General features: G+C 39.7%; 1 protein-coding gene across 4 annotated transcripts; it reads left to right on the forward strand.

Annotated features, from left to right (window-relative positions):
• The first annotated feature begins 6,668 nt into the window (after positions 1-6,668).
• Trim24 (tripartite motif containing 24) lies at positions 6,669-121,398 on the forward strand. 4 transcript variants are annotated; one of them, XM_038317980.2, is made up of 19 exons: positions 6,669-7,306; positions 53,632-53,750; positions 62,197-62,344; positions 78,153-78,285; positions 81,713-81,829; positions 86,682-86,796; positions 89,603-89,749; positions 100,682-100,799; positions 102,347-102,615; positions 105,315-105,488; positions 107,992-108,165; positions 109,207-109,342; positions 111,922-111,994; positions 113,343-113,511; positions 114,221-114,549; positions 115,179-115,308; positions 117,178-117,252; positions 118,991-119,140; positions 120,029-121,398. In XM_038317980.2, exons 1-19 carry the CDS (start codon positions 6,943-6,945, stop codon positions 120,236-120,238), a joined length of 3,150 nt encoding a protein of 1,049 aa, XP_038173908.1. In that variant the 5' UTR covers positions 6,669-6,942; the 3' UTR covers positions 120,239-121,398. The 4 variants fall into 4 exon arrangements, with proteins under 4 accessions (XP_038173908.1, XP_038173909.1, XP_038173910.1 ...); XM_038317981.2 differs by having other exon boundaries at positions 6,670-7,306; positions 102,347-102,513; XM_042054435.1 differs by lacking the exons at positions 6,669-7,306; positions 53,632-53,750 and adding exons at positions 63,896-63,956; positions 72,788-72,990 and having other exon boundaries at positions 62,216-62,344.
• The last annotated feature ends 5,289 nt before the right edge of the window (positions 121,399-126,687 follow it).

The raw sequence follows: 126,687 nt of genomic DNA on the forward strand, positions 1-126,687 counted from the left end.
TTTGGGTGTGGTAGTACACACCTTTAATCCAACACTTGGGAGGCAGAGGTAGATTGACCTCTGAGACTTCAAGAGGCAGAGGTAGATTGACCTCTGTGACTTCAAGGTGTGGCAGGACACACTTTTAATCACAATGCCTTGGAGGCAGAGACAGACAGATCTCTGAGAGTTCAAGGACAGCCTGGTCTACAGAGTTATCCCAGGACAGAGATATACAGAGAACCTGTCTCAAAAAATAAAAGTAAAAACAAACAAAATAGAGGTTAAAATAAAGCCGCACAAAGATGGAAAATACACAGAGAATCTTGATATTGTATTCTATTATGTTCTCTTTGAATTGTTTGAATGCTGAGGAAGGAGTAACAGCTTCTAAAAGATACTTGTTTATAAATGCTGCTAAACTATTCCAGAATAGATGTTTTGAAAATACCTTGACTTTAAAATTTGGATCTAAGGAAATGATGCTTTGGAAAGCAGTTTCTTCTTTTGTTTTTACAGAAAATGAAACCCTGTGGATTGCTTCTATCCCAATATGGTATGATAGACCACGCCCTCCTGAAAGGTTGCTGTGAACACCTTCAGAAAATTACTTCACCCAACTGATGACTGAGATGAACCTGGCACACAGGTTACACCATGAAAGATTCGATTAACAGCATCCCCATTCAGCAGGAAGCAGTTTAGAGAGAAATAACTATGTCCATATTCCCAGATATTGTTTATAAATGTTCTTTTACATTTAAAGGGGGATATGATATAGATATGAATAATTTACATTGATATGGATTTTGCTTTAGTGATTTAAATTTAAGGTCAATTTTGTTATATGTATATGTATTTCTGATCTTGATTAAAGTATTGCGATTGTGTAGTTCATTTAAAAATGTAATGTATAATTAGGAAATAGGTTGTTAATGGATAATAATTGATAATAGTTAAGCTTGTAGTCATGTTAATTAGATTTTCTAGATATATAGAGATATATTTCAGTTAGATAGGCATTCTTCATATTTTTCAAGGACTACAGAATATGTCATTTAATGTTTTAATAACTTAGAGGTTTTCATGACAATGAGACACATCTGCTCCCGGCAGCACCAATCTACTTCAAGAGGAAGATGGGCATCGAAGAGGCTCCTTATTGAGTTTGATAGCCATTTGGGCAAGAGACTGTTCTTGCTTGGACTGTTGCATAAACTGGACACAGAGAACCCTCAGAGAGAGGACTGCTGAACTTGCCTAAAGGTGAGGTGGTTTTTTGGGGTTCCTGAATCATGAAAGAGTCTGTGAGACATTCTACAGGACACAGCAGATAGTGACTGAATTGCCTTCGAAATTTCCTGCTTCATGGAAATGTCTCTGGATACTATGGGCCTGAAGGCCGAAGATGGATGCCCCAATGATACAGAGGAACTTTGGGTGACTGTCCAGGCAGCAAGATGTCTCTGTGATTTGTAAGTTGCTTACTTCTCATTTACTTAGGTAATATTATATCCTTCTGGAGTCTTTGATGGAGTTGAAGAATAGATAGATAGTTATAGTTGTTTTCCTTTGTTATGATAAAAGATAAAATAGATATAAATATTGTAACTGTAATTCTTACTTGATAACTGTTTTGTTATATGTAATTTTACTATGTTAAAGTGAAAGCCTTTCTTTTTTGTTTAAACAGAAAAAGGGGAAATGATGTAGGTGTGTTTTCTATCTATCTGATGATTTCATTGGTTAATTAATAAAGAAACTGCTTGGCCTGATAGGTTAGAACATAGGGTGGAGTAGACAGAACAGAATGCTGGGAAGAGGGAAGTGAGGCAGATACCTCAGGCAATCGTCATGCCTCTCCTCTCTGAGACAGACGCGATGGAGCCAGCTGCCAGGTTAGACATGCTGAATCTTTCCCGGTAAGACACCACTTGTGGTGCTACACACATTACTAAATATGGGTTAAAGCAAGATGTGAGAATTAGACAATAAGAGGCTGGAACTAATGGGCCAGGTAGTGTTTAAATGAATACAGTTTGTGTGTTATTATTTCGGGTGTAAAGCTAACCATGCGGGAGCTGGGCGGGACGAAAAGCAGGCCTGCCCACAGCTCCTCACTACAGTGGGCCACCACCACCCGGCCTCAATTTCCTGTATCTCTCTCTGTCTCTCTTTCTCTGTCTCTGTCTCTCTCTCCCTCCTCATTTCCTCTCACTCTCTATGGTGTTTCAAAAATCTAGCTGAAAAAAATAGAGCCAAAAATCTAAGCAGGGAGAGAAGAATCAAAAATCTAGATTAGCCGGTTCAGTGACTCTGTTTCAGGAACTAGCTGAAGATAAAATTAGATTATAATCTTGAGAATAATCTTGAGAAATGGAGTTACCCCCTTGTAATTATCACTGGTATTTTCGGAATTTTTCAATGATCACTGGTATTTTCGGAATTTTCCAATGATCCCCTCCCTACCCCCTTTTGGGTTGTGGTTTCTTCCCTTAAATACCCCTCTCCCAGCTACTCGGGATTGAACTCTCTACCCATGCATGGAAAATGAGTTTCGGCCCCAGTGCACTGGTTCCCGTCCTGTCAATAAACCTCCTGTGATTGCAGCAAGGACGGTCTCTCGTGAGTTCCTGGGGGGTCATGTTATCCCAAGACTTGAGTGAAAGTCTTCCTGCTCCGGAGGTCTTTCAGTTGCTTGCTTTGTCTCTTGACCTATGGTTGACTTTATTTAATTCTGTTTATGATATTCAAGCAGAAAGCTCTTGAATTCAAGTGTGCTAGGGCTGAGCCACACCAGAACTAGAAACACGTATTCCCAGTAAATAATGTAATCTCAGAGTTCACAGTGTGATCAAATATCCCACTGAAATTACCTGGCGCGAGTGAGAAGGAAACATGGAACATGCAACAAACCCGCCTAGGAGTTTATTAGAGGGGAGGGGCTTGTACAGACCTGGGGAAGTCAGTGTGCAGAGAGAGAGAGAGAGAGAGAGAGAGAGAGAGAGAGGAAGATGGTGCGTCCAGCTTTTAAAACCTGACTAGCGCATATGCACAGGGGGTTGACAAGGCTATGTCATACGCAGATGACACAGATGATGGGCTCATGCATGCACGCAAGGGCTTAGCTGAGTCATACGTGGATGATGTAATACATGCCGCATGTGGGTCACGTAGGGGCCCTTTAACATCTCCAGGGGCCATTAGGCACTTCTGGCTGAGGGCTTGTCTGCACATGCATGGCCCCTAGAACTCAGAAGTATCAGCCTTATTGTGGCTGAAATCATTACACCTACAACAATTAAGTAGCAGAACCTGATACTGGAGATCTATTAACTGTCCTGGAAAGTAAATTGGGAAGTGTCGTTGACATCAAAATTTCCACTCTCATGACATTTAGTTAGTTCCTCCAGAATCACCTCAGTTTTAGCAAAGCCTTACACACAGGACAGTATCCTACTCTGAACTATGTCCAGAATCACTTCATTTACACATAAGCCCTGATGAACCCTAAGAACTGATGGCTTGAAAGCCATCTTATAGTAAGGACAAACTGGGTTCCTTCCTGTTTATGATTAAATCTCTCTTTCTCAAGGATTGGGTTATGCCCCAGCTGTAACATTAACTACAAATGGTTCTGTACTGTGTGTTCCAGGAAACAGCAATCATGTCTTTGTTTCAAAACATTGTAATGACCATCTTGCTGTTGTACCCCGAACATGGAGTCCACCTAAAACCAACCAGGAGACCGAGTCCTGTATGTGAAAGCAAAGAGCCTTTATTCTACACAAGTGTGCAAACTCAGACTCTCTTGTGTATCCAACATATTGGAGTGAGAGCCCTGAGCTGAGTTGGGTTTCTATAGTAGTAAAGTGGGGGTGAGGGATTTCTAAGGTTTGGGACCCTTGATTGGCTGACATTTGTCTAGGGGTGTCCTGGTGAATGTGTGCTGACAGGTGATCCTATCTACAATGGTTGGAACATTAGGAATTTCCTTTGGATGGTCTGTTCCTGGGTGGTCTCAGTTTGTGGTTCTTATTGGAACCAGGTATTGCCTCAGCGTAAACTACTGAGATGCAGGCCTCTGTTAAGTTTATCATGACTGGGTCCTACACTTGCAACCCCACCTTTGTTTCAAAAGGTTGTTATGACTAATTTGCAATGACCACTATTATACTGAGATCCACGGAGTCCCCCAAAAAACCAACAAGGAGACTGAGTCACATATGTAAAAGTAAAGAGCTTTTATATTCTCACATAAGATTCTCACAAACTAAGACTCTCCGTGTGCCCAACATATCGGTGTGACCAGAGAGACCTGAGCACAGTTAGGGTTGGGGTTTTTCTAATAGCAGAGGGATTTTTAAGGTCTAGGACCCCTGACTGACTGACATTTGTCTAGGGGTGTCCTTGTGAAAAGCCACGGGTGTGTGCTGGCAGGTGGTCCTCTCTCAGTGGGAATGTTAGGAATTTCCTTTGGCTGGTCCTTTCCTAGGTGGAGCATAGGTGGTCTCAGTTTGTAGTCTTTCTTGGAACCAGGTATTGCCTTAGGGTAAACTGAGACTCAGGCCTAACTTTCTGTTGGTCTATAAAACCTGTTCTGGCAGGTGTAGGAAGCTACCCTGGGTCCTACAACAACCTTCTGTTCTGCTTCTGTAACCCTGACTGTTTTGCCTGCAAATACCCCATTTGGAAACCCCCTACCCTTAAGCTACAAAAACCTGGCCTTCCTAGTGTCCAAGGCTGACCTCTTGAATCAGGCCTTAAGGGGAGGCAGCTTGTGTATATGAATAAAAAAGTTTGCTTTAATTGCTTGTTTTGATACATTTGGCCATGATGGTTTGTGTCAATGGTCTTTTCTTTCCTCAAATCTTTGTGATTAACAACAGCACATTAGTTATTTTAGTCATGTGTTTACAAGTTCGTCTCCTACTGTATTCTTCAAGCTCCAGGAAGCTTTAGTTTTTTTTGTTTTTTTTTTTTTTTTTTTTATTGCTTTTAGAGACGGGATTTCTCTGTGTAGACCAGGCTGGCCTTGGACTCAGAGATCCACTATCCTCTTCCTCTAAAGCTTTTTGACTGAACAAAATAATTTCTATTATCTTTATTTAAAAGCCCATTAAGGGAAATTGTTGCCTACAAGACCAAAAAACAAAGGAATTTACCTCTGGGCTGGAGGCAAGTCATTGTCTTCATCTTTAACATTAATCCAACTGGGTTTGACAATCCCAGGGCTAAGGACCCCCCCTCCCAGGAAGGTTGGCTCACCTTAATCCTTGGAAGGAGATAATGTACTTCCCTTTGCAAAATTCCTGGCCCCTAGTGCAGTAGTTCCAAATTCGCCATGAGATTCTCCAGAAGCGTTCATCTTCCCCTTTTTCTTCTCCGTTTTTCTTTTGGATGTTGGCCTAATACAAGTTCTCTGGTACTCTGGACTCCCTTACTCACCCTCTAGAGTTCCCCTCCTGGCCATGGCTGCTTGTAACCATGTGGCTGACCTCTAAGTCGGTTTAACAAAAAACGGCATGGCTTTTTCTCTTCCATCTCTCCATCTTCCTCTGGGCAGCTGGGAAGATTTATAATAAAGCGTGCCTGCATTTTTTTTTAACTCTAATAAAAATTTCCTCCAGCTTCCTTTTGAGGCTCTTCTTAAATTCTTTCATTAATGAGACTAAGAACCTCAAGAGGGGACTCTGATTTCCCTAGTAACAGGTGGCAACTCCCATGGGACTCCTCAGAATTTCCGGTAACAAGCGTGGGAGAGCGAAGACATGAAATATAATACTGAAACTCTAAAACTAGACTTGATCTCTTCCCCCCACTTTGAGACAAGGTTTTACACCGACTATAACCTAGGATGATCTTGAATTTGTAGTAATTCCTCTGCCTCAGCCTCTGAGTATTAGGAGAATAGGTGTGTGCCACCACGTCGGGGTTTTTATTTAAATAGTTCAATATTGACTTAGTTAAGACATTTGCAATTCTTTTATTCAATCCTTGAATTAACTGCTTTTATTAATTTAAGAAGTAAAATTAATTTCACCTTTTTCCATCGGGTAGTTTTTTTTTAAAAAATTCCGACGTTTTTGCAGTTTCTCTCTCTATATACTTCATTCTCATTCATCACAGAGATAAATTCAGGGCCACAAAAAATTCAAGCTGCCTGCACGCTCCCCTTTCACACAATGTCTGTGTGCTTGCACAACATGTTTTGGTTCTTTTCTCATTTGCACGTTACTTCTCCTTCATCCTCCCATGACCCTCCAGCGATCTACTCTCCTCTGACAGCTCGCGTCTGGTGTTGTAGGAGCAGTTTTCCAAGCAGTTTCTTAATTAACCAGGCTGGGAGACAAGGTGGAGAGCCCCGCCCCTTAGGCGGGGCCACAGCTGCGGGCCGAACCAGGCGCCTGCTCCGGCTCCTTAACAAACGATCCCTTTACTATCTTCAGAGCAGAGACACACACAGCGGGCCAATCAGCGGCCGCGGCCCTCGGCGTCCGGAGCGGGGCTGGCCCCGCCCACTCCCAGCCTCCCGCGGGGGCCGTCCGAGCCTCGCGGGCTCCCGCAGGCCCCGCCCCCCGGGTAGGCGCGGCGACCATTGGCTGGCGCGCCGCTGGCTGTCGCCGCGGTTGCTGGGAGAGGGAGGTGGGGGCGGGGCCCGCGGTGGTCCAAGGGGCCCGAGAGAAAGGCTGCTGGGCGCGGGAGGGCGCGCTGGGCGGATTCGAGCGTCTCGGCGGCGGTTTGCCTGCCGGCCCGCGCGGCGGCGTCGCGGTGCGGGAACCGGTACCCGTTGACAGCTCCGCGTCTTCCGGCCGCGCCACTCGGGTGGCGGCTTCCTCCCTGCGCTCCCTCCGCGAGTCCGCGCGGCCTCTCTTGAGGCGGAGAAGCGGGGAGGCGGCGGAGGTCGTCGGGGGCGGCGGGCGGTGAGCGCGCTCCCGCTTCCCCGGCGGCGGCCGCAGGACAATGGAGGTGGCTGTGGAGAAGGCGGCGGCGGCGGCGGCTCCGGCCGGGGGCCCCGCAGTGGCGGCACCGAGCGGGGAGAACGAGGCCGAGAGCCGGCAGGGCCCGGACTCCGAGAACGACGGCGAGGCAGCCCGGCTCAACCTGTTGGACACTTGCGCCGTGTGCCACCAGAACATCCAGAGCCGAGCGCCCAAGCTGTTGCCCTGCCTGCACTCGTTCTGCCAGCGCTGCCTGCCCGCGCCCCAGCGCTACCTCATGCTGACGGCGCCCGCGCTGGGCTCGGCAGAGACCCCTCCACCCGCGCCCGTCCCCGCCCCCGCCCCGGGCTCCCCGGCCGGTGGTCCTTCGCCCTTCGCTACCCAAGGTGAGAGGGGCCCGCGAGGTGGCGGGCGCGACCCGCTGTCACGCGACTGGGGAGGAGAGAAGAGGGCCCCCGGCTGGCCGAGCGACTTGGCGGTCCCTCACTTTTGAGGCGCTCTGACGACTGCGGCGAGTTTGCAGCTCCCCGCTGCCTCCGCGAAGCTTTGTCCGGGTGCATATGATCCAGATCAGCTAGTGTCCACCCGGGTTCTGCGAGCACCGGGAGAGGAGAGGGAGGGAGGGATGGAGATGAAGTGATGGGGAGTTTCTTTGATGATTGATTGCAGATTGGTGGCCGTCTGTTTCGAATCTTGTGCGTTCGGGGCTCCTTTACCTTAATGAGTTCCCTCTCCTCTAGCCCCTCCGTTGGGGACAAAGGAACCGGGAGAAGGAGTTTTGTTGTCTGCCGCTTTCGGAGATCTTCTTTTGAGCGACACTATAAAGGACAGAAAGTAAATAGACTTCCAAAGTGTTTTGTACGCAGTAGTTGGAAGTTACTTTCTCTTTTGTGGTGTTACTGAGTAATTAGTTTTTGACAGGTAGTTCCCATTGCTTATGCTAACAGGTTTAAAGCATTTAAAGAACATTTTTTTTTTTTTTGCGAGAACGCTTGAAGTTTTTAACTTTTAATACTGCAAATATTTGGGCAGATTGATGTCTTTTAGAAATACGAAGTAACGGGAGAAAAGAAATCTGTTTCTGTTCGTGGTTTTTTTGTTTGCTGGTGTGTGTGTGTGTTGTTTGGCTTATGTAGCAGCCCAAATTTGTTCACAACTAGCAATCTTCCCGCCTCAGCCTCTCCAGAGAGAGGAGCATAAGGGGCACAGGCATGAGCCATCACACCTAATGGCTAGCCACTTTTAACATCTGTTTGGGAATAACTGCTTTGAATTAATAAGTTAAATAATTACAGTAGGTCGGGATGCACTTGTGGGCTTGGATTGTTGTCTTAGACTCACTTAGCTCTGAGAACAGTCTTTAGTTATAGGAAACTATTTACCATGGGTCTCTATTGTTATGCGGAGACCCTCAGACATAATCTATAGACAATTGAAGGTTTTTATATCAGTTGACTGGGACTACACCTAGGTATTCAGGGTGCAAATGTAACCTGTGTTCTCAACCTGTGAGTTACGATCCCTCGCCCTTACTACCCTTTCATAGGGGTCCCATTATAATTCATAACAGTAGCAAACTTAGACTTATGGAGTAGCAACAAGAGCATTTTATGGTTGGGGGGTCCCCACAACATGGTGAACGGTAGTAAAGGGTTATAGCATTAGGAAGGTTGAGAACCACTGCTTTATAGAGCAAAGAGGTTTTTTTTTTTCTCTCCCTCTCTAGACAGGGTTTCTCTGTGTTGCTTTGGAGCCTCTGACTCAAGAGATCTGCCTGCCTCTGTCTCCCAAGTGCTGGTCTTAAAGGCATGCACTACTGCCCAGCTGAGCAAACAGCTTTTAAAGGCAAAAACCACATCCTGTTACCTTGCCTGGCAGTTGAGGGGAGTGTGTGTGTGTGTGGGGGGGGTACTACAAACAAGCAGTTTCACAGAAGCTGAGATAAGCAGTTTTCTGGAGGAGGAGCTTTGCACAAGCAGACAGTTTAACAGAAGCCAACATAAATTAGCTGGGCATCTTGACATCAGGTTCTTAGAAGAGTTTGGTAATTTTCCACAAGATTCTTCAAAAGGAGGCCAAACTCTAGTAAGCCTCAAATGGCCTCAGCAATAATACAAGATTTAGAGGAACCTCTGCACTATCTTGCCCTGTCACCTTCCCTGGTTGGTTCTGTGGGCATGAGCTGAAACAATGACCTGTTCTAGCCGGGGCATGGCTGGTTTAAGAGCCAGTAGCTTAACAGTTTATTCTCTGATACATTGGCCATGAAGTTGAGGATGCAGGGTCCCACAGTTAGCTGAATCAGAATAAGAATCAACAGGCTAATGCTGACAGTAGGGTGGTCATTCTTGGGGACCAGGTAAACAAGGAACTGATAACAATTATCTGATCTGTGTCTCCTTTCTTTAAGGTTTTCCCTGACCATGGCAAGGTTTTCCTAATTATCCCTGATTGGTTGGCACTGAAACTGCAAGTTTCTCCCAAAACCTTGCCATGTTTCATAAAAAAGGTAGATGTAGCCTCCTTCAATTCTGTAGGACTACCTCTGCAAGGGAGGCAACTTGGCTCTCTAGCCTAGAAATAGATTTCTTCAAATGATGTAAGTCTGAGCGTATCTGGGAGTTCCCTAAAGTTTTGATTCCCAACAATCAAGGCTGAGGTGCCTATGGCAGCTGCACTGGCTGTTACTGTCCCTACTAGAATTGGGGCCTGTTTGACCTTTAACATTGAGACAAGGCCAGGTTGAGCTTTCCTCTCTTCTCCATTATAGGCATATATGTACAGGATAACATAGACCAGCATACAGAGAGTTAGGAGTGTGACTTTTCAGTGAATTAGAGGAGGCATGCTTAGTCGAGCAAGCCAGGTAGGGAGCTTCACGGGCATGAAAGAATATGCTGTCTTCTAGGCGAATATTGGTTCATTGGGTGTTTGAGCAAGCCTATTGTAAGGTGAAGAATCAGCAAGATTATAACTTGAGGACAATATGCAGGTAGATACTTTGTCCTTGGCAGGGTAACTCACCATTGGTAGGGTATGCATAAAATTGTAATTCCTGATGGCCTTTTTTCTAGCTAGTCTTCACAACCTGATAGATTCATATTGTTTTAACCCTGGAAAGGACATGAGAGAGTCTTATCCCTGATTTTTCTGAGTTCCCATGTCTATGTTTGGGGCTTATAGGAATAGTGTATCCTGGGTTAGTAAACTCTGGTCAGTCTGAGGAGTCTTAAGGAGTCTGAGGTCCAAGCGACAGACAGTCAATCTGTCATTGTCCTTAGTGGCTCTTTATTTTTTAGTTTGGAGTGATAACTCCAAGGGATGACACCAGCTGCTTGTACTGCAGTTGGCTTTTTTTGTTGTTGTTGTTGTTTGTTTTGTTTTGTTTTTCAAGACAGGGTTTCTCTGTAGCTTTGGAGCCTGTCCTGGAACTAGCTCTTGTAGACCAGGCTGGTCTTGAACTCACAGAGATCCGACTGCCTCTGCCTCCCAAGTGCTGGGATTAAAGGCCGGCGCCACCACCACCCGGCTGGACTGCAGTTGGAGTGGTGAGGATGACTGGATAGTCTCTTCCATACAGTTTCAGTTTCCAGGGTCCTTTATCCAAACCAAGTCTGGTGGGAACTGGTGGGCGGATTCTCTTCACTGTATGGTCAATGGCCTGGCAAGTTCCTGTTAAGCCTACAAGTATTTGAGAAGGGAATGATTAGACATTTCTGTTTGGAGAATAGCTCCGAGTTTGGGGAAGATGGGAAGTAGTTCCCCAAACATAATTTCAAAAAGAAGTAATTCCCTTCTAGTAAGGAGTACAATGGGCCCTGAGCAGGGCAAAGAGAGGATCACCAGTTTCCAGGATCAGTTTAGTTAGAGTCTCTTTAAGAGTTTTATTCATCCTTTCTGCTTGACCTGAGCTCTAGCCTATATTCACAATACAATTTCCAATTAATACCTTTGTCAGAATTTAAGACTCTTTGGCAAGGTTATTGCTGGACCCCCAAAGCTAGGGGCAGTTCAACCTATGATTTATTTTCTGAAGAAGTTTCTTAGTAACTATTGGAGCACTCTCTGGTAGGGTGGGCCTCCATGCATCTCAAGACACCAGCAAATATTTATAGCCAAAATAAGTCCAACTCCAAATGTTCCCCAGACTCATTTCGTCAAGCCTGGATCCTTTGTGGGATCTTCTCCCATTGGGGTTTGCCTGAGTACAAGTGGCACATCTAAAGTGTATTTAATTAAACTTTCAAATTGGGAACATAATCCCTGGGTCTGAGGAATTCAACAGTTTTTTGTGACTCCTAGGTGGGTGGCTTGGTGGAGGTCCATAACCCATCACCTTCCCAAACTCATGGGAAGGATGGATCTGCATTCAGCAACACCTACCATCCTTTATCCTGTATGGCTAGTTCTTGTTTTCATAGTCAGTTTCTGCTGGTATGCATTATGAGTGGTCTCATAAGTTGGGTTCTGGCAGGACATCTAAGACTTGGAGAGGCCCTCATGCTTCTAGGGCTACTTCTTGGGCAGCCAAGTCAGCTGCTCTATTATCTCTGGTTTCTGTGGAATCTCCTTTGTGGTGTTCTTTGCAATGGACAGTGGCTACCCTCTTGGGTAACTAGATAGCTTCTAATAGGGCTATTTCTTCTCTGTTTTTGGTTACTTTTTCTGCTGAAAAAGTTCTCTTTTCCCTGGGCCATGGTGAAAGCATATTGCCTGTCAGCATGTATGGTGACAGCATAGTCTTTCCCCCAGTAGAATGCTTGGGTCAAAGCTAAAAGCTCAGCTTGTTGAGCTGAGGTTCTCCTACTTAAAGATTGTGCCTAGATAGTCTTATCTTGGGTCACTACTGCTACTCCTGCATACCTGATACCATCTTGAAGGCCTGATAGACTGAATTAAGTTTGTCACAGTCTGTCACTTCAAGACAGTCATGCAGAGGTTCTGTCTGGTCATCATCCCACAGGAGACTGAGTCAAGGGGTGACATGCAGAGTTGATCCGGAAGCAGGACTTTGTATTGGGTCCCTTCACCCCACTCCAGGCATTAGGTATCTCTTGGGTTCCCCAAGAGGGCTTCAATAGAATTTGGGGTTGCCAGGAACAGTTCTTGCCCTAAGTAAAGTTAATTTCTCAGCTGCTTTTACCAGCAGGGTGGTGGCAATTATATCTCTTACACATGCTGGTCATCCAACTGCAACTGGATCAAGTCTCTTGGACAAATAGGCCACCAGTCTTTTCCAGGGTCCCAGAGTTTTCATGAGGTCCCCTTTGGGAATGCCTCCAGCTCCATCCACATCCACAAGTAGAAGGGCTTAGTAAACATCTGAAAGGGCCAGGGACCTTTTCAAGACTTCGAAGAAGGCCCTCTGCTTAGTCTCAGTTCATTCCAAAAGTTTTGTGCCACTTGTGCTGACATATAAGGGCTTGGCTATCTCAGCAAATCCATTTTTGTAACCTGCAATACCCGATTCCCCTAGGAATTCCTGTACTTGTTTTCTCGATATGGGAGCAAGGATTTTCAGGATGGCTGAAATACATTGTAGGACAGCAAATGCTTTCCTTCCTCTAGGTTGTAGCCTAGTTATATGACCTGAGGGATACACAGCTGAACCTTCTTGGTGAGACTCTGTACCCTAGGGCTTGGAGAGATTCTAAAGGCCTTCTGTTGCCTGTCTACATCCTCCTCAATGGTCAAAGATATGAGGAGGTCATCTATACACTGGAGTATACACTGCTTTATGGATATTTTTGTCTAAATTCCATTCTTGGGACTTCATCAAACAATGTTGGTGAGTTTTTGAATCCTTTCTCCTGGTCTGTTTCTTCTCATTGCAGCCATCACCACATTGGGAGAGCTTCTTTTCCTATCTTTGAAAAGTTGACATCTGTTCATCCCTTCAGATCCCTTTGTCTTAGTTAGGATTTCTGTTGCCGTGAAGAGACACCATCACAGCAACTCTTAGAAAAGGAAACATTTAATTGAGGTGGCAGCTTACAGTTCAAAGGCTCGGTTGATTATCATCATGGTGGGGAGCGTCAGCAGACATGGTACTGGCTACATCTTGATCAGAAGGCAACAGGATTCAGACACTGAGCAGTATCTTGAGCATAGGAAACCTCCGCAGTGACACACTTCAGCCAATAAGGCCACACCTACTCCAACAAAGCCTCACCTCCTAATATTGCCACTCCCAATGGGCCTATGGGGGCCAATTACATTCATACTATCACACCCTCTAATTTCTGCAACTTCCTCCTTATTTGGGAACAACTGCATGGCAACGGTAATATTAGTGGCTCACCAGTTATCTAGGGCATCTAGGCTTATGGAGGTCAACAGCCTTTATGCCTCAGAGGGCTTTTCCAGTAACTCGGCGGGCAATTTTGTCATCATGTTCTTGAGAATCCTGACTTACCTTGGATAAGTTGGTAGGTTTTATGGTTGCCACTTTTAATTCTCACAATGATGTTTGGCAAGAAGTTTCCAGTACCTCCTTACCTTCATTGGTATTAGAGTCCCAACTGAGTCCAGTTGATGGGAGGGTTCACAAAGTAGAAGGTTCTCTACTTTGGGAAGTGTCCTGTTATGCCTAAATTATGGACCCCCAAATGAATTCACGGAGCCCGGTTTCCAATGCAAGTTACGTGAGGGTCTTTAATGTACAAACTTGAGTTAGAACCACCCCTTTCCAGCACCCCAGCGTGGTATGGCCATGAACCTGGGAAGAGAGAACTTTTAAAGGGGAAACGCCATAATCAGGGGAGTTGATGTCCTATCATCTTGGGATTGGGTAAGGAAGGCATAGGATAAGGTAGTTTTCTGAAACCATTGGTCAGTTTTGGGGCGCAAAACACTAACAGCTATAAATTACTGGCAAGGTATCTTCAAGGACAGGATTTCTCCTAGGAACATCTGTACCTCGTTAAATTTTATGACTCTGTTCCTTAATTGGTGATTTCTTAGGGTATCCCTTCAGTTTCCGCTATTGCAGCATATTTCTAGAGCTGAGACCAGCCCCTGCTCATTATATAGCCTAAGATGAAACCCCTTCTTTAAAATGGAGTTTGCAAAGCCCATCTTTACATCTACCCAGCCCCAGAGCCTACTACTTTCCAGCCAGATTTGGGTTTCCTTGGCTATAGTCAGGGTAGCCAGGAGGTCCTGGCAATCACCCCAAGTCATCGTGTGTGTATAAAGTCTCCGACAGACTGATAAGGTCCTGTCCTAAAAGGGAGTGTTTTGGGTCTTCTGATTATATAAATCACTTGTGGAGAAAGGGACCACTTCACTTCTCTCAAGGGGAGAGCAGATGATGGCCTCACAGCCTCAGACAAAGCATGTCTGGCCGCCCCGTGCCTCAGTGTAAGCAGGAGAGAAAGGACCAGATGTAATAGCATCAGCCTCCTGACCTCTCCTCCACGGAGAACCATTTTCTCTAGCCCCTTTCACATTTCTCATTGGTCCAGTCAGAACACAAGGAGGCAGCATATCCATCTCTTTAGGTGGACCAGGCATAAACTAGCTGGGGCATCTTGGTCTCAGGTTCCTAGAACTGAGTTTAGTAATTTTCCCCTGGGCTTTCTATCAAGGAGATCAAATTCTAGTCAAACCTAAAATGGCTTCTGCAAGGCTACTAGATGGAGGAACCTCTGCACACCCTTACCCTCTCACAGAATACTCAAGTTTATGCTATTGTTATTCATAATAAACTGCCCATTTGTCGGATCCTTGAGTTGCCTTTGCTCGCCATCTGTGAAAGAAACTTGGGCTACTTTATTAGGTTGCAGGTAAGGTGGAATATCAGATCATTCACTGTAGCTTGTTTCAAAGAGGCTTATTTACTGGAAAGGTAGTACAGGTATAACTTAAATCTTATTCTTCTGTTTGTTTGTTTTTCGACACGGTTTCTCTGCGTAGTCCTGGCTGTACTGGAACTCATTTTTTTTCTTTTCTTTTAAGATTTATTTATTTATTATGTATACAGTGTTCTGCTGCATGTATGCCTGCAGGACCCAAGAAGGCACCAGATCTCATTATAGATGGTTGTGAGCCACCATGTGGTTGCTGGGAATTGAACTCAAGACCTCTGGAAGCACAGTCAGTGCTCTTAACCTCTGAGCCATCTCTCCAGCCCCTGGAAGTCATTTTATAGACCAGGCTGGCCTTGAACTCATGAGAGAGCCCCCTGCCTCTGCTTACTGAGTGCTGGAGTTAAAGGCATGCACCAACACTATCTGGAAAATCTTATTTGTTGCTTGTTTTTGAGACACGACTCACTATGTAAACCCTGGCTGGCCTCTGCCTCCTGAGTGTTGGTTTCAAAGGCATGCTCTATCAGGCCCAGATAAGATAAGTCTTAGTTCTTAAGTTATATATGTATGTAATACTTAATGCTTATATTGATGCTGGGGAATAAGCCTTGTGAATAAAATCACACACTACCATGAAGCCCCCAGTTCTTAATTCTTAGGCACATTTTAAGGTTTCTTTTTGTTCCCCCTCCCCCATGTTCTTCTTAATGTGTGTTTTGCTCGTATGTATGTATGTATAATGTGTGCGTGGTCTACAGAGCGAGTTTCAGGACAGCCAGAGCTGTTATCACAGAGAAACCATGTTAGAAACAAGTGAAAAAAAAAAAGGAAACGTTTAAATAAAAATATGTTTTTATACTAAGGAAAAGACAAAATGAACCCCTGTGTAAAGGTTTAAAGTTACTTATTATTTAAAGTAAGTTCTTTCTAGCCCAAGCTGCCCTTGATTGGATCTGTGGTGATTGATCTTCCTTCCCCAGCCTCAACTGCTAGCTAGGATTACAGCTGTGAACCATAATATCTAGCTATTAAAGATTTTGTTAGTTTTAACATTTTGTGTTCTTGCATCTCCCATGACTTACATTTTGAAGTTTTCCCCTCCCATCATATAGTCTCAGGAGGATTGAAATCCCTCATAACCAGGCTTGGCGGCAAGCACCTTTCCTGCTCCGCCATCTTACCAGCCCAAGGGTTTTTTGTTGTTGTTGTTGTTACCTGCCTCCAATCTCTGTCAGTCTCCCTTCTTTTCTACATGTCTCTTTCCCATGTTTATGACTTTCTGTATTGTTTTGTAACCCATTGAATTTAACCAGGGACCGTCTTTGTGGCCAGAGGTTTGTGGGCTCACTAGTAAGTATGCAACTGAAGACGACTTTCCATTTCTAGAATTGTCAGTAGTCAATAGTAGCAGAAAGCGTAGGGGTTCTCCTGGGTTCCTCCCCCATTCATGGTTGGTTGTTGACAGGTCTGGTCCCGTACCTGTAACTACAGCTGCTGTTAGTTTCTGGCCGTGTCTATGCATTTTGCAGGATTTCTGTTTTCTAACTCTTGAATTTTTTCTGCCCTCTTTTCCTTGGTGTTCCTAAAGTTTAGAGTGGGTTATATAAATGTCTTGTTTAGGGCTGAACCCATGCCCATCATTTATACTTATATTCTTCTGCTTCTTCTGCAGCTGTGAGTCTTTATGCACTATGGTTCACTGCAGTCTTTGATTAAGACTAAATAGCACTTGTTTCTATAGATAGGATATTTAGTAGGCACTTTTATACTATGGGTATTTACTAACCAAGAATAGTAAGTGCTCCATACTCCTTTGGGTTTATGATTTACCCAAGCATGGGTGGTTTTGTTTTTGTTTTGAGATGGGGTCTTACTCTATAAACTTTCCTGGAGCATACAGAGATCCACCTGCCTTGGCTTCCCGAGTTCTGGGAGTAAATACATGTGTTATCACACCTAACAAGGATGAATTTTTAGTAGGCTTCCAGTATTAGGAGGCATAGATTCCGTCTTAAGGAATATGCCTCAAATCCTAACAGAAGGCAGTTGGTTCCCTTAGAACAGTCATGCCACGGTTGCAATTGGGCATCATTCCAGGCAGATTAATATTGTAGTTTGTAGAGTTCACAGCTCAGTGAGATTCTCCCACCCCAACCCCCCCCCCCAGCAGCCTTTAGAGCACTTTCTGGCACTTGATAGCCTAGCCAGAAAGGGAGGAAGTTTCTAGCTCAGTTCCAGCTTGATTTCTCTTATGTCTTGGAACTCAAGTGTATGGTGTCATCAGTAGTAGAGGTTTTGTTGTTGCTGTGTTGCCTCCCTTTTATGTATGTATGTGTATGTATGTATGTATGTATGTATGTATGTATGTACTTGGAGATAGGGTCTCTACATAGCTCTGGCTACCCTGGAACTCACAGAGATCCACCTACCTCTGCCTCCCAAATTGCTGGGATTAAAATCATATACCACCAAAGCTGGCCTAGCAGTAAAGTCTTATTATCTACATCTGGTGTGCAACCTAGAGGAACAGCAAGATCATATATTTGGGGAGGATTTCTATATGAGTGTGTCTCTTTGTGGGTGTGTGTACAAGAGTACAATGCTTGTAGAGGCTAGAAGGTATTGGATTCTTCAAACTAGAGTTACAAATGACAATGATCTGTCCAGTAAGGTTGCTAAGAGTCAAATTATTATCCATATGGCCCTCTTTGACAAAATAGCAGAGTCTCTTAACCACTGAGCCATCTCAAAACCCTAGGACTGAGATTTTTATTTAGTGATGATTGCTTCTAGAACCAGCATTGTGTGGCCATGTAGGTTCTCTTCTTTCAAACTCGTACTTAAAAATAATTTTTTTTGCATGATTGTATTTGTCTTTCATGTATGTCTGTACACATGCATGCTTGATGCCGTTGGAGGCCCTAAGAGGATATCTATGCACTCTATGCATAGTGACCACTGAGGCCAGAAGAAGGTCAAGAACCCCCAGAATTGGTGTTCTAGACCTTAGTGAGTCCTTCATATGCTTGGAATAAGGTTTACTTCATTAACATCATTTTTCTCACGAATTTCTAAGTATAAATATCATGAATCAAACAATATCTATTGTCACAATTTTCTGTCCCACCAGCAGCCTCCAGATAAACACACCAAGGCTTATATTAATGATGGAGGATTCTCATTGGCTAATAAATGAACTGCCTTGGCTCTTTGATAGGGCAAGATTTAGATAGGTGGAGTAGACAGAACAGGAAAAAGGAAGTGAGGTAGATGGCTCAGACAATTGCCCCGCCTCTACTCTCTGGGACAGACTGCCATGCCTCTCCTCAGTGAGCCAGATGCGATGAAGCCAGCCGCCGCCAAGTCAGACATGCTGAATCTTTCCTGGTAAGACACCACTTTATGGTGTTACACAGATTATTAGATATGGGTTAGTCAAGATGTGAGTAAGAGGCTGAAACTAATGAACCAAGCAGTATTTAAAAGAATACAATTTGTGTGTTGTTATTTTGGAGCATAAGCTAACGGGTGGCCGGGAGCCAGGCAGGATGAAAAGCAGGCCTGCCCACAGCTCCTCACTACAGAATGGCGCCCAATGTGGATAACTGAATCCACAGAAAGCTTGAGAAAGCTTGGGAAAGAATAGCGTAAAGCATGTTTTCTTGGTCGTAGCAATTTCTAGGGCTGGCTCTGCTTGCAAGAGACAAGCAAACGCTCTCATCTAAGAGAGGCTTCCTGACTCAGCTTTAGCTGCTAAACCCTGCAGCTCTTTTAAGAGTTCCTGCCACGAAACACTTAAAAGGTGTTGATGAAAAACCGACCGCATTCTTTTCGATTTTCAGCTGTCGCAGGAAAAAAGTTGTGCTGTTTTAAAATGCCAGCTTTCTGGGCCATCCTGCCAGTGCAAACTCTGACTCTTTCAAGCAGGTGGTCCTGACTATTGAGCTTTTGAGTGTTGTTTAACACTGTTGCAGCTTTCTTGCTGGCAAGGACCTTGAACCGCTACAGGGTTGTGGTGATAAACATGGCTACAGCCAGTACCTCTGCCAGAGGCTGGAAAGCTAAGGAATGGGCTGGATCTAGCTGACAAAGCAATGGCTTTAGTCTTACCGATATTGTTTGGTAAATTAAAGACTCATGTGGTCACAAAAAGAGAGATATACAGTAAAACAAAGATTCAAAGTTGAAGAAAACGTCTAAATGGTTTACAATGTGTTAAAAAATATGTGCAGGCTAAAGGTTAAAGTTCTTAAAAGTAAAAAAGAAAAAAAGGAAGTAGTTTGTTGTGGTGGTACACACCTTTAATCCCAACACTTGGGAGGCAGAGGTAGTTTGACCTCTGTGACTTCAAGGTGTGGTAGCACACGCCTTTAATCCCAATGCCTGTGAGGCAGAGACAGACAGATCTCTGTGAGTTCAAGGTGTTGTAGAACACACCTTTAATCCCAGCACTGGGAAGACAGAGGCAAGTAGATCTCTGTGACTTCAAGGACAGCCTGGTCTAAGGTATTCCAGGACAAAGATATATAGAGAACCTGTCTCAAAAAATAAAAGTAAAAATAAATGAAATAGAGGTTAAAACAAAGCTGCACAAAGATGGAAAATATACGGAGAACCTTGATACTGTATGCTATTATGCTCTCTTTGGATTGTTTGAATGCTGAGGAAGGAGCAACAGCTGCTAAAAGATATTTGTTTATAAATGCTGCTGAACTAATCCAACATAGATATTTTGAAAATACCTTGACTTCAGAATTTGGATCTAAGGATATGATACTTTGGAAAAGAGATTCTTCTTTTGTTTTTACAGAAAATGAGACCATATGGATTGCTTCTATCCCAATATGGTATGATAGATCACGCCCTCCTGAAAGGTTGCTGTGAACACCCTCAAAAAATTACTTCGCTCAACTGCCGACTGAGATGAACCTGGCACACAGGTTACACCATGAAAGATTTGATTAACAGTGTCCCCATTCAGCAGGAAGCAGTTTGAAGAGAAATAACTGTGCCCATATTCCCAAATATTGTTTATAAATGTTCTTTTACATTTAAAGGGGGATATGATATAGATATGAATAATTTGCATTAATGTGGATTTTGCTTTAGAGATTTAAATTTAAGGTTAATTTTGTTATACGTATTTGTGTTTCTGATCTTGATTAAGGTATTGTGATTGTGTAGTTCATTTTAAAAATGTAATGTATAATTAAGAAATATAGGTTGTTAATGGATAATCATCAATAATATTAAAGCTTATAGTCATGGTAGTTAGATTTTCTAGATTTATATAGAGATATATTTCAGTTAGATAGGCATTCCTAATATCTTTCAAAGACTATAGAATGTGGCATTTAATGTTTTAATGACTTAGATTTTTCATGACAATGAGACATGTCTGCTCCTGGCAGCACCAATCTACATCAAGAGGAAGATGGGCATCAAAGAGGCTCCGTATGGAGTTTGACAGCAATTTGTACAAGAAACTGCTCTTGCCTGGACTATTGCATAAACTGGACATAGAGAACCCTCAGAGAGAAGACTGCTGAACTTGCCTAAAAGTGAGATGATCTTTTGGGGTTCCTGATTCATGAAAGAGTCTGTGAGACATTCTACAGGACACAGCAGATACTGACTGAACTGCCTTTGAAATTTCCTGCTTTATGGAAATGTCTGCTGGAAACTATGGGCCTGTAGGCTGAAGATGGATGCCCCAACGGTACAGAGAAACTTTGGGTGACTGTCCAGGCAGCGAGATGTCTCTGTCATTTCTAGAGTTTTGGAAGTAGCTTACTTCTTGTTCACCTAGGTAATATTGTGTCCTTCTGGAGTCTTTGGTGGAGTTGAAGAATAAATAGATAGTTATAGTTTTCCTTAGTTATGATAAAAGATAAAGTAGATATAAATATTGTGACTGTAATTCCTACTTGATAACTGTTTTGTTATATGTAACTTTACTATGTTAAAGTTAAAGCCTTTCTTTTTTGTTTAAACAGAAAAAGGGGAAATGATGGAGGATTCTCATTGGCTAATAAATGAACTGCCTTGGCTCTTTGATAGGGCAAGATTTAGATAGGTGGAGTAGACAGAACAGGAAAAAGGAAGTGAGGTAGATGGCTCAGACAATTGCCCCGCCTCTCCTCTCTGGGACAGACTGCCATGCCTCTCCTCAGTGAGCCAGATGCGATGAAGCCAGCCGCCGCCAAGTCAGACATGCTGAATCTTTCCTGGTAAGACACCACTTTATGGTGTTACACAGATTATTAGATATGGGTTAGTCAAGATGTGAGTAAGAGGCTGAAACTAATGAACCAAGCAGTATTTAAAAGAATACAATTTGTGTGTTGTTATTTTGGAGCATAAGCTAACGGGTGGCCGGGAGCCAGGCAGGATGAAAAGCAGGCCTGCCCACAGCTCCTCACTACATATTAATTATAAATGCTTGATATTATCTCAGGCTAATTACATTACATTTTAAGTTAACCCATATTCTATATTTATGCTCTGCCATATGGTGGTATCTTTAGCATGGCACATTCATCTCCTGCTACATCTGCATCTGGCTGGTAACTCCAAATTCTGCCCTTCTTCTTCCCAGCATTTTCAGTTTGGCTCTCAAGCCTAGCCTGATCCTGTTCAGCTACTGACCTGTTAGCTTCTTTATTAACCAATAAGAGTAATACGTATTAACAGTATATAGAAGGATTAATCCACAACATTTCCCCCTTTTGTCTAATTAAAAAGAAAGGTTTAACTTTTCAACAAAAACAGTTAAGAATTACAGTTACAATATCCAGTCTATTTGCATATGGCAAAATTAGAGAAATTATTCTTATTAATCTATCTTATCTTAGTGAGTCTAAAGTTTTATACCTAATTTACTTTTTATTATAACTAAGGAAAACTATAAGTTTTACTATTTAGTATTTAACTCCATCAAAGACCCCAAAAGGATGAAATGTTACCTAATCTAATTATTCTTTATCAATATAACATCAGGAGTCAGATATCAGAGTGAAACCATGAAAGATCAGAAGCAGGGGAGCAACCACCAGTGACTTCCTAACTCTTCCATTCCTTCCTTCAGAAAGACTGAGGTCTTCTTTCAGCCCCACCTCACTACTTCCTGTTTCCTATCTGTCTGCAGTCTTCCAGACCACTATGGTTAATTTAGGTTGGCTAGTAACTGGCTCCACCCTCTGAATCCAAGCATGCTTTGTCAGAATACAGTCAAAAGCATTCTCAGTTTAGCTCATCTAATCTTGTCCTGTTCAGCTATTGGCCAGTCAACTTCTTTAGTAACCAATGAGAGCAATACATATTCACAGTATACAGAAGAATTATTCCACAGCTCAGGCTGGTCTCAAATTCTTTATCTTCTACCTCCCAAGTGCTGACATAAGACTGTGCCACGCTTCAGACTCATAGTTTTACTAAGTAAACATATTTCAAGTTAAAATATAAAACCGTTTGTAGCTGGGTGATATTGATGATCAATCACCTTTCTCCTCTGTTTCCATTCAGAGTGCCAAGACCAGGAATGCTAGTCAGTAGGAATGAAATATCTGCTAGATTTTTCCATGTTCAATGACATAAGTAAGTGTTGTTTTCAGCTAGAGGCCTTACCATCAGGTTGTAGAGAGGAACCAAGCCTTGGCAAGAGCAAGTGATGTTTAGGCTGAGGGGTTGTTCCATGGGACGCCTTTGGCCAATGATTTGGCACGATGTAACCCATTCCTGACACTGGAGATTTCACTTGGCATTTTGGGACATTTTGATGTATCTTGTTGGAGCATTGTCTCCCCTATTATTTGGTGATTCCATTTAGATTTCTTACATATATGTATATATTTTCGGAAGCTTCTATAGCAGTGTTTCTCAGCCTTCCTTTTACTTAGACACTTTAATACAATTTCTCATGTTGTGGTGATCCCCCAACCATAAAATTATTTTCTTTGCTACTTCAGAATTGTAATTTTGCTACTGTTATGAATTATAATGTAAATATCTGTTTTGCTAGTCTTAGGTGATCCCTGTGAAAGAGTGGTTTAATCCCCCAAAGGGGTCGCAACCCACAGGTTGAAACCACTATTCTACAGTAGTAGGTTTCCATATGATTTTTCTGATATTAGTTGTTTCTCTCTGTATTCCCTCTTTTACTTTTCTCCCATCCCTCTCCCTGTTTAATCCTATTCTAGTTTCCCCTTTACCTTTCCATAACACTTGATTTTATTTGCTCCTTCCTCTGGTGATCCTTTCCTCCCTCCCTGGTCCTTTACTTAAGTCCCTCAACTTGGTGGTTATTCAGATTGTAGCACACCTATTGAAAGCTTAAAAGCTGATATCCATATATAAGTGCAAACAGACTGGTCTTTTGGGGTCTGGGTTACTTCTTGAGGTCATTTTATTAATTTTTCCTAGTGCCTGTGCTAATGGTGTTCTGTGCAGAAAGTCCTTTCTGTGCCAATGAATTTAAGACCATTTCCTACTCTTTTCTATCAGATTCAGTGTATCTGCCCTTATGTTGAGGTGTTTGAAATCCATTGGACTTGAGTTCTATGCAGGAGTGGTGATAAGTTAAGTATGGCTCTATTTGGATTATTCTACCTGAAGCCAACCAGTTTACACAGTATCATTTGCTGAAAATGCTGTCCTTTTCTAGGGTGTCTTTCTGGCTTCTTAATCAAAATTCAGGTGTTCATAGGTGTGTGGACTCTTGTTTTCGTCTTCAATTTGATTAACATGTCTGTCTTTATGCCACTACCATGCTGTTTTTATTGTTACAGCTCTGTGGTACAATTCATCTCTCCAACTCCAGCTCCGTCTGTTCATTTTTTTTCTTTTCTCTCTTCTTCACTCTTCTCTTCTCCCCCCTCTCCCCACTTCTTTTTTTGGCAGAGTCTTTATGTAGCCATAGCTGTCTTGGAATTAGATTTGTAGAGCGGACTGGCCTGACTCATAGAAGATCTGCTAGCCTTTGCCTTCTGAGTGCTGGTATGAAGACATGCACATCATACCCAGAAGTTGATTTTCTTAATTAGTAGCATTTAAAGAGGTAAAGTTTAAAATTTCTTTAGTGATTAGTGATATTTGGGTCCCACATGATTTTTTTTTAAAGTATTACTTTGGCACTATTTTTGTTTTTGTTTTTTGTAGTCCATACTAGCCTTGAATTAGCAGTGTAGCCAGAAATGTTCTCCAGCTGTCTATGTAGCCATGGATGGCCTTAAACTATTAATCTCTTGCCTCCTGAGTGCTGGGATTAGTATATGAACTAACATGTAGCTGCTGCTCTTAACTTCTGAGCCATCTCTCCAGCCCCCAGCTCAGGGTTTTTGGAGGTCTTTGTTGTTACTGTTTTTGAGATCTTGTCTTGGGGCTCTTTCCCTTCAGCACCCCCATCCTCTGGTTACAGTTACCACCTGGATTTCTGATCACCACCACCCCACCCCATCCCACCTCTTTCTGGGATTACAGTCGCGACACCTGGGTTTGGTTTGGTTTGGTTTGGTTTGGGTTTTGCTTGTTTTGTTTCCAAACACATGAGTATTAAGGCAAATGTTATTACCCGAGTTCAATTCCTGTCTGGCCCTGCATTTTTGATATACACTAAAAAGTAGTCTTCAGAAGAGATGGGGAGTCATAGTGTATAATAAAAACAACAACAATGGAGGTGAGGGAAAAATAGAACTTTTTATTAGAAATTAACTTTGGATGTAACGATTGAAGGGCTAGGAGTTGAACTCAGTGGTAGGACACTTGCTGTGCACAGCCCTGAGTTTGGCCTTTAGTACTTTAGGTATGCGATACTTCTCAGTTGAAGGGAGCAGTTGAGGCTGCCACAAACTCTAATGGTAGTTTTATGTAGTTTAGGGGGAAAAAAACTGTCATAATGTTCAACTTATCAAACACTACAGTTGCCCTGAAGTTACACGCCTTTATATATTATAATCTCTATTTTTGTTTTGTTTGGTTAGTTTGCTTTACCAAACTTCCAAATTATCATTTATACGTGTTTTGGGTAAACAGATTTATGGAACTTGATAATTGTTTTTTAAATAAAACGATTTAAGGTTATGGTTAACCATTTCTAAGCCTCTGTCATAAAACATATAGTCTCACTTCATGGGAATTCCTATATGGAGGTTGCTTACAAAAGCCCCTCAGTTTTAGTAGCCTTGGAAGTCCCTACATTGCATGGTACAGAACACATGGACAGCTCCATGGAAAGTGATTGTGGCAGGAAGTGATAGTGCATGCTTTGTGATCCTAACAATTTAGAGACTAAAACTAGAGAATGAGTTCAAGACCACCCTGGACCTTTTTGTTTGTTTGTTCCTTCCTCCGCCCAGAGAAAAAGTGAAGCAAGTAAATAAGGAGTTCTTCCATTTGATCTGTACTGAAGGTTGAGCTGATGGCTTGACTCCTCACCAGTTTGGGATATTACAGAAGCAGAGCCCAGAGAAATCAGGGCTGCTCATAGTAGATGACAGCCTGGTGTTCCTGGGAATTAAATACACAATTAGCTGACAAGGAGATATGTGCTCTATAGAAAGCTATAACCATTTTGTGAGTAACTCTGGCTATTCTAGAATTGTTCTGTATATTAGGCTGACCTTGAACTCAGAGATCTGCTTGCCTCTGCTTTCCAAGAGCTGGGATTAAAACCATCCAGTACAACTAATTCCTAGCTGCTATCCAATTTGTGCTTTGTAGTATCAGCTATATGGAATTGATAAGTACGTTTTTCTACCAGCCTTGATTTCTTTCAGTCCTTGAGGCCTTATCCCAGCTATGATGATGATAACATTTGTCTAGGCAGAGCAGCATTAGAGTGGCATAGCAGGCACCTCATAGGCACTTAGCAGTTCACTGTAAGCTTAGGAGCAGTGACCAAAGGGGGAAGTGGGGTCAAGAATCTGAAAACTAGCAAGTTTCTTTGTTTGGGAACCACGCTTTAAGTACATTTGGTGGCTTGGAATTAGTAAGAAGCTATCATTGTTAACATGGCATTTAAAAATGTTATCTCTTGGGAGCTTGAGAGATGATTCAGTGGTCAAAGTCATTGCTGTTCCTGCAAAGGACTGAGGCTCCTGGCACCCAAATTGGATAGCCCAACTGCATGTATGTAGCTCCAGGTCCAGGGATTCTGATGCCCTCTTTTGGCCATCTTGATTACATATAAGCATGTGGTACACATACAAACAACCACAGAAACACATTAAAAAATAGGATTTTAAGAGATCTCAAAAAACTTTTTTTATCCTTTTAAATATTTTTATGTTTATGTAATTTATTATGTACCAGATATACTAGTACTATAATAGGTACATATTAAACATAGGATATACAAATTGTTATACCTAGTTCGTTGTGCACCACAAGGAAGGAGAGAGACAATGCTGTTTCTCCTGACAGCACCAAGTAAGGGCAAAATCAGGGTTTATAAGCACGCACACGCACAAAATCACAAACAAATTTTTGCCACATTACAGCTATAATTTTCACCAATCAGAAATCAAAGATTAGGGACTTTCCTTGTGTGTTCCATCATTATCAACTAACATACAATGCAAGCCTTTCAGTCCAACCAATCAGATTTATTTGTTCTTTCTGTTGTTAGGAACAGCCATGATGTTTCTAGAAAACTAAAGATGTATAACGGCTATTTCTATGGTTTAGGGAGGTGGTTGGTCAGCCAATGGAAAGTTCCCAGCTCCCCTGGGGTTTGGGAACCTGAACTTAATTTCACTCTGCAGGTAAAATGGAGTCTGAAGTCAAAATGGCAGTACTTAGGACAAGATGCTTTTGCCTGCCTCTTTTAAAATACTTTTTTTAATGCCATAAATCATAAACATAAGTCAAATTACCTCATGTTCTTTCTTTTTTTTAAACATAGTTTTCAAAAATTTTTCAAATGCTTATCCTCCTGTTGATTTGTATTTTCTTGAGCCCTGGGGATCTTATGTTTGGCAATTGCTGATTTCAGCAGCTCCAACCTATCTTCCTGATTTCTTCTTATATTACCAGGAAGAGACCATGAGATTCCTAGAGTCTATATCTCTATACAGGTATATGTTCTTTATATGTTTCCTGCTGTAGACTTCATTGTCATGTGACTTATCTTTTTTCCTCTTTTCGTTGAAAGTAGATTTTTTTTTCTCACATAGTATGACTTGATTACAGTGTCCTCCCAGTTCTTCTCCCCATCTCCACCCCCAATCTGGGTCCACCCCTTTCTCTCATTAGAAAACAGACTTCTAAGGGATAATAAAATAAGAAAAAACAAAAACTTTAGGATAAGACAAAACAAACAGAAGACAAAGAGCCCAAGAAAAGTCAGAAGAAACAGATACAGACACAGAGACCCACTCATTTGAACACTTAGGAATCCCATAAAAACACTAAACTGGAAGCCATAATATTATACTCAGAGGATCTGTAGAGTAAAAAGAGAGAAGAAAAAAACATAAATAAGATAAAATTAAAAAAGAAAGGCCAGTTTAAAGGCCACACCTTTAATTCCAGCACTTGGGAGGCAGAGGCCAGTCTGATCTACAGAGTGAATTCCAGAATAGCTAGGGGCTACACAGAAACACTGCCCCTGTGGGTGGGTGAGTGGGTGGGTGGGTGGATGGATGGATGGATGGATGGATGGATGGATGGATGGATGGATGGATGGATACACGGACAGAAGGAAGGAAAAGTAAAAGCCTGGCAGGACATTATGAAGCAAGGACCCTCCAGAGATGCTGTTAGTTCATTTTCTGTTGGCCATCTACTGCTGAACATGCAGCTGAAGAGTAGTTTGTTTCCACAGTGAGACTTCCTTGGAGAAAACTAAATTTTCATTTGGAAGTGTTTATCAATTAGAGATGGCTTCAGCGTTAGGGATTGGGGGCATGTGCCCCCCTTTCCTTTCCTACAACGCAGTCTAGTGTATACCAGTACAGGCCCTGTGTATCAGTTCTCAGCGTATTGACCCTGTTGATTTAGATATAGGGCCTTGTTTCCTTGGTGTCCTTCATTCACTCTGACTCTTAATGTTCTCTCTGCTGCCTCTTCAACGGGGTTCCCTGAGACCCGAGGGAGAGGATATGGTGGAGATATCCCATTAGGGCTATGTATATTAATTGTATGGCTTGTTTCCATCTGTTTCAGGAGAACTCTGATGGTTAAGCAAGGTACTACTGATCTATGAGTATAACAGAATGTCATTAGGAGTCATTTTGTTGCTACTTTCTTTTAAGAACATTAGTATTTGTTTTTTCCCTAGGTCCCTAAGCTGTCTGGTCTCTGGTTCTTGGTCACCCAGGATCAGTTGTCTGTGTGAGTTCTATCTCATGGAGTGGACCTTAAGTCAAATCAGATATGCGTGGTTGGTTACTCTCACAAGTTTTATGCCACCATTGCCTGAGCATATCTTGCAGACAAGTCACCAATTATAGATCAAAGGGTTTGTGGCTATCTTGGTGTTTACGTTTTTTTCTTTGGTAACATGCAGACTACCTTCCTGTACTAAAGACACTAGAACGTAGGAGTGAAAGTTCTATTGTGGTGAAGGCATCAGCTTGACTTCTCCATTTGAGTGAGTTGTGTAGATGTCTTCAACAATAGGGCCTTGCTGTCAGTTTGTGAAGCAACCTATAGTCTTGGTATCAGCCTAGGTTGTTTGGGAGTTTTCATGGGACCCTTTTGCCAGCAACTCGTTTAGTTGTAACCCAGTCCTGGTACTGGAAGTTTCATTTGGTGATGAGATGTCCTGTTGGGGGCTGTCTCCCCCATTATTTGGAGATTTCATTTCAATTGCCTTCATTTTAGTATATATTTTAGGATGCTTCTGCAGTAATAGGTTTCAATAGAACACCTCAAATGGCCCTAAATTTTAGCTGTCTCCCCCCCATTTTCCCTCTGTCATTCTGTTCTCCCCTCTACCACCCACTTGATATTCCTATTTAAACCTCCCCATCCATCCATAGCTATTTATTTTCTAATTCTCTTTCCTAATGAGATCTTTGTGTACCCCTAGTCCCTTACTCTATACCTAACCTCTGTGGTTCTATGGATTGTAGTTTGGTTATCATTTACATAACAGCTAATATCTATGTATCATTGAATACATGTCTGTTGTCTGAAGGTTTTCTTTTTTCTGTCCTGTCTGGTCCTTATTCTACTTTCTGCCTGGTTGTCCCGCCTATACTTCCTGCCTGGTTACTGGCCAATCAGCGTTTCATTAAATACAATTGACAGGGTACAAATAATTGTCCCACAGCACCCCCCCCCCCTGTTTAAGGAAAAAGAACTCTAATTCTAATATCCTTTGTTTAGCTTTTCTCCTGACCATTATCCATAACAAAAAACTTGTAATCAACATTCTAAACAAAGGAAAATATCCATAGCCCATTTTTTTGGAATATGGGTGTAGTTTTCCAGGCTACTTCCTGCTGGTTGGGGACACTGATAATCTTATGGGGACCTAAAGAAAATTTAGAATTATCATCAAGTCATGACTAGAGTATCCTGTGAGGCTTGATCATCTCAGGCAGTAGTCTTGAATTTGTTCTGGATGTAGAACAGTTCTATATCTGAGCCATCTGCTCCTACCAGAGATTTATTTCTCAGGTGGTCTTCCTTGATCAAACCTGATTTTTCTTAACTCAGAATGATCCACAGCCTCTCATTTCCTGTGGAAACAAAAACAAAACCTCTTCTCCAAAGTAACATACCTTTTGACTTCAATTTTGAAGTCAAGGTATTTTCAAAATACTTATCTTGGATTAATTTAGGAGCATTTATAAACAAATATCTTTTAGCAGCTGTTGCTCCTTCCTCAGCATTCAGACAACTCAAAGAGAACATAATGACATATAGTATCCAGACTCTCTGTGTATTTTTCATCTTTATGTGGCTTTATTTTAACCTCTATTTCTTTTATTTTTATTTTTTAATTTTTGGCTTTTTGAGACAGGGTTTCTCTGTATCTTTGTCCTGGAACTCACTCTGTAGACCAGGCTGTCCTTGAACTCAGAGTTCTCCCTGCCCCTGCCTCCCACGTGGCTGGGATTAATGGTGTGTATTACCACACCTTGAATTCACAGGGGTCTGCCTACCTCTGTCTCCCAAGTGTTAGGATTAATGGTGTATGCCACGACACCCAACTACACTCTTTTACTTTAAGGACTTTAACCTTTTTCTTTTCTCTCCCAATCCTGCATGTATTCTTAACATACTGTAAACCATTTAGAGGTTTTCTTCGTCTTTGAATCCTCCTTGCTGTATATCTCTCTTTTTCTGACCACAAGAGTCTTTAATTTGCTAAGCAATATGGCTAGGATTAAAGCCGTGGCTTTGACGACTGGATCCAGCCCATTTTTTAGCTTTCTGAGATTCCAGCCTCATGGCGGAGGTACCAGCCGGAGCCATGTTTATTGCCACAACTCTGTGACGTTTCAGGGTCTGTGGTGCCACCAAGAAGCATGCTGTACACTATTCATAAATACCATTTAAGTGTTTTGTGGCAGAGCCTCTTTAAAGGGCTGCAAAGTTTTTACAGCTAAAGCTGAGTCAGGAAGCTTCTCTTAAATGAGACACATTTGCTTCTGGCAAACAGCCCACCTGAGAATGCTGCTATCAGTAAGCTGTGCTTAGTTCTATTCTTTTTCCAAGCTCTCTCAGGCTTACTGTTGATGCAGTTGTCCACACGTTGGGCACCATTCTGTTCTTAAGGTTCAGTGAGGCAGTCACATCTTGCTTCCTCTGAGGCTGGGTCACAACTGCAGACTAGGACTTCTTCCCAGAATTTTCCTGTTCTCATCACCTCACCTCTACTTCTCGCTGGTTGTCCCGATTATACTTCCTGCCAGGCTACTGGCCAATCAGCTTTTTATTAAAATACAATTGTGAGGGTACAAACCATTGTCCCTCAGCACATGTCATGTGACTTTTTTGGATATTATGGTCTCTCTACCACTTTTCTGATGATCCCTTTGAGGCCTGTCTGTCTCTTTCTTTTGTTCGTTCTTTCTTACCTTCCTTTCTTTCTTTTAAATTTACTTATTTATTTGTTGGACAGAGTGTCTGTGTAGCCTTGGCTGTCCTGGAACTCATTCTGTAGATTCTGCTGGTCTCTAACTCACAGAGATCTGCCTGTCTCTGCCTCAGTGCTGGGATTAAAGATGTGCACCACCACTACCATCCAATGAGATTTTCTTTTTTCTTCATCTTACACTTTGGATGGTAGAGTAAGAAAATCACCTAGCAGCACAGTGGCCTGTAGGCGGAGACTGTACCTTTATTTCCCGGCCACCTAGACCCAAATAATCACACAAAAATTATATTAATTACAATACTGTTTGGCCGATGGCTCAGGAGTATTTCTAGCTACCGCTTAAATATTAAATTAACCCATTTTATTAGTCTATGTATTGCCACGTGGCCGTGCTGTTACTTCATTTTCTGTGTCTTGTTTTATTCGGTGTTTAACTGGCTTCTCTCCCCTTCGACAGCTATGCAGCCTCTGCCTGGCTCCACCTTCTTTTCTCCTCTTACCTCTGCTTGGATTTTCTGCCCTGCCATAGGCCAAAGCAGCTTCTTTATTTTTGTTTGCTTGCTTTTGTTTTTTGAGACAGGGTTTCTCTGTGGCTTTGGAGCCTATCCTGGAACTAGCTTTTGTAGACCAGGCTGGCACACCTGCCTCTCAAGTGCTGGAATTAATGGCATGTGCCACTACCACCAAGCTTGCAACTTCTTTATAAAACATGTTCATAGCATAAAGAGGGGAATCTCACATCAGTGGCCTCTGCTTTAGGAAGAACTTACCAAGAAGACTTGGAAGAAAAAGAAGACTGTCATAACTTAGATACTAAGGAAAAAAAGATACTATTTGCCCCAAAGAAGATCTACTATTCTATCTTGGCATTAATGCTGTGTGGAACTGTAAGAAAGCAAGATACTTTACCATATTGTCAATGGGAATGCTGTGTGATAAACATGGAAAGGGATTTAGCAAAATTGAAAATTCACTTTCTGTTGACTGCATAGTCTTAATTTAGGAATAAACTTCAAAGATGCAAATACAAGCATAAAATGTGGTGCTCTATTGTTAGTAGTGAATGTCTCTGAACAGATAATAAAAAAATGAAAGATCATCCCTGTAGACCAGTGTTTCTAAAACTTACTAATTCTGGGACCTTTAAAACAGTTTCTCTTGTGGTAGTGATCCCTAGCCATAAAATTATTCTTGTTGCTACTTTATAACTATAATTTTGATATTGTTTATATCATAATACAAATATCTAATAAGCAGGATGCATTTTAATTATTACAAGTTGAACATAATAAAAGCATAGTGATTAATCACAAAACAATATGTAATTATATATTGTGATATTTCTAATTATAAATAAATGAGATTTTGTCTTGAAGCATGGTATAGTGTGAGTAACACTCTTAACAGTGAAATACATTGTTACATTTTGTGGCAATATGAGTAAAAACCCAATGTCACTGAGAAGGTTGAGATTGCTTTTTCTCACCAGACCAGAAATTCTCAGGGCAGTCTTTGCAAGAGCACAGAGAAGATCATCTTCCACAGCAAGTCTACTGCTGTATTGAGACTTGATAACCAACAAGCTGGAAATTCCTATTTCACAAAGGTAGTTGTTGGAAATGGAGAAAGATGAAACACAGTCTCAGACAGAGCAGGGTATGACTGCAACACTTGATCCAGAATTGTGTACCTGGCACTGTAGAGAAGTCAGTTCTCACTGCATCTCTGTGAATAAGAACGTCTTCAACTTTGTGAGTGGGCTTCTGGAAAGTGCAAATGGGCTGTCAGGAGATTTGGAAAATAGGATGGAGTTTCATCTGCAAACATGTGCAAGTGTTCTTTCTCAGAAATTATCATTATAATCCTTTTGTCTGGTTCAGTGTCATGTTCCTCAAAGAAAGCAGATAAGACAATATGTAAATTCCATTTTCATCCATTTTTATTTTTTTATTTATTTTTTTTACCGAAACTGAAGTTTTCATTTTGAACGATTGTATCCTTTCAGACAAATCGTGATATGTTACATTTGGTCCTTACAATAATAAATTTAACTCATTCAAAAGAAAGAAAGAAAGAAAGAAAGAAAGAAAGAATAAAGGCTTAACATATCTTGGGAAAAGGTTTGTGGTGTTTGAACAGATGGTGCTCCCGCTATGTTGATCAGGGTTTCAATGTCAGTACTGAAGGAGTCACCAAAAATCATCAGAACTCATTGTGTGATTCTCTGGTAAATGTTAGCAGTGAAGATGCTGCCACAAGAGTTACAAGAAGTAATGAATAACGTAAGTTCTGTCAATTTTGTAAAGGCAAGCACTTTAAACAGTTGACTGTTTTTGCGACTGCAGTGAGTTGGATGCACTGAAGAAAGCTCTGCTGTTTCACACTGAAGTGAGATGGTTGTCAAGAATAAGGTTTTTTTGTTGTTGTTGTTTTTAATTTTTGGTTGCTGGAGAGACAGCCGTGGGTGCTGGGAACTGAACTCCTGCATTTTTGTTGTGAGCCTAGCCTTTAACAGCTGAGCCATCTCTCCAGCCCAAGGATAAGTTTTAACATCAAGTGTTTTGGGGCATGATGAACTCAAAACACATTTATTTAATCAAAAAGCAAGACCACAGTTTGAAGCACTTTTCAGACATGAATACAGCCAGATGATAAAAAATGAATTGCTGCCAGGTGGTTGTGCTACCTCCCTTTAATCTCAGCACTCAGGAGGCAGAGGCAGAAGGATCTCTGAGTTGGAGGCCAGCCTGGTGTACAAGAGCAAGTTCCAAGACAGACAGGACACTCTGTCTCAGGGGTGGAGGGGTGGGGTGAGGAGGGTGAATTGTGGAAAAGAGCTCATTCAAGATGGCAAAGATATCAACCATGTAAGCAATTTTCTTAGATAAGGAAATTGCACTCAGTTGCATAACTGATTGCATAAGAATTTGTCTCCAGTCATAACTCCAGTCATGTCTTTGGCTGCTGGCAACATTAAATCCTTAGCAGTGGTATAATAAGGCTTTATAGCTCTGGTGATTCTGAATGCCACCAAATATGAAACTTGGATGTCTGGTAAGGGTTTTGAGTTTTGTTTTTTTTTTTTTTGTTTGTTTGTTTTTTTTTTTTTTTTTTGTCACCAGTGCCAAGTCTGGCTTTCTTGAGTCCATCAGCTTTGCTGCTAATATAGTTGGCATCCTTGCCAGCAAAGCTCAGGTGCTTGCTATCAAATGGTGTTTTAGTTTAGTGTCATAGAGTCAGCTTATAGAACTTTACAACAAACAATGCGGTTTCTCGATTCCTGCTGAAACTGTTGAGGTAAAACCGTATTGTAAAAATCCCTCACTGTGTTTTCTTTTCTTAGTGTTCTTCTGTACATGGCCCATTGTCATGGGATAGTGTTCTAGTGAAAAAATATATAACAGTAGCTTTAATAATACGAAAGATAGCTGGGTGGTGGTGGCGGCGCACGCCTTTAATCCCAGCACTCAGGAGGCAGAGGCAGGCAGATCTCTGCGTTTGAGGCCAAGCCTGGTCTACAAGAGCTAGTTCCAGGGCAGGCTCCAAAGCCACAGAGAAATCCTGTCTCACACTCCCCCAACCCCATGATAATAATACAAAAGATAATACATGGCATAGTTCAGTCAATACAGTTCATTAAAGTTTCCTATAATTTACTGTTCTCTGTGTTGAATTTTTTTACCTTTTTTTTTACATACCTGTTAGTATCACAATGCTGTAGTAGACACACATCAACTACAGCTGAATATAAAAATACTGATCAGCATCCACATCCAGATTAAGTTCACATGGTGTGTGCACGTGCGTGCACACGTGTGCCAGTAGTTAATGGTTTTACATTTATCTAGTACATAATGCTTATGAAGTCTCATTTTACCTTCAAAACTGCTTTCAGCACAGTAGTTGCTTTCTACACACATGTGGCTAGCCCCAGTAAGTACATTATGGCTCCAACCCTGCCACATATACCTGTATTTGTTCAGGGTGTATGAGATGGGGTTGGCTCAAGGATGTCATCATGCTGGGTACTTGTGTGTGGGCATATCTGCATGTAGGTGGACCCGCCTGGAGACAGGTAGAGGAGCAGTGCCTTCCTAAGACCATAGGAAATGTGCGTTTTCTGATGGTCTTAAGTGACCCCCTGTGAAAGGGTCATTTGAGCCCCAAGGAGATCACAGCCTGCAGGTTGAGAACCACTACTATAGACTCTTAGGGAGTGAATTCCAAGGTGTATAAAGTAAGTGGAAATAGCAAGGCACAAGAGAATCTATACTACTTAGTGTCTTTTATGAAAGATATGATGACATTGTGTGTTTGTGTATTTCTTAGCTCTGTCTACTAAAAGGACAAAAGAGAAAATATATTGTGGTAGAATATTATTTAAGATGCATTACATTTGTTAATGCTCTGGAACATTTGTTTTAATGATGCAAAGATGTGTTGCATTCTTTTATGTTGCATTTGTTTAACTCTGAAACTGTGATTCTTTGCCTGCCTAAAACACCTGATGGTCTAATTAAAAAGAGTTGAAAGTCAGTAGTGAGGCAAGAGAGAAGATAGGCAGGGCTGGTATGCACAGAGAATAAATAGGAGGAGAAATCTGGGAGGGGAAGAGGGAGGAGAAAGAGGAGAGAAGGACACGGGGAAGGGGGCACCTAGCCTTGGAGTAAGAGTGAAAAAGTAAGATACACAGAAGTAAGAAAAGAAAAGGCCCAGAGCCTGTAAAACCTCACCTGATGCCCACAGGAGATAAGGAAAGCTGGCTAGAAACAAGCCATGCTAAGGCTGGGCATTTCTAATTAAGAATAAGCCTCTGTGTGTGGCTTATTTGGGAGCTGGATGGTGGGCTCCCCCCAAAAAGCCGAAAGAGTAATAAGAGTAAAAAACAACATTTTGGTGTTCTAACGTGGGGCTAGAGTAAAAGAAAACCCAACAATATATCCTTGTGTTTCAAAATGTTGTGGAAGAACAGCTACCAATAGGGGTGTAAGAACAAAAGGAATTAAGAACGTGCAGTGTATCACGGTATTGATTCTGCCAGGAGTCAGCTAGATAGCTCAGTGGGTCCAGGCACACTGCACAGGTGTGAAGACCTGAGGTTGATGCTTGGAACCCACATAAAGATGGAAAGAGAACAACTGCATCAAGGGTGTTCTCGAGCCTCCACATGCACACCCATGGCACATGTGCCTACACATTGTGCATAGACGCGTACAAAAATAAATTTAAAGATACAACCAATGGACATTGTTACAGATTGTTTTGCCAACTTGTAAAGAAACTCTTTTAGACTGATTTTAAATAACTGTTTACTGTGTTTTTCTAGTATATGGTATCCTAATCACAAAATAACATCTTGTAGTTTGTTTAGTGATTGTTCAACATTACTATTAATGGTTGTTTGAAACTATTTAAGTTTCATGTGTCATAAAGCATATAGAGAATTGGGTTAAAGTTGCTAGGCAGAGGAATTCTCAGGGTAATGAAAGCCCCAGGGTAGAAGCTTGCAGTGAATCTGAGAAAAAAATAATGCTGGAAGAATTTCAGATTTCAGGAAACGTGCTCAACAGAACACATGTAGTGCTCATAAATACCTGATAGTGAACATTTTGGAAGAGATTTGTATTTCTGCTAGACAGCTTGGTACTAATTTGGTGATATCTGTAAGCAACTTTTATCTAGTTTTGTTGTTTTGAGAGAGTCTTTACTATATATTCCTCCCTAGCTTCCAACTCCAGGTAGTCGTGTGTCAGCCTCCCAAGTGCTAGGATTGCAGAGGTGCTCTGCCTTGCCTGCCTTATGTAGGATTGTCGATGGACTTTTGTGGTGCTGATACAAGGAAAATCAGGGTCACTTTTTGGGGATGATCCCATCTTAGGAGTGGTTCCTTAGCTAAAGTGATTAAACCAGCCCAACTGGAATATTAGTTCTACACCCAAGTCAGAGGTTCAGCAGTGTTGAAGAAGAATCCAGGGTCCTTCTTGTACATGCTGAGCTATCACCCAGCAAATACTGTGTGTGGTGGGGGGGGGGGGGGTGCAGCGAGGGGAGAGAGTGGTGCTGGGACTCAAAATGTATTAAGTGTTCTACCACTGAACTGTATTCTTAGCTCCCTAGCAAGCTCTTTTAAATGCAGATACAGGTGATTCTTCCAGGAATATTGTGGTAATTGGAATTAGGGTCTCCTATTGCTGGTTCTTAGTTTCAAATAGATTTAAAAAAAAATTGAACAGTCTCAGAAGGGAACTCATAGCAGGCAAGCCAGCAGCTGCTGGGAGGAGATGGGTAAGAGCAGGAAAGTTGTGCTGTTTAAGGTAGGAAGGACAGAGATGGAGGACTACAAGAAGCTGCACGACTGAGGGGTGGTGGTGTTGGTGGCATGAGAGTGCCAGGTGTCGGATCAAGCAAGCTTGGGATTTTGGTCAGTGTGGGAAAAGGAGAATGTATACTTTTTCCTTAAGAACTCATTAGACAACTTTAGTGAAATGGTCCACATGAGATAGTTACAACCATGCTAATTAAGCCAGTAAGAGTGTAAGAGTCCTTTAATAATGGCTAGACCAAGAGTAGGCTAATACCTCCAAAATGTCTCTAGGTACCTAAGCTCGGGGGTACACCATTTTTAAAGTCAAAAACCACAATGACCTCAGTGTTCTTTCTGAGAGGGGTTGGAATAACCTTGTAACATCTGTCTTTTTGCAGAGCTAAGCAGTATTTTCTAGACAACGCAAATTTTTGATTTGCACTTCCTCTAGTTAATTTTAGTTTGTTTTTGCTTTCACAGACATTATTTTGGTTAATGCATCTGGACCATGGTCAGGGTCATAGATAGTCTCAAAACACTGCCAAGGAGTATGTGATTATTGAGGTAGGGGTGAAAGGGTGAGAAGTGTCCAGGCAGACACAGCATTAGGACAAGACACAAGTTAGGACAAGACAGCATTACCTTAGTCAGTTCACTTATCAGCAAAGATCTATAAACAATTACCTCTAGGGGAAGGGCCTCTGAGATCTAAGTACTTTATCACATTTAAAAATTATACTTACTTTTGTATGTGTAAGCCATCACATGCATATAGAGGTCAAGGGATAACCTGTGAGTTCTCTCCTAGCATGTGGATCCAGGGGATCAAACAGGTCATTGAGTTTGGTAGCAAGTGCCTTTATATCACTGGGAAGGATGACCCCCCCCCCTCGTCTTTACAAAAAGCATTTCCATATGTATCAGCATTCTTGAGACTTGTTCTTCTATGATTGATAGGCCTATTTGGATTACTCTTTGTTTTGTTTAACAAGCTGACAGCAGATGACCTGGTCCTCTTACTCTTAGAATCTTTCTGCCCCTTCTTCTCAAATGTTCTCTGAGTCTTAGTTGTAGGGATTGTGTTAAAGTTATATCAATTGGTGTTGAACCCATTTGGGTTCTCTTAAAGGCAGAGGTACTTGTATGTCTTTGTAGACTCTTGAACAGTTTAAAAGTGCCATGTTTTCATCTCACAAAGAGTTCAGATTCTAGTCTCTCTTCTCTATCTCCTTTTCCCCCGACCCCCAGTCCTCAACAAGGTTTCATTTATGTTACCCTGGCTAACCTTGAACTCACCAAGATCTCTGACCTACCAAATGACTGTTTTGAGAAAATGTTAAATCTTTAATGATTATAACCATTAAAATCTACTATACCAAGAAAACTCTTTTTACCTTTGGCCAGCAATCCAAAAATTTATCTACATACTCTCAGACTTTGTGAAACTAGATAGCATGCATTTATAATGAGGGTATGTTTGACAGGTTTTGAAATGTTGGTGATCCTTTTATCTTTTGACCCATAAACCTACTTCTAGGAGTCTATTTTAAAAACTCTTCTGCCATGCGTCTAAAGCGATATGTAGACAGTTATTCTCATCTGTAATCAAGAGATTAAAAGTAAGCCATTAGAGGAGATTTATGCTGTATAACCCAGATATAATCACCCAATGTGAGTGTGTGGGAAGGGGCTAACAAAACTGATAGGAAATGAACCACCATAATATATTAAGTGATCAGGAGCAAGCTGCAAAGTAGTGTATACAGTAGGTAGTTAATTTTTTGTGTAAGAAAAATACTTGCAAAACAGAAAAAAATAGGTATTAGATAAACTAGAAAATGTCTAAGAAATGGTTTAATAAACCAGTTAATGAAAATAGTTACTCAAAGAGAAGTAGGTAAGGTGGTGTTGGGTTGTTTTTTTGTTTTCTGGTTTTTTTTTTGTTTTTTCCTCTTTGTTCTTTTGTGGGGGGGGCTGCCACCCAGCTACCAAATAAGTACATACACATGGAGGCTTATTCTTTCTTATGAATGCCCGGCCTTAGCTTGGCTTATTTCTTGCTAGCTTTTAACATAGATTATCCCATCTACCTTTTGCCTCTGGGCCTTTTCCTTTTCTTACTTCTGTACATCTTAACTTTTATTCTTACTCCATGACTGACTGGGTGGCTGGGTGGCTGGTCTCTTGTGTCCTCCTCTCCTCTTTCTTCTTCTCTTCCCAGATCTCTCCTCCTTTTTATTCTGTCTACCTGTCAGCCCTGCCTACCTAAATGTTGGCCATTCAGGTGTTCTAGACAGGCAAAGTAACACAGCCTCAGAGTTAAACAAATGCAACATAAAATAATGCAGCACATCTTTGTATCATTAAACAAATGTTCTACAGCATAAACAAATGTAACATGAAAAAATAAAGTCTAAAGATCTCCTGAGTAAATTGGGAGCATGGGGGACCTTGGGAGAGGGTTGAAGGGGAGGGGAGAGGCAGGGAGGGGAGCAGAGAAAAATGTAGAGCTCAATAAAAATCAATTTAAAAAGTAAAATCTAAAAGTAGATGATTTTAGTAACCTTAAAGTTTGCTAGGTTGGTAACCTATCATTGGATTTTATTATCAAGCATGCTATATCAAGACTTGCTTATCACAGAAATTTTCAAGTAGTACATTTTATACAGTATTTAACAATATATCTGCTTAGTTTAGGATCTTCCCTCCTTGTTTCATTTTGTTTTTTCTTTCTTTTCCTTGCATGTATGTGTATGTGTGTGAGACTGTTTCTTGTTGCCTAGGCTAGCCTTGAAATCTAGATCCTCCTGTCTGTACCTCCTGCTTGCTGGGATTATAGGCACGTGCCATGTGCCGGACTAACTGGGCAATTTTTTTTGTGGTGGTAGTGGTAGTTGAGGGGATATAGCTTTCTCTTGTCTTCTGACGCCCTTTATTGTAGCTAAGAGGCTTGTCTTTCTTCCTTTCTTTCATGATAACTCATTTCTGTCTTTGTTTCAGTTTTAGCATGTTTTAGCATATTAAATCTGTTTATTCTACTTTGGATTCACTCATGTTGGAAACTTTTCAGAATTTTTTCTTTTCTATAAAATTCTTTTTTTTTGTTATATATTTTTTTCTCATTTTTTTTATTAAAAATTTCCATCTCCTCCCCTCCTCCTCCCCCTTCCCTCCCCTCCCTTCCACCCATACCCCCACTCCGCCCCTCTCCAAGCCAAAGAGCCATCAGGGTTCCCTTCACTATGTTAAGTCCAAGGTCCTCCCAGCTCCCCCTAAGTCCAGGAAGGTGAGCAACCAAACTGACAAGGCTCACAGTGAGCCCGTCCATGCTGTAGAGTTCATGCTCATCGCCCATTGTCCTTGGTTTCTCAGTCCTCCTCCACCGTCAGCCACATTCAGAGAGTCCGGTTTGGTCCCCTGTTCCATCAGTCCCATTCCAACTGGACTTGGTGGTCTCCCGTTAGATCTGTTCCACCGTCTCAATGGGTAAAAGCACTCCTCACGGTCCTGACTTCCTTGCTCATGATCTCCCTCCTTTTGCTCCTCATCAGGACCTTGGGAGCTCAATCCGGTGCTCCAATGTGGAGCTCTGTCATTTTCTCCATCCAATGCCAGGTGAAGGTTCTTTGGTGATATGCAAGATATTCATGAGTATGGCAATAGGATTTGGACATTTCTGGCACCCTCTCCTCAGCTGCCCAAGGAACTAGCTGGGGGCGTCTTCCTGGATACCTGGGAACCCCTCTAGAGTCAAGTCTCTGCCACCCCTAGAATGGCTCCCTTAATTAAGATATATAATTCCTTGTTCCCATATCCACCCTTCCTATATCCCAACCATCCTATTCCCCCAAGCTCCTCCCATCCTCCACTTCACACTTTTCTCTCCCCATCCCCACATCCCCCATCCCACCCCACCCCCAAGTTCCCATTTTTTGTCCGGCAATCTTGTCTACTTCCAATATCCAGGAGGATAACTATATGTTTTTCTTTGGATTCACCTTCTTATATATCTTCTCTAGGATTTTTTTTACGAATTATAGGCTCGATGTCCTTTATTTATGGCTAGAAACCAATTATGAGTGAGTACATCCCATGTTCATCTTTTTGGGCCTGGGTTACCTCACTCAGGATGGTGTTTTCTATTTCCATCCATTTGCATGCAAAATTCAAGATGCCATTGTTTTTTTACCGCCGAGTAGTACTCTAATATGTATATATTCCACACTTTCTTCATCCATTCTTCCACTGAAGGGCATCTAGGTTGTTTCCAGGTTCTGGCTATTACAAATAATGCTGCTATAAACATAGTTGAACAAATGCTTTTGTAATATGATTGGGCATCTGTTGGGTAAATTCCCAAGAGTGGGATTGCTGGGTCCTGGGGTAGGTTGATCCCAAATTTCCTGAGAAACCGCCACACTGCATTCCAAAATGGTTGCACAAGTTTGCATTCCCACCAGCAATGGATGAGTGTACCCCTTACTCCACATCCTCTCCAGCAAAGGCTATCATTGGTGTTTTTGATTTTAGCCAATCTGACAGGTGTAAGATGGTATCTCAATGTTGTTTTGATTTGCATTTCCCTGATTGCTAAGGAGGTTGAGCATGCCCTTAAGTGTCTTTTGGCCATTCGAACTTCTTCTGTTGAGAATTCTCTGTTCAGTTCAGTGCCCCATTTTTTAATTGGGTTAATTAGCATTTTAAAGTCTAGTCTCTTGAGTTCCTTATATATTTTGGAGATCAGACCTTTGTCTGTTGCAGGGTTGGTGAAGATCTTTTCCCAGTCAGTAGGCTGCCTTTTTGTCTTAGTGACAGTATCCTTTGCTTTACAGAAGCTGCTCAGCTTCAGGAGCTCCCATTTATTTAATGTTGCCCTTAATGTCTGTGCTGCTGGGGCTATCCGTAGGAAGCGGTCTCCTGTGCCCAAATGTTGTAGAGTACTTCCCACTTTCTCCTCTAACAGGTTCAGTGTGTTCAGATTGATATTGAGGTCTTTAATCCATTTGGACTTGAGTTTTGTGCATGGTGATAGACACGGATCTACTTTCATTCTTCTACAGGTTGACATCCAGTTATGCCAGCACCATTTGTTGAAGATGCTTTCTTTCTTCCATTGTGTGCTTTTAGCTCCTTTATCAAAAATCAGGTGTTCATAGGTTTGTGGGTTAAGATCTGGGTCTTCTATTCGATTCCATTGGTCGACTTCTCTATTTTTATGCCAATACCAAGCTGTTTTCAATACTGTAGCTCTGTAATAGAGTTTGAAGTCAGGGATGGTAATGCCTCAGAAGTTCCTTTATTGTATAAGGTTGTTTTGGCTATCCTGGGTTTCTTGTTCTTCCATATAAAGTTGATTATTGTCCTCTCAAGATCTGTGAAGAATTTTGATGGGATCTTTAAGGGGATTGCATTAAATCTATAGATTGCCTTTGGTAGTATTGCCATTTTTACTATGTTGATCCTCCCAATCCAAGAGCAAGGGAGATCCTTCCATTTTCTGGTATCCTCTTCAATTTCTTTCTTCAAAGACTTAAAGTTCTTGTCAAATAGGTCTTTCACTTCCTTGGTTAGAGTTACCCCAAGATATTTTATGCTATTTTTGGCTATCGTGAAAGGTGACGCTTCTCTGATTTCTTTCTCTTAGGAGGGCAACTGATTTTTTTGGAGTTGATCTTGTATCCCGCCACGATACTAAAGGAGTTTATCAGCTGTAGGAGTTCTTTGGTGGAGTTTTTCGGGTCGCTTATGTACACTATCATATCATCTGCAAATAACGAAAGTTTAACTTCTTCCTTTCCAATTCGAATCCCCTTGATCCCCTTGTGTTGTCTTATTGCTATTGCTAGAACTTCAAGCACTATATTGAAGAGATAAGGAGAGAGTGGACAGCCTTGTCGTGTTCCTGAATTTAGTGGGATGGCCTTGAGTTTCTCTCCGTTTAATTTGATGTTAGCTGTCGGCTTGCTGTAAATAGCCTTTATTATATTTAGGAATGACCCCTGTATCCCTAATCTCTCCAAGACCTTTATCATAAAGGGGTGTTGAATTTTGTCAAATGCTTTTTCTGCATCTAATGAGATGATCATATGGTTTTTATCCTTCAGTTTATTTATATGATGGATTACATTGATAGATTTTCGTATGTTGAACCAGCTCTGCGTCTCTGGGATGAAGCCTACTTGATCATAGTGGATAATTTTTCTAATGTGTTCTTGGATTCTGTTTGCCAGTATTTTATTGAGAATATTTGCGTCAATGTTCATGAGTGAGATTGGCCTGTAATTCTCTTTCTTGGTTGAGTCTTTGTGTGGTTTAGGTATCAGGGTAATTGTAGCTTCATAAAAGGAATTTGGCAATGACTGTTCTGTTTCTATATTATGAAATACCTTAAGGAGTATAGGTATTAGGTCTTCTTGGAAGTTCTGGTAGAATTCTGCATTGAAACCATCTGGTCCTGGGCTTTTTTGGTAGGGAGGTTTCTGATAACAGTTTCTAATTCTTCGCGACTAACAGGACTATTTAGATTGTTCACCTGGTCCTGGTTTAACTTTGGTATATGGTACTTATCTAAAAAAGTGTCCATTTCTTTTACATTTTCCAATTTTGTGGCATACAGGCTTTTGTAGTAAGATCTAATGATTCTCTGAATTTCCTCTGTGTCTGTGGTTATGTCCCCTTTTTCATTTCTGATCTTATTAATTTGTGTGTTCTCTCTCTCTGCCGTTTGATTAGTTTGGCTAGGGGTTTGTCAATCTTGTTGATTTTCTCCAAGAACCAGCTTTTTGTTTCATTGATTCTTTGGATTGTTTTCTGTGTTTCTATTTTGTTGATTTCTGCCCTCAGTTTGATAATTTCCAGTCTTCTACACCTCCTAGGTGAGTCTGCTTCTTTCTTTTCTAGAGCTTTCAGGTGTGCTGTTAAGTCTCCAATGTGTGCTTTCTCCATTTTTTTTAAAGTGGGCACTTAGTGCTATGAACTTTCCTCTTAGCACTGCTTTCATAGTGTCCCATATGTTTGAGTATGTTGTGTCTTTATTTTCATTAAATTCAAGAAAGACTTTAATTTCTTTCTTTATTTCTTCCTTGACCCAGGTGTGGTTCAGTAGTTGACTGTTCAGTTTCCATGAGTTTGTAGGCTTTCTGGGGGTAGCATTGTTGTTGAATTCTAATTTTAATCCATGGTGATCCAATAAGACGCAGTTGGTTACTAATATGTTTTTGTAACTGTGGAAGTTCGCTTTGTTACCGAGTATGTGGTCAATTTTCGAAAAGGTTCCATGAGCCGCAGAGAAGAAGGTATATTCTTTCCTGTTTGGGTGGAATGTTCTATAGATGTCTGTTAAGTCCATTTGGTTCATTACCTCTATTAAGTCTCTTAATTCTCTGTTAGGTTTCTGTCGGATTGACCTGTCCATTGGTGAAAGAGGAGTGTTGAAGTCTCCCACTATCAGTGTGTTTGGTTTGATGGCTGCTTTGAGTTCTAGTAATGTTTCTTTTACATAAGTGGGTGCTTTTGTATTAGGGGCATAGATATTCAGGATTGAGACTTCATTCTGATAGATTTTTCCTGTAATAAGTATAAAGTGTCCCTTTCCATCTCTTCTGATTGATTTTAGTTTGAAGTCAACTTTGTTAGAAATTAGTATGGCCACACCCACTTGTTTCTTAGGTCCATTTGCTTGATAAACCTTTTCCCAACCCTTTACTCTGAGTAGATGTCTGTCTTTGTGGTTGAGGTGTGTTTCTTGTAAACAGCAGAATGTTGGATCCTGTTTTCATATCCAATCTCTTAGCCTGTGCCTTTTTATAGGTGAATTGAGTCCATTGATATTAAGTGATATTAATGACCAGTGGATGTTAACTCCGGTTGTCATTTTTTATTTGGTAGTAGAGATTGTGTGTTTCCTTTCTTTGAGATGTGCTGGTGAAGGGTCACTAGATGTTTGAGTTATTTTGGGCAATGCTGGACTCCTTGGTTTGTGAATTTCCTTCTATTCTGTAAGGCTGGATTTGTGGCTACTTATTGTTTAAATTTGTTTTTATCCTGGAATATTTTGTTTTCTCCATTTATAGTGAATGAAAGCGTGGCTGGGTATAGTAATCTGGGCTTGCATCCATGGTCTCTTAGTTTCTGCAAAATATCTATCCAGGATATCTTCTGGCTTTCATGGTTTCCATAGAGAAGTCAGGTGTTAGTCTGATAGGTTTACCTTTATATGTTACTTGACCTTTTTCCTTTGCAGCTCTTAATATTCTTTCTTTATTCTGTATGTTTTGTGTTTTGATTATAATATGGCGAGGGGATGATTTTTTTTTTTTATCCAGTCTATTTGGTGTTCTGTAAGCTTCTTGAACCTTAATAGGAATATTTTTCTTTAGGTTTGGGAAGTTTTCTTCTATAATTTTATTAAATATATTTTCTGGACCATTGAGCTGTACTTCTTCTCCTTCTACGCCTATTATTCTTAGGTTTGGTCTTTTTATTGTGTCCCAGATTTCCTGAATGTTTTGTGATGAGAATTTGTTGGATTTGCTGTTTTCTTTGATCAGTGCGTTTATTTTCTCTATGGTATCTTCAGAATCTGAGATTCTTTCTTCTATCTCTTGTATTCTGTTGGTTATGCTTGTTTCTGTAGTCTCTGTTCGTTTACATAGATTTTCCATATCCAGCTGGCCCTCGGGTTGTGTTTTCTTCCTTGCCTCCATTTCAGTTTTCAAGTCTTGCACTGTTTCCATTATCTGTTTGATTGTTTTTTCTTGGTTTCCTAGGATATCATTTACGGATTTACTCAATTCTTCAAACTTTTTGTTATTCTTCTCGTCCATTTCCTTAAGGGAGTTTTTCACCTCCTGTTTAAGGGACTCTATTACTTTCATAAATTCAATTTTTTCTACTTCTTCTTGATTAGTGTGTTCAAGTCCTCCTGTTATAAGTTCGCTGGGTTCTGGTGCTTTCATGTTGTTTTTCAAATTGTTGGAGGAATTCTTGCATTGGCGCCTGCCCATTTCTTCCTCTGAATAATCCCCTTTGGGTCTTCTTTTAGAAGTTCAATTCACCCCAATGAATTCAATTCACTCACCCCAATGAATGATGGATCTTCTGGTAGACAGTCAGGTCTCCTTGCTGGCCAAGCGGCTCACTGACAAAGGGCCTACCTTGCTGCAGGCAGGCTATTGAAACAGGGGACCTCCCACCGGCCTGGGTACACTCAATTCCAGGTCCCTGGCGCCCAAACAGGCTGGGCTGTGGGATTTTGTGGCCCCAAAGATGGGAGGATGAAGCTGGGGGAGGGTTCTGGGTGCAAGCTGGGAAGGGACAGGAAGAGAGAGGCAGTATCCGGGGAGAATCACCCCTGCAGGAAGAGCAGGAAGTGTGTGTGGGGGGGTGGGGAATGTCGGTGGTTCCTCTATCGGCAGCTGCCGCGGTTCAGGCACTCACTCACCCCAATGAATGATGGATCTTCTCGTAGACAGTCAGGTTTTCTTGCTGGCCAAGCAGCTAGGTGACAAAGGGCCTACCTTGCTGCAGGCAGGCTATTGGAGCAGGGGACCTCCCACTGACCTGGGTGCACTCAATTCCCGGTCCAGGCGCCCAAACAGGCTGGGCTGTGGGATTTTGTCTTTTCTATAAAATTCTTGCCCATTATATTTCTTTTTGAAATTCTGATTAAAACTTGTTCTGTATTCTATGTGTATATGTTTTTAATCTCTGGACTTTTCTTCTGCTTCATTGTTTACATTACTTTTTGGTGTGTGTGTGTGTGTGTGTGTGTGTGTGTGTGTGAGAGAGAGAGAGAGAGAGAGAGAGAGAGAGAGAGAGAGAGAGAGAGAGAGAGAGAGAGAAGAATTTTTTTGCACACATGAGTACAGTGTCCATGGAGACCAGAAGAGGGCATTGAATCCTTGGATCTGAAGTTGCAGGCAGTTGTGATCTGAAGTAAGATCCCCTCGAAGAACAAGTAGTACATGCTCTCACCCTTGACTCATTTCTCCAGCACCAAACTTTGCATTTCTGAATGGACTTGAATACCACCTGTCTATCCAGATTGCTGAACTGTTTCTTACAGTTAGGGAGATAAATAGTGTTAAGTCCTTCAAATGTATGTTTTAAATTATTGTTTAGATCGAAACATTATTCATTTAAAATTATTCTTTATGAGTTATTTGGAACATTTAATTTTTAAATATCTAGAAATTTCTTACTCTGTTCTAATTTCTAAGATGGTCTCGTTTTGGTCATGAAATAGTCTCTGTTTTTAGTTTTTTTCCAGTTTAGTTTTTTTCCCTTTATTGTTTGTAAATACTTTGCCTTTGTGTGCAAGTGTGCATATACCATGTGCATGCCTGGTGCCAGAAAAGACCAGGAGAAGAGAAGGTACTAGATCCCAGGAACTGGAAGATATAAGCTGCTATTTATGGGAACCAAACCCAGGTCCTATGGAAGAGGAGCCAGTGCTTTTAACCACTGAACCATCTCTCCAGACCTGTTTTTAGTTCTTTCTAAACATGTTTTATTGTTCGGCATATATTACATCTTGATGACGTCCCTTTTGCACTTAAGTATAGACAGTTCTGGTATTAAATGTCATTTTATCAAGTTACTTGGCACCTTGAGTCTTTTGGTTTTTCAAGACAGGGTTTCTCTGTAGCTTTGGAGCCTGTACTGGAACTAGCTCTTGTAGACCGGGCTGGTCTCGAACTCACAGAGATCCGCCTACCTCTGCCTCCCAATCGCTGGGATTAAAGGCATGTGCCACCACCGCCTGACCGACACCTCAAGTCTTGTTACAGATTTTCTGTTCACTACTCTGTTGATTATTGAGAGGAGGGTTGAAATCTCCAACTATAATGCAAATTTATCTTTTTCTTTCTATGTCTATATTTTCAAAGTATTATGTTCTGTTAGGTGCTTTGTGTATTAAGATTGTAGATGCATGAAGAATCAACCCCTTTATGATTAGACAATGTTTTCTGATGATAATCCTTGTATAGTCAGTCTGCTTTCACTAGGTTTTTTTGTTTTTTGAAGCCTGTTTACTATTTTAGCCTGCTACATTTTCTCCTGCATTTTTGCTACTTACTTAGTCCAGTGAGACAGAACATAAATACAAGTTACGTGATGGAAGTTTATTACTCAAAGTAGACATCAGAAGGACCAGGAGAAGCTAAGTATCATTGCCAACCAGGCCTTCAAGGCCTAGGAAAGCTGTCCAAGGCAGATGGAGTCCTGTTTGTGTACTGCAAGTGAGGAGCTACAGAAAGCAAGCAGCTACCCTGGGTTATATAACCCAGTGGCAACAATATTCATTGGGATTAAAGCACTGAAGACTATCCTGTTTCCAAGACAACAGAGACAGTGATCTGGCTGCTCCAGTCAACTCCTCATTTCAAGATATTATATAATACACTAAGAACTACAAATGAAAAAGAAATGCCTCTGTCCAAGTTGACCTGAATAGCTAACTCTCCTGAACAGATGTCTAAATGTATCTCTATTGTACATTTGTGTGTGTGCGTTCGTGTGTGGTTAAAAGTAGGTTTCTGGCTAATGGTATGTAACTTAGTAGCAGAGCACTTGGATGGCATGTGTGAGGCCCTGGATTCAATCCCCAGCATCTTAAGAAAATAATATAGGAGAGATCCAGCAATGAGCACTTCCTGCTCTGGCAGTTCTCGGCGCCCATCCGTGGCTCAGAACCATCTGCAATTGCAGTTCCACAGAATCCGATACCCTCTTCTGGCCTCTGCATGTCCTTTACACATGTGATGCACATATGTACATCTGGGCAAAGTACTCATACACATGAAAACTTGATATTTTTAATGTATGCTTCTGTAGATATTGAGTCTTTTGATAGGCAGGGACCACATAATTAATTCAGTTAACAGATGGACTGCAATGATGATACCATAAGATTGTATTACAGTAACTTTATAGCCATCTTAGTTACTCTAAATATACTCTTGTGTGGTTAACAGCATGAAGTAGTTGCCTAATAATACATTTCTTACCATATCCTCATCACTGGCACGTGATCTTTCTTTGAAGATCAGTATATCTTGGTAGCAAGCCATTAATGTATGATAGACCAAGTACAGATCACTAATTTGTAGTTTATACACCAACTCCTTTTCCTCCATAGATATTGGAGTTTGTATTTCTTGACTAGGGATGATCTGTCTCTGATCATTCTCATGTCATGTGATCTGGTCCATGTAACTAGACCTTAAAATCCATTCTCTTTTATAGAAATGAGCAAAATATGCTAACCATTCATGACAGAAAGTAAAATTATAAACTTTGCATTAAGCTTATATTTAGAGCTAAGACCCAAAAGACTACAAATGAGACAGCAAGTCATACATCTCAGAATCCAGAAGCTTAAATCATTTATAAGAAAAAAATGAAAGTTGATTGTAAATACACTTCCTTATGAGTTCCTTATAGCGGTCATCAGTCATGTTTTATGACCTATAGTATGCTTTGTAATTCTAGTAAACACAGAAACTTTAAATGGACAAAGAACAGAAAAGCATTTTGCATTGTTTTGTTTTAGAATGTAGAAAAAAATATTGTTAGTTCCAATTTAACAAGCAAGCACTTTCTCGTTTAGTTTGTTTTTAAAAATATATTCTTAGTGTTAGATGTTGGTAAAGAATTCTTTATGATTTCTCTAAAATGACAACACTTTCTTTGTGATTTTTTTAAATATCTCCTTAAAAATAAGCTGTTTTCCCGACCTTCCTAGGTGTGTCTAATAGACTTATTTTAGCCCAGCACTAACTATATTTACTGTATGATATGAAATGTCTTAGCTTTTTGTTAGTTTTTGTTTGCTTAGTGTTGTACCCGGGAGCTTTGGGCATCTGTCTGTTTAAATACTTACCTATCAGGCAGGATTCGAATCACAAATTTCCCATTTAAGAGTGTGTGACCCTGAATAAGTTATAGTAACACCGAATGCACTAGAACTGATATAGTAAAGGGCTCTTCCAGGACCCAGTAAGAGCTCACACAGGAGCTGGCCTCTTTTCTTGGGACTTAGAAGCTCTTTATTTACTTCAGAAAAGAACTGATTATCTTTGAAAGGCTCTGCTTTCTTTCTAGACTATCAGTATTTTTTTGTTAATCATTATCACTTGAGTTTTTCTCCTAGTTTTACTAGTCCTACATACTTAAAATTTTTCGTTTTGATTCTACTGATTTGCTTGTTCCATTTGTGTTTATTTTGCTCCTGTCTAGCCGTCTATATTTGAGTGTGGTACACAGGAACATGTTGCTACTGTGAAGACGTTTAGAGTGTTATAAAGGAAGGCCTTTTATGTTAAATGCTATTGGCATTTTTAGGACATATCTACAGAGTATGATTTTCTCAATTTTTTTTATTGTGGATAACAGGTATGTGTTTCGCACAAAGGGAATTGTACATTTACTCAACAAATGCTTATTGAACACTATGTGCCAGGCCCATTTATAGGTTTCTTTTTGTATTATCAGTGAACTAAACAGATGAAATACCTCTGTCTTTATGGCAGTTATGTTCTGCTTGGGATTGCCAGGCACTAAATAAAAACATAAGTAGATACAATGATAAAGGTAAGATGATAAGGCAAATGACAGGGAATGCTGCCGGAGGAGGATAGGGGTGTAGCCAGGTAGATTTGTCTCATAATTTTATAGATTTCAGGCCATAATAGATTTCATTGCCTTGTACCTGTGGTGAGGGTAGGAATATGTCGTAAAACAAAAATTACTCATCTACCTTGATCAGCAAGTGGGAACCAAAAAGAAGTCAGGATTGTAAAACTTTCTTCATGATTCTATTAATATTTTTCTGACTTCTGATTCTGATACTATTCCATTTACATCTGAGGTTAGTTTTTGTTTAAAATAGTGAAGGCTTCCTTTGGGCCTTGTATAATTTTAGTAAATGACTCAGACCTCTTTCCTGATTCTTCAGTCTTTAAGCATTTAAAACTTCTAAACAGTATAGCACCAAGGTGTGATCCTCAAGCTGTCTTTGTTCAGCATATTGACCTTCATCCAAAAGCTGATCTTAGGAAATATTACTACCACTAACACCGTTTCATTGTTCTGTGGTTCTAACCTTCTCTTTCTACCATGTGCACCATTGTGAGGACCAGCTTCCAATATCGCTGTTTTCAAGTTTTTACAGTCTTTGGGGATAATTCTATTCTTAGTTGTCCATGAATTTAATATCTGTTTCACAAAGGGTGAGTGTATTCTAATAACTGCTTTCTTAAATTTCTTTTAATCTAATATTTCTATAGTATTCCTTTTAACTTCTTTATAACCTTGTGTGTGCCTATTGTCTGCTGGTCCTTCTTGTATAGTAACTAAACTAAGGTTAGTTTTCTAACCCTGGGCCTCCCCTTTTCAGTTTTATCATGCAATAGCATGGTAGGTTCTTATTAAATTCCTCTGTGAGTATTCTCATTTTTATTTATAAGTCTTTCTAAGGTATGTATTTTAGCAATCCACTTTTCATATTTAAACACCCACTGACTTAAGGATAAAATATGAATTACCTGATAGTAATTATAATTGGTAGTATATCAGTCTCAGTTAAATTACTTTATCTTTTCATTTTCTGCTTCTGTTTTCAAGTCATCTAAAGCCCTAATGCCTTGTATTATATTACTTACCCATCCTTAATGTGGGAAAGATTTTTCCTTTTAATATTATTAACTCTCTCCTGGAGGATTTCCCAGGTGTCTTGTCACATCTGATGTCTTCTCAGTTTGTTTGTAATTGGTATGATAACTGTCTGTGTGGTCTTGCCATAAATTTGAGTGCCAAATGTTGTTTTTGACTAAATCTCAATTGTTCCATTTTACATTGGTAAAGACTTGGGAACTAGATACCAGGGTGAAAGCCTGCTAGCTCAGAGAGGCAGAGAAAGCACACACACACACACAATGCCTAAATATACAAATATTTAGTATTACTTGTATGATTCCAGTGCCGACCACTTGGAATTAGGTAACCATTTAGGTGTATCATCCCCAGGAAATAACTATTTCTCCTGTCTGCCTTAGTGGCCTCTCTGTATTTCTTTGCAGGCGTATCCCTATGAGATTCCCCCTTCCGTGTTAGCATGTCTGGTGCTGTGCTATTCCCCTTCCGTGTTAGCGTGTCTGGTGTTGTGCTATTCCCCTTCCGTGTTAGCATGTCTGGTGCTGTGCTATTCCCCTTCCGTGTTAGCGTGTCTGGTGCTGTGCTATTCTACTTCAGGTCTTGTTTAGTCAGTCATGATTGTTTCACCTTGTCATTTCTAGGAGACACATTCTCACAGCCAGTTTTCTGGCTCTCTAGTTCATACACTCTTTTTGCCTGCTCTTCCACAGTGTTTCCTGAGTCTTGGCTGAGTGCTCCATGATCACTTGTTTTCGGAATTTTAACCAGTTGTGGTTTTCTGTCTCCCTTGTGTTGTAAAGAGAAATTTCTTGGATGGGCGTTAAGAGCTGTACTTATCTGTGGGTGTTGGGAATCATGCTGATTTAGTAAAGCGATGGTGATAGGTTCTCCTCTAAGGTCCATGGCCTCATCTCACCCCAGATAGTCAACTAGGTTGCCAGTACCAGGCACGATTTCCCTCCTGGTCTTGTGTCCAAGTACATGGTGTCTTCAGCAATAGGGACTAGTCTTCAAGCTCTGTACTGGAGCAAGGGCAACAGGAATACCATGTATTGTTTGTAAGTGCCTTAGAAGACTCCCCTTACCGACAACTCAGACTGGTTCTCATGCATGGTACTAGTCTTGTTAGGTAGCCTGTGGCTCTGGTGGAGGAACATAGTCAGTTTAAATGGTAAGAGTGTGTGTGTGTGTGTGTGTAGATTTTTTTATTTGCTTCAGTTGAGGGTCAGACTTAGAATCTCAGATGTGTGGATCTCAGATGAATTTTTTTTGTGTGTGTGTGCTGCCAGCTAAGCTTGTAGGGGAAATTTCACATCCAAACCATAAGTATCTGAATATTTTAGAGATTCTTTAAGTCTCTATTAGATCAGTGCATTATATGTATTACATGTATCCATGAGATAGGACATTTTCCCCATAGAAGGAGTTTGTATCTATTCAAGGAAAAGACAAAATAATGTTTCTTAATTGTTTGTGGGAACGTTAAACAGAGATGATTGTAATTCTTCAGAAATTCTGATTCTATAGGTCTGGAGAGACCCAGAATCCTTGTTCTGTAGAAAACATATGTGACATTGGGTACAGGGATGACCCAAGACCTTATCTTGAATACAGTTTGAAAAACAGTGAGAGAGGAAGTTGCTGATCTGTAAAAACAAAAGCCATTAGGCATGCCAGTTAAAATTAAAACTTATGCTTAGTGCAGTTAATATATATACTATATGTTTTGTGTATATATATATACATATGTATATATGTACATACATAAATTATGAATTTAGAAAATATGAACTATAAAATATTAGTAACAAAACCCTACCCAGTTACAGTTTAGAAGAGATGTAGCCATCTCAGTATATTAAACTTCAAATTCAATTTTGTCTTTCCCAGTTGGAGTCATTCGATGCCCAGTTTGCAGTCAAGAATGTGCTGAGAGACATATTATAGACAACTTTTTTGTGAAGGACACCACTGAGGTTCCCAGTAGTACAGTAGAAAAGTCTAATCAGGTAAGTGTCAATTCAAGCCTTCACTACCTATGATGAAGCAGCTTAAATGATAAAGGAGAATATTTTAAGAGCCAAATTTTAGAACATTAATATACAAAATTATATTTTTTATGTGTATAAAGAATAGCGAATAGTTGAGTTTAGGGATTAAAATAATGCCAACATAAAAGCCATGATTTTTTTCATCATATTTCTTTTTTATTTATTTATTATATGTGTAGTGTTCTACCTGCATGTATGCCTGCTCACCAGAAGAGAGCATCAGATCTCATTACCGATGATTATGAGCCTCCATCTAGGTGCTGGGAACTGAACTCAGGACTTCTGGAAGAGCAGCCAGTGTTCTCAACCGCTGAGCCATCTCTCCAACCCCCCTATCATATTTCTTTATGCTACGGGAAAACATTATGCTATAATTAGCATTATTTAATTTCTTTGTACTGAGTTACTGGGTTTTGAAATTGTTACCTTAGTTTTCTTTTTTAAGTGATTTATTTTTCTGTGTATTGGTGCTTTTCCTGCATTCTATTAAACATACTGTTTGTGTGCAATGCCTGTGGAGGGCAAAAAAGGGCACCATATCCCCTGGAACTCGAGTTAAAAACAGTATTCAACCACTTGAGAGTCTTGGGAACCTAACCCAGGTCCTGTACAAGAGCAACAAATGTGCTTTTAACTGTTGAGCTATCTCTTTAACCCCAGTCTCCTTTTGTAAACTGTATTATTATTCAAATAAAAATAGGTTAGATTTTTGATCAAGATTTCTACATTTTAAAAATTACTTTAGTGTGTGCATATGGTACATATGTCTATGCATACTTGATGGCTGGAAATAAAATGAGAGGACAAGTTGGTGAAGTTGGTTTTCTCCTCCATTTGTATGTGTTTTCTGGGAGTCTGTCCTAGGTCATCATGCTTGCACCGTCAGACTGGAGACAGCTGACCACGCTGAGCTATCTCAGGTATATCTGTTTAAGAAAGCCTTGTGTTCATGGTGTTGATCTAAACCTTCCTTTGGTAGCATTGTCTAAGGTGCTCAATTTAGATTTGCAACAGTATCATTTGTTTTTCACTCCTTCAAGCTTAAATATTATTTCCTTAGGGAGAATCTGTGATATTCTATCGTGGGATGGCCTTGTTAAGGTGAATGCCAAGTATGGTAAATTTGTGTGCATATAAATTTTGATTCATTTGTGTCTCTTGGTGGTTCTTTTCATTTGTAACAAAAGACCCAGGAAAGAACTAAATCTAATTCTAGTTTGGAAAAAAATTAATTTTGTCTGTTGGGAATTCTTCGTCATGTGTATAATGGTAAAAATAAAAGAGCACTGTTCCCTGAGTAGCCCATTGGCCACGACAGGCAGCAGATCCCAGGCTGGGAATCACACAACATGTGAGAGACCACAGCGGGCTATTGGCAGGGCAGCTGGTCCCATGAAGAGCCGCAGTTGCCGCTGGTGAGAGACAGACGGATAGGCATGCCATACAGAGGGAGGTTGGATATTTATTTAGTGGGTTATGGAGGGAGAAGGGAGATGAGGGGAGAGAGGGGGGAGCAGGGGAAAGGAGAAGAACCACAGCAGCAGCTACCTCTTTGGGAAAGAGAAGGAAAGGAAGAGAGAACTCAGGCAGCAGGCAGGAAGGAAGAGCTGCCTGCCTCCACTGTGGATGGGGGAAAGAGTGGGTAAGGGTGGCTCTTACAGGGACAGACAGACCATTACATTCCCATCTCTTTTTTATAGTATAAAGGTGAGAGGTTAGGTACAAAAGGCTAAAGGAATTGGGGCAGCGGATTCTCAAGACTGCTTCCTGCTTATTTCTGGGCATCGTCTTGGTGTGGGGGTATCCTGAGAAAGCTGGGTACTGGCCACATTCTCGGGTAGGTGATCTCTTTGCTCCTGTGGTGTTTTTGGTATGGAAATGTCTGGTGTCTTTTACACCTGCTTAAGGTATTGGCAGAACAGAGGACAAAGTTAAGTTTAGGGGAAAAAATTGTAGGACCAAATTTTGAAATGAAAGTGGTGTATCTGACTTGTTTAAGGTGCATCTTATAATTCGGCTCCCTGGAACTCACAAGAATTTTTTGGGCTTATGAAAATATAAGTTTTAGACAGTAGCATATTTATATCAGAATGACTGTGACAGATTTTTTTTTTGTACAACAAAAAATATCTTTAAGGCTATGAAAGGCAGCATGAGAGAGAAATTTGATAACTTGTGTTTGTCCTCACACCTTTGTATTTTACTGAAATTTGTTTGGTGAGGCTATCCTTTTAAATTGACAAAACCTCTCAGCTGTCAAACTGCATCAGAGATCTTTGAGAAGGATAAAATTTTACTTGAGTTACTGATAAAAAAGCAACAGAGAACTTGGTTGGCATCTAGAGCTACTCCTCAGGGTCCTCCATGGTCTCTGAGGGTCGGATTTTTCTTTTGCTGTTTGGTGCAGGACTTGCCAGGCTCCAGAAGATTCTGTGGGCTAAGAAATCTGTAGGAAAATAAGTGTACCTTGAGCTGCTAGGTTGTCAATTCCAGTGATTCTGTCCACTGTCTGGATATCTTCACTTTAGGTGAAAGGCAGTTTTGCCTAGTGCTTGGCAGTTGAAGCAAATTGTGGATGGATGTTGTTCTGTGCCCATTTGTCTTCTGTCTTCTTTGGAGGAGGTAGAGTGCTGCTAGGAGCCAACCTGTCTCTTTTTGTTACAAAAAGTTTTTTAATAATTAAATATTTAAATGTCATATTCCCCAGATCTCTGAGCAGTTGAGGGCTGTTTACCAGGTATAGGTGAGTTATAGCTGCAGTATAGAATCTGCCTGGAGAGCTGAGTTTAAGCTTGACTGTACTGGCTCTCATCTTAACAGATAAAGCAGTGTTGGATTAAGAGATTTAAAAGTACGCACCAATTTAAACATGAGACATATTGTTTTTATAGTCTAAAATGAGATACAGTGGACAGACAATTACAACATTTAACAGTAAACATAGGTGCATCTTTAAAGACAAAAACATAAGTAAACCAGGGTATCAGGCAGGGTATACTTCAGTAAAGATGGCAGGACATGGTCACCTGACCTGGCTCTCAGTTATGATGGCAGCAGTCACCTCACCTCAGTTAAGATGGCGATCAAGTCACCTGACCCCAGTTAAGATGGTGGTAAGGTCACCTGACCTCAGTCAAAATGGCAGTGGTCACATGTTGTATGGAAAAACCAAGTTTTCTGAGCCAAGGGAGTTTTAAATATAATAACAAGAGAGACCTAGAGGCATGATCCACAATGTTGCTGAATTGGTGCACCACATGCCATGGTGAGGAGCAAAGGCTAGAACTGAAAACAGCAGCCTCATGGATCCGACCAATCTTGTTGGTTTTACAAGTGGGTGGTTGATAGTTTGAGGAAAAGCGGAACCAGCAGGAGACTAGTGAAGCATAGTTTGAGGATTTATACCATAGCTGAAAACGTGAAAACCCGTGAAAAACACCACAGGGGCTATAGAAGAGTGTCCTTTCTCTAAAAGCAGAGCGTTCAAGTCTAACTAGCTCCGGTACAGGCGACTCAGAAGCCAGAGAGGCTAGAGACCGCTCCATGCAGTCTCTCATGGTGGGGACCACTTATGAGTGGTCCAAAAGAAAAGAAAAAGGAGAAAGAAAAATCTGAGGGACCCTGGCCCCCTAATTGAATGCACCACACAGTGTGTGCAGTGCTAGCACAGGAGGAATAGCCCAGGTTGTCTGGTCATGTTTTTAGTTATGGAAAGCAGCGAAGGGCTCAATCATACCTGTGAAGGCTGGTTGGGGGCTGGAAAGGGAAAACTCATCAATGAAGCTGCTGGTGTACATAGAGATTGGCATTCAGTCAGATGGAATCCGTGGTTGTTGTGGAAAAAAATACCCGGTTCCAGATCCCAACCCCAGGAGAGGGGTGGTAGAGCCCCCTGGGTTTTGGTACCAATAATATGGTTTAAGTAAAAAACGGCACCATTCCCCAAGTGGTTGCAGCAGTCAACGGGTTCTGAGACCACAGTGGGTAACGAAGGCAGCCATCCCAGGCAGGGAGCCCCTGAGTGGCTCACGAGTCTCAGGCTGACAGCATAAGTAGGGAGCCACACAGTGGGTGAGAGACCGAGGCAGATAGGCATACCTCAAGACCATGCCGCAGGTACCCCAAAGGCAGCTGGTCCAGGGCAGGGAGCCGCACTGTGGGTGAGAGACAGAGACATGCCATGCAGAGTGAGGTTGGATATTTATTTAGTGGGTTATGGAAGGGAAGGGGGAAGAGCAGAGAGAGAAACAGAGAGGGGGAAAGGGGAGAAGTGGGGAGAAGGGAGAGAGGCAGAAGCTGTCTCTTTGGGGAAGAAATTGAAAGAAGGTTGAGAGCTCAGGCTGGAAGCGGAAGGAAGATCTGGTGGGAGGGAATGGATAGAGCTTGTCTCTTAAAGGGACAGGACAGACCATTACAATGTGTGACTAGTTTCTGTGCTTCCCGTCCCCCTTTCATTTTCAGCTTTTTTAATCCTGAGGTGTAATTACAGGGATTTAGGGTTCAGTTTACTTATAAAAGAACTTAGTTGATACTAGTTTAAATTCTGTTGTTTTAACAGTATCCACATTGCTCCCCAAAGGCCAAATTGGGTTTGCTCTAGGGGATAAACTATCTCCTCGTAAAACCAGCTTTCTTTGGGGGTGGGTGTTTGACACAGAATTTCTTTGTGCAACTTTGGAGCCTCTCCTGGCACTTGCTCTATAGATTGTAGGCTGGTCTTGAACTCACAGAGATCTGCTTGCCTCTGCCTCCCAATCTGCTTTAATCTCTCCTCCCAATCTCTCCTTTAATCTGCTGGGATTAAAGGCATGCACCACCACAGCCTGGGCGAAACCTGCTTGAAATAATGGAACTGGCTGTGGGTTTACCTCAGGTGTAATGTGTAGTATGCGGGAGTCCCTGGGCTCATTGGTCTGCTCTAAGGGAAAAATACACAAATTGATTTTGGAGACTATGTGTTGCTCATTGTTCTAGGCTTGTCAGTGGCACTTCCTACTTTGCTGGTGTTTTTGTTTTGGTTTTTGTCCTTTTTGTTGTTTGCAATAGGCTCTTGCCATGCAGCCCAGGGTGGCCTTGAACTCATAGTTTGCTTCCATCCCAGAATGACAGGTATTACCACATCTTGCTCCTGTTTTGCACTTTATAGTTTGTTTCATTTACCAGGGATCTAGAACAGTGCATATTAGACATTCCTCATTCCTTTTTGTAGCCTACAATAGAAGATTAGAAATTTAAGTTGCATCTTTATAGACATAATAATTAACCTTAAGAGGATATCTCTAGATCTATCAAAAATCTTCAGAATCAGAGGAAGAGAAATGGCAGATGGGATCCAGAGTGTCATTGAGAAAGCAAAGAGGATTGGCAGATTGTCCAAGTGATTACTAACACTGATAAGTACTTATCAATAGTGTGAAAAAAGGTGAAGATGATAAGCCCTAAGAAAAGGCAGATTTTTGGTTCTTGCAAATAACAGATACTTGGAATTTGGCAACTTCTGATTTATGTGTATTTTTGTTTTCAACTGCAAAGATAGTTAGATAGCATTGCCACTATCTAAACCATTATACCAGCCAGATACATGTCCTAGATACTCTTTATTTTCACCTCCCATTCCCAGTGTACTCTCCAAACTTATTTTACTTCCTAAATCCTCCATTCTGTTCTGTTCTCATCTTCACTCTACTAACCCTCATATAAATCGCCTTATGTGGGAATGCTTTGAACCTTTCTAATCTGTTCTTTGCTTCGTAGTAATAGTGATTTAAAAAATAATGTCTATCCGTGCCTTTTTTATTTAATCTTTCTTCAGACAAAGACCACCATTGTCGTGGCCTTAGTTGATCTGACCCTTGCCTGCCTTGCTGCCAGCTCCTTCTCTTTTCAATCTTCCCCTTAATTCCTATACTAAAGTGCTACTTGTTTACTTTCAGCTCTTTAAATGAGCCATGCTCTTCTTGCAATTTTCTTTGTGCTGTTCTCTGACTAGAAGGCTTTTCCTCTAGTAGCTTTCATAGCTTGGTGTGATGAAGTCTTTTTTTTTTTTAATTTTTTATAAGGAAAAGCTGTTGTTTTATCTGGGTAAATTCTTCTGTGTCTCCATCGTAAGTGCTGACAACTTTTTGTACATTTCCTTTTATTGGCACTTCTTAATAGAGTGATCATTACAGTAATGTGGCTTTCCCACTTAATCTTAAGAAGAGCTCAGTAAAATATGTATCATTATCCTTGGTTTAATGATGAATTCTGTATCCTCAAGACCATTATTGTAGTTGTGGTTTCTGTTGCTTTGATAAAACACCACAACCAAGAGTAACTTGGCAAGGAAAGGGCTTATTTCAGCTTGAAATTCTGCATCACAGTTCGACCTCAAAGGAAGTCATGGGAAAAAATTCAAGGTTGGACCTGGAGGCAGGAACTGAAGCAGAGGCCATGGAGAAATGCTGCTTACTTGCTTATTCCCATGCATGCCTTACTCAGTCTACTGGTATAACCCAGAACTACCCAGGCAGAGATTTCATTGCTCACAGTGAGTTGGGCCCTTTCCCACATTAATCCTTAATCAACATGACACCCCACAAAATTATATGCAGGCCAGCCTTTTTTCTCCTCCCCCATCTGTCTGTCTGTCTCTCTCTCTTAAATGTTTTATTTTATGTGCATAGGCACCTTGCCTGAATGCATGTCCATGTACCATATGCATGTAGTACCCATTCAAGCCAGAAGAAGGCACTGGATTTCTTCTTCCCAGGCTAGAGAGACAGCTTAGTGATTAAGAACAATGATTGCTCTTCCAGAAGACTTGGGTTCAATTTTCAGCATCCACATGGTGACTCACTACTATTCATAACTACAGTCCCAGAGGATCAGATATCCTTTATGGACTCCACAGGTACTACATACGTATGCTACACGAACATACTTGCAGGCAAAATATTCATACACATAAAAATAAATAAAATAAATGACTTAATAGTCTCTTTTTCAAGATCTGTCTAGGCTTGCATAAGAGTTGACAAAATCAATCCAGTACAAACATTAAGCTAATTAGTGGGATAACTTGAATTTGAACTTGTTCCTCTGTTAGGATCATAAGTGTCATAAGGACAGAGACTATGTTTACTTTTCCTTTTTCTTGTGCATTCAGTACCTAGCCTTGTACTTGGAGTGACTGGTATATTGAACTATGAAGAAAATTGTTGTTGTTGTTGTTCTTCTTCTTCTTCTTCTCCTCCTCCTCCTCCTCCTCCTCCTCCTCCTCCTCCTCCTCCTCCTCCTTCTTCTTCTTCTTCTTCCTCTTCTTCGTTATGCTCGCTTACCTTTTTGAAGTATTTTGTAGTAAAATATAGAGATGATAATGTCCATACAAACTGTCTTCTTCTTCATCATCATCATCATCATCATCATCATCATTATTATTATGGTTTTCGAGACAAGGTTTCTCTACGCAATAGTCCTGGTAGTCCTGAGACTTACTTTGTAGACCAGGCTGACCTTGAACTCTCTGAGAGCCACCTCTATCAGTCTACCTCCCAAGTGCTAGGATTAAAGGCATGCACCACCACTACCCAGGTAAAATTATTTTTTAAAAAAAATATTTGTTTTTGCTTTGTTAGTGTTTTACATACATATATGAATGCATATGTACTACAAGCATGCCTGGTGCCAGAAGAGAGTGTTGGATTTATTGTAATTAGGTTTACAGATGGTTGTGAGCTGCCATTTGGGTGCCAGGAACTGAACCAGTGTTGTCTACAACTGCTGAGCCATCTCTCAGATTCTTACTTAATTGTTAAGATTTATTTTTGCTTTATTATTTTTTTGTGTTTGAGTGTTTGTATATATGTATATATGTGTGCCATGTGTATTCCCGGTGCCCGCAGAAACCAGAAAAGGATGTCAGATCTCTTGAAACTAGAGTTACAGATGAATATAAGTGATCCTGTGGATGCTGGGAATCAAAACACAGATCCTCTCTAAGAACATCTGGAGTCATCTCTCCAACCACTTGAAATTATTTTTACTTGTATCATTTGCCTACTTTCTGGAATGTCTAGTATATCAGTTTAGAGGCTAAAGAGAAAATGTGTTTAATCTTTGTCCAGTTTAGTGTTGCACACTATTAATCCTAGACTTCATGAGGCAGAGTCATGTGTCATATTATGAGTTGAATACCATCCTGATCTAAATAGTGAGTCCCAGGCTAGTCAGGGATACATAGTGGGACCTTGTCTAAAAAGACAGTTCTCATGTATAACATCTTCATTTTATATGCATATAGTTTAATGTATAGTATAAATTTAAACTTAGACTAATGTAAGAAAACTGATAGTCTATTTGGTTGGTATTTTATTCTTTTCAATATTTTTCAACAATTTATGTGACCAGATTCTTTTATTACTAGGTATGTACAAGCTGTGAAGATAATGCAGAAGCTAATGGATTTTGTGTAGAGTGTGTCGAATGGCTCTGCAAAACATGTATTAGAGCTCACCAGAGAGTGAAGTTCACAAAAGACCACACAGTCAGGCAGAAAGAAGAAGTATCTCCAGGTAATGAATCTGGTTTTCGCATTTCTCTTTTTCTTTCTCTGAAACTGTATTTTTAGTCTTCCTGTACTGATACAGATATAAACATTACACTTAAAGTATACTTTTTGATACGAAGAAGACAATGTTCTAATTGAAATTGTACTTAGAGGTGCTAATAAGTATGATTTATATATATTGAATCTTGCCTTAATATGTTAGGGGCCATGTGTTACAGCAGGTGACAACCAGTATTCAGATGTCAACCCACCAGAGGAATGGTTATCTGATAGAGTTCAATCCTTTCCAGACAAGGTCTGTAGGACCATCAACTCTAGAAACTGTTGGTCACTTTTGCTAAAGGAGCTTGGTACTCCCCAGTACCTGCATTGTAGTATATAGTTTTATGTGATGTGTATATGTGATCTCATGATTGCGTCTCACTCTTATGGGCACATATATCTGTGAGTGGTTAGGAATATGACTTTTTATTTAGCTATATAGTTTTGATATGTAGAGTATATACTGGTACATCCTTCATAACTGGCTCTATTTTCCCACAAGGACTGTGGACACTTAAAAGCCTGCTTTATGTTTTTGCTTATTAGGTGACTTCCCCCTACTGTGGGATTCCCAGTGAGAAAATTTAGTCACACAGTCAAAAACCTTGGTTCCCACAGTCAAATCTCTACTCTATTTCCTGAGATAAAACCTAGAAGCTAGCTCCCTGCAATTATTTTTTATTTGGGAGGACATTAGTCAAGAGAGGAGTCTTCCAAATAGATCACCTTCAAAGATAGGGTTATGGCACATCCAAGATTGTTTGATTCTTAGTCCTTCCTGATAAGGAGTTGGATGTCCCAAATTCCACCACAGCCAACTTGGGAAAGTACTAACCTCAGTTGACCCCCAGCTCTAACCCTAAAAAAAAGCTATTAAATTCCCTACAACTACTCTTAGCTCTATTTACCAAAACAGAATTTTCACCTAGGGATATAGTATCATCCATGAACTTCCTTTCTCCCTTTTTAGAATTTAAAGCTTCCTAAATCATCTTTTTGCCTCTTAGTGCTACCCAGGTATCTTTCTAGCCTTGCCTCCTAGACCATAAAGGAGCTGACAGTGTCACTCTGAGCAGCTCTTACCTGTTTTAAGACCCTGAGAAATTCTGGCCTTGTAACCTTGCTTTTACCAGAAAATTGCAGGGGGGAGGGGGAGAGAGAGAAGGAGTGAGAGGAGGAGAGGAGAGGAGAGAGAGAGAGAGACTAGAAATTTTGTAACACAGAATAATAATGAAGAAACTGGCATGAAGAAGTACTGAGTTTGTTCCTTCACCCTCAGATAGCCAGAGGAAGAAAGTCCTTTTTGCTGCTTCTTGTAGCTTCTAATCTGAACCCTGAGAGGATGTTGAGACTGGCCCTCAAATAGCCATCTTTATTAATACATATTCTCAAACAAATTCAGTTTGGTGTGATCAAACCAAAAAATAAAACAACTTTTGCTTTTGTTAACCCACTGAGAGTGAAAAACATTATCTAAATTCTTTGGTCAAATTACACAAACTTTATTTTCCAGGCAAACAGGGAAATCTTCCTAAGAGTGGAGTTTGAGAAAATAGCCTTGAACACAGGAGAAGGTAGGGTTATATAGCCTAAAAAACTGCAAGACAAGGGGTGTTTTCAGGAGTTGGGGGATTTTCAGAGGAGTTTTGGTTATGTAGGAACTTGGCTAAACATTTCAAAATTATTTGGTAGAACATCTAATCAGGAAAAGTTTAAAGGGGGAGTCAAACTACATAGTATGGAGAGCATGTCAAATTCAGGACCAGGATGTTGTTTGAATTGTAATTGGTCTTAATAATAAAAACCCAGAAACAGATATTAGGGGGTGAAAGCTGGAAGGTCAGAAGCAGAGCAGCCAGCCAGTTCTTACCTCTATGAAATCTTCAGACCAAATGGGGTATTTTGTTTCTACAAGTCCTCAGACTGAATACCATGTCTGCGAAACCACAGACTGAATCCTGAGCTCCTGTCTCCTTCTACCTTATGTTCGTCTCTCCATCCAGCCACATCACTTCCCATCCCTACCTCAGTGATTAAACTTGTGTGCCACCAGTGCCTGACCTCTGTGGCAGTGTTGTTAACTCCACGCTGATCTTCAGGCAAGCTTTATTTGTTAAAGCATAAGCAAAATACTACCACATTTCCCCTTTTTTGTCTAAAATAAAAAAGTTATAACTGATATAAAAAAACTTTATAAAATGAGTACAATAACTATATATAATGTATACATGCAATAAGTACATCAACAACATCTAGTCCATTTGCCTTTGACAAATTCAGAGAAATTACTCCATTATCTATCCTATCTTGATGAGTCCAAAAGTGTTGTACCTAGTTCACTTTTTATTTTTTAAATTTTTTTGTTTTGTTTTATTTTGTTTTTTGTTTTTCAAGACAGGGTTTCTCTGTAGCTTTGGAGCCTGTCCTGGAACTAGCTCTTGTAGATCAGGCTGGCCTCAAACTCACAGAGATCCACCTGCCTTTGCCTCCCGAGTGTTGGGATTAAAGGCGTGTGCCACCACCACCCAGCAACTTTTTATTCTAACTTGCATTACCAACCCAAAATTATCGTTTTATGTCTCTCAACTTTAACATTATACACTTTACATTTCAATTGTGAATTTCTTTTCTGAGCCTGGTAAATAAGGAAAACTATAATTACCTAGTCTTAACTCCCTCAGAGAACCAAGATAGAAATATTGAGTAAGAACGAATTGGAAGCAAGCAACTTTCAAAAAAATATGAGAAATAACAGAAACAGCTGGCTACCCAAGGTTCTTCTGTAACGTTGGGGCATCAGTCTTTGGCCTATAGGTCTAGCACATTGGATAGACTTCTGTGAAGCAGGATTTTGAAGGACTATCCCGCCTTGTCTTGACAAAGTTTGGCAGTTGATCTCTTTTGTATCCTGCTTGTCTAATTTGCACAGCATACTGTTAGTAATCAAGAGCACTTTGTTGTCTAGTGGCTTACTTTTCTACAAAGAAAATAAACTCAAATGTGCAGTTTCTTCAATGATTATCATCTTCTGAAGTAGATTGGTGCTGCCAGTAGCAGACATGTCTCATAAAAATGTCATATGTTATTAAAACATCTTAAATGCCATATTCTGTAGATCTCTGAAGTGTTTCAGGATGATCTGTCTGTCTAAACTATATCTGTTTTACCTTGAAAACAGGCCTTATATGACTGCAAGTTCATATAGCTAGTTACTAACTTTCCTTTCCTTATACTAAACTTTAAGAAGGACTAGAAATATGCATTATGTTGTTTTTTTTCAGTTTTTCAAGACGGGGTTTCTCTGTAGCTTTTTAGCCTATCCTTGAACTAACTCTGTAAAGCCAGAGTGGCCTTGAACTCACAGAGATCCACCTGCCTCTACCTCCCAAGTGCCGGGATTAAAGGCGTGGACCACCACTGCTCAGCTTTCATTACATGGTTGAATGAGCTGTGTAGGTGCAATACCTTGAACAACATTAGCAATGTTTGTACAGTATTGTTCTAACAAAAATAATCTTAAATTTGTGTCAACATACAAAAATCCATATCAATATAAAATATTTTAAAGTAGTGGTCACTTGTTTCGGTTTAAAGTATATTCAGTAATCTACCTTTTTATTCTATTTCTTTATCTCCCCCACCCTTTTTTTCAGATCCAGTAATCTAATCTTATATCCTATCATATATAATCTTATATCCTATCATATATATATCACCCTTTTTCTTTTCAAGACATGAACCCTGAATCTAAACTCCTTTGTTCAGTTTTTTTCCTTACTGTTACCAATAATAACTTGGAACCAACCACCCTAAACAATGACAAATATCCATAACAATACCAACACCAACCCAATACCATGCACCTCAACTCTTGGGAATGTGGGAATCCTGTTTTAAAATTTACTTCTTGCTGTCCAGGGGATGATGGCATTTTAGGGGATCCTGAAAAGAAAAATTGGGGTTAATTGTCGAGTCTTAGAGGTAGCTATATCATTTGTTGTCCAGTTTCAGCATAATAGGAAAGTGCAGGACTTGTCTCGAGGGTAGTCTGTGAGGCTGGATCATCTCAGCTAGCAACTTGGATATTGTTCTGAGCAGTTTGTAGTCCAAAGCTGATCATTAGGTGGTGGTGTTCTCATAGCTTAGTGGTGTTACCATAGTCCTGGTGGAATTATCATTGTGGGGGCCCCCATCATCCTTTTGGAGATCTCAAAGGTCACTGTTAAGAAGCATAGTCAGTGTTCAATGCTAAAAAAGTGATACTCAAACCCGAAGTCATGTACAAAAAGCTAAATGAAGCATTTTTCTAGAATTAGTACTCTACATGATCATTAATAGCATGACAAAAAGTTTAAAATATACATATGTTAATTTATAAATTTGAGATAATATTTATATCTTAAAAGCTCTAAAGAGTCAAAATAGAACCAAGAGATTATGAGATTAGTGCCAATAAAATAGTCCATTAATTTTGGTTTTTCTTCTGTCCCATATCAGGTGGCTCTTCTGTCATGAGACAGAGATTTTGTATTTCACTTTAAGACGCATACTTGGGTTTAGAGAAGGAGAGAGCCACACTCCAACTCCAAAGCCAGCTTTAATCTTTAATTGTACTGGGATTACCAAAAGACCATTTGGATTATATATCTGTAGAGAACAACAGAAACAAACATTAGGAAAAATTTATGAAATTTTATCCTGTTGAAAATGTGATATCAATAGGCCAATTTACTCTTTTTTTGGACATTTTCTCTGATGATTGGACATTTTCTCTCATCCTTTTTCTTCGGATGTCTCATTTCCACTGGTCTTCAGATTCCTTAACTAGATGCTTTCATTCTCCTGAAAAGACAAAACCAAAATCCTTCCCCAACTCTAATTTTGGGGAGTTTCGTTTTTGGCAAGTTATATCTGATTGTATAAGAAGCAGTTGTTAGTTGTATATGTTAGTTTAGATTGAATGGTCACGCTGTTTGAACTATCACCTCTTCTAATTAAGAGATCTCTCTTGTTCATATCTAACCTTTAACAATTTTGATGGTATCCATACTTTTTCTTCTCCCGATTTCCATTCTGAGGTCAGCACATCTTTAATGTATACAGGCTGATTTAATTTCTTAGTTTTTTTTTTCTATTAGCTAATGTCTCTTCATTGCTGTTGTTCCTTTCTCATTAGCATTTAGAAAATTCAAAGTTAATAAAACTTTTGCAATTTCTTATGGGTGGTCTTTATTACCTCTTTCTGTTTATCTAGCAAATTAGAGTTAGATTTGATCCTTCTATGACTGCTTGTAGAATTCTTTATGCCTTTAATATGCTTTATTTTGTAGTAGTCAAAAAACTTTCATTTTATTAGAGCCATACTCTAGAGCATTGTCAGTCTTAAATTGTACAGGTATACCCATGATGTCCATAACTTCTAATAAATGTGTGATTACTAAATCAGCCTTTTCTGAACGCAAAGCAATTGTCCATTGAAATCCAGAATAAGTATCAATGTTGTGGTGTACATATTTTAGTTTTCCAAATTGTACAAAATGGAACACATCGATCTGCCAGATTTCATTCCTTTGAATACCCTTTGGGTTACTTCCTACAGGTAGGAGTTTGGTTGTAGAAAGAACAAGTAGGGTATTTCCTTTTTTTTTCCTTTCCTTATAATTTCCTTGACCTTTTGCCAAGTGATGGAAAAATGTTTTTTTAAACCTTTGCTATTGACATGATTTTTTTTATGAAATTCTGAGGCTTCCAGCTCATTTCCTATCAGTAGTTCATCAATTTCTTCATTACCTTGTGCTATAAGGCCTGGCAGACCTGTATGGGATCAGAAGTGTGTTATATATACAGGATGATTCCTATTCCTGATAATTGCTGTGTCTATTCCTGCTAATTGACAGAGTCTCAGTTTTCCTTTTAGTATCAACTCAGAGACCTTTTCCATGTAAGTTTTTAACTTTTTACTCTGTTTATGTGGTCAGAAAGGTCCATTTTAAGATAATGTCTTCCTTTGCATTAATATTCCTGCAGGGTAATATTTAGAGGATAATATGACCAGAATGCAGTTGAGATTGGATACACATGATACATATGTGCATCCTGTAATTTGTTTTCCATCAAGCCAATTCTCTCATAGTGTCAGGTGATAATTCCCTTGGACTATTTAAGTCCTTGTCACCATCCAAGGTTTGAACAACTTACTCAGTTTATCATTTTCTACCTCAATATTGTTTTGTAGATAGGAAATGTCTCCTAGCAATCTTTGGAAGTCATTAAGAGTTGGAAGTCATTAAGAGTTTGATATCAATCTTACCTAATTTGTACCTTTTGGTGCCTAATTTTTGTAGACCTATTTTATTAATTAATAGAGTTTTAATATTTAATAGAGTCTCTTCTGTTTGGAATTTTTCAGGAGCAATTTGTAATCCCCAACAAGGCAAAATTGTTTTTACATCTTCAAATATTCTTTCTAAAGAATCTATATTTGAATCATCTAGTAAGATGTCCATGTAATGGTAAGGTATAGATTGAGGAAATTGCTTATGTATCATTTCCAAGGGCTGCTGTACAAAATATTGGCACCGGGTGGGACTACTTAACATTCCCTATGGGAAAATCTTCCATAAATATCTCTTAGCAGGCTGAGAATTATTCTAAGTAGGAACCATGAAGGCAAATTTTTCTGTCTTTTCTTGTAAAGGTATAGTGAAGAAACAATCTCTTAAATCAGTAACTGTAAGGCATCACCCTTTAGGTAATAGAGAATGCAGAGGAATTCCACACTGTAGAGAGTCCATTGGCTGAATCACCTTATTAACAGTTCTTAGATCTGTTACCGTTCTCCATTTTCCATTTTTTTTAAAAGAACAAATAGAGGAGAATTCCAAGGGCTGGTTGATTCTTCAATATTCTGAGCATTTAACTGCTCCTGTTCCAGCTGTTCTGAAGCCTGAGTTTTGCTGCTGTTAAAGGCTATTGCTTAACCCATACAGGTTTGTCTGTCAACTATTTTAAATGGAGGGCGGCTGCTGCCTTTGAAAGATGAGCAGCCATTGTGCCCTTCTAATATTTTTCCTTTAACATATTTTAATTTATGGTTTGTCTCTGAGATCGAAGGAATGTTAATCTGATTATTCTGTTGCTGTAACCAATCACATCCCCATAAACTCATTGGTATGTTAGCCGTATATGGGGCTTTCAATTTTTTCTCTTTCTGGCCCTATACATTTGACCCATCTTGTGCTCTGTTTTATCTGAGATAAAGTTCCACTTCCTAAAAACTGAACATGTACCTCTTGAAGAGGCCAGTTTGGATGCCAAGTATCTGGTACAATTATTGTGACTTCTGCACTTGTGTCTCCAAGGCTTTCAGTGACAGCATCATTTATTCATATTTTTTAAATTTTGGCCTTTGCTCATTTATAGAAGTTTGCCAAAATATTCGCTTTATGGTTTCTCCTGAATTTTTTGTTCTCTCTTCTATAGCTGTTCTATCATGCAGAGCAGTATGGTTTTTACAATAGTGATTAGTTTCTTTAATTGCCCCGTAAGGTGTTTTCCTTCATGATGACAGGAAACAACTAAACTGAATTTGACATGCAGTCCCGTGAGAGGCCCATCAAGGGTTACCTTGACTGCCCTTTATTTGATATACATTCATTAGTCCAGTGCCTGCCTTTGCCATACCTTCTGCATAATCCAGAAAGAAAGGGCATTCTGTTTGAATTGTGCTTAGAAAGATCATTGTTTCTAGGAACACCTTGTTTACAATCCCTTTTTACGTAACTTTGTCTACCAAAATGAACCATTTGACCTTTTGCTTTTTCTTCATACCTCAGGAAATCATGCCTCATCTCCAGGCATCATCATGGTCATGAGATTTAATATTAATTGTATCTCAGATCTATTCCTCCAAGGGTGCTGATCTTACACTTAGTGACTTAATTACTCTTTTCCATTTTGAATTAGCATTTTTATAAGCCAGGAACTCTATTATTATGTCTAGCTTCTGAATTTGGTATCATTCTATTTACCGCTGAAGTTAGTCTATAAGAAATCAGTGCAAGTTTCTTTTGGGCCCTGTATAACTTTAGTAAATGACTCAATTTTTTCCTACTTATTCAGTTCTTTCCCAAGCATTCAAAACTGCTATATGGCAAAAAGCTAGACAGTGGTTAACATAGAGACTGCCTCTCTATATTAGCATAGTCTCCTCCAAAAAGTTGGTCTTGGGAGATTTCCATACCTCTAGCCCTACTTCATTATTCAATGGCCTTAGCCTCATCTTTCCACCAGGTCCTCCACTGTAATTGAGAACCAGGCTCTAAAACCAATGTAACCAAGTCTCTCCAGTCTGGAGGGATAATTCTATGACAAGGTGATCACAAGTTTAACATCTGCTTCAGAAAAGGTGAATGCATGTCATATGAGACTCGCTGTCGTGAATCTCCTTAAATTTAACATTCCCAACGAATTCCTGTGAGCCTTGGTGCTGTCATTTGGCAGTTCTTGTAAGGTGACTAGACAAATTAAGGTTGGTTGTTTGAAAACCTTAGGCTGTTTCTTTGTAAGCTTATAATGCAGTACTCATACTGGTTTTTCTTTAAATTCCTGTGTCTGAGTTTGGATATCTCTATGATCTGTTTTTATAAGTTTTTCTAAGGCCTGTATCTTGGCACTCATATCAACCACCTTTTTTAAAGAGATAAACCAAGAATTATCAAGGTGATAATTAACATTATGTCTATCCCAGTTAAGTTGGCTGTCTCTTCATTTAATTGATTTAAATGTTCCAGTTTTAAATCATGCGTTGCATAAGCATACAGCAGCCTGACTCTCTTCATCGTAATTATATTTCCCATTTTGGGGGGAAAAACTTTCTCTTTTAACTAATTCTTCCTTTTAAAAATTCCAAATTGTCTCACCAAATCTGCTGCCGATGATTCAGATGACTGTGAAGTATGAATCTGACTGCTGCAGCATAGAACAGTAGAAGCCCTAACAGATTTCAAGGCAGCTATCTAGTCTGGGAGCAGCCTGAGAAGGGTACCCAGGGAAAGCCCACCAGGAGAGAAGAAAGGAAAACCTTGCCTTCATTCAGCGCAATGACATAGGCTGTGTGTAGCTCTGGCCTACGCTGGTGGCTGCAAAGCCACAGGCAAGTGGCTTTTTTGTGAATTCATACTCCAAAAGGCCAGATGTAGAGCAAATTCTAATTGGTCTCAATAATAAAAATTCGGAGTCAGCTATTGGGAGGGGGGTTGGAAGCTGAAAAATCAGAGAAGCAGAGCAGCTAGTCATTAGTTCTTACCTCTATGGAATCCTCAGACTGAATGAGATCTCAAGCCCTCAGATTGGATGCCATATCTCTGAAACCTTTGACTGAATCCTGAGCTCCTGTCTCTTCTACCTTATTTTCCTCTCTGCCCAGCCATATCACTTCCTGTTCCCATCTCCTTAGTGCTGGGATTAAAGGTGTGAGCCTGGAAAACTTGGCTCTGTTTCTCTTTTAGACTGATTCAATCTCATGTAGCCCAGGGTGACCTCAAACTCACAGAGATCCAACTGCCTCTCCCTCTGCCCCTCGAGTGCTGGAATTAAAAGTGTGTCCCACCTCTGTCTGGCCTCTGGCTAACTATAGTGTGGCTAGCTCTGTACTCTGATCTTCAGACAAGTTTTATTTGTTAAAGCACAAACAAACTATTACCATACCAGACCTTCAATTCAGGTTGCTTTTGGGGATGAATGGGAGGTGAAGAAACATTTCACATCCAAACAAGAACAACTACCAAGTTTTTCTATGGTTATTTTTCTTCTTCCATTGTGAGTTTTATATGTTTGTATCATTTTTTTAACTTATATGGTAGGTTTGGTTTTATATTTATTCATGGGAGTAGCTCTTTGGGTATATTTATCCAGTTACTTCTACCCTTTAGCTTGTGTTTCTTTTCAATTATTTAATTTTAAATTTCTGTTACTAGTGATGGGTGTGGTGATGCACAGCTGTTATCCCAGCATTCAGGAGGCAGAGGCAACCTGGTCTACATAGCAAGTTCCAGGACAGGCAGAGCTACATAATAGAGAGAAAACCTGTTTACACCCAGAAACTCCCCCTCCCCAAAAAAATAAATAAATTTTTTTTAATTACTGGGACAGATGAGCTATATACTCGATGTGTGTTTTAGATAAGTATTTGAATTATAGTATTTCACTGTTTCAGTTTTTTAAGATATTCTGTACTTGCAGAGTTGGGATTTTGTTTTGACTTTCTACTTTGGTAGTTCTGTGAATGAATATGATGTATTATTAAGTGTAAATTTAATAATTAGAGTGTGATTACTGTGAACCAAAAATTGATTCTATCAAAGGATTACCTGAAGCTTCTGATCATCCTGCTTTTCCCTCTCAGGTGCTGGAGTTACAGGTCTAATCCAGTTTGGCCTGCTTATGAGGTGACAAGGATTGAACCCATGGGTTCATGTGTTCATGTGTTGCTAGACACTAGCAACAGGACTGTATCCCCAGTCTTGAAAGAATTCTGTAAAAGAAAGAAGGAAAATTTCCCAGTCCTTTGTCTATTACTTTTTATTGTCAATTTTTCATTAACTCATGGTAAGATAATTTGAATCTACAACTTAATTTTCCTTTCTGGCTACTTCTAAAATTTTTCTAAGAATTTAAAATCCTAAATCTTGTAGATGTCTCAAGTAGATAAATTTATTAATCTTTCCCTATGAGAGGGGTAAAATGTTTTAATATAAACCATAAAAACTATTTTTGGACCTGAAAAGTATAGGTTTATACATGCACTTTTTGAGAAAGGACTCTAAATAAAGATTTGTTGATGGAGCTGGGAATGTAGCTCAGTTGTTGTAGGCAGAGGCTGCTTGTTTGTTTCCTGGCCACCCAGACCTGAACAATAACACAGAAACTATATTAATTACAACACTGTTTGGCCTATTAGCTCAGGCTTCTTATTAACCAACTGGCATGCACAAGGCTTTGAGTTCAAGTCCTAAAAGCACAAATAAATAATAATAAAAATACTTATCCTTGGCCAGGCATTGGTGGTACACACCTTTAATCCCAGCACTCAGAAGGCAGAGTCAGGCAGATCTCTGTGAGTGTGAGACCAGCCTGGTCTACAAGAGTTAGTTCCAGCATAGGCTCCAAAGCCACATATCCTAATTTAAAAAAAAAAAAAAAAAAAAAAAAACAATTGGTTTATTTTGAATTTGTGAGTTCATGTGTGCATGTACCACACCCATGCAGTGCCTGCAGAGGTCAGAAGAGAGTATCTAAACTGGAACTAAAGACACAGGCAGTTTTGAGCCACCTGATAGGGTGCTGAGTCCTCTGGAAGAGTAGCAAGTGCTGTTGACTGCTGACAGAGTCATCTTTCCATCTTCTGAAAGGGACAAATAGGCCAGGAAATAATAACAAGAATTGACAAATGGGATTTCATGAAAATAAAAGGTTTCTGTTAAGCAAAGTAAATATAAGTAAAAAGGCTACAGCTATTCATCTTACAGGGGATTAAGACCTAGGATATACACAGGGGCTGAGAAGATGGCTCAGTTAGTAAAGTGCTCGCTGTACAAGGATAAGGACGTAAGTTCAGTCACTAATATCCGTGTTAAAAAACCTAGCATGATGACTTACTTGTAATTTGAGTGAGGAAGCATCTGGGAATGGGGGCACAGACACATCCTGAGCCGTATTGGCCAGGCAGCCTAGCTTATTAGACAGATCTAGGTGCTAATGAGAAACTCTGTCTCCAAAACAGGTGGCTTCCGAGGAATGACACCTGGAGTTTATTTTTAGTCTCTGTACACACATGTTCATTACACATGTACACCCAAACACACATGAACACACATAAAAAGTTTAGAATATATGAACTAAAAAAGACATCAAAGTACACCCTTCAAACAATCCAGTCAATAAAAGAAGCATGTATGGATAATAACTATATAAGAATGTTCTGTTGCCTAAGCCATCAGAAATACGCAAATGTAACTACATTTATATTTTATCTCATTGCAGTCTTACTGGCAATAATAATAATAATAATAATAATCTAACGAGGATTCAGAAAAAAAGAACCCTTAGAGTGTTGATGGGAGTATAAATTCATGCACTCTCCTCACAAAACTAAAAAATAGCTGGTAGGTATAGCTCAGTGGTTAAATATTTTCTTAGCTTATATAAAGCTCTAGGTTTAATTCCCAGTAAGAGGGGTGTGGGCATTCACAAACTAAAAGTACAGTTATCTTAGGAAGAAGAAATATGTCAGTGTACAACAGATGCTAGAGATGCATACTCAGCTATGGCCATATTCATGAGAGCCAATTTGTAGAACCATCCCAGGCCAGTCCACAACTTCTTAAGAATATTATTTTATTATGTGTATATGTGTTTTGCCTACATGTATTTCTGTGCATCCACATTAGTGCCTGGTGCATGTGGAGACCATTAAGAGGTCATTAGACTCTGTGGAGCTCTAGTTACGGAGGGCTGTGAACTGCCATGTGGTTGCTGAGATGGATAGGAGCAAGTCAAGTGCTCTTAACTTCTGAACCTTGTTTCCAGTTCAGCTCCGCACATTTTGATAGTCCTGTCTCATATTTAGGATAGAAAACATTTAGTTTATATTCATAGGGACTATCTTAAAATGTTTTAATTTTATAAACCACATATTTCATGACATATCTAACCCTTTAAATTACTCCTTAACTAAAGTGAAAAGTTTTATTCTATTCCCTTAAATGCTTGAAAAGTGTTTTAAGTTTTTTGTTTTTTTGCAATTTATTCTCTGTGAGTATGAGTGCGGTTACCTTGTGGGTGACATCTTATGGGAGTTGGTTCTCTCCTTCCACTGTGTGGGTTCTGGGGATTGAATTTAGTTTATCAGGCTTGGAGATATGAGGCTTCTCTTCCTCCCAACATATTGGGACTAACATGGTGGACTAAATCCATGTAAAACCTGAGAAGGAAGAAACTCTAGTCACACAACAAACAAAGTTTAGCCACATTTTTTTTCAGCTGGTGGCTTGTCGCAGCAGCTCCATTAAGAGAGGTTTTCCTAGCCGGGCGGTGGTGGTGCACGCCTTTAATCCCAGCACTCAGGAGGCAGAGGCAGGCGGATCTCTGTGAGTTCGAGACCAGCCTGGTCTACAAGAGCTAGCTCCAGGACAGGCTCTAAAGCTGCAGGGAAATCCTGTCTCAAAAAAACAAAAAAGAAAAAAGAAAAAAAAAAAAGAGGTTTTCCTGATTCAGCAGTAGCAGGAAAAAGCCATGCCGTTTTAAAACGCGGCTCCCTGGACCGTGCTGTCAATATGAACTCCGGCTATGGAACATTGGAATGGCATTTGTGGGCCCACTCAGGGTCGGGAGTAAAGTAACTGAGACCATGCCCGTGGCTCAATGCTCCCCGCCTGGGCAGGCGGCAGGATCAGGTCTACTAGGTGTGCACAGGCAGGAGACAATTGCTCATTCCTGCCTCCATATACAAAGATATTTTCAGGCTGCACAGTGCTCTGCATGGTAAATTTAGCTATTCAGATAAAAAGGGTTTATGTATTGCATGCTCATTCGCAGAATTAAAGTGCTGAGCGCAGCTCCTACCTGACGGCCCCAGAGCTGGCAGTAATGGTACATCCACCATTATAAAAGTGGAGAGAGGTAAAGCCAGCATCCAGAGTAGCTGCAAAAAAAGCTGCTTATCATTTTAAAAGCTCTTCAAGACAGTAGAGAATTATAGATAATGCAATAAGGACAGATTCAGACATAAAAGAACTCTAAATGGGTCACAGTGTTGAATAAATGTATGTAGGCTTGGGAGAGAGAAAATAGAGTGTAGACAGTTGAAAAAGAATAAATTGTTTTAAAAAAATCTTTAAAGAAAGTGTATGGACAGTCATAGATTAAACAGAGTAAAGAAAAATAAGCCACGTAAAGATGGACTCTACACATGGAGTCTGGATTATATATATTATTGTGTTTTCTTTAAATTTTTTGACTGTGAAGGAGCTAACTACAGAGAGACATTTCATTGTATGTACTGCTAAGTTAAACCAACATAAAGGTATCTTGATTCCAAAATTTAGGTCTAAGGATATGTTGCTTTGGAAAAGAGGATCTTCTTTTGTTTCCACAGAAGGTGAGAACCTGTGGATTGCTTCCAGACCAATATGGTTTGATGGACCAAGATCCCCCGAAAGATTTCTGTGAACAGCCCCCAAAAGAAAATACTTCGCCCGATAAACAGCAGGAAGCAGTTTAGAAAAACTAAGCCCATATTTCCAAATATTGTTTGTAAATATTTCCTTACATTTAAAGGGGGACATGCTATAGAGATTTGCAGTGGTATGGAGCTTGGTTATTGATAAAAATTTAAGGTCAGTTTTGTTATACTATGTGTGTGTGTGTGTTTGTGTGTATGCTTTTGATTAAGGTATTGTGTTTGTGCAGCTCATTTAAAAATGTAATGTACTAGATAGTCATCTATAATAGTCAAGCTTTTAGTCATGATAGTTAGGTTTTCTAGATATACAGAGATGTAGTTCAGATGGATAGACATTCTTCAAGGACTTTTTAAAGACTACAGAATATGGCATTTAAAATGTTTAAGAACTTAGGACTTTTGATGACAGTGAGACACATCTGCTCCTGGCAGCGCCAAGCTACTTCAAGAGGAAGAGGGGCATCAAGTAGGCTAAACTAAAGACTGCTAAACTTGCTTAAAGGTGAGATGATACTTCAGGGTTCCTGCCTCATGAAAGAGTCTGCCAGACATTCTGCAGGACACAAAAGAAAATGACTGACAAACTGCCAGTATAGGTGGAACTGTCTTTGAAATTTCCTACTTCATGGAAAAGTCTGCCAGAGATACTATGGGCCTGAGGCTGAAGATGGATGCCTCGACAGTACAGAAGAACTTTGGGTGGCTATCCAGGCAGCAAGATGTCTCTATCAATTCTAGAGTTTTGGAAGTTGCTTACAATGCACTTCCAGTTTACTTAGGTGATAGTATATCCTCTGGAGTCTTTGATGGAGTTGAAGAATTGATAGTTATAGTTTTCCCTAGTTACAATAAAAAAAGTAGATATAAATATTGTATCTGTAATTCTTATTTGATACCTGTTTTGTTATATATAATTTGCTATGTTGAAGATAAAGCCTTTTCATTTAAACAGAAAAGGGGAGGTGATGTGGAATTCCCCTCTGTATGCTGTGATTACCATTGGTTGATAAAGGAACTGTTTTGAGCCTATAGCAGAGCTATTTGGAAGCAGAGCTAAGTGGGCAAAACTAAATTGAATCCTGGGAGGAAGGGTGGAGTCAGAGAGAAGCCATGTAGCCCTGCCAGAGACAGATGCTGAAACTTTAGCTGGTAAGCCACAGCCACGTAGCAATACACAGATTCATAGAAATGGGTTAAATTAATATGTAAGAGTTAGCCAACAAGAAGCTAGAGCTAACAGACCAAGCAGTGTTTTAAATAATATAGTTGCTGTGTGATGATTTTGGGGCTAAGCAGCCAGGAATCAACAAGAGGCCTATCTTCCTCCAACAGAGGTAGAAAGATGCCTTTAGCCACCAACCTTGAGAATATTTAATATTTCAAAATCAGTAATGCAATGAAGCTTAAACTGCATAGATTAAAGAAACAAGAGTTCTTTTATGTCCATGGAATTGGTTAAAAATGGACCATCTAATGATTTTCGGTTCAATTACATGAATTTTCTTTTTGCTGTCTGTTATTTTTACAGAGGCAGTTGGTGTGACCAGTCAGCGACCAGTGTTCTGTCCATTCCATAAAAAGGAGCAGCTGAAGCTTTACTGTGAAACATGTGACAAACTGACATGTCGGGACTGCCAGCTGCTGGAACACAAAGAGCATAGGTACCAGCATGTCTTGTTCTGTTCAGATAGGCAGCACACCTTTTATGGACTACTGCTGTTCCACCTGAGTGGAGATTTGTATGTGTTTTGTTTGGCCGGTGGCAAGCTGGCTTTCTCAATTTCAGTTTCTTTATATTTTTGTCCAGACAGTACATTGAATGCTGTGCGTTATATGGTGGTTAGGTGCTAGTGTTGAGAAAAAGACCACTGTCACAGTTCAAAAGCCAAATTCGAAGCACACTTAGTTAAAGAAGTGGCCAGGTGAATGGTTCTGGCCAGGTCCATACCCATTCCTGAGAAATGACCTCAAATCACAGTTTACATTGGCTGAAGTATTTGTCATCAAGTCTGATCAGGGTCAAATGTACCTTCTGAAGTACCTCCAGCCTACATCCAATCAAAGGCAAGCATACATCTTAACATATTTCCTGCCTGTGAACCTCCTGCCCACATGTGATCAAACACATCCAGTGTAGATGGCTCAAACAAACCTGTGGCTTGTTACCTCCCATAAACAGTGGCCTCCAGCATTTCAGGAACTGTCTGTCCTCAAACAAGAAGCTTACAGATCAGAGACCTTTTTGTTTCATAGACCTTTTAGGCATAGTAATTAAAATGTTTTTAACTATGGCTCTCAAATTAGTTGTACCCTTGTATGCTCTCTGCGTCCATGAAAAAAAGCTAAAAAATTAATTTTAAAATATTCCTAAGACATTGCCAAATGTCCTATAGGCCAAAGTCAGCCTACATTGAGACACACTGGCTTACCATACTGTTTATAAAATAACAAGGTTGTTAGTTTCACAAAATTAGGAGACTTTTCTTTGGAAGAGCTTTTGCTTTTGTTCTGTATGTTTGGTTGGTTTTTGTTTTGTTGTTGTTTACGTGGAATTACTATCTAGCCCTGTCTGGTCTGGAACTATATAAACCAGGCTAGTCTCAAACTCATAGAGATCTTCCTTATTTTTGTGCCACCATGGCTGGCTTTTAAAAGTTCAGTTTATTGTATATGTATGTCTGTGTTTGTGTGTGTCTGAGTGCAGGCTCATGTGCCACTGTTGTGTCAGTTGGGAGTCGGCTCCCTCCTTTTGCCTGGGTTTTGTGAGGCTTGCACAAGTGCTTTTATCTGCTGAATCATCTCACTGGCCTTGACTACTCTGGTGTTAAAATCTCATCTGATGTTAATTTCTACTTACCTTCTTCCTGGACTGGACATAAACCTTATTAGAATGCAACCTTTGTCTCCTAATATATCCCTTACTTTATCATATATGAAGGATGATTAATAAAAACTCAGAGAAATTGGATTTCAACTTGAAGGTCAGAAAAACAAAACAGCCAGCAAGTGGCTCTTACCTTTTTTTTTCCTCAGTCTGAAATGGCAATCCTGCCATTAGGAATCTCAGAATGCGACTGCCTGAGAGCTGTCTTCTCCCGTTTTATAATCCTCTGGGGCTGGAATTAAAGGCATGCACCACTACTGCCCCAGTTTCAGTGGCAAACTAGTGTAGCTACTGGGATTAAAGGTGTGATCACTACCTGGTCTATAAGGCTGATCACTGGGGTTGTTTTATTCTCTGATCTTCATGCAAATTTTATTTATTAATGAAATAATACAAATGAAATGCCAATATACACATGTGGTACATATACATATATTATACACAAGTCATTACTTATTGCCTAAGTCAATATTCATTTAACTTTGCTTCTACATATGATTTTAATTATTTCGCATTCCTTCATGGATCTCCTTCATTTCATTTACTTAAGGGTACTTTATTGAGGCTGTACCAGAGATAGAGCTCCCAGATTGTCTGAAATAATTTTCACCTTTTTATATAGCTCTGGCTCTCCTGGAACTCAGAGATCTTCCTGCCTGCTACTGCTGGATTTAAAGGAGTGTACCACCACGCCCAGTTTTTCACCCTTATGTACATTAAGAATGTGTTCCTTGGGCAGAATTCTAGGGTTGCAGTTATTCTTTTTATACTTCAAAAATACTAGCTTTCTCTATTTGAGAAAGTGTCTTGCTATATAGCTGTGACTATAGATCAGGATGACTTCAGACTTAACAGAGAACCTCCTGCCTCAGCCTCCCGAGTGCCCAGCGCTTTAAATATTCTGTTATTTATGTTGAGAGTATACCTGTGAAGGTTAGAAGACAGCTTGCAGAAGTCAGCTCTCAGTATGGAACCTGGGTTTTCTGGCTTAGGGATAATGATAAGCCAGATAAATGTAGCATCCTGCTACACCATCTTGCTAGCCCTAAAGTTCTTTCTGTAATGTATACTCTGCCTGTCTTTTCACATGCTTCTCTTCTGTAATTTGCCTTTTTGTTTTGTTTTTTTGGGTTTGTTTTTGTTTGTTTTTGTTTTGTTTTACAATCAGCATCCTTGACTTCCAGATTAATAACAACTACTAAATGCTGTGTCATGTTATAGGTCACTCAAGACTATCAAAAGGTCCTGTATCAAATGCCTTTTCCCATTTATCCCAGAAGAATAATTTTATCGTTGTACAGCAAAGCTGATTACTATTTAGAAATGATCTTGAAAGTGTTTTTTGTTTGGTTGGTTGGTTGGTGGGTTGGTTGGTTTTTGGGTTTTTTCTTGGGGTGGGGGAGTTCTCTTTGTAAGCAGTCCTGGCTTTCCTGGAACTAACTTTGTAGACCAGGCTGGCCTTGAAGTCACTGAGATCCACCTGCCTCCTGAGTTCTGGGATTCATTGCACTACACCACCCAGTGGAAGTGTTTATTTGTAGCAAACCTTCATGACTATGAAATACCAAAATAGTTAGGCTGTTAAGATATTTACTAGGTTTTGACTGCTTTTTGCTACATCTGTCAGATGGGCTGTATAAGTCTCTAAACTATGAATGTTGGGTGATTACTACACTCTTGAAATAGAGTATCTAAAGACTCCCTTCTTGGATAGGAAATCCTGTCTTTTTAAACTTTGTGTGTGCACATGTGCATGCATTCATGAATACCACATTATGTGTATGGAGGTCAGGGGACAGCTTATGAGAATTCTCCTGCCACAGGGGTTCCAGAAATCAAAATCAGATTTGGCAATAAGCACTTTTACCCACTGCGGCCGTCTTTCCAGCCCATATTTGGAATTGTCAAAGGTTTATTTTTTATACCCTTTATATTATTTCTCTTTCTTTAGATTCATTTGTTCACGTGTGTGTTTTTGTATGTATGTGCATGTGGGTTCAGGTGCCCCCAAGGGAACACAGCCCTCTGGGATTGGTGTTTCAGTGGTTATGAGCTGCCTCTAGAAGTTCTCTTAACTAGAATCAGCTCTCCAGGCCCATATTCTCGTCTTATATTAGTTTTGTTTTGGTTTGGTTTGGTTTTTTAACTTTTGAACTTTTTTGTATAGATACTTGTATGAAGTTATTTGCTTATTATTTCTTCAGATATCAATTTATAGAAGAAGCTTTTCAAAATCAAAAAGGTATCATAGATACACTAATCACCAAACTGATGGAGAAAACAAAATATATAAAGTATACAGGAAATCAGATCCAAAACAGGTAAGTTTTTATTTATGAAACTATAAATAAATCCTTTATGTACAGTAAATAAATGTATGCATTTCTAGATTTTTTTTTCAACTCACTGTAAAGTATTGCTAAACTTTTGGATTACAAATAGTTTAAGGTTGGTAAGACTTTTTCAAAAACTTTGGATTAGAAAGTGATTTCTTCACTAATAAAATAAAAATGTGTACTAAATAATAGCTTATTTATCTGGTATATATTTATAATCATCTGGTTTTCTAATTTTAATTTTTTAAGATTGAGAAAAAGACAGCTTTGCTAATAACATGGCTATTTTAATATTTGATTATGTACTTAATTGCTGTTTTTATGTTTCCTAATCTTCGAGGTGCCTTCCCAGGTCCTAATCCTTTAGTTACATGGGATACAAGTTTTAGTGCACACTGAGACTGGGTATTACTAAACATTGATATACCCCTTTTGTTGTGACCAAACATTTCCTTAGGAGGGCACAACACACATGATAACTCACCCCAGAAAGGGAACCCAATACACACATATACTTACATACAGTACGTGTTTATATACATATATGGTATATATATATATATATATATATAATATTTGGAGGACAGGAGTCAGAGGAAGAAGAACCATAAAATTCCAATTTGGTGAGCCGATACATTTTATTACCCGTATTTACTTACAAGAATATGGGGAGCAAAAATAACTCAAAGGCAGCTGCATCACTGAAGTCCACACTAGTATGGGTACAGTATGTTCCCACAAAGATGAGAGCCTGGAGCATACTGCTCAGCCTGCAGGCAGTTTAGGCTGGAGACTGCCCTTTCCAGGTACCTGAGTTGGTCTAAACCTTTTTCAGGCAGCTGGGCCTGTTTTGGCTTCATCCAATAAGTTAGCCTGGTCTCAAGAGTTTTCTTTGCAGCTCCACTCTGTTTGAGAAAACTCTCAGCTTTTATTGCTTACTCTGGCAGGGAAAGACTTATTGAACTTGTTCAATTTCAGGCACTTCCTAAAGCTATTTTGAATTCTCTTCCTTCCTGCTCAAGGAGCTTCCCTGTAGGATAGAATGTTTTAATCTCCAGAAAGCTATTACACAACACTTTATTCTTTGTCTGTTTCTAGATACTACTTATTAAACCTTTTCTGCTCCATGAAAAAGCAACTGCCCCCTAGATACATATCCCATTTAGGGCACTTACTGACATTCACTTTCCACCTTAGCACACCAAGCAATGTTGTGTCCTCTTTCTCTTGTTTCGTGCACAAAGTTAACTTGCTATTGTCTTGAAGTGCCAAGAAGAAAGACCTTGGAATAAGAGAGACTGCATTAGCAAAATTGTGTCAGCCTTTGGGGTTCATCTTGCTTAAAACCATCATAATCTATTCTCTCTATCCTCTCCCCTCCCACCTCACCCCCACCACCTGGAGACAAGATTTCTCTGTGTAACGGTTCTGGCCGACCCAGAACTCTCTTTCTGGACCAGGCTGGCCTCAAACTCACTAAGATCTGCCTACCTCTGCCTCCTAAGTGTTGGGATTAAAGGTGTGCGCTACCACCACCTGGCTCATAATCTTATTCGTACTGTTTTATGAAACAGATAGGGATGGTATGTTTGGGATTTTGTTAATTTTGTTTTTGAAACAAAGTTTTGTGTGATTTTGTTTTGTTTTGTTTTAAGACAGAGACCTATAGAGTTCTGGCTGTCCTGGAATCTACTATATAGACCAGGCTGGCCTTGAATTCACAGAGATCCACATTGAAAGGAATGGAATCAGTACAGGACTCCCTAAAACCAAGTTCTCAGTACAAAGGAGATTTTATTTGCCCCAGAGGGATAGAAGATTGAATATAAGAGACAAGACAAAGGAGATGAACAAGGAGCAAAGGGGGTGGGTGTGGGGGCTTGGTAATCAGCCTCAGAGGAAGGAAGTGGCCACATAAGGGAATAGACCTCTGTTGAAAAACTTTGGAATCTATCTACTGGTCTTTAGCAAGGCAGAATGGGAGAAGGGTGAAGCCTTGCCATAGCTACATTTGTGGTGCTCCAGATGGCTAGATGCTTTTATTTTGGTTTGTTTGTTTGTTTTTTAAGGCAGTATCACTTGAAGCTTTGGCTGGTCTTGAACTTGCTATGTAGCCAACATTCAACTTGAGTTTTTGATATTCTTTCTTATATCTCAAAAGCACTCAGCTTACATATATGGGCTCTTTCTTCCTTAAACAAAATAGCGTTGCTGTGTAGGAGGCTTTGGTTTCTGAATTATGATTATCAAAGACTCTTTAGGTTGGTGCCCTTTTTTTTCCCTTTGTTCCTTTCTTCATCTGTGTAGGGATTGAGCTCAAAGTTTCATGCATATGAGGCACTGTCACAGAAATACATCTTTAGTTTATATGGTTTTACAGCCTACATGATTGCAGAAGGATTAAAATTATGCTACTAACTTTGTTATTAATATGTGTTGAAATATGCTGGTTTTTTTCCTTGTTTGTTCTATTGAGTCACTGAAGATTTTGTTTTGTTTTTATTGTTTCGGTTTGGTTTTTCAAGACAGGATTTCTCTGGAATGTTGAAGCTTGTCCTGTAACTTGCTCTGTAGACCAGACTGACCTCAAACTCAAAGAGATCTGCCTGCATCTGCCTCCTGAGTGCTGGGAATAAAGGCGTGCGCCACTAATGTCAGGCTTGAACCTTTGAATGAGTTTTGGTTGCTTTGTACACCTACCTGATTTTCTTAATTCTGAAGCAATATTTATTTCAAGCAATTATCTTGAGAATTTACAACAGAATACAATCTCTGCAACTCTAAGTTTTAGAGTGACTGTGGGAGGAACAGGCAGGAAAAATAAAGCTTTGTGTAGTTGTGGCACTGGGTGCAGTCACCAAATGTCTCCTTCTCCTGTAAGCTGTTCCAATGTGTATAGTGTCTAGTACTGTTTTTTTTCTTTCTGTCCATTTCGTCTCCATTTTTTTATAAATAATAATTTTGGAAAAGTTTCATAAAACAAAGTAGTTCAAGTAAGCAAAGGATATGACTAGGCACTCAGAAAAAAGGAGAAACTTAATTAGTGCACAACCTGGCAGTCCCCTAACTAGTGCTTAAGAGGTGCCTGGCCCTCAATAGAAACTTTCTCATCTTCTTTGTAGTTGAGTTCACAGAGGCAAAGAAACACAGCTCCAGTTCCTTATACAGGGTTGGGTCTTCAAAGCAATTTGACAAATTTTCCTCTTCTGAGAAGACTAAGGGGCTTTTAAAGAGCAAGCAGCCCTAATGAGCGACTTTCTAAAAGTACAACTTCACCAAAGTTAAATTCTAATTAAATCAGGAATATAATTCTGTTTTATTTTCTAGGAGAAATAGTAAGTTGTCTATCTTAAAAGTCATTGAATAATACTAAGGCATAGCCCCTCAGCTTAGTTTATTTCTATATAATTTAGTATTTTCTTAAGGGGATCCCTGTAGGTGTCATGGCAGGGAAACAAACTGCACAGAGGTGAGGATGAAACAAACTGGGTCACAATTCCAGAGTCTGACGCCAGCACATTCAGCAGGGAAGAGTTTCCAGGCAATAATCAGTGCAGTTCCAGGTACATTAAAGCTTAATGTGACTACGTAGAAACTCTGCAAAGTGCATGTGACTGAAGATAGGTTTGTAGCTAAAAGGCCCAGGATCTAGTGTGGTCTCTGATAGTGTTAAGGTCAACAGGCCATAAAATAATGTGGCATATCCCCTCAGGATGGGTTCTATTAACTGGAAGCTAAAGATAAAGACCTAGGAAGGGAGAGTCTGGGATAACATTCTAGGGGATTTGGGTGCAGTCTGCCTCTAAAGATAGCAGAGGTTCTCAAGTAGTTAACAGTGCCCACTCCCAGCCTTCTGGGTGGAAAACAGGTTTCTCCTCCTTTGAAGAAACCCCTGTATGATTAATGTTCCTGATTTCCCAGTGATCTGTGTGTGCAAAACCTTTGTGACCCCAACATTTCCTAAGTAAGCTTATTAATAAATCTGTACTAATCATATTTAAATCAGTGTTAAAGTTTGTTAATTTCTTTTCCTTTTTTAACTACTTGACTGTTTATTTCAAGACCCTCCCCCATTTTCATATGTATTTGGAGTGTGTATGTATATGTGTGTTTGCATGTGTATGGGCACCTGACATTTGCTGGTGTGCATGTACGTGAGAACATGTGTGTGGAGACCTGAGGTTGATGTCAGGGATCCTCCTTTATTGCTCTTGTACTTTATTCATTGAGGCAGGGTCTCTCATTTAAACTCAGAGGTGGCTAATTTGCTAACCAGTTCACTCCACTTTCTTAGGCTTTACAGGTGAATTTCCACACCTACCCTGCATTTATGTGGGTTCTGGGAATCTGAACTCTGGTCCTCAGGCTTATGCAACAAGTACTTTAACTTCTGGACCATTTAGAAAAGTAAACTAATTATTAATTTTTGTCTTTTGTTTCTTTATTCTGATATGGTGAAAAATTGCCAACCCAGATACCTAAGATGAGAGTATCACACTTACAGAGCAGAACTTGTTCCCATTCATAATTTTGTTTCATCTTGACTATAAATTCTAGCTGTAGGCTGGTCCCTGGTCCTGTCTTTTTAGATCAGCATATTGCTTTTGCTGTGTGATATATTTCTTTAAAAACATGTTCTTTAAAATATACTTACTCTACAAGTTTTGTTTAACTGAATTATTGTTTTTAATGTCTTCTCTTCTAGACAAATTAAATCGAACTTAGAGATAGAACTTTGAAAGTCTAATTTTTGGCCTAATTTATATATTAAGATAGCCAATTTGAATACTTAAAATCTGCCATTAATTTTAGATACTCTGTTTTATTTCATTTTCAGAATAATTGAAGTAAATCAAAACCAAAAGCAGGTGGAACAGGATATTAAAGTTGCCATCTTTACATTGATGGTGGAGATCAACAAGAAAGGGAAAGCCCTTCTGCACCAACTTGAGGTGAGTTGAGGGTAGTGCTGTGGACTATGACTCGGCATGCTTCTCTTTGTGAGTGCTGCACTGTGACCACCTGCTTATAGCCCTATCACACACTAAGGTGTCCTAATCCTCCAATTTATTCTATAGCACTAAGCAAAAAGCCTCACTAGGGATCTCTGATTGTCGACATTCACTAAAGTGACAGCCATTGTATCACTAAGGGGAAGATGGAGTTAAGCAGAATTTTTTAGAAAGATACACTGTGCAAGAGATTTAGTTTTCAAATAAAGTCTTGCAACAAATAATGATGTTCCTATCAATAGCAAGTGGTAATAGTGATTTTTTAAGATCATATACTATGTCACCTAATGACCATCTGTCTCTGTTGACTTTGGTACACTCTGATGCTTGCACAATGAAAGAATAACAAATGACATATATTACAGTCCATTGTGAGTAGTGCATGGCATTTAGTTAACCTTCTGAGAAATTAGGTAAAATAGGTGTAGTGGTTTATGCCTATAATTCCAGCATCCAATAGGCAGAGGCAGGTGGAATTTCTATGAGTTCCAGGCTAGCCAGGCCTCTGTACTGAGACCTCTGACTCAAAGCAGCAACAAAAGTAAAATAGATAGTGTGGGCGGAAACTGCTCGTTTGTTTCCAGCCTCCCAGACCCAAAATAATCACACAGACTATTAATTAAAACACTGCTTCACCAATCACTTAGGCGTATTGCTAGCTAACTCTTAGATCTTAAATTAACCCATTTCTCTATTAATCTGTGCGTCTCCATGTGGCTGTGACCTACCAGGTAAAGTTCCCAGGCTGCAGCTACCTGGTTTCTCACTGACTCCGCCTTTCTCTATCTCTGCTTTGAATTTCCACCTTACTCTATTCTGCCCTGTGATAGGCCTGAGGACGCTTCTTTATTAACCAATGGTATACAGAGGGTAATCCCACATCAAGATAGGGATAATGTTTCTCTTACCCTCAATCTTGTATAGTCCTTTTTTTCTGCATTTTATCTGCCCAGGCTATCCTTGAACTCAAAATCCTTCTGCCACATCCTCCTAGATGCTGGGTTCCAGGCCTATACCATAGGATAGTTTATAATTATAGGCAAAAACAATTTTAGAAATAATGTACTATCTTGATTTTATTTATTTATTTATTTTTGAGACACTGAAAAAATGTGACTTTTGGTCTTTGTAGACCTGGCAACCAGGCTGACTTCAGACACCTGCTTCTGCTTCCCATGTGCTGGGGTTAAAAGCTTGATCCGCCGTGCTCACCTTTCTTAAATTCATCAATAGCAACAGCACAAGACCACACAATACCATATACCACAGTGTATATGGCATGTAAACTTGCCGTATAGTATGTAGTTATTCTTTTAGCATCTCAAGAGAAAGAATTTATATTCAAGAAACAGTTGCGAAAAAGAGAGTGCTAATATGTAAAGAATAGTTGACCAGTTAGTTGATAATATCTCTATCAGAAAGTCCCATGCCTGTTCATAATTCTGCTATTACGGAAATGTTAGGAAGTGCTTTGGATAAAAGGAATCAGTGCCCGGTTATGATAACTGTGTTTTTAGGGTTCTGCAGTTGTTTTCAAAGTGGGCACATTAAGCAGAATTTGATGTTTTCAGATTTTTACACACACACTTTAACAGTACTCTAGAGTAGTGCCTTGGCTCTGGATACTTGAAGAGTGTTAAAAATTAAGGAGAGAACTTCACCTTGAAAATTCCATGATACTTGTTGAATATGCCCCAAGTCTTCATTCCCATTCTTCTGGTTCAGAATTCACCTGTCCAGCAGATGAATGGATCCTGTTTTATATGCTACCTTGTAAAATCAAGATACTAGAACTTCTTAGTCTCAATTTCCAGTTCTTCAAAAAATTCTTCTCCACTCTAAAAATGCACTGCAGTTTGCAGAGGTCATTGCTGCTGTCTGAGTCAGACTCAGGGTAGATGTGACAATGCCACTGACTGTTAGCAGAGCAAGCAGCTCTGTGCATTGACCAGCAGAGCTGATCAGGGCAGGTGGTGAGAGTTCAGTTCCAGCAGAAAGCCATGTTATCTGCTCTTCTCTAGGTTATGGATGAGGTTTGTATGCTTGTAGTTTTTTTTTTTTTTTTTTAATTACGCAACTACTGTGCCTTCCATTTTGATTGCTGTCTGTTTTCTAAGTATATATTTTCTGTGGAGAAAATCAGTATTCTGACCCAATTGGGGAAGGGGGGAGTGTCATGTTGGCATTGAACCCATTATTCTGTTTTTATGTAGTACCTTTGAGAATACACTAGCAATGCATAGTACTTACCTACTGACTCGTCTAGTAACTCTCAAGACAAATAATTTGATTTTTTTTAATGCCAATACGAGATAAGTTTCAGCTACCACCTCACATAATTCTTGGGTACAGGCTAGTTGCAATTGGAGGTAGAATCTCTAGAACATGAAACTCTGTATTAGTTAAATCATGTAATGAACTGGTCATTTGAGTAGATAGCTGGATGATTTGTCTGTTTTACTTGTGTATTTTGAATTTAAATTTTATGATATAGCTATTCCGTGTCTGTTTTTCATTTAATTTAGCAAGATCCCTCCACAGAGACTATAGGTGAAAGGTAGAGACAACGCAAAGATTGTACTTTTATTACATTCAGAGTGATCCTTTGTATTATGAAGGAAAGTGCTTATGATCATTTTGATTACTGTTAGTTGAATACAGAGTAGTTCTTAATCTGAGTTGATTATCCAAAAATAACCATTGAAATGAATGTGAAGTATTAATTCTGAAATTACTTTATTTGCAGAGTCTTGCAAAAGACCATAGAATGAAACTTATGCAGCAACAGCAGGAAGTGGCTGGACTTTCCAAGCAGCTGGAGCACGTCATGCATTTTTCTAAGTGGGCCGTTTCCAGTGGCAGCAGCACAGCACTGCTTTACAGCAAGCGGCTGGTAAGAGAGAGGGAGAGAGCGCCGGAGCCACGCGGTGGTAACGCACACCTTTAATCTCACACTCAGGAGGCAGAGGCAGGCGGATCTCCGTGAGTTTGAGGCCAGCCTGCTCTACAGAACTAGTTCCAGGTCAGCCAGGGCTACACAAAGAAACCCTGTCCTGGGTGGGGGAGAGAAGAAAGGAAGGAAAAAAGAATAAATGGCTGGGTAAGATGGTGCCTGCCATAATCCAAGCACTGGGGAGATTGAGGCAGGCTGTGTTGGTCTACATGGTGAGAGTTCCAGACCTACCAGGGCTGATAGTGAGACTTTGTCTACAAACACACAGATAACCACCCCGCCCCCAAAAAACCAATACAAAACACAGTCTTTTTACCCTTAATTGCATTTTAGCAATTGTCCAAAATACTTGATTTTATAAATATTTACCTGAAATGGATTTGATGTGATTTAAATTTTAATTTCCTGTTGTTACTCCTATGTTTTTTCACTCTTTGTGACATATGAATCCAGTGTAATACTGATAGTAAACATTTACTGTCACCTGCAGCATGCCACGATTTAATTCTAAGCTTTTCCAGGTTGAATTTTACACCATTATTAACTAGTCATTTCATTGGACAAATTATTTAAAAAGGCACAGAGGTAAATAGCACAGCTAACACTGTCACTGTCCTGTAAAGAGCTGTAACAACCTTACCATTGAGTCTGTGATTGTCCTCTCAACTTTACACTGGAGCATGTGCAGCATGTGCTGCTGAATGTTGAACCGCCTCAGAAGGGTGGTTTAAGATCTGGTGCACTTACTGAAGTGACTGCCACTGTACCACAGCACTAGCATCTCAGCCCACTGAGTTTGGCAGGGGCCAACCTCCTTTTCCATTGAGCTTCCAGGGCTGCTTGTATTGTTGGTCTCAACTTTGGTTTGAAAGCAAGACTATTACTTAGAAAGTCAGTAGATTAAGATTCCACATCTTTTGTCCTTTATTCTTTGGAAACAAGTGGCAGAAGTAGTACATATGTGTTACATAAGTTTTACTTATTTAAATTAATAATTACTTTAAAAACAAATATTTATGAATTATATAAGGCAGGTCTCTCAATGTGGCTGAATGCTATTATACTGACTTACGTATTTCTAAAATTATTCCTAATTATTCATAATTAATAGTGATTAGTTGTTTTTTTTACTGCTTCTTTAAGCAAAAATCTACATAGTATAGAAACATTTGTAATTAATTTTTTTTTTAATTAGTCTTTGACCTTCAGCATTATCTACCTTTTTTATGCTGGTACTCTATTTCTACGTATTTGACTTTTGTTGTTTTGTGATATGAGATCTTTGTGGTTTGATACTAGATCTCATGCTCATCTATCTTACGCTAATTTAAGTTACAGTGTTGTTACTAAGCATAGCCTATTTTATATTTTATTCTTGTTTTAGATGGCAGAAGTTTTGTTGTTATTGTTTAGTTTTTTGTTTGGTTTTGTCTTTGTTTTATTTTTTCTGCTAAATACCATTCCAGTGTATATGAGGTTGATATATGAAAGTATATAAAGTAAACGGAAGTTTCTGTCTTGCCCAGTCCCACAGCTGTTTAGTACCAACAAAATACACAGAAGCTTATATTAATTATAAACTTATAATAATTATAAATTATTAGCTCTGGCTTATCATTAACTAGCTCTTACAACTTAAATCAAACCATGATTCTTATCTATGTTTAGCCACGTGGCTCGGTACCTTTTATCAGTGAGGCATTCTCATCTTGCTTCCTCTGTGGCTGGCTGGTGACTGCAGACTGAGCCTTTCCTCTTTCCAGAATTCTAGTCTGGTTGGACCACCTATACTTGCTGTCTGGCTACTGGCCAATCAGCATTTAATAAACCAGTGCAAGTGACAAATCATTACAGGATACAAAAGCATTATCCCACAGCAATGTAGATCTGTAAATATGTCTATCACTATTTATCCATCAGTAGATACATAAAGGTACATACATATATATACATATATAATATATATATAATTTTGCATATGTGTATCAATCGGTGGACACATGTTGTTTTTCTATCTTTACCATTATGAAAAATACCATAAATATGGAAGGCCAGAAATTTCTGCCATGCTTTTCAGTTCTTTGGGAATATATGTAGAGAGCTCGCTAGGCTATATAGTATTAGTTTTAATTGTTTGAAGAACCTCCATGCCATTTTCCATAATGGCTTTACCAATTTACATTCCCACCAATCTCTAACCCTCACCAGCACTTACTGTGACCATTGCTTCGCTAACAGCTGATGTGGTGAATCCTTGGGATTTTCGATTTGCATTTCACTTGTTGGTTTGTGGGGTTCATCACCTGTTCATAGACCTATTGGACAATTTTTTAAAGACTTTTTTATAATTGTGTTTATATGTAGGCATATGCACATGTGTGCAGGTGATGTGAGAGCCAGGGGCATCAGATTTCCTGGAGTTATTGGCCACGTGAGCCACCCAACATGGGTGCTAATAGTCTTCTGCTGAGTCATCTTCAGCCCCGGGGTGTATGTGTGTGTGTGTGTGTGTGTGTGTGTGTGTTTGTCTGTTTGTCTGTCTCTGTGTGTGGTTTGCAAACTTCCCAATCAAGGGAACCTTTTTTGCTTAATTATTTTTTGACTATGGAGAAGCATTTTAATAGGATTTAGCGTTGTTTATGTCTTCTAATTTAGTTAGTTCATCTTTTTATAATCGGAGAAAGAAGCCCTATAAAGTGAGAGTCCATTCAGAAGTCCAATCATAAAATCTTGAAATATTTAAACTTCACATTACTTTCGTAAAGTTTCTCTTGTCATTTGTTAAACTTTAAATCTGTGTTTTATTTAGAAGGAAGGCAGGAAAAAATATGTTAGTAGAGACTCAAAAAATGAAGCTGTCATTTGTAATGGCAGTGAGTGTTTCTTTACTGCCAATGGTTAGGAAAGTATGCAGGAGCAAATGTGACAAAGGTGATTGGGCTCCTGCTCCCTTTCCCCCCTTTCAATGATCAAGGACCTTTTCCCCTTTGAGTGTCTAGTTCTGAGTGTCTAGTTCTGAGTATCTAGTTCTGGCCCTACACCAGCTCCCTACTCTTACCTACAGTACCCAGAGCATGGTGCTCTTCTGATGCTTCATTGAGATCCATTCTCTCCTCTGAAGCACATCTGTTTATCTTTCTGTCCACCCCCACTCCACCAAAAACCCAAACTTTTTGCATTAAAAAAATTTATTCCTTATCATGATGATAATTAGCTAGATTTTTCATTGTACATACACTTGAATTTGAAGCACATTTCATAAAATCTCAGAGAAATTGGGGTTCAACCTGAAGATCTGAAACAGCCATTGGCTCTTACCTCGACTTCAGTCTGAAAGGATGATCCTTCTTCCAGGAATCTCAGAGTGAGACTGTGTTTGAGAGCTGTTTCTTCCCATTTTATAATCCTCTCTAGGGATGGGATTAAAATCTGCATCACAGTTGTAAGGAGAGGGCAGCTTGTTTGTCCCGGCCTCCCAGGGCACCCGAAATAACCACACAGAAACTGTATTAATAAAAACACTGCTTGGCCATTAGCTCTAACTTCTTATTGGCTAACTCTTACATATTAGTTTAACCTATCTCCATTTATCTGTGTACCACCACATGGCAGTGGCTTACGGGAGATTCTAACCAGCGTCCATCTCAGGCAGAGGATCCATGGCTTCTCTGATTCTGCTTTCTTCCTCCCAGCATTCAGTTCTGTCTACTCCGCCTACCTAAATTCTGCCCTATCAGGCCCAAAGCAGTTTCTTTATTCACTAACCAATGAAAGCAACACATGAACAAAAGAACCTCCTACACAACATCACTATGCATGCATCGCCTGGTTTCTGTGGCATACTAGAGTGGCTGCTGGGATTAAAGGTGTGTGTTTCCATAACCTGGTCTGTAAGGCTGACTAGTGGGGCTGTTTTACTCTCAGATCTTTAGGCAAGCTTTATTTATTGAAATATAATTGAAATGCCACTACATAAATTCATTCTAAGTTCTTGTAGGTCTGAAGAGATGAACAGGTAGACTTAATGAACCTTTAGTTATTCATTGTAGTATCTAGGCCTTACAGCTCTTAAGATTATCTTAAGTACATCAGGAGTTTTGTCAAGTGTAACAGCTCACAGTTCAGATAGATAATAAAGCGGGTAAAAATCCTAAGTATTTAACACATGACAAGGAGCCAAGTTTGGCTATATCTGATATTACTCATAGACCTTTCTGTTACCTGCTCGGGAAATATTTAAATAGGCACTTGATTTCTGAAGTATACATAAAGCTCAATATTAAATAGAAAGAATTTACATCTTAACTTGGAAATAGTTACAGCCAGGAAATATGCCTTATAAATTCTTTTAATTACATTTGTTTACCCTTAAGGAAGTACTCCAAAAATTAGTTTTATTTATGTGTATTTTTTTTTTGGGTGCCCACAAAGGCCGGAAGAGAGTATCCAACCCTTGGCGCTGGAGTTCCAGGTGTCTGTGAGCCCTCCCAACATGGGTCCTGGGAAGGGAACCCAGGTCCTCTGGAAGAGCAGCAATCGCTTTTAACCCATACAGCCATCTTGCCAGCTCCAGTGTGCATATTCATATTTGTTTTTCTCACAAGAAACTCCTTAAATGACCACCTTTGATTACTAAAACTACTAGGTTTGTATAGTGTGTCTCTAGGAGAAAAAAAAATACAATTTTAAGAAATGAAAATTCCTGTGTCTTCCTGACATGGAATCTTATCCCTATCAATAGGGATGTAGTAGAACTAGGACTGGGGATCACACGGAAGCATGGACCAATAATCAAAGCTGTGACAAAGTATCCACAAGTTTGGACATTCCAATTTTATTTTGATTCACCAAGATTTTAACCACATTGGCAGCAACCCAGAAGCAAAGTACAAACTGAGTTTTCTGTATATGCACAGACAGCTGTATATGTCTAGTTACAGATAGGTATGTTTGTATACTCCTCATACCTGAGCCTGCTATCCTGGTTTCAAAGTACTTAGGAAGAAGAAGGTAGTGCAGAGTGTACAGAGTATCTTGCTGTACCAGAAACTAGACAGTACTCAGAATGGAAGGAGCATGTCAAAGGAACCTAGCCAAGTGTTTGGATTGATGGTAGCCTAAATCAGGTGCTTTCTTAGTTTAGAATTGGCTGATTATATTAAATCTTTGCTTTACTTTAGGTCACACTGGAGTGTGTCTAGAACCTTGTGTCTGCATCATGCTCTCAGAAAAGATCAATAATAATGTGTTTAGGAGAGGTTGAGTGGGTACTCGAGCAAATAGTTATTAAAAGTTGAAGATTCTGGGTGAAGGGAATGGAAGGGTTACTTTTAGCAGACTTTTAACAATTTTAAAATTATATAAATGTAAGTTATTAAGTGATTTTGCGGAGTTGAACATATTGGAACCCTTCTATACTGTAAATTAGTATAACTGTGATTAAAAACAGTGTATCTGTTCCTCAAACAAAGGTAAAAGTAGAACTGTTATTACAATCTAGTAATCTGAGTTTGGGGTATAGATCCAAAGTAGATAAAGTTAATGTATTGTATGTTACCTGCAATCCAATGCTTACAACCAGTACTATTCATTATAAAGAGCAAAAGCTTATTCAACCCATGGTTCTGAGGACTGGAATGTGGTGTGCATATTGAAATGTGGTGTTCTGGGGCCTGCATGCGATGAAGGCCTTCATGTTGGTAGAGAGACTGCAGTGTTCCAAGGTAGGAAAATGCATCATTTAACAAGGACATACATGTGTCATCTAGAGTGGCTTTCTTCCCAGTCCTCCTCTCAAGTCCTACATTCAAGGGATTGATTCCATTAATCCCTACCTACAGTGCTTGATGACTCACAGTAGGAATTAAATTTCGACATATTTTGGTGATGATTTTCATATGAACCATAGCAGACTGTCCATTGTATAGGATGAACCTGGAGAGCATTTTCTATGTGATATGAGAGAAACAAAGAACACCTCCTATGCTACCTCACTTGTATATAGACCATGACTGCAGAGATGTTCAAAGAATGAATAAATTAGGTAGCTGATGAATTTAGATCCTGTCTTTCTAAGAAAATAATTAAAGTGAAAAAAATGTAAGGTTAGCCTCATTTATTTCATAAAAATACATGCTGAAAAAGACACATGATAGTTTTTTCAGTGGTTGTGCTTGTTTGTGGTCCAGGTTGGCCTTAGATTTACTATGTAGTCCGAATCTCTACTCTTCCTGTCTCCAACCCTTGAATGCAGAGATTAGATGTGTACCACAACACCCAATGTACACCACTGCGTCCCTGCATGCTAGGCAAGCTCTCTACTACTAGAACTACAACTTTAGCCCCCGTTTTTACTGTTAAATATTTACTGCATTTAAGAAAATGATAAAAATTGTGAGAACATTGGGCAATACAAGTTGTTTTAACATTTCATGAGTGTGATTTATAGTCAGAATTGTTAAAGAGTAAGAAAAAGTAAGAAAAGGAGAACATGGGGTGTGTCATTGTGTTATCTGCTGTTAGCACAGTGCAGTTTCCAAAGTGCACTCATACATTATAGCCAAAATTTATTACAGTTATTTGAAGCTTTGTAGTCATGTGGAGAAAATTTACTTATTTAACAGCTACTTATTCAATATTTCCATCTGCCAGACAACATTCTGAGTTTTGAGGGACAGTAGCAAAAACAAATTCTGCCCTTAAAGAGCTGCATTTAAATGGTGTGAAGAGGAAGTAGTAAAACTTAGAGACTGTTGAGGATGGTCCCGAAAACACAAGTGACTCAGAATCTGGAGTAGAGAAAAGCTGCAGCGAGCTGTATGGCGGAAAGAATGCTTGGAGGAAATTGAGTGCTGCGCAGAAACAGAAGAGGCCAGAGGCTTCGCATTAGAACCCTGCAGACAAGAGCTGACTACAGCACGCATGATGATGCAGGGCAGAGAGTAAGCAAACTAGGAAAGGACCAAAGAGGCTTATTAATTATGACAGTTAGCACAGAAGTATATGTGCAACATAAAAACAGCCTGAATTTAGCTTGTCTGGCATTGGCATAGCAGGCTGGTGCTGGAGAAGTACTGTGTTTTCCGCTCTATAATTGTGCTGCTGTAATTTGAGCCATTCTAAGAAGGCACGCCTAAGCTTACTGTTTTAGAAAACAGATTGCTTTATTTTTCTTTTACCTTGGATCTTACTACAAATATTGTTGGGCTACTCTGTCAGGAACCGCCCTTCCCCCAAGGAAAAAAAAGATTCTGTTTAGAAACAGGGAAGGGGATGGAGTTCCCTTTTACTTCCAATCAGCTGAAAAGGTTCAGGAGAGTGTGTGACTGTATATAGGACAGACCTTGGGGAAACTGTGGTTCCTTATGGGTCGAACCTTCTGTGCCTTCCCATGGAACAGCTAAGTTGCCCTGCCCTGTGAGTGGGTTTCACAAAGGGCATCCAAGAACCACATGTGAACCTGTGCTCAGTATGAGCCTAGCCCTGGGAACAAACTAAACTAAACTGGACTAAACTCTGCCTTCTATTCTTCACTACCTTGTACCGGTGAGTGGGGTATCTGAGAACTACTCAACTAACTTTGGTCCCAAACCATTCCCACTGTTCACCTGTTAAGCAAAACAAAAGTAGGAAGGGGCAAGTAAACCCAGCCTTGCTCTCTCCAGGATGGCCCCAGAATATAGGAGAGAGTAAATGGAATCTGCTTTCGCATGTATAATCTCTCTCCTGGAAACAATACTTCATAAACCTTAATAAAGATAATTTTAGTTTCTGCTGATTGGTTTGGATATATTTATTGTGTTCTTTTTTGTTTCTTTTGTAGTCAAAAAATTTTTTGGTTCTTTGTGACAGGGTTTCTCGGTAGCTTTGGAGCCTGTCCTGGAACTAGCTCTTGTAGACCAGACTGGCCTTGAATTCAGAGAGATCCTCCTGCCTCTGCCTCCTGATTGCTGGGATTAAAGGAGGCATCAGATCTCTAAAACTGAAGTTGAGGGCAATTGTGAACCACTGGGTGTGACTTAAACTCAGCAAAAACTCCAAGTGCACTTAACTGCTGAGTTGTTTCTTCAGTCCCCTTTATTTTTCATCATTTTTTATTTAGATTTATTTTATGTATATAAATATAAGTGTTTTGCCTACATGTATGTGTGTGCACCACATATGTGCTTGCTGCTTGAGATCGAAGGCCCATATCCCCTTGAGCTGCAGTTATGGATGGTGTGAGCCGTGTGGGTGCTAGAAACTGAACCTGGGTCTCTGCAAGACCAGCAAGGTGCTCTTAACTGCTGAGCAGTCTCTCCAGGTCCTCTCTCTTGCTCTTTAAGTAATTTAAAGATTTTAAATTTTTCTACATGGGTTCTGTATTTCCACTCCTCCAACTCTTCCTATGCCCACCCCTCAAATTCATGGCTATTTCTTTTATTATTATTGTTACACATACACACCTACCGAGTCCTTTGGTGGTGTTCATATGTAAATGTCTTTTGGGCTGACCTCTCTGGATTAGATAACTTATTAGGAAGCTCGTCTTTGATAAAAAGCTAGTACTCTCTTTCTCAGTAGCCATTGATTTCCTGTAGCTCTTCATCAAGAGGTGGGACTTTGTGAAATTTCTTCCATCCATATTGGCATGTTAACTGTCATTGTCATTCTGCAAGTCTTACTTAAGTAACCATGTCTTTGGAATTTCCTGTTGCTCTTTCCATCATGTCTAGAAGATGCTATCTAACAAAAGGCATTTGGGTCTACAGGTAGTTGGGTAGGTTTACAGTACCGGCCACGAATTCCCTCCTGTGGAGCAGTCCTTGAGTCCAGCTGATATAATTGCCACCATTGCACCACGGGACATCGCAATGGGTCAGTGTGTGACTCGTAGGTTTTATAGATGAACAGCACTATTGGTTGCTTTTTTCCCTTGGCAGGTGTGTAGATCTCAGGGAGGAGCTTCCATGTTAGTTCAAACTGTACAGCTATGTTGAAATTTTGTGGTGTCTTCAACAATGGGGTGTTACCTGCAAGTGCTGGGAGGTGACCAAGGGTAGTGGCAATAGCTTCTATTGTTTGGGGTGTCTCTTGGGAGGACCATTTATCACCCATTAAAAATAAATGCATGAAAAGTGCGTGTTGGTGGTGTGTGTGGGTGTGTGTTTACGTGTGTATAAGCCATCTTAGAGAATTCCCAGTGCTAGAAATGGGAAACCTCCCTTGAAGTTGTTTGTTAGGGAAAGGAAATAAGAAAGTGAACAACCCAGTGAAACGTCATGTGATAGCAAGTCTACCTGAAGCAGCTGGCCATGGATTTAAGGTCAGTTCATTTATCAGTTCCATTAAGTTCAGACAGAGAGCTTAAGGTGGGTTGATTTACTTTGTTTGGAGGAAAGGTTGCAGAGAAAGAGTGCATGTAACTGTATAAATGAAAGAGGAGTTTGAATATGTGTATTGATTGGCTTGTAAGATGGAAGAACATGACAAGTTGATAGGAACTGCACTTGTAGTGCTGGTGGTCAGGCACCAAGCAAGCGAGCTGTAAAGCCACAGCAATCAGGTTGGATATTGAAATCGTCAAGAATTGTGACAGTAATGTTGGAAAAGAAGAAAGTAGGTGTTGGAAACTGTAACATAAAGAAAAGTGTATGATGTAAGATAGCATGGAATTTTAAGATGGCTGCTTATAAGAAGTCATAATGAGAAGTAAAAATTATCCTACAAGTAGATCTGATTCCATTTCCTAGACATATTCATTTGTATTCTCTAATTTCTTAGTACCCTAAGTCTGGATTCTGAATACTTTAAAAGAATAAGGTAGTAAGTGCCTGGAGAGATGGCTCAGCAGTTAAGAGCACTGACTGTTCTTACAGAGGACCTGAATTCAAATCTCAGCACTGATGTGGCAACTTAATCTGCCTTTTGTGCTAGTTTTAATGAATCAGTACCCTCTTCTGTCCTTCAGGACACCAAGCACAAACATGGTACACAGATGTATGCAAAGAGCTGTGCATATAAAAGTAGTAAATCTCAACAACAACAACAATGGCAAAGAAAAGGAAAAGAGGAAGTAGTTCAGTAAAAGCAAGGAAAGTGATGCTTTCATGAAGTGTCTTTAATTCTAAAAATTGGATTTTGTTAGCACTCCAGTTGGTGCCATGAACCTGGGAGAGCAGGGCCTAAATATAAGGCAGACTAAAGTCTCATGCAATAGCCAATATTATTCAGATCATCAGACAATTTTTACTCTAAAGGTTAAGAAGCATTGCACGAGTAAGGTGTTTAGTTTCAAGGACAACCCACACTTGGCAAAAACACATTTCTTTCATAGAGGCACGTGAATAACAACAAGTTAAGTAAACTCATTCCTATCTCCTATACCTGGGAGGAGCATAAAAAACATTCCAAGAGCAGTTCTATGTTTTGAAGAAACTAGGGTCACAAGACTCTTTTGTCTTGTTTTCTCACAAGCTTTCAGAATTCTCACAGGACTGCATTCTTGGGCTGTACTCTGACAGTTTTAACTTGCTACTAAGATACTTTTTAGCTCAATAAGCAATACAGCTTCATCATATCACAAAATAGTAACATTTGAACAGAAAATTTTCTATGATCCTCTTTCTGTTTGTTTGTTTGTTTATTTATTTAGAGATAGGGTCTCTATGTGTTCTGGAATTACTTAGACCAGGCTATCCTCAGCTCAAGAGATCCTCCTGCCTGCCTCAGGAGTGCTTAGATTAAAAGCGTGTACCACCATGCCTGGTTTATATGACCATTTTTGTAACCCACATATGATTACTTGCACACATAGCAGAAACTGTTTTAGCTATTCACTGGACATTATTTACCCAAGAAACATACTAATGTTCTTTCTCTGCTTGCTTTTAGATTACATATCGGTTACGGCACCTTCTTCGTGCAAGGTGTGATGCTTCTCCTGTGACCAACAACACCATCCAGTTTCACTGTGATCCTAGTTTCTGGGCTCAAAACATTATTAACCTGGGTAGGCCATTATGTGCATTTCCTCTGTTTGACTATTTTGGTGCAGAGCTCTCATTGGTTTTGACGTGTTACTGAATATAACATCGCCATCCATTATCTTGCTTTACAGTGTGTCATTAATATATTCATATGGTAACACAGATGCATGAATATATACATACTTGTTTTGAGGTGATATGTATGAATATTAGCTTATAGGGTATCTAAGTTAGGAATTTAGGAGTGCCTCTCCTTCCCGTAGAATTCTGTTTGTGTTTTGTGTTTATTTTATTTTATTTTGTTTTGTTTTGTTTTATTTTTCAAGACAGGGTTTTTCTGTAACTTCGGAGCCTGTCCTAGAACTAACTCTTGTAGAGCAGGCTGGCCTCAAACTCACAGAGACCAGCCTACTTTTGCCTTTCAAATGCTGGCATTAGCCAGCCCAATCTAGTTTTTAGGTAATTTAACTTTACAAGCACAAGATTTGTAGGTGAGAGCACAATACCCTACCCCTACCCTAACCCCCAACCCCCAACCCCAACGCTTTTCAGAATGTTGGACAGCAGTGTAACTTTAAAGCCTCTAGTGGCTCAATTGTTCCTCTTACTTACAGACTTTTCTTTTCCTCCCTTAGTTCCCATTTTTGGGGTTTGTTTCGGGTTTTATTTCTTTACATGGTCAGATTATAAATTGTGTGAATGCAGAGAAGGCGGCCAAGGGAGAGGGGTTTTAAGTAATTGATGGGGGGGGGGCATACAGTCTGAAGTATTAGAGCTCAATGAGTCAGAAAATAGCATCTTGGCAACATTAGGAAGCAAATAATCCTTGCAAACAGTGCAGTCAAAAGTTACCACTAAGCTTTCTTGTTGCTCTTTTAAATGAATGAAAATATTCTTGCTCTTCAGCTTCATCACTGGAAATGATACAAAGAAAAGCTCAAAAGTTCCTTAGACATTGTTTCTCAACAACCAGTATTTCCTTTGGCATCTTGGGTTCCTGGATTTGTTTTAGAATCGTCAAACATGGTTGTTCTCTCACCCCCACTCCCACCCCCAAGACTAGATTATATGTGAGAAAGGAAAAGGAGCTGAAGGGGGAGTCGGTGCTTTGATCACGTTGTACAATGGGAAAAGAAGAAATAGGCTCAGACGGCTGTCATCCATCTGACAATGGCAACCATACAGAACAACAGAAGAATGATGCGGGCCAATCTGAGACACGTGCATAGCCGTTTGCTTATCAGTATATAGCCAGTGTCTGGACTCAAACACTTCAGCCTGCCTCACTAAAAGAAACAGCTTTAGAAATAGAAAATGTGGGATAGGGAGAAGCCTGATCTTAAATCTTACTATTTTTTAAAGAATTAGTATTTTTTCATAAAAAAATTTTTATGGTAAGTTCACATAGAATATTCATAAAAACCTCATTTGGGAGCCTCTATTTTTTAATAGTTTAGAGGGGTTCCTGCATCCAAAATTCTTTGTCAGTTGAAGTTCAACTCAGCAACCATATAAAATGTGGTGTTTCACCCATTAAAAAAACTTACCTTGTTTCTTTCTCTTTAATTAGGTTCTTTAGTAATCGAGGATAAAGAGAGCCAGCCACAAATACCTAAGCAGAATCCTGTCGTGGAACAGAGTTCACAGCCACCAGGTGGTTTACCTTCCAACCAGTTATCCAAGTTCCCAACACAGATCAGCCTAGCTCAGTTACGACTCCAGCATATGCAGCAACAGGTAATGGCTCAGAGGCAACAGGTGCAACGGAGGCCAGCACCTGTGGGTTTACCAAACCCTAGAATGCAAGGGCCCATCCAGCAACCTTCCATCTCTCATCAGGTAAATTTGGAAGCAGGCCTGTCCTAACTTAGTTAACTGTAGTGTGATTGTGTTCAGCAGATTACAATTACCAATACCCCCACACACTGCCCTTCATTTAGATACTAAAAATTGACTGCATTAAAGGATCCTTGATCTAACCCCTAGTTTTTAGTTCAGCTCGAAACTGATTTATTTGCTTGCTATTATCTATTTTCAATCCCCTGCATTGTCATCCAATCCTGGCAAGGAATAAATGTTTATGTTCCCAAATAACTTAGGCCTGTGATGGATGAGAAACAACTGTGTACCTCTGATTCCTGTATGGATACATGAATCTCTTTGGAGGTAGTATTTAGAAACCCACACTGCATTCTAGGAACTAGGGCAATGTACAGTAGAGGAAGTCAGGCAGCCTGTTAGAATCCTTTCTTTTCAGCCTTTTACATTTTTCCTGAGCAAATCCATATACTATTCCAATTCTTACTAGATGTGTAATCTGTCATTTTTCAATCCTTTTCATTTTTGGCATGTGTATGCATTGTATGGTGAACAAGTGTTATCTGTGCATGATGACATGTACAGGTAGCCATGCACATGTCATATGTGGAGGCCTGAAGTTGACATCAGTATCTTCCTTTATTTCTATCCACTTCACTTACTGAGGCATAGTCTCTTGCTTTGCCCAGGGACCTCACTGAGTTAGCTAGTCCAGCTAGCCAGCTTGCCCTAGCTCTGTCTTCTGGTGCTGAGATTATAAGTCATCCTTCATGCCTACCCCCATCCCGCTGTTTTATATGGGTTCTGATGATCTGAACAACACTCAGCAAGTGCCCAATTCACTGAGTCATCTCTCCAAGCCTTCCAATCCCATTTTCGTTTTAGCCATCCTGTTTAGGTTAGATATGGACATACCTGGATGAGTAAAAGCCTGGTAAGGAGTTCATCCAGCTCTTTCATAGAATTTACAACTTTCAGTTAATTTATATTCTCCCTGTTTGGACAGGGGTTTGTAATGAGTTTGGTAAATGACGCAAATGAACTGGAGTTTCATAAAAGTCAATCTTGTGGACAGAGCTATGCTAAGAATTCTCATTACATTTTGACAACAAAAGCAGAAAGGAAACAGGGATAATACAGATGAATAACTGATAAAAAAGAAATATTAGTTAATTAGGGAAGAAGCTGTTTTATTAGTAGTTTACTAATACTAGGATATATAATGTGTTTCTTTATGGAAAAATATCTAAGTGGCATAGACTTTTGAATAGCAGTTTAGTAAACATTAAAGTATCTTTCAAAGAATTCTTCAACCCAGTTGAGAGTTACAGACATTCATGCTTTTGTGGTTATTTGCTGGAACCCAACCCAAGCCCCTAAAATGCTAAAACTAATGTTCTACCACTAGTTTTTAACCAGAAAAGGAGTTAATCCATCATCTTAATTAATTGCCTTTTTACTAAGAAATAACAAAAGCAGCTGGTCAGTGGTGGCACATGCCTTTAATCTCAGCATTCGGGAGGCAGAGGCAGGCAGATCTCTTTAGTTCAAGGCCAGCCTGGTCTACAGAGGAAGCTCCCAAAGAGCTCTGCAGAGAGACTCTGTCTCTGAACATCCCCTCCCCCCAGTTTTATCTGGGTTTTAATAGTCTTTTGGGCTTGTCAGAAATATTCTTCTAAATGAACCCAACTGTAGTGTAGCAGTTCAGGAAATGGGTGGACTACTTCCCTATACCTTGCTCACCGGTCAGCATCATAGTGGTAGGCAGGGTTAGCATTTAGTCCCAGTGCTCTGGCACCAAATGTCATTTTTGGTTGAATTATTGTGTTGAGCAGTTACTGTGAGGATGAAGCTATGGTGACAGAAAGCTATCTCTTCTCCCTGAGAAACCATTTGGGTGTTTTTCATTAAAGTTTAGAAAATCTCTACTATAATTCCTCACTGGTTTCTGCTTGTTTTTTCATAGTATCAAACCCTCATGTCATAAATTTTCAAGGAAAATCAAAAAGAGTTGTTAGGGTTTCTGGCTTGTTCTCTGTGTAGTTGACCACTAATATTGTTTCTGCTCCTCCCCTGTTGGTCCAGAAACTCCGTAAATCTGTTTTTCACGGGTTCTGTAATATAGTCTATACTAAGGGAGAAAGGAGGAAAGGAAGCAGTTAATTTAGAGTAGGGGAGTAATTTAAAAAGTAGGAAAAACTAGCAGGGAGGGCAGAGCTGTACTTTATGCCTTTTGCCTTCACAATGTCAGAGTTTAAGGTGTTGCTCCGTGAACCTTATAGATAGTAAGGAATTGTTTCTCTGTGGATGTGGGGAGAAGTATTCCTCTCTAAGAAGTTCTAATCATATACATTGATGGTATCTTAAACAAAGAAGCAACAATTCCTGACTGTAAAGACAGTTGAGTGATCGAGAAGAGACTTGCACGAGAGTGCGGGGTTTGTAAGACTGCTCACAGGTGTTCTTCCTTACCCCACCGCCTCTGCCAGGAAAGCTCCCTTCCTTCCTCTTTGTCCTCTTTCCTTCTGCTCACCCCATCCTTCCTTTCCCAGTCACTGTTTCCCCTTCACCTTTTAAAAATAGATTACTGCCATCCTCCCCATTGCTTCTTTGGTCTTAGTGTGGCAGAGCTGCTAGCCTTTGGGATTTTACACAGGAAAGGTCTGGGCCCCTCGTTAGGAGGCTCTTGTTACTGCAATGCTTTCATTTCTTTCTTCTAGCATCCGCCACCACGTTTAATAAACTTTCAGAATCACAGCCCTAAACCCAATGGACCAGTTCTTCCTCCTTATCCTCAACAGCTGAGATACCCACCAAACCAGAATATACCACGACAGACAATAAAACCCAACCCCTTGCAGATGGCGTTTTTGGCTCAACAGGCCATAAAACAGGTGTGTATTACCTTTCTGTGCAGTTGCTTCTGTGCTGGTGTTCTTTGTGTGTCAGATCATAGGAACTTACATATGAGAGATGAAGGCCGCTTGCTTGCCTTCTTAAATAAAAATTACAGAGTGTACTTAGAAACAGATCTGTGGGGTCAGAGATACAAAAACACATCTCAGTGCTTTATAGTCAAGAAGTCCTTGCATACTTTGTTAAATCAGGGTCTGATTTAATATCCTCAGGTTTTAATACTATTTAAAAATCCATACCTGTTCTATTTCATCATTATAAGTAAGGTTTAAATTGTTGCTTGGCATCAAATTCTGTTTATTTTCCTAGTTAATGACCTTGCCAACTACATTATTTTTAGATCTCACTCCAGCTATAAAAATATGAGTACCACCAGGTGATGGTGCGCAAGCCTTTAATCCCAGCACTCGTGAAACAGAAGCAGGCGGATCTCTGTGAGTCTGAGCCAGCCTGGTCTACAAGAGCTAGTTCCAGAACAGGCTCCAAAGCTACAGAGAAACCCTGTCTCGAAAAAACATTGACTAAATAAATAAATTGATGGGTACCTTGCTGAGTTATTCTGAAGTATATAAAAATACCTGGCACATTTCAAACATTCAACTCCTCTTCTTCCCCCTTTATTAGATTGTAATGGGTTAACTATTGCCTTCTGCCAGTGACCAGTACCAGGGACTTCATGCTATTGAGCACAAGAGTGCTTCTGCTGTCATTCTAGGAAACTTACTGAATGGTCCAGCATACAGACGACAAAGCAGGGACAGAGAAGTTTACAGGGTAGGGTATTTCTCATCACTACCATCAGCTGTGCTCATGACACAGACGGTCTGGTCTCAATGCCAGTTTGGGGCTGTTTGCTAAGCTGCATTTGTAAGGCGATAGAAAACATCTTGGCATTCCTACCAGGGGACAAACAAAGTTCTTTAGGAACAGAGTACACGTAGCAGGATGCTTTGTGCTTCAGCAGATACTCTTTTTTTCTTAAATATTTTCTGGACATAAATGAGTAAATGAGCAAATAAACCAGGACAAATACTTTAAGAAATATGATTATGTATTTTTAAACTTTGTAGAATCAGATTTATAAATGTTACGTACTTTTTTAAAAGTTTATTTTTTTGTATGACTGTCAAAGATGTAGAAGTAGGACAATGCTCTTGGCACAATTGCTGTTTGAGGTCAGAAGACATACTATAGGAGTCTATTCTGTGCTTCCACTGTGGATTTAAGGGAGCAGGTTGTCAGGTGAAGACACACTGTAGGAGTCTGTTCTGTCCTTCCACTGTGGATTTAAGGGAGCAGGTTCTCACACGAAGACAGACTGTAGGTTTCTGTTCTGTCCTTCCACTGTGGATTTCAGTGATCAAGTTGTCTGTCTGCCTTGGCAGTAAGTACCTCTGTGTACTGAACCACTGACTTCAGAAATTAGTTTTATGCATAAATTCACCAAATTGTAACATGGTCGTGTAGTAGATACTTCATGGCTAGTAAGAAGCTAACCTGTTACAGAATTTTTGTGAGAGAGTATCTCATTTTTGTATGTGTTTTATCTTATACAAAGGTATCCAACAACTGTGATTCATTATTCTTTGAGGGGGAGGAAGAACAGATGTATAGGGATGAGATAAAATTATTGAATGTATAGGTGCTGAAGATGACATTCACGCTCAATTTTATATATTTTTATATGTCGTTTTCATAGTTATGTATGTAAGATTTTTCAAAACATGATGTTTCAGAACATTATAGTGTCATCCATATACCATTGATTATGTGTTTGGGAAGTTTTTCTGTTGAATAACCTTGGGATAGCATTCAATCTGTTCCCAGCCCCATATTTTATTCTGAAAATTTTCATGTTTTTCAAATATACCAAATATTGAAATATAGGGAACATCTTGTTCCCCTTAGTACATACTAACTGAATGCCTTTTTAATCTAACCATCATCAGTACCTTATTTTGTGTAGGTTTTATAGCAACCAAACAGCATGATTCAAATTTGTACCTTTCAGCATGCCTAGCATTATCTTTGTGTTTATCTTAACTTCTAATATGAATGAGAAGACTTTTCCTCAGAAAGGCTTAACTACCTGTTCATATGTTAAAAAACCTGACATCCCTATTTGTGGATCTTTTTTTTTTTAGGCATTTCATGTAGGGACAGAAGAAAATATATATCTTAATTCTCCATCTTTACTTTGAAGGTGTTCTTTGTATGTTTATTGTTTCTTGTCTGTTTCATTTTCTGGTATATACTAAATATTCTCTGCCAGAAAAAAAAAACTTACTTATGTTTTGATCTGATTGATGTGTGTGTACATACACATAATGTGTTTCTTCTCTCACTTGTTCTTTCCATTCCAATAACATTTGAGCTGAAATAATAAATAATAAATTGAGCTGAAATAAACTGTGTCTTCTGTCTTCCGTACCCGAGTGACTAGTTACACTAATCTGTTTTCTTCTCTTCTTGGTACTCCAGTGGCAGATTAGCAGTGGACAAGCTCCTCCCACAACTGCCAGCAGCTCCTCCTCTACTCCTTCCAGTCCCACAATCACAAGTGCAGCAGGGTACGATGGAAAAGCTTATAGTTCACCCATGATTGATCTGAGTGCACCAGTGGGAGGGACTTACAATCTTCCATCTCTTCCAGATGTAAGTTTATGGAAAAGCTGTACTAATAGCTTCCTTTGAAAACTGTCCGTGAATCTGGTTAGTACTCAGTCCTTGCATGTTTAAATTAAGAAATGGATTAATCCATAGGGTCTTTAACTTTGACAAGTGACTTTTTAAGAATCATAAGATTAACATAATAAGATTTTTAAGACTCTAAAGGCAGAAAATGTAGTGTTCTGTTGCCGGTTCTCCACATTTTCGTCATTTGTTTTGCATTTTATTTTTTAAAATTTTATTTGTTTATGTGTACAGGTATTTTGCCTATATGTATGTCTGGGCACAGGAGTGCTTGATGCCTTTTGGGGGCCAGAGATGGAATCAGATCCCTGAGACTGAAGTTACAGATGGTTGTGAGCTGCCATGTGGGTGCTGGCAATAGAACCCCAATCTCCTCTGAAAAAGCAACCAATGCTTTTTTTGTTTTCCCCTGCAAGGTTAGGTAATTTCAATGTCATGATGTATCCACAACCAAACTTGAAACATTAACACTTTTGAAGTATTTTACACAGTTTAGAAGGAATTATCTGTAAGATTATGAAAGACCTTTTCAAATTTCTTTGATTTTTTTTTTAAATCCAAGATCAATTTTTTTTTTAGTAATTGGATTATTAATCTCATGAGAGTCGTTTCAGTTTTTACAATGCATATATTCTAAATGGGGAGAGTGTACTTTTTTCATGCATACATCAGACAGGCAAACTTAGTCTAAATTTTATATTTTATCTTGGTTTCCGGATTATTCCACACTATAAGTTATTTTTATTACATTAAGAAACCAAATCCTTTATGCACCATCTGGAAATTAGTAACTAAAGTAGTGCCTAAGAATATTAAAATACAAAGGACCTTGTCTGCTTCCTATCCCCCACCTCCCACCACCACAGAAGAGAGAATCCACAGAAAATGAAAATATTCTTCCATATTATTTCACTATGCACATTTTACCTTGGAAGTTTTCTTGTAAATTGAAAGTGGTTTTGCAAAGTTAATTTGCCCTGAAATAATTTATTCTCTTGGAAGATTGATTGTTCAAGTACTATCATGTTGGACAATATTGCAAGGAAAGATACAAGTGTAGATCATGGCCAGCCAAGACCTCCGTCAAACAGAACGGTGCAGTCACCAAATTCATCAGTGCCATCTCCAGGCCTTGCAGGTAAAACCACCTTTTGGATTTGTAAATGTTTTCTAGTTTTTACTCATTTTACTTAAAATAATTAAAATTTTCTCTCTGCCCCATTTTTTAAAATATCATTCTAAAAATGGTAATGGTAACTATATCTTGAGGTTTCTATATATGTTTGTGTGTGTGTGTGTGTGTGTGTGTGTGTGTGTGTGTGTGTGTGTGTGTGTGTATTTCCACTGGTATGCCGTAGTGCATATATGTAAGTCAGAGGACAAACTGGCGTTGTTTTTCTCCTTCCACCAAGTTGCAGACCTGGTGACAAGTGCTTTGACCCGCTGAGCCCATCTCACTATCCTGAGTTTTTATGCCAGGTAAAACTAGTATTCACGAAGAAGGAAACAAAGATTAAACTTTTATACTTTTTCGTTTCAGCAAAATTTATTGGCATTATAGCAACCAATGAGCAAATTTTTCATCACACCCTCGTTAATAAATTTAGTTGTCTGTGAAGTAGTCTTTTCTAGAATATAATTTGTCTAGAGTCAAATTTTATTAAAATACACAGGAGAATGGTCTTTGGTTTGTTTGTTTGCTGTTGTTTAGTTGTGTTTAATAATGGCTTAATATAAGGAGGTTGAGAGATAGCTCAATGGTTAAGAGCACTTCCTGCTCCTGCAGCAGACCAGGGTTCCCAGCATCAACATGGTAGCTTACAACTGCCTTGCATTGCACACATGTATTATATTTATGTACTTGCAGGCAGAACACTCAATTCACATTTAACTAAATGTTTTAAACAATATTATTTCATAAGCCAGGTGGTGGTGGCGCACACCTTTAATCCTAGCTCTTGGGAGACAGAGGCAGCAGATCTCTCTAAGTTCAAAGCCAGCCTGGTCTACAGAGCAAGTTCCAGGGCAGTCAAGACTACACAAAGAAACCCTATATCTAAAAACCAAGTAATAATAATAATAATAATTTATATGTCTACTTGCTTCCTGCAAGAAACACTCTTCATATTATTCCTGGAGACTTGACATAGCAGGTATTTGTTGTGTGACTTCCTGAGGAGACATTTACAGATACATCCAGATAATGTGCTGGTGACAAGCCAAAGAAAGAATTGCATGCAAGTCTAGCCCGGTGAACCAGTGAGCTCCCCATACCCTACCCAGCAAAGCTGGGTCCCAGTTTGCAAGCCCCTCACCAAATTATCTCTTCTGCCCCAGCACTTGCCTACATAGTAAATAACTTTCTGTATCTTAACTTCTTGAGCTTCCTGAATTTTAGTAGCTTCATTAGCCTCATAGTTTTTCCTCATCTTCCTGAATCTTAGGAAGTTCCTTTTTCCCTGGAGGAGAGATTGTTTCAGGTCTGAGGAAGTTAGCCAAACAACAGCATCTATCTACAAGGAATATTGAAAAGGGGTGAACTTAATTATTTCTGCAATGCTATAAAAAAATAAGGTGTTTACAAAATTTAAGTGGAGAGTCTTATTTTAAACATGAATATACAATAGAATAAAGGACAAGTGCATATGAATAAATTAGGATGCTCTTGGTGTTGCTGAAAGACACATAATTAAGTAATCCCTACACGGTAAAGACAGCCAACAAAACAGACTAAACAGAAGTATTTCCTCTCTCCACTCATCATAAGAGTCTAAACAGAATTTGGTTTCTCACTACTGAATTAGCCAAAATTTGAACAGTGGTGATACCATTGATGAAACAGTCATCAGGTATTTTCATGTGTACTGATAGTATTGTAACTTGGCAAAACATTTCTGAAGGCATTCTGGCAATAATCTTAAGACTAACATATATCTACTATAGACTATGCCAGATTACCACGTAACCTATACTGCCTCCAGAGTATATTTTATTTAATGTTATTACTTAGTTATGTGTGTGTGTACACATGTATGTAAGTACCACAGCATGCACATGGAGGTCAGAACAGCTTATGGCGATCTGTTCTCCTGTTCTACCATGTGAGGGTCCTGGGGATCCAGCTTAGGTCATCAGGCTTGGCAGCAAGCAGATTTACCTCCTGAGCATAGACTCTTTTTTTATGAGAGCAGTTCAGAACCTCTTCTTTTTTTTTTTTTTTTTTTTTTTTTTTTTAGCTGTTTCATGTCTGAATCTAACTTTCACTTCTCCCATTACTTGTTCTCATTTGGTTCCAGAGATTGGGCTCGGGTTGTCAGGCTTGCTGACACATACCCTAAACCTCTTCGCCATCTGCTGTCCCCTTGACCACCTTATATATCACCCCTTTCTCTTACGTAGTTCTCACTGGCACTGGAACCCTCTAGCTACTCTACTGCAGAAAGGACTTAGGACTTCAGCCTGGGAGGAAGTAGATGGGCAGTGATGCAAGTGATGCCTAGGCCTTCTCACTGCTCAAGAGTCAGTAGTGCCATGACCGTAAACTTTTAGTGTAACAAAGTATTAAAGATAGGCTTATTGTTTCATAGAATTAGTGTTCCTGGTTTTGGTAAAAATTTAAGTGAATTATAATTATGTTATATATTATAACATAATTATAATTCAACCTGAATGCATAATTGTTAATTCACCTAGGTATGTCTATTTCCTTTTCCTCAGGACCTGTTACTATGACTAGTGTCCATCCCCCAATACGTTCACCTAGTGCCTCCAGCGTTGGGAGCCGAGGAAGGTAAATAGATTTAACTGTATACACTGGCATAGTCTTTCCTCAGTATCCACGAGAATTGGTTCCAGAACCCATCTGAATATACCAAAACCTGCAGTTGTCCAAGTCTTTTATATAAGGTAGTATAGTATTTGAATGTAACCTGCATATACTTTTGTGTATGCTTTAAATCATCTCCAGGTTATTGATTGTGCCTGATTCAATGGGACTGTTTTGTAAAACTTGTTTTATTGTATTGTCTAGAGAACAATGACACCACCCCCCTCCAAATAGTCTGCACATTCCCTCCCACAAGGCATTTTTCATCCATATATGTGAGTGAAGGACATGGACATGAAGAGCCAAATTTCTTGCAGTTGTTAGTTTTGATACTTGGTGCATCTTTTACTGTTAATTTTTAATTAATATTTTAGTACAATAGAGTGATTAAACTTGTACAACTTTTAGAAAGTATTTGTCTTAGTGCTAAAAAATAAGATAGAATTTGACATCATGTTACCAAAGACAAAAATAGTTTTAGTACTATGTAGACAGAGTTAGGAAAAAGAAGCAATGCTTTCCTTATGGAGTTTGTTGTTGTTACTGATGATGATGTTTTGTTTGTTTTAAGACAGGCTCTCACATGGTCAGGAACTCTCTTAATGTAGAGGGAGCTGGCCTTTTAACTTGTGGTGCTGCTCCTGCCTCTCTCTGAGTGAAGAAGCAATCTTTCTTTCAGTGTTCTACGACTGTTAAAATGATCTAACATTGGTTCTACTTTAAAAGAAATTCTATACAATTAAGCTTCTTCTTTAAGTTGTTATTTAGTTCTGCCTTCATTGTGTTTGAAAGTTACTGCTTGTGGTAAACCCCATTTCTTGCTAACATTTGAAAGCAGCGTTCTCTAGGAGGAAGTTTGCCCAAAAGAACAGAATGACAAATGGCACCGGGTTTCTGCCTTTAAGGAGTAACCACCAACAAATGATATTCTAGTGTCTTAACATAAACTGTGCCATGAAAACCTAGAGTTCTTATTGTCCCTAGAGTGCTTGTGACCAGACAGGAAACTGGGAAGACTGAAAAGATGTTTGACCTCAGATCTAGTTGAGCAGTCAGTTCCAGAGCCTTAGAATACTCAAGTTGATCTCACTTATCTTTTCATATACATGGTGAATCCATTTGAAAGGTTAGTCTGTAGGGCCTGTCATCAAGGAAATTTATGTTGATTCCACAATCATATTTTAACATCATTCACTGCTGATACAAAATAGCGTTATTATTGTGAAGTTACATTATTCCAGAATGTTCTTCAGCTTTCTATTTTTTAAGTTGTCTAATTTTGACTCTCCCTCTCCTTCTTTCTCCCTCACAGCTCTGGCTCTTCCAGCAAACCAGCAGGAGCTGATTCCACACACAAAGTCCCAGTAGTCATGTTGGAACCAATCCGAATAAAACAAGAAAACAGCGGACCACCTGAAAATTATGATTTTCCTGTTGTTATAGTAAAACAAGAATCAGATGAAGAATCTAGAACTCAAAATGTAATTACATCAGTGCTTTTAGTAATGTTGCCATTTAAGAGGCAAGAAAAGGGTAGTCCTGATACGACACCCACAAAGTAGACTGTAATACGTGAACAGAAGCTCCACGGAATTTAGATTCATCTTAGCAGAATAATCTTTGTGTCTGTCTCAGTTAAGGTCTCTCTTGCTGTGATGGAACAGCACACCTCCACAGCCGGGGGGGACGCGAGGATTTGTTTAGTTTACTCTTCCACTTCTCAGCTCATCAAAGATGTCAGGACAGGAGCTCAAAGCAGATCAAAATTTGGAGGAAGGAACTGATGCCGAGGCCATGGAGGGATGCTACTTACTGGCTTGTTGAGCCTGCTTTCTAATAGAACCCAGGACCAGGAGCCCAGGGATGGCATTGCTCATAGTGGGCCCTCCCCCATTAATCTCTCATTAGGATAACGAGCTTTGCCCACAGCTGGAGCTTTTTTGCTTAACTGGGCTTACCTCCTCTCAGATGACTCCAGCCCCTGTCAAGTTGACGTAAAACTAGCCAGCACAGTGTCTGAAGTTAACTTGAATTAGTAGCTACAGTAAACAGTCTTTACAATTCATGTGATTGACTTCCACACTGCTCAATTAGTCTTTAATTATCATAGGCATCAAGAGATTAAAAGGTCACTTTCAAAGTATGTGTACATACATACATACATACATAATGTTCTCTCTTTCGTTGCAGACTAACTATCCAAGAAGCATACTTACTTCCCTTCTCTTAAACAATAATCAGAGCTCTGCTTCTGAGGAAGCTGTGTTAAGATCTGATGCTCCTGATAGCACAGGAGATCAACCCGGACTTAATCAGGAAAGTTCCTCAAATGGAAAGCCTGAGTGGCTGGATGCGTCCCAGAAGTCACCTGTGCATGTCGGAGAGACAAGGAAGGAAGATGACCCCAATGAAGACTGGTGTGCAGTTTGTCAAAATGGAGGGGAACTCCTTTGCTGTGAAAAGTGTCCTAAAGTATTCCATCTTACTTGTCACGTGCCCACATTGACAAATTTCCCAAGGTAAAACAGTATTTCTCTAGAGTATAAAGCATGGGGTTAGGAGTGTGGCATAGTGCTGGAGCTTCTTGATTAGAGCACAGGGCTCAGGGTGCTGTTCCCCACTGCTGCAAGGAAATATAAAAAGTAACAGCATTTTAGAGGAAAGTGAATGTAGCTAGAAACAATGGCATAAAAATGGAAGAGGGGGACGAGGGTAAGGTGGAAGGAAGTTTTTTTAAGTGTAACATAACAAATTTTTGACAATTTTTAATAACACAAAACTTTTATAAAAATTAAATTTTATTTGGCACAAATTCATACTTCAAAGTCCTTAACACTGATCTACAGTTTCCTCTTCCCTGGTTCCTAGTCTCAGAAAGCTCATCTGCTGTGATAAACAATAATAGATCCTAGCTGGCCTTGGTGGTACACACTTGTAACCAACCAAGTATAGAGGAGAGAGGGGAGGAAGGATCAGAAGTGTGATGTTAGTCAGACCTTCGCATCATACTGCTTTGTGCCCAGTAGTAAGTGGTAATAGGTAGAGAATAAAACCCATGCCAAAGGAACGTGTCATAGACGGCCTGCACAGGGGGAGGGTGGAGAGCAGCCTGACAGACTCAGAACTCAGAGGTCCTTTATCCCAACAGTGGAGAGTGGATTTGTACTTTCTGCCGAGATTTATCTAAGCCAGAAGTTGAATATGATTGTGATGCTCCCAGTCACTCAGATAAAAGGAAAACTGAAGGCCTTACTAAATTAACACCAATAGATAAAAGGGTAAGTTTTTGAGCATTTCCACACTAGACTATTAGGATGGTTTTTGTTACATGTGTTGATTTTATACTGAGTTCTTTGTCTTTTAAGTCTCTTCACTTTGTCCTTTAAGTCTTCTGCACACAGAAGAATAGAAATTTTACATAATCAATAGTGTGCGCGCGCGCGCGCGTGTGTGTGTGTGTGTGTGTGTGTGTGTACGCACTCATGTGGACTTTTAACCCATGCCTCTACATGTGGAGGCTAGAGTTTGACCTAACAAGGCCTGTCACTGAACCTGAAGCTTACGGAGCTAGACTGGCCAGCCAGCAAGCACCTGAAAGTCACTTGTTCCCTCCTCCCTCACACGAGAGTTACAGCTGGATGCCACCATGCCTGGCTTTTTTACTTGGGTGCTAATGATCTAAATCCAGGCCCTTGTGCTTGCATAGAAAAGCACTTGACCCACTGAACCATAACTTCTTAATTAAACAAAAGAAAACTCTATTAGGTAGAAGTTTAAAATACTTGTTAGCTCAGGCTAACCTAGAACTCTCTGTGTAGCTCATGCTGACCTTAAATTCACAACATTCCAACCAAGCACATCTGATTACAGGTCACCATGTCCAACTTAGTTTTTTTATTTTTGGATTTTTTGCTTGGTTGGTTGTTTTTTTTTCTCTTGTTGTTACTGTTATTTCTTTTTGAGACAGGGTGTCATTGTTAGTCCAAACGTCATCAAATGGCGATCCTCCTGCCTCAGCTTCTTATCCCTGGATTTATAGAAATGAGCTACTGTGCCTAGCTTTAGTCTAAGCTTTTAAATTTTGCCTCCCTTTCTGTCTCCTCCCTCCCTTCCTCCCCCTCCTCCTCTTCCCCTCCCCCCCCCCTCTCTCTCTCTCTCTCTCTCTCATTTGTTTTTCAAGACAGGATCTCTCTGTAGCTTTTGGTGCCTGTCCTGGTACTAGCTCTTTTTTTTCTTAATCACCAATTGATTTTTTTTCCCTCAGGATCTTTTAAGAATTGACAACAAAATTGATTTTTTTTTGATTTAATGTTCCTAGAAATAATTCCATACTTTGACCATATGATATTTAACATTTAAGTATAATTTTTTAGTACTAAAGAATTTATCAAAATATATTTTTAAAAGAATTATCCATGTGGTGGTAACGTACACCTTCTATCCCAGCACTTAGAAGGCAGAGGCAGGTGGATCTCTGTGAGTTCCAGGACAGCCAGGGCTACATAGAGAAACCTGTCTGAACATTTGCCTCCCCCAACAAAAAAAGAAAGAAACAACATGAAAATTAACATTTAAGAGGGGGAACCTCCACTCACTGCCCATACTGCAGCTGTTGACTGGGAGGGTCTGAGAGGAGAGAGTAACAAAGCTCACAAGAGGACATCCCTTTTTGCAAGAAGGATCTTTAAGACAGGGCTTACAGGGAAAGGCTCTGCCACTACCTGGCTTCCTCCAGTGACTGCTGGTGCACAGCACACAGGCTAGAGTGGTGAGGGGTTCATCTTGAGGAACTTGAAACGTGTATTTTATAGTGAGTTTGGTTTATTCCCATAATTACAGGAACTCTCGTATCCATATTCCCCAAGCAGAACACAAAGATTGTTTCTTTCTTTTGATTTTTGGTTTTTCTAGACAAGGTTTTTCTGTGTAGCCCTGGCTGCCCTGGAACTCTTTCTTTAGACCAGGTTGGCCTCAAAATCACAGAGATCTGCCTGACTCTGTTGGGATTAAAGGTGTATACCACCACTACATGGCTAGATTCAGTGTTTCTTATGTATTCCTCAGGCTTTAATTTTTATTCTGAGGCCTGTGAATTCTTTTAGAAAATAAGCTGTGACTTTACTATTTTATTGTGTCTTTTTCATTAGAAATGTGAACGCCTGCTTCTGTTTCTTTACTGCCATGAAATGAGCCTGGCTTTCCAAGACCCTGTTCCTCTAACTGTAAGTATTGATGTCATTTGTGCATATTTATATGGTGGGATAATTATTTTAAATTTGATTTATGAGAACCTAATCTTTTATCATCTCAATTTCTTGTGGATTGTCCTGTGGGGGAGTGTGTGCCGGTGTTAGGGGAGGGTAGAGATCAACCTTGAATGTGGTTTTGTGAGGCAGGATCTTTCTGTGGGATTTAGAATTTATGGATTAGTCCAGACTGGCTCTCCAGTGAGCCACAGGACTCTGCCTCCACAGTGCTGCTGAGTTTGTAAGTGTGTGCTGTCGTGCCTGACTTTTACATGGGTACTTGTAATCAAACCCATGTCCTCATGCTTGCATGGCAAGTACTTTGCTGACTGAGTTTACTCTCCAGATTCCTAATCCTGGGTTCAATACATAGTATCCTAAGAAAAGTCTAACTTTCAAAAACTTAAAAATTTGAAATAGACATGGTGAGGGCCCCCTAGCCACAGGTCTGTATCCCTATATAGGGCCCTATAGGGGCCAGACTCAAGGGCAGAAAGTGGTTATCTCTAGAGAGATCTGCTGCCTATGTACCCCTGACTAGCCTGGAATTTGCTATGTAAATTAGACTGGCCTCCAACTCAGAAACCTGCCTGCCTCTGCCTCCCAGGTGCTGGGATTAAAGGTGTGCACCACTATGCACAGCTTAATAATTATTTTTTTATTTGATAATGAAGAAGGAGCATATAGGAGGCTTAAAAGAAAATGCACAGAAATACTTTCCATTAAAAATCATTATTAATTGGGTCATATGGTACTTCTGCTTTTAGTTTTCTGAGCAACCTCCATACTGACTTCCATAATGAATTGATTTATATTCCCACCAGTAGTGTAGAAGGGTTCGCTTTTCTCCATATCCTCATCAGCATTCCTTCTCTCTCTCCTCTGTGTGTGTGTACGCGCGTGTGTGCGCGTGTGAGTACGTATGCACAAGAATGTATTTTCATTGCTTAATGGAAGCCATTCTGACTGGAGTGGGGTAATTTTAGTTTTCACTTTCCTCATAGCTAAAGCTACTAAACATTTTTTTCCTAATGTTTATTTGCCATTTATAGTTCATCTCTTCTGGTTTATATGTCCAGAGGACACTATACAACAGAGGTGTTTGCACATTCACAGTAGCTGATAGAATAAGCCCAGCTGTACATCAGTAGGTGAATGGATTTAAAGAATGCTGTGTGAATGATTTTTAGTCATTAAGAATAAAATGGTCATTTTCTAGAAAATAGATGCAAATAGAAATAATCCTATTAAATGAAATATAGAAAGACGTTGCATATTTCCTCTCAGCTATGGGTCTCCTGGTATTCCATATTCATATATGACATGAAAACTGAAAGGATCTGGGAAATTAGGAGGGAAGACTTTGGGGATTGGAAAAAGGAATGTGGGCTAAAGGGAAGGAAGTGGGGATTGGGTCATGATACATTATATACCATACATGATACAATTAAAATTATCTGTATGATACCCAACACTATATACAATGGATATACCAATATAAAGTATATCAATATAAAGTGTTAAGTATTTTTTAGAAAAAGTGCCACAAAACCTGTGTACAAAGCACAGTAGGTACTTGCAGATATTGATGAATAGGTGTGTTTCTTGATTTTGTTTTCACCAGTAAAAAAAATAATGTGAAGAAAATAGCATGTATTATAGGACTAGATACAATTTACTTATTTATATTATAATAATTCATTTGTTTTATAAGGTGCCTGATTATTATAAAATAATTAAAAACCCAATGGACTTGTCAACCATCAAGAAAAGACTTCAGGAAGATTATTGCATGTATACAAAGCCCGAAGATTTTGTAGCTGATTTTAGATTGATCTTTCAGAACTGTGCTGAATTCAATGAGGTGAGATTGGGAGAGGGAACAGCAATGTGAAGAGTAATCTTAACCCAGACAGCTTGCCAACAGTGAGGTGCTCACAGTGTCTGTGTTGGTGTAAGTTTGCTGTGTTTTAGGTTTGCCCAGGGTATGAAAGAGGTTACTAGGAAGACTTACCCACATTTAATTTTTAGTTTTATCATGTAGTAAGTACAAATGTGAGATACCTGACACCAAGATAGTTTAGAAAATAAGTATTCATCATTTCTTCCTTTTATTTTGCAAACTGTGTACTTTTAGACTTTGATTCCTGTGTTTATCTCAAGATAGTAAGAATCACCAAAAAAGTTCTCATTTAACAATCTTCTCATGTCACTTTGAATGATGTCTTTCTTGTTGTTTGTTCTGTTTGTACTACAGTTTTTTCATTCTTGAGGTCCCTGCCCGTGATGACCTTATCTTCTTGGCTAATGTGATCCATCCCTATCATAATCACCTACTTTTTAAATGATTCGATAAAAAAGCCTTACTTATATCATTAGCTGGTCTTCTCTAGATTTTTGTGGCCTCAGACTGTTACTTGTTTTATATTAGTGATATCACAGTCCATCATTTCATAGCTGTGTGCCAAAAGGGAACAGAATTGACTAAAAAGGAGGGGTTTTTTTTGGTTTTTTTTTTTTTTTGGTTTTTCGAGACAGGGTTTCCCTGTAGTTTCTAGAGCCTGTCCTGGAACTAGCTCTTGTAGACCAGAACTCAGAACTTGGCCTCAAACTCAGAGATCCGTCTGCCTCTGCCTCCCGAGTGCTGGGATTAAAGGCGTGCGCCACCACCACCCGGCCTAAAAAGGAATATTTTATTGAGTAAACTGTCAACCTTTTGGTTTTTAATTACTATCTTTATTTTATCCTACAGCCTGATTCAGAAGTAGCCAATGCTGGTATCAAACTTGAAAGCTATTTTGAAGAACTTTTAAAGAATCTGTATCCAGAAAAAAGGTTTCCAAAACTAGAATTCCGGAATGAAGCGGAAGATAGTAAGTTCAGTGACGACTCCGATGATGACTTTGTCCAGCCCCGGAAGAAGCGCCTCAAGAGCGCAGAGGACCGCCAGCTGCTAAAGTGAGCAGCTCCAGGGCCATATGCTTTCTAAGAATATTTCCTTTACAAGAATAAAAACAAAAAAACAAAAACCCAAAAACCTTGTCAACATCGTGACAAAGAAGGTTTATGAGCTCTGATCTTTGCTGTTTACGAGACATTGGTTTCTATAATAACCCATTACTTTGACCTCTTGTCATCGATAATTTAAAAAAAGAGGAAGGAAGGAAATGTGTGGAAGAATAAAAGGAAGAAGAAACAGCAAAGAAAGAAAAGACATTCTTCCCACTTCTTGAATACAACATTCGGGAATAAAATCTACAATAGAAAATAGATTTTGAAGTAAGTTGAGATTTTAGTGTGATTTGAGTGTGTGTGATCATCCATTTTTAGAATATTAATGCCACTACCCATTAATTATGGCCAACACTAAGAGTTAGGTATAGTGTGCTTAAAAGCAACCCTCCCCAAAGACAAGTGGGAAGAAGAGTACTTTCCCGGGTGCTTGCTGGGAAGGTGTAGACAGATGCTATTAAGACACCTAGTGGTGTCCATGTAAGATGGCAAATGCATTAAAGAAAATCAGGAAAAAAAACAAATGTTTGCTTATTGTTTTTGTTTTTATCTTGTTTGTTGGAGATGTTGGGCATAGCAGGTCTTCAAGGCCATTCTTTCATGTATTTTCCAGATCTACCTTTTTGTTCAGCTTCCTTTAAGGAAGGAAGTGTGCATGTTAGGTGTTACTGTTTGGTTTTTGTTTCCCCCACTGTGTAAGTATGCAGGTGTGCTCGCAAAGCAGGCCCCATTGTTGTCAGTGTGCTTTTTACTCTGGTTTGTTTGTTTTATCCAGACAGGATCTCACTAGGTAGCCCTAACTATCCTAGAACTAAAACTCACTGTGTAGACCAAGCTGGCCTTGAACTCAGATTCACCTGCCTCTACCTCCTGAGTGCTGGGATTAAAGGTGTGCACCACTATGCCTGGCTCGCAGTGTGGCTTTTAGTAGTACCATCAAATATAAAATACAATAGGATACACCAATATTTGAAACATTTCTTCAACTTCTGCCCTGGTGGCCACCCACTTGAAAAGGCTTTCATTTGTCTCTATCATTTTAAGTGGAAAGTATGCTGTCGGGTTTGGGGGGTGGTATGAGTGGGAAAATAAATCACTTTTTCTGAAGCATCTTTTTGCTGGCTTTCTGATCACTTGTTTTTGTTTTTAAACAGAATTTCATATTTTATCATTGACCTGCCTTAATTTAAAATTTAATTTTCTTTCTGGGAGGAGAAAAATGGTTTATTCCTTTTCCTTGTTTAGTGGATTTTTGAGGGGGTGGGGGTGCTCAGATGAACAAAGCACCAAATGACATTAAGACAGAATAAAATTGTTAGACTGTTTTACTAGCCCAATATTTGACAAAATACAAGAACATTTTTAGTTTGTCATAAAACTAATAACCTTTAGTATTAAAAACATTTTAATCGTTTGACTAGAGAGTTTTTGAGTTGATAAAACACAGCTGACATGAGAATTTATTTGGTTGCATTGCCTCCCGTGAATTAAAATTTAGCTGGATGTGGTAGATGTTTTGGCATTATAATGCCAGCACTTGGAAGGTGGAGGCAGGGGAATCAGAAGTTCAAGGTCATCCTACCTAGGCAAGTTGAGTCCTGCCTATGCTGTAGTAAACCCTGTTTGAGTGGGGGAAAGATGATGACTCACGATATTTACTAAGATTGCTAGCTGGAAAATGTATTTATACGTTACTAGCAATAGTTTACCATTCTCTAAGTAAACAATCTATAATCCAGTTATGTATTATAACAACCTTAATCCGCTTTCTAAATAATGTTATATGGTGATGTTTGTTGTGTTGATTTGAATGTGCAGCTGACATTTGTTCTGCAAACATAGCCTGAACAAACCTTGACAATATATAGACCCTTGGAAAAGTGAGGTTCAGTTCAGTCTGGCCTTGAACTCTGGTCCTTCTACCTCTTCCTCCCTGGTGCAGGGATTACTGTGCTACCATACCCTCAGCTTTGGGGTTTGTTATTGAGAGGAAATGGATAATATGCATTCCTTTAACTTGTATGGTTGAGTCCAGCATGTTGAGTGCAGCAGCTGTGGAACCTTTTTTAATTACTTGTATGGTTGAGTCCAGCATGTTGAGTGCAGCAGCTGTGGAACCTTTTTTAATTTTAAAATTTATTTATCTTTATTTTATGTGTATGCACGTTTGCCTCCATATATGTATGTGCACCACCACATGTGTGCCTGGTGCCCACTCACCTAGGCTAGAAGAAGACATTGTATACCCTAGAACTAGAGTTACAGAGGATTGTCAGCCACCATACAGGTGCTGGGAACCAAACCTGGGTCTTCTGCAAGAGCAGTGTATGCTCTTAACCACTGAGCCATCTCTCCAGCCCCAGCTGTGGAACTCTGGGCAATACATTTCTTTTTGCTCTCTTAGAATACTGTTCTCTGGTCAATTGTCTTCCATAATTGCCATTTGTGTTAAAGCAGTACTTATGTAAATTATTTTGAGAATTATCATTAAGGGGGAGGCAGGGCTTCAATAAGGTAAACATAATTTTTATGTATTTCAGCCAGAATGTCTACTAATACATCCCAAAAAGTCACTATGCCATAGTAACTCTTCACAATGTTACATTTCACCATTACCAGTTTTTGCTGAATCAAAGACAGTTGAGAACCATGTTTCATGTATAAAAGTAAATGTCTTGAGTTTTTTTCTACAAGTAACACTGCTCTTATGATCTCTAAGTCTCCTGACCATTCCCTCTGTCAGAGGTTTGTAGATACGCAGACGGCGCTGGGGGTAGGATTCACTTAACTCCAACTTTAAAGCTTTCTCATGTACCAACCACCTGATCTCTGTGGTATTAGGAAAACTCACACGGCGATTGCATGGTTAAGGCAGAAGCATAAATGGATTGGGCAGCAGTAAAGGGAAATGACACCTTTAAATCAGCATCTGGCAGTGTGATTCCCCTTTGTGCTTTTGAATTTACAGGCCCACTTCTTTTCTGGGTAAAGGAGTGGGAAGAATAACCTCCACCACGTAGTTTTGCTTTTCCAAGCTAAAGAATGGGCTTTGTGCTTTGCTGCCACACAGATGGATAGGTGCAAAAGAGTAATTTGAGAATGCTGTCAGAAAGGCCACCTCCAGTTACAATGGTGAATCACTATCGATTACTCATTTGAAAGGTGTTTGTAGTTGACTGCTGTACAGTATGTCCATTTTTATTCTGTTAGCATGTAAAGGAGGCTCCTTTCTGAGGCCTGAGACAAACTAATGTGAACTGCTCCCTGAGAACCAACCCAGAGGAATGAGGGAAACAGAGTGATCTGGTTGGTCATTAAGATTATGGACATAAATCCAACTACTGTATTTTTTTATCAAATAACATGCCATATTTTTAAGTATTTTATAGTTCCATGTAAACTAATAATTGATAATTTTACATCTATTTTGCCTTGGGTAGGAATTCTCTCATTATCCCCTTGCAGGTAAGGTGTCGTATGTCCCTGCCACAGTCAGGTCACATGCTACTCCATTTGCAGGTTGTGAAGAATATCTGAGGGAGTCAACAGTAATTCTAGAGTTTGGTTTTTGTTTCTTCAAGGATTGATGCTTTAAATTTAATAAAAATCAACTGGTGGATTTTTCTACTTTGAATATTTTATTACAGCAGAGACTTACTTTTTAATTGGAAGACTTGAAGAAAACACGTTTTAGTGCGTTTTTCCTGGTTCCGGCCCTTTAATCCCAGCCTTCGTGCAGTCTTGTTACCTGTAGGGATGTGCTGTGGTCTATAAATAAGAGGAAAACTTGTAATTCTAAAATGTATTTTTTTCTAGACCTTAAAAAGATAAATTTCTTCCTTGGAAGTAGATTTTATCAATAGTGATACTGATTACCTTACCCAGTTCTTTTAAGGGTATACTGATGATGGTGTTAAAGCCGCTCAAACATACAGAAAGTCCAGTTCATGTTACAGAAGGAAATTTTGCCATGAAAATCCACTGGGGGAAGAAGGCAGCACAGGCTGTGGACTTGTCTTAAAACTTTGCTTATATTAATTCGCATTTTATAAGTCACTACTGAGGTTTTTAAATATTTTTATGTGTATTGGTGTTTTGCCTGTATCCATCTCTGTGCCATCAGCATGAGGTACAGACATTGTAAACCACCAAGTATCTGCTGGGAACTGAACCTGGGTCCTCTAGAAAAGCAGTGAGCGCTCTTAACCACTAAGCCATCTCTCCATTCCCACTACTGGGCTTTTAATAGATCTTTCTTTGGAAATAATCAATCTGATTTAAAATAAATAGATCTAATTGAATCCTAGAAATTCCTTCTTTGGTACTTTATAATATTTAATAAAGTTCTGTCTTTGCACATTCTCTAATGTGGCATAAAAGAAGGGTGGTTTTATCATTTCCACCATTTAGCAGGAAGTATGGGAACAAAATCTTTGCCAGTGTTCTTATGTGTTAATCCCAAGACAAGTTAGCCAGAATATGTAGTCTGGTATCAATAGTAACAGTTATCTAATCCAGTCTCTTTAACAGTAAATCATGTGTATATGAAATTCCAAAATAAAATTTAGCATCATATTACCGAAAGTAATTACCGGGGGCTGGAGAGATGGCTCAGTGGTTAAAAGCACTGTCCGCTCTTCCAAAGGTCCCGAGTTCAATTCCCAGCAACCACATGGTGGCTCACAACCATCTGTAATGAGATCTGGTGCCCTCTTCTGGCCTGTAGGCATGCCTGCAGGCAGAGTACTGAGAATACTGTATATATAATAATTACTTTCTTTTTTTTAAGATTTACCTATTATAAATAAAGAATTTTAGATCAAGTTCTATATGCAAAACTATTAGATTCTGACATACTATTTCTACTACACTTTTTATTATTCTTTAGTACCTCAACCAATAATGACTCAGTCTTTAGGGATCTTTGAAACAAGCCCAATAATTTCTTAAAAGAAAATGACTTGGAATTTATTTGTACTAATGACTAATAAGGTAAGTGCCCTAAGCAACTTTCTCCACAGTTTGCAGTTTGTGTTACAGAAAAGGTGCGTTATCAAGCTAGTTATCAAGGACTCTGTTAAAATTATGCTAATAGCTTGCTATAGGCTTGGTTTGCTTTTGTGCAAAGCCTGTGTGCTAGACAGTGCTAGGCTGCTCTGTGAAGTGAAAGCTTATGTATATAACTTAAAGCCTGTAATACAGTTGGTCTTTCAAATGCATGTGGCTTTGGTTTGCTTTTTGAGGCGGAGTCTTGCTACATAGCTGGCCTTGAACACAGAGATCTACCTGCCTCTGCCTGCCAAGTGCTGGAATTAAAGATGTGCATAGCTTATCTGTGGATTCAACCAGTTAGATAATTATTTAGGTCAGGGGGTGTGTTTGCTGTGCAGTGTTGGTGCCCTTTAATCTCAGCACTCAGGAGACGGGAGCAGATGGGTTTCTGTGAGTTCGAGGCCAGCTTATTCAGCAGAGCAAGTTACAGGACAGCCAGGGCTACACAGAGAAACTATGTCTCAAACCAAAATGGAAAGTGTTCATCCTAAATTTACACAGACAAAGCCTCCTCCTCTATCTTCTACTGCTGTTCAGTCTTATTATGGAGGCCCACCTTAGTTTCAGACTACCAGGGTGGCTCAGGAGTTCCCCTGCAACCTCTGCTTTTTCATTATTTCGTACGTTTTGTTGCTGTAATTGATACAATGTGGAGATGACAAATATAAGGGAGGAATGTACACATGCTGTACCATCCCATGTAAGATGGGCTATTTGGTCTCCGCTAGGTGTCTTGGATCTAGTCCTCAACTGGCTGATTTTAAGCCATCCGTAGACTGGTTTGAATAGGGGTTGTTTGCTCCCTAAGCAGAGGTTGTGCCTCATGTATGCAGTGTTCTAATACAGCATTTCCTTGTGGCTGCAGCTGCAGTCTTTTTCCGCTGCTAATAGCAGGGAAACTCCTGAGCCACCCTGGTAGTCTGAAACTAAGGTGGGCCTCCATAATAAGACTGAACAGCAGTACGTCTTTTCCAGTAGAACTTGGTGTGCATAACCAACGCTCACAAACAGTAAGTAGTTACATGTTATAGGAAAACATCAAGAGAAGCAATGATTCCCTCCTAAGATTAAAAAAGGATAATAGTGCATGGGAAAATTAACTTTATTCCCACCTTATTGGTACTTACATATAGAGTAAGGTAGTAGTTCTTTTTTAAGCTACCAAGGCCATAATTTAAAATCAGTGATACCAGCCTTGTTTCTTGCCTTAACTACAGAATCTCTGTACTTCAGCCACAGACCACACGGAGCAATACCAAGTGTTTTGTCTAAGGTTAGCAGTTCTTGATGCTAAGTAAGAAAAAGGTATATTCTTCACCCACCACCTTCTCCTATTCCCGTTCAATC

This window comes from Arvicola amphibius, chromosome 2, assembly GCF_903992535.2.
Source record: "Arvicola amphibius chromosome 2, mArvAmp1.2, whole genome shotgun sequence".
In the NCBI taxonomy this organism is placed as follows: Eukaryota; Metazoa; Chordata; class Mammalia; order Rodentia; family Cricetidae; genus Arvicola; species Arvicola amphibius.

Excerpts from the sequence above, each read along its gene's own strand:
- Trim24 (XM_038317980.2), top strand. The coding sequence starts at position 6,943 with ATGGAGGTGGCTGTGGAGAAGGCGGCGGCGGCGGCGGCTCCGGCCGGG. Across the intron at positions 113,512-114,220 it reads AAGAATCTAGAACTCAAAAT|ACTAACTATCCAAGAAGCAT; the intron begins GTAATTACATCA and ends CTTTCGTTGCAG. Across the intron at positions 114,550-115,178 it reads ACATTGACAAATTTCCCAAG|TGGAGAGTGGATTTGTACTT; the intron begins GTAAAACAGTAT and ends TTATCCCAACAG.